Source organism: Carcharodon carcharias, chromosome 30 (genome assembly GCF_017639515.1).
Source record: "Carcharodon carcharias isolate sCarCar2 chromosome 30, sCarCar2.pri, whole genome shotgun sequence".
NCBI classification, from domain to species: domain Eukaryota; kingdom Metazoa; phylum Chordata; class Chondrichthyes; order Lamniformes; family Lamnidae; genus Carcharodon; species Carcharodon carcharias.
In genome coordinates, this window is record NC_054496.1 from 429,719 (window position 1) to 573,897 (window position 144,179).

At 44.2% G+C, this 144,179-nt stretch overlaps 1 protein-coding gene across 2 annotated transcripts; it reads right to left on the minus strand.

Moving 5' to 3' along the window:
• Positions 1–5,385: 5,385 nt before the first annotated feature.
• Positions 5,386–110,722, minus strand: LOC121271365. Of its 2 annotated transcripts, XM_041177328.1 has the most exons (5): positions 110,455–110,722; positions 107,874–107,901; positions 106,140–106,427; positions 101,591–101,751; positions 5,386–5,810 (listed from the first exon to the last, which is right to left on the minus strand). In XM_041177328.1, exons 1-4 carry the CDS (start codon positions 110,674–110,676, stop codon positions 101,624–101,626), a joined length of 666 nt encoding a protein of 221 aa, XP_041033262.1. In that variant the 5' UTR covers positions 110,677–110,722; the 3' UTR covers positions 5,386–5,810; positions 101,591–101,623. The 2 variants fall into 2 exon arrangements, 1 of the variants encoding a protein (XP_041033262.1); XR_005941707.1 differs by lacking the exons at positions 101,591–101,751; positions 106,140–106,427; positions 107,874–107,901; positions 110,455–110,722 and adding an exon at positions 14,326–14,707.
• Between the last annotated feature and the right edge of the window lie 33,457 nt (positions 110,723–144,179).

The following is a 144,179-nucleotide window of genomic DNA, read 5'->3' on the forward strand; positions in this document are numbered from 1 at the left end:
GCACTGGGTTAAAGTAACAGCCTGCAGTTTTTGGCACTGGGTTAAAGTAACAGCCTGCAGTTTTTGGCACTGGGTTAGAGTAACAGGCTGCAGTGTTTGGGACTGGGTTAGAGTAACAGCCTGCAGTGTTTGGGACTGGGTTAGAGTAACAGCCTGCAGTGTTTGGGACTGGGTTAGAGTAACAGGCTGCAGTGTTTGGGACTGGGTTAGAATACCAGCCTGCAGTGTCTGGGACTGGGTTCATTTTTGAGATGATGTGCGGTTCGGTTGCCAGTTTGTGTTTGGGATGTGTGCAGGGAGAGTGTTCACATGGTGAGGTTTGATGCAGGAGGCGGCCTATTGTGTCGGGTGGAGATATTGAAGCTGGTTCTGGCTTTGTAGCGGTTTGGAGATGAGATGTGTGAGATTTTCCTGTCCGACTGGAACACCATCCATTACCTTCAGCTCCGCGTCCTGCCGCAGCCTCACTGCAGCGCGAAGACTTTCTAATTCTGGCAGGATTTCCTCTGCGCCGAGAAATAACGGAGACTCACCCCCAGCCCCCTCCCCCCGTGTCCCCCTCCCCTCCCCCCGTGTCCCCCTCCCCCACCCGTGTCCCCCACCCTCACCCCGTGTCCCCCTCCCCTCTCCCCGTGTCCCCCTCCCCCACCCGTGTCCCCCTCCCCTCTCCCCGTGTCCCCCTCCCCTCTCCCCGTGTCCCCCTCCCCTCTCCCCGTGTCCCCCTCCCCTCCCCCCGTGTCCCCCTCCCCCCGTGTCCCCCTCCCCCACCCGTGTCCCCCTCACCCCGTGTCCCCCTCCCCTCCCCCCGTGTCCCCCTCCCCCACCCCGTGTCCCCCTCCCCCACCCGTGTCCCCCTCCCCCACCCCGTGTCCCCCTCCCCCACCCGTGTCCCCCTCCCCCACCCCGTGTCCCCCTCCCCCACCCCGTGTCCCCCTCCCCTCTCCCCGTGTCCCCCTCCCCTCTCCCCGTGTCCCCCTCCCCTCCCCCACCCGTGTCCCCCTCTCCCCGTGTCCACCTCCCCCACCCCGTGTCCCCCTCCCCTCCCCCCGTGTCCCCCTCCCCTCCCCCACCCGTGTCCCCCTCTCCCCGTGTCCCCCTCCCCTCCCCCCGTGTCCCCCTCCCCCACCCCGTGTCCCCCTCCCCCACCCGTGTCCCCCTCCCCCACCCCGTGTCCCCCTCCCCCACCCCGTGTCCCCCTCCCCTCTCCCCGTGTCCCCCTCCCCTCTCCCCGTGTCCCCCTCCCCTCCCCCACCCGTGTCCCCCTCTCCCCGTGTCCACCTCCCCCACCCCGTGTCCCCCTCCCCTCCCCCCGTGTCCCCCTCCCCTCCCCCCGTGTCCCCCTCCCCTCCCCCACCCGTGTCCCCCTCTCCCCGTGTCCCCCTCCCCTCCCCCACCCGTGTCCCCCTCTCCCCGTGTCCCCCTCCCCTCCCCCACCCGTGTCCCCCTCTCCCCGTGTCCCCCTCCCCTCCCCCCGTGTCCCCCTCCCCTCCCCCACCCGTGTCCCCCTCCCCCCGTGTCCCCCTCCCCCACCCGTGTCCCCCTCTCCCCGTGTCCCCCTCCCCCCCGTGTCCCCCTCCCCTCCCCCACCCGTGTCCCCCTCTCCCCGTGTCCCCCTCCCCCACCCCGTGTCCCCCTCCCCCCGTGTCCCCCTCCCCCACCCCGTGTCCCCCTCCCCCCGTGTCCCCCTCCCCTCTCCCCGTGTCCCCCTCCCCTCTCCCCGTGTCCCCCTCTCCCCGTGTCCCCCTCCCCTCTCCCCGTGTCCCCCTCTCCCCGTGTCCCCCTCCCCCACCCCGTGTCCCCCTCTCCCCGTGTCCCCCTCCCCTCTCCCCGTGTCCCCCTCCCCTCTCCCCGTGTCCCCCTCTCCCCGTGTCCCCCTCTCCCCGTGTCCCCCTCCCCTCTCCCCGTGTCCCCCTCTCCCCGTGTCCCCCTCCCCCACCCCGTGTCCCCCTCCCCTCTCCCCGTGTCCCCCTCCCCCACCCGTGTCCCCCTCTCCCCGTGTCCCCCTCCCCCACCCGTGTCCCCCTCCCCCACCCGTGTCCCCCTCTCCCCGTGTCCCCCTCCCCTCTCCCCGTGTCCCCCTCCCCCACCCCGTGTCCCCCTCCCCTCTCCCCGTGTCCCCCTCCCCACCCGTGTCCCCCTCCCCTCTCCCCGTGTCCCCCTCCCCCACCCGTGTCCCCCTCCCCTCTCCCCGTGTCCCCCTCCCCCACCCGTGTCCCCCTCCCCCACCCCGTGTCCCCCTCTCCCCGTGTCCCCCTCTCCCCGTGTCCCCCTCCCCCACCCCGTGTCCCCCTCCCCCCGTGTCCCCCTCCCCCCGTGTCCCCCTCCCCCACCCCGTGTCCCCCTCCCCCACCCCGTGTCCCCCTCCCCCCGTGTCCCCCTCCCCCCGTGTCCCCCTCCCCTCTCCCCGTGTCCCCCTCCCCTCCCCCGTGGCCCCCTCCCTCTCCCCGTGTCCCCCTCCCCTCTTCCCCGTGTCCCCCTCTCCCGTGTCTCCCTCCCTCTCCCCGTGGTCCCCCCTCTTCCCCGTGTCCCCCCTCCCCCACCCCGTGTTCCCCTCACCCCCCGTGTCCCCCTCCACTCGCCCGCGTGACCCCTCCCCTCCCCGTGTCCCCCGCCCCTCTCCCCGTGTGCCCGCCTCTCTCCCGTGTCCCCCCTCCCCCACCCCGTGGTCCCCCTCCCACCCGTGTCCCCCTCCCCCTCCCCGGGTCCCCCTCCCCCCGTGTCTCCTCCCCCCGTGTCCCCTCCCCCCGTGTCCCCTCCCCCTCCCCCCTTGTCCCCCTCCCCCATCCCCGGTCCCCCTCCCCTCTCCCCGTGTCCCCCTCCCCCACCCCGTGTCCCCCTCCCCTCTCCCCGTGTCCCCCTCCCCCACCCCGTGTCCCCCTCCCCCACCCCGTGTCCCCCTCCCCTCTCCCCCCTCCCCCCGTGTCCCCCTCCCCCACCCCGTGTCCCCCTCCCCCCGTGTCCCCCTCCCCCACCCCGTGTCCCCCTCCCCCCGTGTCCCCCTCCCCCACCCCGTGTCCCCCTCCCCCACCCCGTGTCCCCCTCCCCTCTCCCCCCTCACCCCGTGTCCCCCTCCCCCATGTCCCCCTCCCCCATGTCCCCCTCCCCCACCCTGTCTCCCTCTCCCCTCCCTGTGTCCCCCTCCCCTCCGCATGTCCCCCTTCCCTTCCTCCCCCTCACCCCGTGTCCCCCTCTCTTCCCCCCCCACCCGGGGTCCCCTTCCCCCTCCCTTCCCCACCCCTGGGGTGCCACTTCCCCTCCCCTTCCCTTCCCCTCTCTCTTCTCTCCCCCCCCCTCATCCTCACATGTTCCCCTCTCCAACCCCCAAACACCCACTCTCACCATCATGCCGAATGTTCGAATCCAGCTTGCTCCCAGTGTTCCTTCTCCGTTGGTTCCCACTTCTCCAGCAAAGGGATCCGGTAAGAGTTCATAAAATTAATCTCTGGGTTTGGAAATTTGGCCCCTGGATTGGTGAAGTTTGTTATTTCCTGAACTGTAATTATTTGCTCTGTAGCAGCTAGTTTAATTTGTGATTCTGACGTGTGGAACGTGGCCTGCATTCGGAAAACCGTCATTCAACATTTCACAGCTAATTTGAAAAGTTATAAAATCATCTCGAATGCACGAGAATTGGATAAATACTTGAAGGAATTTTTGTCATGGTTATGGGGCAAGAGCAAGAAGAATGAGAATAATTGAATAGCGAATGGTCCTTCTGTGCTGTCTGCTTCTATCATTTTCAAAGCTATGCTAGCCCTCTATTTATAAAGGCTAATATTCCATTCAATGTTTTCAATGTACAAATGTAGTAGCAACTGTCTAGGACAGTCTTGATCAGAGTGCCCACTGCATAGTCCTGGTCGATACAAAGTCTCATCTTCACATTGAGGATACCCCCCATCATTATTGTAGCATCACCACCATGCTAAATGGTGTAGATTCAAAGCAAATCTAGCAACTTAAAACTGGACATCCATGAGGTGCTGTGAGTCTTCAACATCAGCAGGATTGTTTTCAACTACAATCTGTAATCTCATGGCCCAGCATATCTCCCACTCTACTATTACCATGAAGCCAGGAGGTCAACACTGGTTCAATGAAGAGTGCAGGAGGGCATACCAGGAGCAGCATTGGGCATACCTAAAATTGGTATGAAACTTCAGCACAGGACCACTTGCACATCAAACAATGGAAGCAGCATTCAATAGACAGAGCTAAGTGGTCCCACAACCAATGGAGCAGATCAAAGCTCTGTAGTCCATCCATATCCAGTTATCAGTGCTTGCAGACGATTAAGCAACTGACCAGAGGATGAGGCTGCACAAAAAACCCCAACTTGAATGTTAGGGTTTCCAGCATATCGGTGCAAAGGGCAGGGCTGAAGCATTTGCAACCATCTTCACAATTACCGAGTGGTTGACCCATCTTGACTTCCTCCTGAGGTCTGCAGCATCACAGATGCCAGTCTTCAGCCAATTCAGTTCACTCCATGTGATATGAAGTGAGAAAGGTAGTGTTTCAGAGGCCTGGACTAATGCTCCAGAGTCATAAATTCAAATCCCCCCCATAATTGCAGGTGGAATTTAAAGTCAATCAATTACTAAATCTAGAATAAAAAGCTAGTCTCAGTAATGGTCAACATGAAACTACTGGATTGTGTTATGATATGGCAGATGGTATTGGCCAGGCTGACCAAATCCCAAAGGGAAATCTGAACAGGCTGTTGGAACAATTTTGCAATTTGAATTTATTATGAGAAGGTATGTGTACTGAAGTCAGAAGTAAAGATTCTATTACCACTTTTGGAGGTTTTAAATATTAAAACATTTATTAACAAAAGAAAAATTAAACACACAAGATTACTATTACACAGTTAAATTTAGCCTTGCAACATTTCCCAAAAGATTTTTACTTAGCTAGATTCACAAAGAAGCACCCTATTCCAGGTAACAGTCCCTATAGGTTCTTAATCAATAAAACATCCAGTAATATTACTGCAAGGCACCCATTGTTGCTTCAAGGGAGGTATTTGTCAAGGTTCTCCCTCTCCGTCGACAATAGAAATCTAAGGCTTGTAACAAAACCTTGCTTTCTGGAACAACCAGAGACTTCTCTGGGGTGCCTAGAAGCTGCTTCCTTCCCAGGACTGTGCTCACACAGCACACTCTTCCAGATCACATGGCCACACACCTCATGCAGCTTCCAATCTTTCCTTAAATATATTTTTCCCCTTTCATCTTTAAACCCACTGTTTTTAACTTTCTTTTGAAAGTTATCTTTCCCAGAATCTAAATATCTTTCATGTTGTCTTTATGGTCACCACTTTTGTGAAAAATAAACTTAATAGCTTTGCTTTATTTATTTATGATCTTTGCCAGCCATAAAACTTCCTTCTTTCTCTCTATGAAGTTCAATAGCTAAAAATTCACTCTTCATTTGTGTCAGAACACAAATTCCTATTCATGCTGTACCTAATGGTATCCCATCTTAGCTCATTCATTTCCACTTCAAAAATGCCTGCTTTACACTTAACCCTTTGATAATTTAAATCTTGCAGTCTGACTGTCTTCAGTTTAATTAAATTAGTCACATACACATGCAACATACACACAGCCCCCAAAAGCCTGCTTTACATTATCCCACAATAATATTGGAAAAGTTTTATATTTTCTTTATAATTGTCATAAAAAAAACTCGTCTGGTTTATTAATGTCCTTTAGGGAAGGAGATTTGCTGTCCTTATCCGGTCTTGCCTACTGGATCAGTATGTTTCTGGTCCAACAAGGAAAGAGGCGTTGCTCGTCCTGATTCTGAAGAAAGGAATGGGACAAGCGGATCAAGTTTCATGAGAGGAACATTTAAGAGACAGTAACCATAGTATCATAAATTTAGGTTAGCTATTGAAAAAGGTAATTAATTGGGGAAGGGCTAATTTCAATGGAATAAGAACAGATCTGGCCCAAGTAAATTGCAATCAAAGTTTTGCAGGCAAAACTGTAGTTGAGCAATGAGCTGCCTTTAAAAAGGAGATTGTTTGGATACAGTCGAGGTGCATTCCCATGAGGTTAAAAGGTAAGTCAAACAGCCAGAGCTCCCTGGATGATGGAGATAGGGAGTAAGATAGATCAGAAAAAGGGTGTGCATGATTGATGTCAGGTTGATAGTGCAAGTGAGAACCATGCTAAACACAGCAAGTTCAGAGGGGAAGTGAGAAAAGAAATAAGAGCAGCAAAGAGAGAGCATGAGAAGAGACAGGCAGCCAGCATCAAAGGGAATACAAAGTCTTCTACAGGCACATAAATAATAAAATAGTGGTAAAAGGAAGACTAGAGCTGATTAGAGATTTAATGACATTCATTAGCATTGCTGTGACTGAATCACACCACCATCAACAATCTTTAGGCTTGGCCTAAATAGCCAAGTGGTTATGGTACTGGGTTTGTAACCCCAAGATCAAGAGTTCAAATCTCACAATGGCAAACTATGAAACAATGTAATTTCATCCGAAACAGATGGAAACGTGTTTGTACTCGAAAGAGTTACACAGAGAATGCATTAAAAGGACCATCAACAATCTGGGTGTTAACATTGGCCAAAAACTTAACTAGACCAACCATATAAACACTAGATACAAGAGCAGGTCAGAGGCTGGGTATTCTGTGATAAGTAACTCACCAAAGATTATCCACCATCTACAAGGCACAAGTCAGGAGTGTGATGGAATACATTCCACTTACCTGAGCATGTCCAACTCCAATGACAGCCAAGCAGCCCATCACCATCCAGAACAAAGGAACCTGCTTGATCAGGCCTATCCACCTCCTGAAATATTCACTCCCTCCAGCACTGACACAGCAGTGCATACATCTACAAATGCACAGCAGCAACTCACCAAAGTTCCTTCCAAACTCTACCACCTAGAAGAACAAGGTTAGCCGAACGCAGGGACACCTGCAAGTTCCCATTCAAACCACACACCATCCTGACTATATTAGAAATATAAAGTCACCATTGTCACAGGATCAAAGTCCTGAAACTCCCACCCTAACAGCCCTGTTGGTGTATCTACACCATATGGATTACAGCTGTTCAAGAAGACATCTCACTACAACCTTCTCAAGGACAATTAAGAATGGGCCATAAATGCTGGCCTTGCCAATAGCATTCACATCCCATGAATAAATAGATAGTCAAATAGAACTTGAGTATTGCTGAAAAAAGAGACATATCAAAGCTTTTTGTCTTGCACTCAAAGGACATATCACAAGAATACCTATATAAGCGGAAAACAAAAATTTATACTGTATGTGAAGAGATTGCTGATTGGCAGGTGGACTCTGATTGGTAGAGGCATTGCCATTAAGAATGCACCAGTGATGGTGACTGACAGTTAATTGCCAAGCATTGTTGTAATTTAAACCAGGTATCTTGACTCTGATTGGTCAAGGCATTGCCCTGAGGAATGAGTCAGCAAATGGCTGTCACTTATTTTGTTTATGTGAAACAGGCACAATGTGTGTCAATGTTCTTTCTGTCTGCCAAGAACAGGGCCCCGTGTATTAATATATGTAGCTTCCTGTACACGCAAATGTGCTACACGCGAGCCTGACTGACAATCTTAAATAGGTTGTCAGCATAATTCTTAGTACATTGAGGATTGTTTAGCAAATGTTGTCCAATTGCAGAATCACATCTAATGTTGGACACTGTGTTTTGAGTTTTGCAAGCACGGGCTGGTACCCAACTCAGTTGCACCCTTCCTTTTTGGTCTGAGAAGAAACTTGGTGAAAATTTCCAGCTGCTGCTTCTCTTCCCTGCCTACCTGCCTTCCTTTCACCCCACTTTCTATTCTTCTTGGATTTAAAAGAGTGACGACAAAGGGATTTAGATATAAGGACCAGCTCATAATCAGCAACCACCTCTGCTGCTTGCCGAGCTGTTTTAACCCTCTGTTCTTCCACATGAGTTCTAACTACCAAAGGAATTGAATATTTAAATTCTTTCAAAAGAATTGCTTCTCTAAGAGCAGCATACATTGTCTCTACCTTTAATGCCTGTATCCACCAGTCAAAATCACTTTGTTTTACTCTCTCAATCTCAATATAAGTCTGACCAGGCTGTTTCCTTACATTCTGAAATTTCTGCCTGTTTGCCTCAGGAAGCAACTCATATACACTCAAAATTGCCTTTTTTACTGCATCATGATCCACACATACTTCTGACAGTGATGCATATATCTCATGAGCCCTACCTACCAACCTAGACTGTAAAAGAAATGTTCAGATTTCTTGTGGCCATTTCATTTGCTTAGCTATCTTCTCAAACGAAATAAAGAATACCTGTACATCCCTTTCCTCAAACTTCAGAAGAGCCTGCACAAATTTAAACATCTCTCCACTGGGCTTTAGGTTGAAAGTGGTTGTTTCCAGATCAGAACCTTCCTCAGCATCTGAAGTCTCTTTCTAGCCTTTAAGCTGATATTCTCTTTCTCTTTCTTTTCCTCTTTCCCCCACTGCTAACTTCTCCCTCTGAAGGTCAACTTTTCTCATTTCCATTTCCCTTTGAAATGCTTTCTCTTTTCCTTCTAATTTAAGTTTTTTTCATTTCCATTGCTTGTTCAAGTTCAAGATTTTTCATTTGCTACTGAAGTCTCACTACCTCCAACTGTGACTCACTAGTTGCAAGTATCCCACCCAATTTCAAATGCTGCGCTATAACTTCAATTATGTCTGCTTTCTTTGCCCCTGCGGTTAAACCTAACTACAATTTATCTGCCAATTCTGTTAACTGTGCCTTATCTACTTTTTGTAAACCAAGCAGGGTTACATCTTATACTCGTCTTAGCAATTGTTAAAGCCATTTTTACAGTCTAATCACTTTAAAATCCCTCAACACCAACTCCTGAATTCAATGTTCTTCTCGTACTTGTAGCATTAAGATTTACCAACTCCTAGCCAATCAAGGAATTTCAAAAAAAATCCTGCAAAGAGCCACCAGTTTTGTTAGGATATGGCAGGTGGTAGTTACCAGGCTGACCAAATCCACAAAGGAAACTTGGCTATCCTATCACAATAACTTTGCAATTTGTATTTATTACAAGAAGGCTGGTGCACTGAAGTCAGAAGTAATGAGTCCACTACCACCTTTAGAAATTTTAAAGGTTAAATTAAAATATTTATTAACAAAAGAACAAACTTAAAGACACACAAGATTACAGTTACAATTATAACAGGTCCCAAAATTTCTGCTTAACCAGACTCCCAACTACACACCCCCTTTAAGGCAACAGTCCAAATAGATTCAAATTTATAAAGCCATCCAGCAGTTTTACCACAAGCACCCACTGGACAATGGACTCCAAAGGCTCTTAACACAACTTTGGTTACTGGAGCGTCAAACTTCTGTAGGGTGGCTAGAGGCTTTCTCCCCAAGTCTCCTTCACACAGTCACCTTTCCAGATCTCACGCAACCACACCTTACACAGCCTTCCATCCTTCTTTAAATACATTTTATCCCTTTTGATTTGTAAATCCCATTATTTCCAATTGTCTTTAGAAGTTACTTTTCCTAGAATATAAAAAACTTTCATGTTCTCATTTTGACTAGTACTTTTGAGAAAAATCAACATAATAACCTTGCCTTATTTATCTAGCCAGTTGTAAAAATCTTATCATATCCCTTTGAAAGTCAAACGCCTTTCCCACTTATCTAAAAATGCAAATTTCAATCATACCGCATCTGTTGACCTCACCCTAGCTTTACACATCTCCATTTTAAATGCCTGTTTTACACCTCACTTCTTTGATAATTTAAGTCTTGCAGTCTAATCGTCTCATAATTAGTCACACACACACATAAGTCTGCTTTAAAATATCCCACAATAATATTAGGAGAAATATGATAGTTTCTTGACACCACTGAAAGAAATATAAGCCAAGTTTGCACAATCTATCCTCATTATTTTAACAACACAAAAGGAGAATAATGAGAGAAAGTTATTTATGATCCAAAGAAAATGTATGAACAGCTGATGCAGATGGAAATGGAAGCAGGAAAAAGCCTTGCCCCAAGGGAAAAAAGAAAGACTTGGATTTATATAGCACTTTCATAATCATTGGAGGTCTCAAAATGCTTTACAGTCAATGAAGTACTTTTGAAGTGTAATAACTTTTAACGTACCAAATGTGGCAGGCAATATGCGGTCAATAAACTCCCACAAACAGCAATGTGATAATAGCCAGATAATCTGTTATTATTTATGATGTTGATTGAGGGATAAATATTGGCAGGACACCAGGGTTAACTCCCATGCTCTAATTTGAAGTAGATCTTTTGCATCCAGCCAAGCAGGTAGATGGGGCTTAGACAGCACCTCGAACAATGCAACATTACTTCAGTAGTATACTTGAGCGGCAGCCTTGATTTCTGAGTGGGAGTTGAACCTGGAACCTTATGATTCAGAGGTAAGTGCTGCCAAGTAAGCTACGGCTGACACAGAAACAAAGCAGACAGAAGATGAACACCAAAGGTACAGACTGCCCTAACAGACCAATTTTACAACAGAAAATCCCCACCAGAAGCACCAACCCAACCCCTCAGAAACTCTGCCCACTCATCCTATGTCTGCCAAAGAGAAAGGGAGCTGAAATAATTAAAATATGAAAAAAATGTTCTCATTCCAGAGATCACAATTCACAGAGGAGTTGTGACCAAAATATATGATGCTGGGGCCAGCTTTTATTCCCTTGAGAGTGGCGGCAACTTGTTTGCTGCTTGAAGGTTTTGCCACTGATCTTTTCCAAGTAATATCAGAACGTATGTGTCAAATCATGAAACCAACAGTGCTCAGCTACTGCAAGTTTCAGGAGGTATGGTAGCATAATGGTCATAGAATGGGGCCACTAGTCTAGGACTTAAAAATACAAATTCCACCATGGTTTATTGTGAAGTTAATTTGGTAAACCTGGTAATTTATGGGGGTGAAAACTTGGGTTATTGTAAATGAAAGTGGTGAGCAGAATAGATAAGGGAGAACCAGTGGATGTGGCGTATTTGGATTTTTAGAAAGCTTTTGATAAAGTCCCATATAAGAGATTAGTGTTCAAAATTAAAGCACATGGGATTGGGGGTAATATATTGACATGGATTGAGAATTGGTTAGCAGACAGGAAACGGATAGTAGGAATAAATGGGTGTTTTTTGGAGTGGTAGGTGGTGACTTAGTGGGGTACCGCAGGGATCAGTGCTTGGGCCCCAGCTATTCACAATATATATCATTGATTTGGATGAGGGAACCAAATGTAATATTTCCAAGTTTGCTGATGACACAAATCTAGGCGGAGTGTGGCTGGTGAGGAGGGGGTTAAGAGGCTTCAAGTCGATTTAGACAAGTTGAGTGAATGGGCAAATGCGTGGCTGCTGCAGTATAATGTGTTTAAGTGTGAAGTTATGCATTTTGGTAGGAAAAACAGAATGACAGAGTATTACTTAAATGGTGATAGATTGGAAAATGTTGCTGGACAAAGGGACCTGGGTGTCCTTGTACACCAATCACTGAAAGCAAGCATGCAGGTGCAGCAAGCAGTTAAGAAGGCAAATGGTATGTTGGCCTTCATTGCGAGGGGACTTGAGTACAGGAGCAAGAATGTCTTACTGCAGCTGTACTGGGCCTTGGTGAGACCACACCTGGAATATTGTGTGCAGTTTTGGTCTCCTTATGTAAGAAAGGATTTATTAGAGGGAGTGCAGTGAAGGTTCACCAGACTGATTCCTGCGATGGCAAGATTGGCGTACGAGGGGAGATTGGGCCGATTAGACTTATATTCACTGGAGTTTAGAAGAATGAGTCTGTGAACCTGTGAAATTCTCTACCACAGAAGGCTGTGGAGGCCAAGTCACTGAATATATTTAAGAAGGAAATAGATAGATTTCTAGACTCTAAAGGCTTCAAGGGGAATGGGGAGAGCAGGACTATGGCGTTGAGATAGAGGATCAGCCATGATCATATTGAATGGCAGAACAGGCTCAAAGGGTCAAATGACCTACTCCAGCTCCTATTTCCTATGGTTGCAACAGAATGAGATATTTATAGTGAGTTGATGTTATTAATGGAGTCTTATCAAATCCCTACAGCTGCATCACATTGGATCACAAGAAAGTTATGGTTTTTAAGCCAGTTACTTCAGGTAATAAAAGCAGTTTGAGTTGTGACTTTACTTCAAGTGGACTGTATGGATATTCTGAGATAATTGATAACAGCAAAGTTTATTAAGCATGTCCAGATCCCACAGTCAGTTTCGTCAATTCATACCCAATGGCTGTTTCTGAACCTATCATTGGACATCAATCAAAAAGAAAAACACTAGTGCACAGAGTTCTGACTACTTAAATACTTCCCATTGCTTTCTCCATGGCAATGCTCAGCCAATCAGAGTCAACTTGCCAACCAATCAGCACCCTTTTCTTCTGTAATATTAATTGTTATCATTTGAAATTTGGCATTCTTGCATTTGTTCCGATGAGTGCAACATATTTATCTTTTTCTGTCTGCTTGGAGCCTTTCCTGCGCCTCTTGTAAAAGAGGTTGTTGGGATTGGTTCTGCGCAGGCTGAGCATCAGAGTTGTCCTCTCGGCTTACGCTGATGACTTGCTCCTCATGTTCACGGACCCAGTAGAGGATGCGCAAGTGCCATGAAGTGTACTCCGCTGCATCTTCTGCTAAGATCAACTGGGACAAGTGTTCTGGACTCCTGGTTGGTCAGTGGCAAATGGACCCCTACCTGAGGAGCTCAGGCCTTTCACCTTGAGCAGGACCAGCCTCCTCTACCTGGGGGGCCCACATCTGCCCTGCGGAGGAATCCTGGCCGACGAACTGGCAGGAGCTGGAGACCAAAGTCACCTCTCGCTTGCAGCGTTGGACAGGACTGCTCTGAGTGCTGCCCTATGGAGGTCATGTGTTGGTCATAAACCAGCTGCTTGCCATCACGTTGTGGTGCTGACTGGTCACTTTGAGCCCTCCCCTGGAGTTTCTTGCAAAAATCCAGAGAATGCTTGTCGATTTCTTCTGGGACAAAAGGCTGCACTAGGTCGCTGCTGAGGTTCTAAGTGTCCTGCTTAAGGAGGGCAGTCAGGCACTGGCATGCCCATGCACCTAGCTGGCAGCCTCCCACCTTTAGGCCCTTTAGCAATACCTTTACTTTGAGCCCCCTCCTAGGTGGTGTGCCCTGGGGATGTATTTTTCCGCCAGGTGCATGGCCTGAATTATGATGTGCAGTTCCTGTTCATAGACGTGAGGGGCCTTCGTGGCTCCTTGCAGGCGTTGCCTGTCTTTTACCAGGACATGATCAAAGTCTGGAATATGGTTGCCTTGTGCCATAGCTCTCCACCGCCAGGGGTAGAGGCTATCGTCAGAGAGCCCCTGCTCAGGAATCCGTACCTGCACCGGTTCAGTTGGCTGGTGGAAGGGAGGGCAGCGACCGCTGGAGTGACCAGGATCGAGGATGTACTGGGTGGTGGAGGAGTGGGATGGATGATTCCACAGGAACAGGTGCATTGTGGATGTCCAGGTGGATGTCCAGCTCATGGCCAATGCCATCCATGACCTTAGGGTGGCTGTGCTTGGCATCGATGTTGTACTGGGTCTCGAGGTGGCTTAGGAGTGTGTTGGACTCCTGCCAGAGTGAACCCCTGCTTGGACAAATTCCACTTTGGCTCCAAGCCCTGAACCCTCCCTCAGGAGCCAGAGATCCACAACATGAGCCGCCTCATGGAAATGCGCTTTTAGCTCGGTGCAGAGGGATTTCTTGTATGTGCTGCTGCTACCCACCCTTCACCTCCTTGCCTTCCCCTGCCTTCCAGACATGTCTTGCTGTACCCTGTTTGCTGTCCAGCGGTGGAGGTACCCCGTGGAGGGCTCTTTAAGCAGGAGTCCTCCTCCTTACCCTTGGGCACCTGGGGTGGGGGGTGTTGCACACAGCAGTCCCATACAACCATAGGTTGCATTTATTCACAGACTTCCAAGAAACCTGTGTCTTTTGTGGCCTTGTGGAGTCTGTGGATCACATGTACACAGAGCGTGTTGCCGGAGGTCACCGGTAACAGTTATTGGCTTAGTACAAAGAGGAGAAGAGTCAATTCTCTCTTAACTCTAAATTCACTTTATTCACGTCATTAGATCATCTACATATAGCTTATAAATCTGGTTAAATATAGACATGCAGTTTACAGCAGGTTATACAGTTTTATACCCAAAACGAGGATCTAAACGCACACCCACTGGGTTTCTCTGACACTTCCTGAATGGTCACAGAATATAAAAGCTAATACCTGAAAAGGAGAGCTGACGCTGGCCAGGCATTCCATTCTCTCTCTCTTCCAATGTCATCTCTACGTTTCTGACATAGGTTCTTCCACTTCCGCGATGGTTGGTCTCCGGAATCTCGCTGCTTCCACACCCAAAATCCTCCAGTCTTATACTGAATCTTATCTCTCCAAGCTGTGCTGTCTCTCTCCCTCATGCTTGCCTAGTCTGTGGCATATTCTCATGGGCTCTGTTCCAAGACTTAGGTAGCATTAACCTCGTTACTCCTTTTCTAAATAAGGACTTGTGTCTCATCACATTTCCTTTGTCTTTGCTAATTCAAACTGGTTCTAGCCAGCTCAGGCCAGTGACTGAGCTCAGGTTACTTCAGATCAAAAGTTGCTCCGGCGTTTCTCTGTAGCCCCTGGATAACAGGTGTAATAGGTTGCACTCTCTTAGTTATTTAAAAAATTTGTTTCTTAATTTGTGGGTGCACTTCAGTCCCATGCTCCTAATCTTTGGGCACACGGTACAGAGAGGGGGAGGGAGGGAGGAGGACCTCCTTATAATCCTGCTCCTGGGCCTGGCCAAGATGCCCATTAACACATCCAGGCAGCGGGCGGTCAAGGGGGTCGTGCGGCCTGACTGTCATCCCCTCTTCCGTGACTACCTTCGCTACCGGGTGTCCTTAGAGAGGGAGCACGCGGTGTCCGCCAGCACAGTGGAGGTCTTCCATGGCTGCTGGGCATGGTGAGGATTGCGGTGCATTATTGACCCTCACAATGACATTTTGGTTTGATCTTTGTAAGTTTCCTTTGTGTTTTGCCTTTTGTTGCAGTCCACTTTAAGAGGCTGACCCGTTTATTTGTTCATTTGATCTTTTATTAATTTGTCCCCTTTTTCTATTGGTTTTTACTAAAAGAACATATTTCTTTTTTCAGCAATATTCAAGCTCTGTACCACCAAGCGACTGAGACAGGGGCACAACAAGGGGTACAACAAGGACCAAATTCGAAATATCAATGATAAGTTAAGAACAAGTAATTTTTGTTTGAATTTCTCTGGGAAAGGGTTGGGGGGAGGAGGGGGGGGGCGCGGGGGGTGTGGTTGGTGGGGGGTGGAGGGTGGTGTTGTGTCAGAAAGTGGGATCTGTGGTGTTCAGGATGGGATCCTGGGTGTAGAACTCAGGGTACTGATGGTGGGAGGGAACAGTGACAGAGAGGGATGTGGGATGCAGAGGGGTGGGAAGTTCTAGGGTGACAGAGGGGAGATTAAAGGCGACATTGGGTGTGTCAGTGGTGATAGGGGAAAGTTGGTGGGTGACAGGGGGAGAATAAAAGGTGGTATAGCGAGTCTAGCATGATATTCGCACCATTTTCCCAGCAGCGGCAGCAACAAGGCAAAGCTTTTGATGTAAAACTGCAGTACATTGAAGAGGGAGGAGGGTGTTTTTGGGTGGGAAAATTCAAAGTCAGCACAAGGCCAGGCGTTCCGTTCTCTCTCTCTTGCATCTCTATGTTGCTGACGTAGGTTCTTCCGCTTCTGCGCTGATTGTCTCCGGAATCTCGCTGCTTCCACACCCAAAATCCTCCAGTCTTATACTGAATCTTATCTCTCCAAGCTGTGCTGTCTCTCTCCCTCATGCTTGCCTAGTCTGTGGCATATTCTCATGGGCTCTGTTCCAAGACTTAGGTAGCATTAACCTCGTTACAGAACTTCTGTTGAAGGGTCATGAGGACTCGAAACATCAACTCTTTTCTTCTCCGCCGATGCTGCCAGACCTGCTCAGTTTTTCCAGGTAATTCTGTTTTTGTTTTGGATTTCCAGCATCTGCAGTTTTTTTGTTTTTATTTTTGTTTTTAATCTCGTTACTCCTTTTCTAAATAAGGACTTGTGTCTCATCAGATTTCCTTTGTCTTTTCTAATTCAAACTGGTTCTAGCCAGCTCAGGCCAGTGACTGAGCTCAGGTTACTTCAGATCAAAAGTTGCTCCGGCGTTTCTCTGTAGCTCCTGGCCAACATCTCTCCCCCTTTTGATCCAAAGACACTTATCTTAGGATCATTATTCTCCCTTTCTGTGTACCATTCCTGAAGTAGTCATTGACCCCAATGGGTATGTTACATCCGTGATATCATATAGTTATATAAAAATATAAAAGAGAAGTGTATACCAAAACTAAATCTAAACTCCAGAGGCTCTAACCCCGAGTGTATACCAAAACTAAATCTAAACTCCAGGGACTCTAACCCCGAGTGTATACCAAAACTAAATCTAAACTCCAGGGCTCAACCCCGAGTGTATACCAAAACTAAATCTAAACTCCAGGGGCTCAAACCCCGAGTGTATACCAAAACTAAATCTAAACTCCAGGGCTCAAACCCCGAGTGTATACCAAAACTAAATCTAAACTCCAGGGCTCAAACCCCGAGTGTATACCAAAACTAAATCTAAACTCCAGGGGCTCAAACCCCGAGTGTATACCAAAACTAAATCTAAACTCCAGGGCTCAAACCCCGAGTGTATACCAAAACTAAATCTAAACTCCAGGGGCTCAAACCCCGAGTGTATACCAAAACTAAATCTAAACTGCAGAGGCTCAAACCCCGAGTGTATACCAAAACTAAATCTAAACTCCAGGGGCTCAAACCCCGAGTGTATACCAAAACTAAATCTAAACTCCAGGGGCTCTAACCCCGAGTGTATACCAAAACTAAATCTAAACTCCAGGAGCTCAAACCCCGAGTGTATACCAAAACTAAATCTAAACTCCAGAGGCTCAAACCCCGAGTGTATACCAAAACTAAATCTAAACTCCAGAGGCTCAAACCCCGAGTGTATACCAAAACTAAATCTAAACTCCAGAGGCTCAAACCCCGAGTGTATACCAAAACTAAATCTAAACTCCAGGGGCTCAAACCCCGAGTGTATACCAAAACTAAATCTAAACTCCAGGGGCTCAAACCCCGAGTGTATACCAAAACTAAATCTAAACTCCAGAGGCTCAAACCCCGAGTGTATACCAAAACTAAATCTAAACTCCAGGGGCTCAAACCCCGAGTGTATACCAAAACTAAATCTAAACTCCAGGGCTCAAACCCCGAGTGTATACCAAAACTAAATCTAAACTCCAGGGGCTCAAACCCCGAGTGTATACCAAAACTAAATCTAAACTCCAGGGCTCAAACCCCGAGTGTATACCAAAACTAAATCTAAACTCCAGGGGCTCAAACCCCGAGTGTATACCAAAACTAAATCTAAACTCCAGGGACTCAAACCCCGAGTGTATACCAAAACTAAATCTAAACTCCAGGGGCTCAAACCCCGAGTGTATACCAAAACTAAATCTAAACTCCAGGGGCTCAAACCCCGAGTGTATACCAAAACTAAATCTAAACTCCAGGGCTCAAACCCCGAGTGTATACCAAAACTAAATCTAAACTCCAGGGGCTCAAACCCCGAGTGTATACCAAAACTAAATCTAAACTCCAGGGGCTCAAACCCCGAGTGTATACCAAAACTAAATCTAAACTCCAGGGCTCAAACCCCGAGTGTATACCAAAACTAAATCTAAACTCCAGGGCTCAAACCCCGAGTGTATACCAAAACTAAATCTAAACTCCAGGGCTCAAACCCCGAGTGTATACCAAAACTAAATCTAAACTCCAGGGGCTCAACCCCGAGTGTATACCAAAACTAAATCTAAACTCCAGGGCTCAAACCCCGAGTGTATACCAAAACTAAATCTAAACTCCAGGGGCTCAAACCCCGAGTGTATACCAAAACTAAATCTAAACTCCAGGGCTCAAACCCCGAGTGTATACCAAAACTAAATCTAAACTCCAGGGGCTCAAACCCCGAGTGTATACCAAAACTAAATCTAAACTCCAGGGGCTCAAACCCCGAGTGTATACCAAAACTAAATCTAAACTCCAGGGGCTCAAACCCCGAGTGTATACCAAAACTAAATCTAAACTCCAGGGCTCAAACCCCGAGTGTATACCAAAACTAAATCTAAACTCCAGGGGCTCAAACCCCGAGTGTATACCAAAACTAAATCTAAACTCCAGGGGCTCAAACCCCGAGTGTATACCAAAACTAAATCTAAACTCCAGGGGCTCAAACCCCGAGTGTATACCAAAACTAAATCTAAACTCCAGGGCTCAAACCCCGAGTGTATACCAAAACTAAATCTAAACTCCAGGGGCTCAAACCCCGAGTGTATACCAAAACTAAATCTAAACTCCAGGGCTCAAACCCCGAGTGTATACCAAAACTAAATCTAAACTCCAGGGGCTCAAACCCCGAGTGTATACCAAAACTAAATCTAAACTCCAGGGGCTCAAACCCCGAGTGTATACCAAAACTAAATCTAAACTCCAGGGGCTCAAACCCCGAGTGTATACCAAAACTAAATCTAAACTCCAGGGCTCAACCCCGAGTGTATACCAAAACTAAATCTAAACTCCAGGGCTCAAACCCCGAGTGTATACCAAAACTAAATCTAAACTCCAGGGCTCAAACCCCGAGTGTATACCAAAACTAAATCTAAACTCCAGGGGCTCAAACCCCGAGTGTATACCAAAACTAAATCTAAACTCCAGGGGCTCAAACCCCGAGTGTATACCAAAACTAAATCTAAACTCCAGGGGCTCAAACCCCGAGTGTATACCAAAACTAAATCTAAACTCCAGGGCTCAAACCCCGAGTGTATACCAAAACTAAATCTAAACTCCAGGGCTCCAACCCCGAGTGTATACCAAAACTAAATCTAAACTCCAGGGCTCAAACCCCGAGTGTATACCAAAACTAAATCTAAACTCCAGGGCTCAAACCCCGAGTGTATACCAAAACTAAATCTAAACTCCAGGGGCTCAAACCCCGAGTGTATACCAAAACTAAATCTAAACTCCAGGGCTCAAACCCCGAGTGTATACCAAAACTAAATCTAAACTCCAGGGCTCAAACCCCGAGTGTATACCAAAACTAAATCTAAACTCCAGGGGCTCAAACCCCGAGTGTATACCAAAACTAAATCTAAACTCCAGGGGCTCAAACCCCGAGTGTATACCAAAACTAAATCTAAACTCCAGGGCTCAACCCCGAGTGTATACCAAAACTAAATCTAAACTCCAGGGGCTCAAACCCCGAGTGTATACCAAAACTAAATCTAAACTCCAGGGGCTCAAACCCCGAGTGTATACCAAAACTAAATCTAAACTCCAGGGGCTCAAACCCCGAGTGTATACCAAAACTAAATCTAAACTCCAGGGGCTCAAACCCCGAGTGTATACCAAAACTAAATCTAAACTCCAGGGCTCAAACCCCGAGTGTATACCAAAACTAAATCTAAACTCCAGGGCTCCAACCCCGAGTGTATACCAAAACTAAATCTAAACTCCAGGGGCTCAAACCCCGAGTGTATACCAAAACTAAATCTAAACTCCAGGGCTCAAACCCCGAGTGTATACCAAAACTAAATCTAAACTCCAGGGCTCAAACCCCGAGTGTATACCAAAACTAAATCTAAACTCCGGGGCTCAAACCCCGAGTGTATACCAAAACTAAATCTAAACTCCAGGGGCTCAAACCCCGAGTGTATACCAAAACTAAATCTAAACTCCAGGGGCTCCAACCCCGAGTGTATACCAAAACTAAATCTAAACTCCAGGGACTCCAACCCCGAGTGTATACCAAAACTAAATCTAAACTCCAGGGCTCAAACCCCGAGTGTATACCAAAACTAAATCTAAACTCCAGGGGCTCAAACCCCGAGTGTATACCAAAACTAAATCTAAACTCCAGGGGCTCAAACCCCGAGTGTATACCAAAACTAAATCTAAACTCCAGGGCTCAAACCCCGAGTGTATACCAAAACTAAATCTAAACTCCAGGGGCTCAAACCCCGAGTGTATACCAAAACTAATTCTAAACTCCAGGGGCTCAACCCCGAGTGTATACCAAAACTAAATCTAAACTCCAGGGGCTCAAACCCCGAGTGTATACCAAAACTAAATCTAAACTCAGGGGCTCAAACCCCGAGTGTATACCAAAACTAAATCTAAACTCCAGGGCTCCAACCCCGAGTGTATACCAAAACTAAATCTAAACTCCAGGGCTCAAACCCCGAGTGTATACCAAAACTAAATCTAAACTCCAGAGGCTCAAACCCCGAGTGTATACCAAAACTAAATCTAAACTCCAGGGACTCCAACCCCGAGTGTATACCAAAACTAAATCTAAACTCCAGGAGCTCCAACCCCGAGTGTATACCAAAACTAAATCTAAACTCCAGGGCTCCAACCCCGAGTGTATACCAAAACTAAATCTAAACTCCAGGGACTCCAACCCCGAGTGTATACCAAAACTAAATCTAAACTCCAGGGGCTCAAAACCCCGAGTGTATACCAAAACTAAATCTAAACTCCAGGGTCTCAAACCCCGAGTGTATACCAAAACTAAATCTAAACTCCAGGGGCTCAAACCCCGAGTGTATACCAAAACTAAATCTAAACTCCAGTGGCTCCAACCCCGAGTGTATACCAAAACTAAATCTAAACTCCAGCGGCTCAAACCCCGAGTGTATACCAAAACTAAATCTAAACTCCAGAGGCTCAAACCCCGAGTGTAAACCAAAACTAAATCTAAACTCCAGGGACTCCAACCCCGAGTGTATTACCAAAACTAAATCTAAAACTCCAGGGGCTCAACCCCGAGTGTATACAAAACTAAATCTAAACTCCAGGGCTCAAACCCCGAGTGTATACCAAAACTAAATCTAAACTCCAGGGGCTCAAACCCCGAGTGTATACCAAAACTAAATCTAAACTCCAGGGCTCAAACCCCGAGTGTATACCAAAACTAAATCTAAACTCCAGAGGCTCAAACCCCGAGTGTATACCAAAACTAAATCTAAACTCCAGGGGCTCAAACCCCGAGTGTATACCAAAACTAAATCTAAACTCCAGAGGCTCCAACCCCGAGTGTATACCAAAACTAAATCTAAACTCCAGGGGCTCTAACCCCGAGTGTATACCAAAACTAAATCTAAACTCCAGGGCTCAAACCCCGAGTGTATACCAAAACTAAATCTAAACTCCAGGGCTCAAACCCCGAGTGTATACCAAAACTAAATCTAAACTCCAGGGCTCCAACCCCGAGTGTATACCAAAACTAAATCTAAACTCCAGGGGCTCCAACCCCGAGTGTATACCAAAACTAAATCTAAACTCCAGGGGCTCAAACCCCGAGTGTATACCAAAACTAAATCTAAACTCCAGGGGCTCAAACCCCGAGTGTATACCAAAACTAAATCTAAACTCCAGGGGCTCAAACCCCGAGTGTATACCAAAACTAAATCTAAACTCCAGGGCTCAAACCCGAGTGTATACCAAAACTAAATCTAAACTCCAGGGGCTCAAACCCGAGTGTATACCAAAACTAAATCTAAACTCCAGGGGCTCCAACCCCGAGTGTATACCAAAACTAAATCTAAACTCCAGGGGCTCAAACCCCGAGTGTATACCAAAACTAAATCTAAACTCCAGGGGCTCCAACCCCGAGTGTATACCAAAACTAAATCTAAACTCCAGGGGCTCAAACCCCGAGTGTATACCAAAACTAAATCTAAACTCCAGGGCTCAAACCCCGAGTGTATACCAAAACTAAATCTAAACTCCAGGCTCTCCAACGCCGAGTGTATACCAAAACTAAATCTAAACTCCAGAGGCTCAAACCCCGAGTGTATACCAAAACTAAATCTAAACTCCAGGGGCTCAAACCCCGAGTGTATACCAAAACTAAATCTAAACTCCAGGGGCTCAAACCCCGAGTGTATACCAAAACTAAATCTAAACTCCAGGGCTCAAACCCCGAGTGTATACCAAAACTAAATCTAAACTCCAGGGCTCAAACCCCGAGTGTATACCAAAACTAAATCTAAACTCCAGGGCTCAACCCCGAGTGTATACCAAAACTAAATCTAAACTCCAGGGGCTCAAACCCCGAGTGTATACCAAAACTAAATCTAAACTCCAGGGGCTCAAACCCCGAGTGTATACCAAAACTAAATCTAAACTCCAGGGGCTCAAACCCCGAGTGTATACCAAAACTAAATCTAAACTCCAAGGGCTCAAACCCCGAGTGTATACCAAAACTAAATCTAAACTCCAGGGGCTCAAACCCCGAGTGTATACCAAAACTAAATCTAAACTCCAGGGGCTCAAACCCCGAGTGTATACCAAAACTAAATCTAAACTCCAGGGGCTCAAACCCCGAGTGTATACCAAAACTAAATCTAAACTCCAGGGGCTCAAACCCCGAGTGTATACCAAAACTAAATCTAAACTCCAGGGGCTCAAACCCCGAGTGTATACCAAAACTAAATCTAAACTCCAGGGCTCAAACCCCGAGTGTATACCAAAACTAAATCTAAACTCCAGGGGCTCAAACCCCGAGTGTATACCAAAACTAAATCTAAACTCCAGGGGCTCAAACCCCGAGTGTATACCAAAACTAAATCTAAACTCCAGGGCTCAACCCCGAGTGTATACCAAAACTAAATCTAAACTCCAGGGCTCAAACCCCGAGTGTATACCAAAACTAAATCTAAACTCCAGGGGCTCAAACCCCGAGTGTATACCAAAACTAAATCTAAACTCCAGGGGCTCAAACCCCGAGTGTATACCAAAACTAAATCTAAACTCCAGGGCTCAAACCCCGAGTGTATACCAAAACTAAATCTAAACTCCAGGGCTCAAACCCCGAGTGTATACCAAAACTAAATCTAAACTCCAGGGGCTCAAACCCCGAGTGTATACCAAAACTAAATCTAAACTCCAGGGCTCAAACCCCGAGTGTATACCAAAACTAAATCTAAACTCCAGGGGCTCAAACCCCGAGTGTATACCAAAACTAAATCTAAACTCCAGGGCTCAAACCCCGAGTGTATACCAAAACTAAATCTAAACTCCAGGGGCTCAAACCCCGAGTGTATACCAAAACTAAATCTAAACTCCAGGGGCTCAAACCCCGAGTGTATACCAAAACTAAATCTAAACTCCAGGGGCTCAAACCCCGAGTGTATACCAAAACTAAATCTAAACTCCAGGGGCTCAAACCCCGAGTGTATACCAAAACTAAATCTAAACTCCAGGGCTCAACCCCGAGTGTATACCAAAACTAAATCTAAACTCCAGGGGCTCAAACCCCGAGTGTATACCAAAACTAAATCTAAACTCCAGGGGCTCAAACCCCGAGTGTATACCAAAACTAAATCTAAACTCCAGGGCTCAAACCCCGAGTGTATACCAAAACTAAATCTAAACTCCAGGGCTCAAACCCCGAGTGTATACCAAAACTAAATCTAAACTCCAGGGGCTCAAACCCCGAGTGTATACCAAAACTAAATCTAAACTCCAGGGCTCAAACCCCGAGTGTATACCAAAACTAAATCTAAACTCCAGGGGCTCAAACCCCGAGTGTATACCAAAACTAAATCTAAACTCCAGGGCTCAAACCCCGAGTGTATACCAAAACTAAATCTAAACTCCAGGGGCTCAAACCCCGAGTGTATACCAAAACTAAATCTAAACTCCAGGGGCTCAAACCCCGAGTGTATACCAAAACTAAATCTAAACTCCAGGGGCTCAAACCCCGAGTGTATACCAAAACTAAATCTAAACTCCAGGGCTCAAACCCCGAGTGTATACCAAAACTAAATCTAAACTCCAGGGGCTCAAACCCCGAGTGTATACCAAAACTAAATCTAAACTCCAGGGCTCAAACCCCGAGTGTATACCAAAACTAAATCTAAACTCCAGGGGCTCAAACCCCGAGTGTATACCAAAACTAAATCTAAACTCCAGGGCTCAAACCCCGAGTGTATACCAAAACTAAATCTAAACTCCAGGGGCTCAAACCCCGAGTGTATACCAAAACTAAATCTAAACTCCAGGGCTCAAACCCCGAGTGTATACCAAAACTAAATCTAAACTCCAGGGCTCAAACCCCGAGTGTATACCAAAACTAAATCTAAACTCCAGGGCTCAAACCCCGAGTGTATACCAAAACTAAATCTAAACTCCAGGGGCTCAAACCCCGAGTGTATACCAAAACTAAATCTAAACTCCAGGGCTCAAACCCCGAGTGTATACCAAAACTAAATCTAAACTCCAGGGGCTCAAACCCCGAGTGTATACCAAAACTAAATCTAAACTCCAGGGCTCAAACCCCGAGTGTATACCAAAACTAAATCTAAACTCCAGGGGCTCAAACCCCGAGTGTATACCAAAACTAAATCTAAACTCCAGGGGCTCAAACCCCGAGTGTATACCAAAACTAAATCTAAACTCCAGGGCTCAAACCCCGAGTGTATACCAAAACTAAATCTAAACTCCAGGGGCTCAAACCCCGAGTGTATACCAAAACTAAATCTAAACTCCAGGGGCTCAAACCCCGAGTGTATACCAAAACTAAATCTAAACTCCAGGGCTCAAACCCCGAGTGTATACCAAAACTAAATCTAAACTCCAGGGGCTCAAACCCCGAGTGTATACCAAAACTAAATCTAAACTCCAGGGGCTCAAACCCCGAGTGTATACCAAAACTAAATCTAAACTCCAGGGGCTCAAACCCCGAGTGTATACCAAAACTAAATCTAAACTCCAGAGGCTCAAACCCCGAGTGTATACCAAAACTAAATCTAAACTCCAGGGCTCAAACCCCGAGTGTATACCAAAACTAAATCTAAACTCCAGGGACTCCAACCCCGAGTGTATACCAAAACTAAATCTAAACTCCAGGGGCTCAAACCCCGAGTGTATACCAAAACTAAATCTAAACTCCAGGGACTCCAACCCCGAGTGTATACCAAAACTAAATCTAAACTCCAGGGGCTCAAACCCCGAGTGTATACCAAAACTAAATCTAAACTCCAGAGCTCAAACCCCGAGTGTATACCAAAACTAAATCTAAACTCCAGAGGCTCAAACCCCGAGTGTATACCAAAACTAAATCTAAACTCCAGGGCTCAAACCCCGAGTGTATACCAAAACTAAATCTAAACTCCAGGGGCTCAAACCCCGAGTGTATACCAAAACTAAATCTAAACTCCAGGGGCTCAAACCCCGAGTGTATACCAAAACTAAATCTAAACTCCAGGGGCTCAAACCCCGAGTGTATACCAAAACTAAATCTAAACTCCAGGGGCTCAAACCCCGAGTGTATACCAAAACTAAATCTAAACTCCAGGGCTCAAACCCCGAGTGTATACCAAAACTAAATCTAAACTCCAGGGGCTCAACCCCGAGTGTATACCAAAACTAAATCTAAACTCCAGGGGCTCAAACCCCGAGTGTATACCAAAACTAAATCTAAACTCCAGGGGCTCAAACCCCGAGTGTATACCAAAACTAAATCTAAACTCCAGGGGCTCAAACCCCGAGTGTATACCAAAACTAAATCTAAACTCCAGGGGCTCAAACCCGAGTGTATACCAAAACTAAATCTAAACTCCAGGGCTCAAACCCCGAGTGTATACCAAAACTAAATCTAAACTCCAGGGCTCAAACCCCGAGTGTATACCAAAACTAAATCTAAACTCCAGGGCTCAACCCCGAGTGTATACCAAAACTAAATCTAAACTCCAGGGGCTCAAACCCCGAGTGTATACCAAAACTAAATCTAAACTCCAGGGCTCAAACCCCGAGTGTATACCAAAACTAAATCTAAACTCCAGGGCTCAAACCCCGAGTGTATACCAAAACTAAATCTAAACTCCAGGGGCTCAAACCCCGAGTGTATACCAAAACTAAATCTAAACTCCAGGGGCTCAAACCCCGAGTGTATACCAAAACTAAATCTAAACTCCAGGGCTCAACCCCGAGTGTATACCAAAACTAAATCTAAACTCCAGGGCTCAAACCCCGAGTGTATACCAAAACTAAATCTAAACTCCAGGGGCTCAAACCCCGAGTGTATACCAAAACTAAATCTAAACTCCAGGGGCTCAAACCCCGAGTGTATACCAAAACTAAATCTAAACTCCAGGGCTCAACCCCGAGTGTATACCAAAACTAAATCTAAACTCCAGGGCTCAAACCCCGAGTGTATACCAAAACTAAATCTAAACTCCAGGGGCTCAAACCCCGAGTGTATACCAAAACTAAATCTAAACTCCAGGGCTCAAACCCCGAGTGTATACCAAAACTAAATCTAAACTCCAGGGGCTCAAACCCCGAGTGTATACCAAAACTAAATCTAAACTCCAGGGGCTCAAACCCCGAGTGTATACCAAAACTAAATCTAAACTCCAGGGGCTCAAACCCCGAGTGTATACCAAAACTAAATCTAAACTCCAGGGGCTCAAACCCCGAGTGTATACCAAAACTAAATCTAAACTCCAGGGGCTCAAACCCGAGTGTATACCAAAACTAAATCTAAACTCCAGGGGCTCAAACCCCGAGTGTATACCAAAACTAAATCTAAACTCCAGGGACTCCAACCCCGAGTGTATACCAAAACTAAATCTAAACTCCAGGGGCTCAAACCCCGAGTGTATACCAAAACTAAATCTAAACTCCAGGGGCTCAAACCCCGAGTGTATACCAAAACTAAATCTAAACTCCAGGGCTCAACCCCGAGTGTATACCAAAACTAAATCTAAACTCCAGGGCTCAAACCCCGAGTGTATACCAAAACTAAATCTAAACTCCAGGGGCTCAAACCCCGAGTGTATACCAAAACTAAATCTAAACTCCAGGGGCTCAAACCCCGAGTGTATACCAAAACTAAATCTAAACTCCAGGGGCTCAAACCCCGAGTGTATACCAAAACTAAATCTAAACTCCAGAGGCTCAAACCCCGAGTGTATACCAAAACTAAATCTAAACTCCAGGGGCTCAAACCCCGAGTGTATACCAAAACTAAATCTAAACTCCAGGGCTCAAACCCCGAGTGTATACCAAAACTAAATCTAAACTCCAGGGGCTCAAACCCCGAGTGTATACCAAAACTAAATCTAAACTCCAAGGGCTCAAACCCTGAGTGTATACCAAAACTAAATCTAAACTCCAGGGGCTCAAACCCCGAGTGTATACCAAAACTAAATCTAAACTCCAGAGGCTCTAACCCGAGTGTATACCAAAACTAAATCTAAACTCCAGGGGCTCAAACCCGAGTGTATACCAAAACTAAATCTAAACTCCAGGGGCTCAAACCCCGAGTGTATACCAAAACTAAATCTAAACTCCAGGGACTCAAACCCCAAGTGTATACCAAAACTAAATCTAAACTCCAGGGGCTCAAACCCCGAGTGTATACCAAAACTAAATCTAAACTCCAGGGGCTCAAACCCCGAGTGTATACCAAAACTAAATCTAAACTCCAGGGCTCAAACCCCGAGTGTATACCAAAACTAAATCTAAACTCCAGGGGCTCAAACCCCGAGTGTATACCAAAACTAAATCTAAACTCCAGGGCTCAAACCCCGAGTGTATACCAAAACTAAATCTAAACTCCAGGGCTCAAACCCCGAGTGTATACCAAAACTAAATCTAAACTCCAGGGGCTCAAACCCCGAGTGTATACCAAAACTAAATCTAAACTCCAGGGGCTCAAACCCCGAGTGTATACCAAAACTAAATCTAAACTCCAGGGCTCAAACCCCGAGTGTATACCAAAACTAAATCTAAACTCCAGGGGCTCAAACCCCGAGTGTATACCAAAACTAAATCTAAACTCCAGGGGCTCAAACCCCGAGTGTATACCAAAACTAAATCTAAACTCCAGGGGCTCAAACCCCGAGTGTATACCAAAACTAAATCTAAACTCCAGGGGCTCAAACCCCGAGTGTATACCAAAACTAAATCTAAACTCCAGGGCTCAAACCCCGAGTGTATACCAAAACTAAATCTAAACTCCAGGGGCTCAAACCCCGAGTGTATACCAAAACTAAATCTAAACTCCAGGGGCTCAAACCCCGAGTGTATACCAAAACTAAATCTAAACTCCAGGGCTCAAACCCCGAGTGTATACCAAAACTAAATCTAAACTCCAGGGGCTCAAACCCCGAGTGTATACCAAAACTAAATCTAAACTCCAGGGCTCAAACCCCGAGTGTATACCAAAACTAAATCTAAACTCCAGGGGCTCAAACCCCGAGTGTATACCAAAACTAAATCTAAACTCCAGGGCTCAAACCCCGAGTGTATACCAAAACTAAATCTAAACTCCAGGGCTCAAACCCCGAGTGTATACCAAAACTAAATCTAAACTCCAGGGGCTCAAACCCCGAGTGTATACCAAAACTAAATCTAAACTCCAGGGGCTCAAACCCCGAGTGTATACCAAAACTAAATCTAAACTCCAGGGGCTCAAACCCCGAGTGTATACCAAAACTAAATCTAAACTCCAGGGGCTCAAACCCCGAGTGTATACCAAAACTAAATCTAAACTCCAGGGGCTCAAACCCCGAGTGTATACCAAAACTAAATCTAAACTCCAGGGCTCAAACCCCGAGTGTATACCAAAACTAAATCTAAACTCCAGGGGCTCAAACCCCGAGTGTATACCAAAACTAAATCTAAACTCCAGGGGCTCAAACCCCGAGTGTATACCAAAACTAAATCTAAACTCCAGGGGCTCAAACCCCGAGTGTATACCAAAACTAAATCTAAACTCCAGGGCTCAAACCCCGAGTGTATACCAAAACTAAATCTAAACTCCAGGGGCTCAAACCCCGAGTGTATACCAAAACTAAATCTAAACTCCAGGGGCTCAAACCCCGAGTGTATACCAAAACTAAATCTAAACTCCAGGGGCTCAAACCCCGAGTGTATACCAAAACTAAATCTAAACTCCAGGGCTCAAACCCCGAGTGTATACCAAAACTAAATCTAAACTCCAGGGGCTCAAACCCCGAGTGTATACCAAAACTAAATCTAAACTCCAGGGGCTCAAACCCCGAGTGTATACCAAAACTAAATCTAAACTCCAGGGGCTCAAACCCCGAGTGTATACCAAAACTAAATCTAAACTCCAGGGCTCAAACCCCGAGTGTATACCAAAACTAAATCTAAACTCCAGGGGCTCAAACCCCGAGTGTATACCAAAACTAAATCTAAACTCCAGGGCTCAAACCCCGAGTGTATACCAAAACTAAATCTAAACTCCAGGGGCTCAAACCCCGAGTGTATACCAAAACTAAATCTAAACTCCAGGGCTCAAACCCCGAGTGTATACCAAAACTAAATCTAAACTCCAGGGGCTCAAACCCCGAGTGTATACCAAAACTAAATCTAAACTCCAGGGGCTCAAACCCCGAGTGTATACCAAAACTAAATCTAAACTCCAGGGGCTCAAACCCCGAGTGTATACCAAAACTAAATCTAAACTCCAGGGGCTCAAACCCCGAGTGTATACCAAAACTAAATCTAAACTCCAGGGCTCAAACCCCGAGTGTATACCAAAACTAAATCTAAACTCCAGGGGCTCAAACCCCGAGTGTATACCAAAACTAAATCTAAACTCCAGGGGCTCAAACCCCGAGTGTATACCAAAACTAAATCTAAACTCCAGGGCTCAAACCCCGAGTGTATACCAAAACTAAATCTAAACTCCAGGGGCTCAAACCCCGAGTGTATACCAAAACTAAATCTAAACTCCAGGGGCTCAAACCCCGAGTGTATACCAAAACTAAATCTAAACTCCAGGGGCTCAAACCCCGAGTGTATACCAAAACTAAATCTAAACTCCAGGGGCTCAAACCCCGAGTGTATACCAAAACTAAATCTAAACTCCAGGGCTCAAACCCCGAGTGTATACCAAAACTAAATCTAAACTCCAGGGGCTCAAACCCCGAGTGTATACCAAAACTAAATCTAAACTCCAGGGGCTCAAACCCCGAGTGTATACCAAAACTAAATCTAAACTCCAGGGCTCAAACCCCGAGTGTATACCAAAACTAAATCTAAACTCCAGGGCTCAAACCCCGAGTGTATACCAAAACTAAATCTAAACTCCAGGGCTCAAACCCCGAGTGTATACCAAAACTAAATCTAAACTCCAGGGGCTCAAACCCCGAGTGTATACCAAAACTAAATCTAAACTCCAGGGCTCAAACCCCGAGTGTATACCAAAACTAAATCTAAACTCCAGGGCTCAAACCCCGAGTGTATACCAAAACTAAATCTAAACTCCAGGGCTCAAACCCCGAGTGTATACCAAAACTAAATCTAAACTCCAGGGGCTCAAACCCCGAGTGTATACCAAAACTAAATCTAAACTCCAGGGGCTCAAACCCCGAGTGTATACCAAAACTAAATCTAAACTCCAGGGCTCAAACCCCGAGTGTATACCAAAACTAAATCTAAACTCCAGGGGCTCAAACCCCGAGTGTATACCAAAACTAAATCTAAACTCCAGGGGCTCAAACCCCGAGTGTATACCAAAACTAAATCTAAACTCCAGGGGCTCAAACCCCGAGTGTATACCAAAACTAAATCTAAACTCCAGGGCTCAAACCCCGAGTGTATACCAAAACTAAATCTAAACTCCAGGGCTCAAACCCCGAGTGTATACCAAAACTAAATCTAAACTCCAGGGGCTCAAACCCCGAGTGTATACCAAAACTAAATCTAAACTCCAGGGGCTCAAACCCCGAGTGTATACCAAAACTAAATCTAAACTCCAGGGGCTCAAACCCCGAGTGTATACCAAAACTAAATCTAAACTCCAGGGCTCAAACCCCGAGTGTATACCAAAACTAAATCTAAACTCCAGGGGCTCAAACCCCGAGTGTATACCAAAACTAAATCTAAACTCCAGGGCTCAAACCCCGAGTGTATACCAAAACTAAATCTAAACTCCAGGGCTCAAACCCCGAGTGTATACCAAAACTAAATCTAAACTCCAGGGGCTCAACCCCGAGTGTATACCAAAACTAAATCTAAACTCCAGGGCTCAAACCCCGAGTGTATACCAAAACTAAATCTAAACTCCAGGGGCTCAAACCCCGAGTGTATACCAAAACTAAATCTAAACTCCAGGGGCTCAAACCCCGAGTGTATACCAAAACTAAATCTAAACTCCAGGGGCTCAAACCCCGAGTGTATACCAAAACTAAATCTAAACTCCAGGGGCTCAAACCCCGAGTGTATACCAAAACTAAATCTAAACTCCAGGGGCTCAAACCCCGAGTGTATACCAAAACTAAATCTAAACTCCAGGGCTCAAACCCCGAGTGTATACCAAAACTAAATCTAAACTCCAGGGGCTCAACCCCGAGTGTATACCAAAACTAAATCTAAACTCCAGGGGCTCAAACCCCGAGTGTATACCAAAACTAAATCTAAACTCCAGGGCTCAAACCCCGAGTGTATACCAAAACTAAATCTAAACTCCAGGGGCTCAAACCCCGAGTGTATACCAAAACTAAATCTAAACTCCAGGGGCTCAAACCCCGAGTGTATACCAAAACTAAATCTAAACTCCAGGGCTCAAACCCCGAGTGTATACCAAAACTAAATCTAAACTCCAGGGGCTCAAACCCCGAGTGTATACCAAAACTAAATCTAAACTCCAGGGCTCAAACCCCGAGTGTATACCAAAACTAAATCTAAACTCCAGGGGCTCAAACCCCGAGTGTATACCAAAACTAAATCTAAACTCCAGGGGCTCAAACCCCGAGTGTATACCAAAACTAAATCTAAACTCCAGGGCTCAAACCCCGAGTGTATACCAAAACTAAATCTAAACTCCAGGGCTCAAACCCCGAGTGTATACCAAAACTAAATCTAAACTCCAGGGGCTCAAACCCCGAGTGTATACCAAAACTAAATCTAAACTCCAGGGGCTCAAACCCCGAGTGTATACCAAAACTAAATCTAAACTCCAGGGGCTCAAACCCCGAGTGTATACCAAAACTAAATCTAAACTCCAGGGGCTCAAACCCCGAGTGTATACCAAAACTAAATCTAAACTCCAGGGCTCAAACCCCGAGTGTATACCAAAACTAAATCTAAACTCCAGGGGCTCAAACCCCGAGTGTATACCAAAACTAAATCTAAACTCCAGGGGCTCAAACCCCGAGTGTATACCAAAACTAAATCTAAACTCCAGGGCTCAAACCCCGAGTGTATACCAAAACTAAATCTAAACTCCAGGGGCTCAAACCCCGAGTGTATACCAAAACTAAATCTAAACTCCAGGGCTCAAACCCCGAGTGTATACCAAAACTAAATCTAAACTCCAGGGGCTCAAACCCCGAGTGTATACCAAAACTAAATCTAAACTCCAGGGGCTCAAACCCCGAGTGTATACCAAAACTAAATCTAAACTCCAGGGCTCAAACCCCGAGTGTATACCAAAACTAAATCTAAACTCCAGGGCTCAAACCCCGAGTGTATACCAAAACTAAATCTAAACTCCAGGGCTCAAACCCCGAGTGTATACCAAAACTAAATCTAAACTCCAGGGCTCAAACCCCGAGTGTATACCAAAACTAAATCTAAACTCCAGGGCTCAAACCCCGAGTGTATACCAAAACTAAATCTAAACTCCAGGGGCTCAAACCCCGAGTGTATACCAAAACTAAATCTAAACTCCAGGGCTCAAACCCCGAGTGTATACCAAAACTAAATCTAAACTCCAGGGCTCAAACCCCGAGTGTATACCAAAACTAAATCTAAACTCCAGGGCTCAAACCCCGAGTGTATACCAAAACTAAATCTAAACTCCAGGGGCTCAAACCCCGAGTGTATACCAAAACTAAATCTAAACTCCAGGGGCTCAAACCCCGAGTGTATACCAAAACTAAATCTAAACTCCAGGGGCTCAAACCCCGAGTGTATACCAAAACTAAATCTAAACTCCAGGGCTCAAACCCCGAGTGTATACCAAAACTAAATCTAAACTCCAGGGGCTCAAACCCCGAGTGTATACCAAAACTAAATCTAAACTCCAGGGGCTCAAACCCCGAGTGTATACCAAAACTAAATCTAAACTCCAGGGGCTCAAACCCCGAGTGTATACCAAAACTAAATCTAAACTCCAGGGGCTCAAACCCCGAGTGTATACCAAAACTAAATCTAAACTCCAGGGGCTCAAACCCCGAGTGTATACCAAAACTAAATCTAAACTCCAGGGCTCAAACCCCGAGTGTATACCAAAACTAAATCTAAACTCCAGGGCTCAAACCCCGAGTGTATACCAAAACTAAATCTAAACTCCAGGGGCTCAAACCCCGAGTGTATACCAAAACTAAATCTAAACTCCAGGGGCTCAAACCCCGAGTGTATACCAAAACTAAATCTAAACTCCAGGGCTCAAACCCCGAGTGTATACCAAAACTAAATCTAAACTCCAGGGGCTCAAACCCCGAGTGTATACCAAAACTAAATCTAAACTCCAGGGGCTCAAACCCCGAGTGTATACCAAAACTAAATCTAAACTCCAGGGGCTCAACCCCGAGTGTATACCAAAACTAAATCTAAACTCCAGGGGCTCAAACCCCGAGTGTATACCAAAACTAAATCTAAACTCCAGGGGCTCAAACCCCGAGTGTATACCAAAACTAAATCTAAACTCCAGGGCTCAAACCCCGAGTGTATACCAAAACTAAATCTAAACTCCAGGGCTCAAACCCCGAGTGTATACCAAAACTAAATCTAAACTCCAGGGGCTCAAACCCCGAGTGTATACCAAAACTAAATCTAAACTCCAGGGCTCAAACCCCGAGTGTATACCAAAACTAAATCTAAACTCCAGGGGCTCAAACCCCGAGTGTATACCAAAACTAAATCTAAACTCCAGGGGCTCAAACCCCGAGTGTATACCAAAACTAAATCTAAACTCCAGGGGCTCAAACCCCGAGTGTATACCAAAACTAAATCTAAACTCCAGGGCTCAAACCCCGAGTGTATACCAAAACTAAATCTAAACTCCAGGGGCTCAAACCCCGAGTGTATACCAAAACTAAATCTAAACTCCAGGGCTCAAACCCCGAGTGTATACCAAAACTAAATCTAAACTCCAGGGCTCAAACCCCGAGTGTATACCAAAACTAAATCTAAACTCCAGGGGCTCAAACCCCGAGTGTATACCAAAACTAAATCTAAACTCCAGGGGCTCAAACCCCGAGTGTATACCAAAACTAAATCTAAACTCCAGGGCTCAAACCCCGAGTGTATACCAAAACTAAATCTAAACTCCAGGGGCTCAAACCCCGAGTGTATACCAAAACTAAATCTAAACTCCAGGGGCTCAAACCCCGAGTGTATACCAAAACTAAATCTAAACTCCAGGGGCTCAAACCCCGAGTGTATACCAAAACTAAATCTAAACTCCAGGGCTCAAACCCCGAGTGTATACCAAAACTAAATCTAAACTCCAGGGGCTCAAACCCCGAGTGTATACCAAAACTAAATCTAAACTCCAGGGCTCAAACCCCGAGTGTATACCAAAACTAAATCTAAACTCCAGGGCTCAAACCCCGAGTGTATACCAAAACTAAATCTAAACTCCAGGGGCTCAAACCCCGAGTGTATACCAAAACTAAATCTAAACTCCAGGGCTCAAACCCCGAGTGTATACCAAAACTAAATCTAAACTCCAGGGCTCAAACCCCGAGTGTATACCAAAACTAAATCTAAACTCCAGGGCTCAAACCCCGAGTGTATACCAAAACTAAATCTAAACTCCAGGGCTCAAACCCCGAGTGTATACCAAAACTAAATCTAAACTCCAGGGGCTCAAACCCGAGTGTATACCAAAACTAAATCTAAACTCCAGGGGCTCAAACCCCGAGTGTATACCAAAACTAAATCTAAACTCCAGGGGCTCAAACCCCGAGTGTATACCAAAACTAAATCTAAACTCCAGGGGCTCAAACCCCGAGTGTATACCAAAACTAAATCTAAACTCCAGGGCTCAAACCCCGAGTGTATACCAAAACTAAATCTAAACTCCAGGGGCTCAAACCCCGAGTGTATACCAAAACTAAATCTAAACTCCAGGGGCTCAAACCCCGAGTGTATACCAAAACTAAATCTAAACTCCAGGGCTCAAACCCCGAGTGTATACCAAAACTAAATCTAAACTCCAGGGCTCAAACCCCGAGTGTATACCAAAACTAAATCTAAACTCCAGGGCTCAAACCCCGAGTGTATACCAAAACTAAATCTAAACTCCAGGGGCTCAAACCCCGAGTGTATACCAAAACTAAATCTAAACTCCAGGGGCTCAAACCCCGAGTGTATACCAAAACTAAATCTAAACTCCAGGGCTCAAACCCCGAGTGTATACCAAAACTAAATCTAAACTCCAGGGCTCAAACCCCGAGTGTATACCAAAACTAAATCTAAACTCCAGGGCTCAAACCCCGAGTGTATACCAAAACTAAATCTAAACTCCAGGGGCTCAAACCCCGAGTGTATACCAAAACTAAATCTAAACTCCAGGGGCTCAAACCCCGAGTGTATACCAAAACTAAATCTAAACTCCAGGGGCTCAAACCCCGAGTGTATACCAAAACTAAATCTAAACTCCAGGGCTCAAACCCCGAGTGTATACCAAAACTAAATCTAAACTCCAGGGGCTCAACCCCGAGTGTATACCAAAACTAAATCTAAACTCCAGGGGCTCAAACCCCGAGTGTATACCAAAACTAAATCTAAACTCCAGGGCTCAAACCCCGAGTGTATACCAAAACTAAATCTAAACTCCAGGGCTCAAACCCGAGTGTATACCAAAACTAAATCTAAACTCCAGGGGCTCAAACCCCGAGTGTATACCAAAACTAAATCTAAACTCCAGGGCTCAAACCCCGAGTGTATACCAAAACTAAATCTAAACTCCAGGGCTCAAACCCCGAGTGTATACCAAAACTAAATCTAAACTCCAGGGGCTCAAACCCCGAGTGTATACCAAAACTAAATCTAAACTCCAGGGCTCAAACCCCGAGTGTATACCAAAACTAAATCTAAACTCCAGGGCTCAAACCCCGAGTGTATACCAAAACTAAATCTAAACTCCAGGGGCTCAAACCCCGAGTGTATACCAAAACTAAATCTAAACTCCAGGGGCTCAAACCCCGAGTGTATACCAAAACTAAATCTAAACTCCAGGGGCTCAAACCCCGAGTGTATACCAAAACTAAATCTAAACTCCAGGGCTCAAACCCCGAGTGTATACCAAAACTAAATCTAAACTCCAGGGCTCAAACCCCGAGTGTATACCAAAACTAAATCTAAACTCCAGGGGCTCAAACCCCGAGTGTATACCAAAACTAAATCTAAACTCCAGGGCTCAAACCCCGAGTGTATACCAAAACTAAATCTAAACTCCAGGGGCTCAAACCCCGAGTGTATACCAAAACTAAATCTAAACTCCAGGGCTCAAACCCCGAGTGTATACCAAAACTAAATCTAAACTCCAGGGCTCAAACCCCGAGTGTATACCAAAACTAAATCTAAACTCCAGGGGCTCAAACCCCGAGTGTATACCAAAACTAAATCTAAACTCCAGGGCTCAAACCCCGAGTGTATACCAAAACTAAATCTAAACTCCAGGGCTCAAACCCCGAGTGTATACCAAAACTAAATCTAAACTCCAGGGGCTCAAACCCCGAGTGTATACCAAAACTAAATCTAAACTCCAGGGCTCAAACCCCGAGTGTATACCAAAACTAAATCTAAACTCCAGGGGCTCAAACCCCGAGTGTATACCAAAACTAAATCTAAACTCCAGGGCTCAAACCCCGAGTGTATACCAAAACTAAATCTAAACTCCAGGGCTCAAACCCCGAGTGTATACCAAAACTAAATCTAAACTCCAGGGGCTCAAACCCCGAGTGTATACCAAAACTAAATCTAAACTCCAGGGCTCAAACCCCGAGTGTATACCAAAACTAAATCTAAACTCCAGGGGCTCAAACCCCGAGTGTATACCAAAACTAAATCTAAACTCCAGGGGCTCAAACCCCGAGTGTATACCAAAACTAAATCTAAACTCCAGGGGCTCAAACCCCGAGTGTATACCAAAACTAAATCTAAACTCCAGGGGCTCAAACCCCGAGTGTATACCAAAACTAAATCTAAACTCCAGGGCTCAAACCCCGAGTGTATACCAAAACTAAATCTAAACTCCAGGGCTCAAACCCCGAGTGTATACCAAAACTAAATCTAAACTCCAGGGGCTCAAACCCCGAGTGTATACCAAAACTAAATCTAAACTCCAGGGCTCAAACCCCGAGTGTATACCAAAACTAAATCTAAACTCCAGGGCTCAAACCCCGAGTGTATACCAAAACTAAATCTAAACTCCAGGGCTCAACCCCGAGTGTATACCAAAACTAAATCTAAACTCCAGGGGCTCAAACCCCGAGTGTATACCAAAACTAAATCTAAACTCCAGGGCTCAAACCCCGAGTGTATACCAAAACTAAATCTAAACTCCAGGGGCTCAAACCCCGAGTGTATACCAAAACTAAATCTAAACTCCAGGGGCTCAAACCCCGAGTGTATACCAAAACTAAATCTAAACTCCAGGGCTCAAACCCCGAGTGTATACCAAAACTAAATCTAAACTCCAGGGCTCAAACCCCGAGTGTATACCAAAACTAAATCTAAACTCCAGGGGCTCAAACCCCGAGTGTATACCAAAACTAAATCTAAACTCCAGGGCTCAAACCCCGAGTGTATACCAAAACTAAATCTAAACTCCAGGGGCTCAAACCCCGAGTGTATACCAAAACTAAATCTAAACTCCAGGGGCTCAAACCCCGAGTGTATACCAAAACTAAATCTAAACTCCAGGGCTCAAACCCCGAGTGTATACCAAAACTAAATCTAAACTCCAGGGCTCAAACCCCGAGTGTATACCAAAACTAAATCTAAACTCCAGGGGCTCAAACCCCGAGTGTATACCAAAACTAAATCTAAACTCCAGGGCTCAACCCCGAGTGTATACCAAAACTAAATCTAAACTCCAGGGCTCAAACCCCGAGTGTATACCAAAACTAAATCTAAACTCCAGGGCTCAAACCCCGAGTGTATACCAAAACTAAATCTAAACTCCAGGGCTCAAACCCCGAGTGTATACCAAAACTAAATCTAAACTCCAGGGCTCAAACCCCGAGTGTATACCAAAACTAAATCTAAACTCCAGGGGCTCAAACCCCGAGTGTATACCAAAACTAAATCTAAACTCCAGGGCTCAAACCCCGAGTGTATACCAAAACTAAATCTAAACTCCAGGGCTCAAACCCCGAGTGTATACCAAAACTAAATCTAAACTCCAGGGCTCAAACCCCGAGTGTATACCAAAACTAAATCTAAACTCCAGGGCTCAAACCCCGAGTGTATACCAAAACTAAATCTAAACTCCAGGGCTCAAACCCCGAGTGTATACCAAAACTAAATCTAAACTCCAGGGGCTCAAACCCCGAGTGTATACCAAAACTAAATCTAAACTCCAGGGGCTCAAACCCCGAGTGTATACCAAAACTAAATCTAAACTCCAGGGCTCAAACCCCGAGTGTATACCAAAACTAAATCTAAACTCCAGGGGCTCAAACCCCGAGTGTATACCAAAACTAAATCTAAACTCCAGGGCTCAAACCCCGAGTGTATACCAAAACTAAATCTAAACTCCAGGGCTCAAACCCCGAGTGTATACCAAAACTAAATCTAAACTCCAGGGCTCAAACCCCGAGTGTATACCAAAACTAAATCTAAACTCCAGGGCTCAAACCCCGAGTGTATACCAAAACTAAATCTAAACTCCAGGGGCTCAAACCCCGAGTGTATACCAAAACTAAATCTAAACTCCAGGGGCTCAAACCCCGAGTGTATACCAAAACTAAATCTAAACTCCAGGGGCTCAAACCCCGAGTGTATACCAAAACTAAATCTAAACTCCAGGGGCTCAAACCCCGAGTGTATACCAAAACTAAATCTAAACTCCAGGGCTCAAACCCCGAGTGTATACCAAAACTAAATCTAAACTCCAGGGCTCAAACCCCGAGTGTATACCAAAACTAAATCTAAACTCCAGGGCTCAAACCCCGAGTGTATACCAAAACTAAATCTAAACTCCAGGGGCTCAAACCCCGAGTGTATACCAAAACTAAATCTAAACTCCAGGGCTCAAACCCGAGTGTATACCAAAACTAAATCTAAACTCCAGGGGCTCAAACCCCGAGTGTATACCAAAACTAAATCTAAACTCCAGGGCTCAAACCCCGAGTGTATACCAAAACTAAATCTAAACTCCAGGGGCTCAAACCCCGAGTGTATACCAAAACTAAATCTAAACTCCAGGGCTCAAACCCCGAGTGTATACCAAAACTAAATCTAAACTCCAGGGGCTCAAACCCCGAGTGTATACCAAAACTAAATCTAAACTCCAGGGCTCAAACCCCGAGTGTATACCAAAACTAAATCTAAACTCCAGGGCTCAAACCCCGAGTGTATACCAAAACTAAATCTAAACTCCAGGGGCTCAAACCCCGAGTGTATACCAAAACTAAATCTAAACTCCAGGGCTCAAACCCCGAGTGTATACCAAAACTAAATCTAAACTCCAGGGGCTCAAACCCCGAGTGTATACCAAAACTAAATCTAAACTCCAGGGGCTCAAACCCCGAGTGTATACCAAAACTAAATCTAAACTCCAGGGCTCAAACCCCGAGTGTATACCAAAACTAAATCTAAACTCCAGGGCTCAAACCCCGAGTGTATACCAAAACTAAATCTAAACTCCAGGGCTCAAACCCCGAGTGTATACCAAAACTAAATCTAAACTCCAGGGCTCAAACCCCGAGTGTATACCAAAACTAAATCTAAACTCCAGGGCTCAAACCCCGAGTGTATACCAAAACTAAATCTAAACTCCAGGGGCTCAAACCCCGAGTGTATACCAAAACTAAATCTAAACTCCAGGGGCTCAAACCCCGAGTGTATACCAAAACTAAATCTAAACTCCAGGGCTCAAACCCCGAGTGTATACCAAAACTAAATCTAAACTCCAGGGGCTCAAACCCCGAGTGTATACCAAAACTAAATCTAAACTCCAGGGGCTCAAACCCCGAGTGTATACCAAAACTAAATCTAAACTCCAGGGGCTCAAACCCCGAGTGTATACCAAAACTAAATCTAAACTCCAGGGGCTCAAACCCCGAGTGTATACCAAAACTAAATCTAAACTCCAGGGCTCAAACCCCGAGTGTATACCAAAACTAAATCTAAACTCCAGGGGCTCAAACCCCGAGTGTATACCAAAACTAAATCTAAACTCCAGGGGCTCAAACCCCGAGTGTATACCAAAACTAAATCTAAACTCCAGGGGCTCAAACCCCGAGTGTATACCAAAACTAAATCTAAACTCCAGGGCTCAAACCCCGAGTGTATACCAAAACTAAATCTAAACTCCAGGGCTCAAACCCCGAGTGTATACCAAAACTAAATCTAAACTCCAGGGCTCAAACCCCGAGTGTATACCAAAACTAAATCTAAACTCCAGGGCTCAAACCCCGAGTGTATACCAAAACTAAATCTAAACTCCAGGGCTCAAACCCCGAGTGTATACCAAAACTAAATCTAAACTCCAGGGGCTCAAACCCCGAGTGTATACCAAAACTAAATCTAAACTCCAGGGCTCAAACCCCGAGTGTATACCAAAACTAAATCTAAACTCCAGGGCTCAAACCCCGAGTGTATACCAAAACTAAATCTAAACTCCAGGGCTCAAACCCCGAGTGTATACCAAAACTAAATCTAAACTCCAGGGGCTCAAACCCCGAGTGTATACCAAAACTAAATCTAAACTCCAGGGCTCAAACCCCGAGTGTATACCAAAACTAAATCTAAACTCCAGGGCTCAAACCCCGAGTGTATACCAAAACTAAATCTAAACTCCAGGGGCTCAAACCCCGAGTGTATACCAAAACTAAATCTAAACTCCAGGGCTCAAACCCCGAGTGTATACCAAAACTAAATCTAAACTCCAGGGGCTCAAACCCCGAGTGTATACCAAAACTAAATCTAAACTCCAGGGGCTCAAACCCCGAGTGTATACCAAAACTAAATCTAAACTCCAGGGGCTCAAACCCCGAGTGTATACCAAAACTAAATCTAAACTCCAGGGCTCAAACCCCGAGTGTATACCAAAACTAAATCTAAACTCCAGGGGCTCAAACCCCGAGTGTATACCAAAACTAAATCTAAACTCCAGGGGCTCAAACCCCGAGTGTATACCAAAACTAAATCTAAACTCCAGGGCTCAAACCCCGAGTGTATACCAAAACTAAATCTAAACTCCAGGGCTCAAACCCCGAGTGTATACCAAAACTAAATCTAAACTCCAGGGCTCAAACCCCGAGTGTATACCAAAACTAAATCTAAACTCCAGGGGCTCAAACCCCGAGTGTATACCAAAACTAAATCTAAACTCCAGGGGCTCAAACCCCGAGTGTATACCAAAACTAAATCTAAACTCCAGGGGCTCAAACCCCGAGTGTATACCAAAACTAAATCTAAACTCCAGGGGCTCAAACCCCGAGTGTATACCAAAACTAAATCTAAACTCCAGGGCTCAAACCCCGAGTGTATACCAAAACTAAATCTAAACTCCAGGGGCTCAAACCCCGAGTGTATACCAAAACTAAATCTAAACTCCAGGGGCTCAAACCCCGAGTGTATACCAAAACTAAATCTAAACTCCAGGGGCTCAAACCCCGAGTGTATACCAAAACTAAATCTAAACTCCAGGGCTCAAACCCCGAGTGTATACCAAAACTAAATCTAAACTCCAGGGGCTCAAACCCCGAGTGTATACCAAAACTAAATCTAAACTCCAGGGCTCAAACCCCGAGTGTATACCAAAACTAAATCTAAACTCCAGGGCTCAAACCCCGAGTGTATACCAAAACTAAATCTAAACTCCAGGGGCTCAAACCCCGAGTGTATACCAAAACTAAATCTAAACTCCAGGGGCTCAAACCCCGAGTGTATACCAAAACTAAATCTAAACTCCAGGGCTCAAACCCCGAGTGTATACCAAAACTAAATCTAAACTCCAGGGGCTCAAACCCCGAGTGTATACCAAAACTAAATCTAAACTCCAGGGGCTCAAACCCCGAGTGTATACCAAAACTAAATCTAAACTCCAGGGCTCAAACCCCGAGTGTATACCAAAACTAAATCTAAACTCCAGGGGCTCAAACCCCGAGTGTATACCAAAACTAAATCTAAACTCCAGGGGCTCAAACCCCGAGTGTATACCAAAACTAAATCTAAACTCCAGGGGCTCAAACCCCGAGTGTATACCAAAACTAAATCTAAACTCCAGGGGCTCAAACCCCGAGTGTATACCAAAACTAAATCTAAACTCCAGGGCTCAAACCCCGAGTGTATACCAAAACTAAATCTAAACTCCAGGGGCTCAAACCCCGAGTGTATACCAAAACTAAATCTAAACTCCAGGGCTCAAACCCCGAGTGTATACCAAAACTAAATCTAAACTCCAGGGGCTCAAACCCCGAGTGTATACCAAAACTAAATCTAAACTCCAGGGCTCAAACCCCGAGTGTATACCAAAACTAAATCTAAACTCCAGGGCTCAAACCCCGAGTGTATACCAAAACTAAATCTAAACTCCAGGGCTCAAACCCCGAGTGTATACCAAAACTAAATCTAAACTCCAGGGCTCAAACCCCGAGTGTATACCAAAACTAAATCTAAACTCCAGGGCTCAAACCCCGAGTGTATACCAAAACTAAATCTAAACTCCAGGGCTCAACCCCGAGTGTATACCAAAACTAAATCTAAACTCCAGGGCTCAAACCCCGAGTGTATACCAAAACTAAATCTAAACTCCAGGGCTCAAACCCCGAGTGTATACCAAAACTAAATCTAAACTCCAGGGCTCAAACCCCGAGTGTATACCAAAACTAAATCTAAACTCCAGGGCTCAAACCCCGAGTGTATACCAAAACTAAATCTAAACTCCAGGGCTCAAACCCCGAGTGTATACCAAAACTAAATCTAAACTCCAGGGGCTCAAACCCCGAGTGTATACCAAAACTAAATCTAAACTCCAGGGCTCAAACCCCGAGTGTATACCAAAACTAAATCTAAACTCCAGGGGCTCAAACCCCGAGTGTATACCAAAACTAAATCTAAACTCCAGGGCTCAAACCCCGAGTGTATACCAAAACTAAATCTAAACTCCAGGGCTCAAACCCCGAGTGTATACCAAAACTAAATCTAAACTCCAGGGGCTCAAACCCCGAGTGTATACCAAAACTAAATCTAAACTCCAGGGCTCAAACCCCGAGTGTATACCAAAACTAAATCTAAACTCCAGGGGCTCAAACCCCGAGTGTATACCAAAACTAAATCTAAACTCCAGGGGCTCAAACCCCGAGTGTATACCAAAACTAAATCTAAACTCCAGGGCTCAAACCCCGAGTGTATACCAAAACTAAATCTAAACTCCAGGGGCTCAAACCCCGAGTGTATACCAAAACTAAATCTAAACTCCAGGGGCTCAAACCCCGAGTGTATACCAAAACTAAATCTAAACTCCAGGGGCTCAAACCCCGAGTGTATACCAAAACTAAATCTAAACTCCAGGGGCTCAAACCCCGAGTGTATACCAAAACTAAATCTAAACTCCAGGGCTCAAACCCCGAGTGTATACCAAAACTAAATCTAAACTCCAGGGGCTCAAACCCCGAGTGTATACCAAAACTAAATCTAAACTCCAGGGCTCAAACCCCGAGTGTATACCAAAACTAAATCTAAACTCCAGGGCTCAAACCCCGAGTGTATACCAAAACTAAATCTAAACTCCAGGGCTCAAACCCCGAGTGTATACCAAAACTAAATCTAAACTCCAGGGGCTCAAACCCCGAGTGTATACCAAAACTAAATCTAAACTCCAGGGGCTCAAACCCCGAGTGTATACCAAAACTAAATCTAAACTCCAGGGCTCAAACCCCGAGTGTATACCAAAACTAAATCTAAACTCCAGGGCTCAAACCCCGAGTGTATACCAAAACTAAATCTAAACTCCAGGGCTCAAACCCCGAGTGTATACCAAAACTAAATCTAAACTCCAGGGCTCAAACCCCGAGTGTATACCAAAACTAAATCTAAACTCCAGGGCTCAAACCCCGAGTGTATACCAAAACTAAATCTAAACTCCAGGGCTCAAACCCCGAGTGTATACCAAAACTAAATCTAAACTCCAGGGCTCAAACCCCGAGTGTATACCAAAACTAAATCTAAACTCCAGGGGCTCAAACCCCGAGTGTATACCAAAACTAAATCTAAACTCCAGGGCTCAAACCCCGAGTGTATACCAAAACTAAATCTAAACTCCAGGGGCTCAAACCCCGAGTGTATACCAAAACTAAATCTAAACTCCAGGGGCTCAAACCCCGAGTGTATACCAAAACTAAATCTAAACTCCAGGGCTCAAACCCCGAGTGTATACCAAAACTAAATCTAAACTCCAGGGGCTCAAACCCCGAGTGTATACCAAAACTAAATCTAAACTCCAGGGCTCAAACCCCGAGTGTATACCAAAACTAAATCTAAACTCCAGGGGCTCAAACCCCGAGTGTATACCAAAACTAAATCTAAACTCCAGGGCTCAAACCCCGAGTGTATACCAAAACTAAATCTAAACTCCAGGGGCTCAAACCCCGAGTGTATACCAAAACTAAATCTAAACTCCAGGGCTCAAACCCCGAGTGTATACCAAAACTAAATCTAAACTCCAGGGGCTCAAACCCCGAGTGTATACCAAAACTAAATCTAAACTCCAGGGCTCAAACCCCGAGTGTATACCAAAACTAAATCTAAACTCCAGGGGCTCAAACCCCGAGTGTATACCAAAACTAAATCTAAACTCCAGGGCTCAAACCCCGAGTGTATACCAAAACTAAATCTAAACTCCAGGGCTCAAACCCCGAGTGTATACCAAAACTAAATCTAAACTCCAGGGGCTCAAACCCCGAGTGTATACCAAAACTAAATCTAAACTCCAGGGCTCAAACCCCGAGTGTATACCAAAACTAAATCTAAACTCCAGGGCTCAAACCCCGAGTGTATACCAAAACTAAATCTAAACTCCAGGGCTCAAACCCCGAGTGTATACCAAAACTAAATCTAAACTCCAGGGCTCAAACCCCGAGTGTATACCAAAACTAAATCTAAACTCCAGGGCTCAAACCCCGAGTGTATACCAAAACTAAATCTAAACTCCAGGGCTCAAACCCCGAGTGTATACCAAAACTAAATCTAAACTCCAGGGGCTCAAACCCCGAGTGTATACCAAAACTAAATCTAAACTCCAGGGGCTCAAACCCCGAGTGTATACCAAAACTAAATCTAAACTCCAGGGCTCAAACCCCGAGTGTATACCAAAACTAAATCTAAACTCCAGGGGCTCAAACCCCGAGTGTATACCAAAACTAAATCTAAACTCCAGGGCTCAAACCCCGAGTGTATACCAAAACTAAATCTAAACTCCAGGGGCTCAAACCCCGAGTGTATACCAAAACTAAATCTAAACTCCAGGGCTCAAACCCCGAGTGTATACCAAAACTAAATCTAAACTCCAGGGCTCAAACCCCGAGTGTATACCAAAACTAAATCTAAACTCCAGGGGCTCAAACCCCGAGTGTATACCAAAACTAAATCTAAACTCCAGGGCTCAAACCCCGAGTGTATACCAAAACTAAATCTAAACTCCAGGGGCTCAAACCCCGAGTGTATACCAAAACTAAATCTAAACTCCAGGGCTCAAACCCCGAGTGTATACCAAAACTAAATCTAAACTCCAGGGCTCAAACCCCGAGTGTATACCAAAACTAAATCTAAACTCCAGGGCTCAAACCCCGAGTGTATACCAAAACTAAATCTAAACTCCAGGGCTCAAACCCCGAGTGTATACCAAAACTAAATCTAAACTCCAGGGGCTCAAACCCCGAGTGTATACCAAAACTAAATCTAAACTCCAGGGGCTCAAACCCCGAGTGTATACCAAAACTAAATCTAAACTCCAGGGCTCAAACCCCGAGTGTATACCAAAACTAAATCTAAACTCCAGGGCTCAAACCCCGAGTGTATACCAAAACTAAATCTAAACTCCAGGGGCTCAAACCCCGAGTGTATACCAAAACTAAATCTAAACTCCAGGGCTCAAACCCCGAGTGTATACCAAAACTAAATCTAAACTCCAGGGCTCAAACCCCGAGTGTATACCAAAACTAAATCTAAACTCCAGGGCTCAAACCCCGAGTGTATACCAAAACTAAATCTAAACTCCAGGGGCTCAAACCCCGAGTGTATACCAAAACTAAATCTAAACTCCAGGGCTCAAACCCCGAGTGTATACCAAAACTAAATCTAAACTCCAGGGCTCAAACCCCGAGTGTATACCAAAACTAAATCTAAACTCCAGGGGCTCAAACCCCGAGTGTATACCAAAACTAAATCTAAACTCCAGGGGCTCAAACCCCGAGTGTATACCAAAACTAAATCTAAACTCCAGGGGCTCAAACCCCGAGTGTATACCAAAACTAAATCTAAACTCCAGGGCTCAAACCCCGAGTGTATACCAAAACTAAATCTAAACTCCAGGGGCTCAAACCCCGAGTGTATACCAAAACTAAATCTAAACTCCAGGGGCTCAAACCCCGAGTGTATACCAAAACTAAATCTAAACTCCAGGGGCTCAAACCCCGAGTGTATACCAAAACTAAATCTAAACTCCAGGGCTCAAACCCCGAGTGTATACCAAAACTAAATCTAAACTCCAGGGCTCAAACCCCGAGTGTATACCAAAACTAAATCTAAACTCCAGGGGCTCAAACCCCGAGTGTATACCAAAACTAAATCTAAACTCCAGGGCTCAAACCCCGAGTGTATACCAAAACTAAATCTAAACTCCAGGGCTCAAACCCCGAGTGTATACCAAAACTAAATCTAAACTCCAGGGGCTCAAACCCCGAGTGTATACCAAAACTAAATCTAAACTCCAGGGGCTCAAACCCCGAGTGTATACCAAAACTAAATCTAAACTCCAGGGGCTCAAACCCCGAGTGTATACCAAAACTAAATCTAAACTCCAGGGCTCAAACCCCGAGTGTATACCAAAACTAAATCTAAACTCCAGGGCTCAAACCCCGAGTGTATACCAAAACTAAATCTAAACTCCAGGGGCTCAAACCCCGAGTGTATACCAAAACTAAATCTAAACTCCAGGGCTCAAACCCCGAGTGTATACCAAAACTAAATCTAAACTCCAGGGCTCAAACCCCGAGTGTATACCAAAACTAAATCTAAACTCCAGGGCTCAAACCCCGAGTGTATACCAAAACTAAATCTAAACTCCAGGGCTCAAACCCCGAGTGTATACCAAAACTAAATCTAAACTCCAGGCTCAAACCCCGAGTGTATACCAAAACTAAATCTAAACTCCAGGGCTCAAACCCCGAGTGTATACCAAAACTAAATCTAAACTCCAGGGCTCAAACCCCGAGTGTATACCAAAACTAAATCTAAACTCCAGGGCTCAAACCCCGAGTGTATACCAAAACTAAATCTAAACTCCAGGGGCTCAAACCCCGAGTGTATACCAAAACTAAATCTAAACTCCAGGGCTCAAACCCCGAGTGTATACCAAAACTAAATCTAAACTCCAGGGGCTCAAACCCCGAGTGTATACCAAAACTAAATCTAAACTCCAGGGCTCAAACCCCGAGTGTATACCAAAACTAAATCTAAACTCCAGGGGCTCAAACCCCGAGTGTATACCAAAACTAAATCTAAACTCCAGGGGCTCAAACCCCGAGTGTATACCAAAACTAAATCTAAACTCCAGGGCTCAAACCCCGAGTGTATACCAAAACTAAATCTAAACTCCAGGGGCTCAAACCCCGAGTGTATACCAAAACTAAATCTAAACTCCAGGGGCTCAAACCCCGAGTGTATACCAAAACTAAATCTAAACTCCAGGGGCTCAAACCCCGAGTGTATACCAAAACTAAATCTAAACTCCAGGGCTCAAACCCCGAGTGTATACCAAAACTAAATCTAAACTCCAGGGCTCAAACCCCGAGTGTATACCAAAACTAAATCTAAACTCCAGGGCTCAAACCCCGAGTGTATACCAAAACTAAATCTAAACTCCAGGGCTCAAACCCCGAGTGTATACCAAAACTAAATCTAAACTCCAGGGGCTCAAACCCCGAGTGTATACCAAAACTAAATCTAAACTCCAGGGGCTCAAACCCCGAGTGTATACCAAAACTAAATCTAAACTCCAGGGCTCAAACCCCGAGTGTATACCAAAACTAAATCTAAACTCCAGGGCTCAAACCCCGAGTGTATACCAAAACTAAATCTAAACTCCAGGGCTCAAACCCCGAGTGTATACCAAAACTAAATCTAAACTCCAGGGCTCAAACCCCGAGTGTATACCAAAACTAAATCTAAACTCCAGGGCTCAAACCCCGAGTGTATACCAAAACTAAATCTAAACTCCAGGGGCTCAAACCCCGAGTGTATACCAAAACTAAATCTAAACTCCAGGGCTCAAACCCCGAGTGTATACCAAAACTAAATCTAAACTCCAGGGGCTCAAACCCCGAGTGTATACCAAAACTAAATCTAAACTCCAGGGGCTCAAACCCCGAGTGTATACCAAAACTAAATCTAAACTCCAGGGCTCAAACCCCGAGTGTATACCAAAACTAAATCTAAACTCCAGGGGCTCAAACCCCGAGTGTATACCAAAACTAAATCTAAACTCCAGGGCTCAAACCCCGAGTGTATACCAAAACTAAATCTAAACTCCAGGGCTCAAACCCCGAGTGTATACCAAAACTAAATCTAAACTCCAGGGGCTCAAACCCCGAGTGTATACCAAAACTAAATCTAAACTCCAGGGCTCAAACCCAGAGTGTATACCAAAACTAAATCTAAACTCCAGGGGCTCAAACCCCGAGTGTATACCAAAACTAAATCTAAACTCCAGGAGCTCAAACCCCGAGTGTATACCAAAACTAAATCTAAACTCCAGGGCTCTAACCCCGAGTGTATACCAAAACTAAATCTAAACTCCAGGGTCTCAAACCCCGAGTGTATACCAAAACTAAATCTAAACGCCAGGGGCTCAAACCCCGAGTGTATACCAAAACTAAATCTAAACTCCAGGGGCTCAAACCCCGAGTGTATACCAAAACTAAATCTAAACTCCAGGGGCTCAAACCCCGAGTGTATACCAAAACTAAATCTAAACTCCAGGGCTCAAACCCCGAGTGTATACCAAAACTAAATCTAAACTCCAGGGCTCAAACCCCGAGTGTATACCAAAACTAAATCTAAACTCCAGGGCTCAAACCCCGAGTGTATACCAAAACTAAATCTAAACTCCAGGGCTCAAACCCCGAGTGTATACCAAAACTAAATCTAAACTCCAGGGGCTCAAACCCCGAGTGTATACCAAAACTAAATCTAAACTCCAGGGCTCAAACCCCGAGTGTATACCAAAACTAAATCTAAACTCCAGGGCTCAAACCCCGAGTGTATACCAAAACTAAATCTAAACTCCAGGGCTCAAACCCCGAGTGTATACCAAAACTAAATCTAAACTCCAGGGCTCAAACCCCGAGTGTATACCAAAACTAAATCTAAACTCCAGGGGCTCAAACCCCGAGTGTATACCAAAACTAAATCTAAACTCCAGGGGCTCAAACCCCGAGTGTATACCAAAACTAAATCTAAACTCCAGGGCTCAAACCCCGAGTGTATACCAAAACTAAATCTAAACTCCAGGGCTCAAACCCCGAGTGTATACCAAAACTAAATCTAAACTCCAGGGGCTCAAACCCCGAGTGTATACCAAAACTAAATCTAAACTCCAGGGCTCAAACCCCGAGTGTATACCAAAACTAAATCTAAACTCCAGGGCTCAAACCCCGAGTGTATACCAAAACTAAATCTAAACTCCAGGGCTCAAACCCCGAGTGTATACCAAAACTAAATCTAAACTCCAGGGGCTCAAACCCCGAGTGTATACCAAAACTAAATCTAAACTCCAGGGCTCAAACCCCGAGTGTATACCAAAACTAAATCTAAACTCCAGGGGCTCAAACCCCGAGTGTATACCAAAACTAAATCTAAACTCCAGGGCTCAAACCCCGAGTGTATACCAAAACTAAATCTAAACTCCAGGGGCTCAAACCCCGAGTGTATACCAAAACTAAATCTAAACTCCAGGGGCTCAAACCCCGAGTGTATACCAAAACTAAATCTAAACTCCAGGGCTCAAACCCCGAGTGTATACCAAAACTAAATCTAAACTCCAGGGGCTCAAACCCCGAGTGTATACCAAAACTAAATCTAAACTCCAGGGGCTCAAACCCCGAGTGTATACCAAAACTAAATCTAAACTCCAGGGGCTCAAACCCCGAGTGTATACCAAAACTAAATCTAAACTCCAGGGGCTCAAACCCCGAGTGTATACCAAAACTAAATCTAAACTCCAGGGCTCAAACCCCGAGTGTATACCAAAACTAAATCTAAACTCCAGGGGCTCAAACCCCGAGTGTATACCAAAACTAAATCTAAACTCCAGGGCTCAAACCCCGAGTGTATACCAAAACTAAATCTAAACTCCAGGGCTCAAACCCCGAGTGTATACCAAAACTAAATCTAAACTCCAGGGGCTCAAACCCCGAGTGTATACCAAAACTAAATCTAAACTCCAGGGGCTCAAACCCCGAGTGTATACCAAAACTAAATCTAAACTCCAGGGCTCAAACCCCGAGTGTATACCAAAACTAAATCTAAACTCCAGGGCTCAAACCCCGAGTGTATACCAAAACTAAATCTAAACTCCAGGGCTCAAACCCCGAGTGTATACCAAAACTAAATCTAAACTCCAGGGGCTCAAACCCCGAGTGTATACCAAAACTAAATCTAAACTCCAGGGCTCAAACCCCGAGTGTATACCAAAACTAAATCTAAACTCCAGGGCTCAAACCCCGAGTGTATACCAAAACTAAATCTAAACTCCAGGGGCTCAAACCCCGAGTGTATACCAAAACTAAATCTAAACTCCAGGGCTCAAACCCCGAGTGTATACCAAAACTAAATCTAAACTCCAGGGGCTCAAACCCCGAGTGTATACCAAAACTAAATCTAAACTCCAGGGCTCAAACCCCGAGTGTATACCAAAACTAAATCTAAACTCCAGGGCTCAAACCCCGAGTGTATACCAAAACTAAATCTAAACTCCAGGGCTCAAACCCCGAGTGTATACCAAAACTAAATCTAAACTCCAGGGGCTCAAACCCCGAGTGTATACCAAAACTAAATCTAAACTCCAGGGCTCAAACCCCGAGTGTATACCAAAACTAAATCTAAACTCCAGGGGCTCAAACCCCGAGTGTATACCAAAACTAAATCTAAACTCCAGGGGCTCAAACCCCGAGTGTATACCAAAACTAAATCTAAACTCCAGGGGCTCAAACCCCGAGTGTATACCAAAACTAAATCTAAACTCCAGGGCTCAAACCCCGAGTGTATACCAAAACTAAATCTAAACTCCAGGGGCTCAAACCCCGAGTGTATACCAAAACTAAATCTAAACTCCAGGGGCTCAAACCCCGAGTGTATACCAAAACTAAATCTAAACTCCAGGGCTCAAACCCCGAGTGTATACCAAAACTAAATCTAAACTCCAGGGCTCAAACCCCGAGTGTATACCAAAACTAAATCTAAACTCCAGGGCTCAAACCCCGAGTGTATACCAAAACTAAATCTAAACTCCAGGGGCTCAAACCCCGAGTGTATACCAAAACTAAATCTAAACTCCAGGGCTCAAACCCCGAGTGTATACCAAAACTAAATCTAAACTCCAGGGGCTCAAACCCCGAGTGTATACCAAAACTAAATCTAAACTCCAGGGCTCAAACCCCGAGTGTATACCAAAACTAAATCTAAACTCCAGGGCTCAAACCCCGAGTGTATACCAAAACTAAATCTAAACTCCAGGGCTCAAACCCCGAGTGTATACCAAAACTAAATCTAAACTCCAGGGCTCAAACCCCGAGTGTATACCAAAACTAAATCTAAACTCCAGGGGCTCAAACCCCGAGTGTATACCAAAACTAAATCTAAACTCCAGGGGCTCAAACCCCGAGTGTATACCAAAACTAAATCTAAACTCCAGGGCTCAAACCCCGAGTGTATACCAAAACTAAATCTAAACTCCAGGGGCTCAAACCCCGAGTGTATACCAAAACTAAATCTAAACTCCAGGGCTCAAACCCCGAGTGTATACCAAAACTAAATCTAAACTCCAGGGGCTCAAACCCCGAGTGTATACCAAAACTAAATCTAAACTCCAGGGGCTCAAACCCCGAGTGTATACCAAAACTAAATCTAAACTCCAGGGGCTCAAACCCCGAGTGTATACCAAAACTAAATCTAAACTCCAGGGCTCAAACCCCGAGTGTATACCAAAACTAAATCTAAACTCCAGGGCTCAAACCCCGAGTGTATACCAAAACTAAATCTAAACTCCAGGGGCTCAAACCCCGAGTGTATACCAAAACTAAATCTAAACTCCAGGGGCTCAAACCCCGAGTGTATACCAAAACTAAATCTAAACTCCAGGGCTCAAACCCCGAGTGTATACCAAAACTAAATCTAAACTCCAGGGCTCAAACCCCGAGTGTATACCAAAACTAAATCTAAACTCCAGGGCTCAAACCCCGAGTGTATACCAAAACTAAATCTAAACTCCAGGGCTCAAACCCCGAGTGTATACCAAAACTAAATCTAAACTCCAGGGGCTCAAACCCCGAGTGTATACCAAAACTAAATCTAAACTCCAGGGCTCAAACCCCGAGTGTATACCAAAACTAAATCTAAACTCCAGGGCTCAAACCCCGAGTGTATACCAAAACTAAATCTAAACTCCAGGGCTCAAACCCCGAGTGTATACCAAAACTAAATCTAAACTCCAGGGCTCAAACCCCGAGTGTATACCAAAACTAAATCTAAACTCCAGGGGCTCAAACCCCGAGTGTATACCAAAACTAAATCTAAACTCCAGGGGCTCAAACCCCGAGTGTATACCAAAACTAAATCTAAACTCCAGGGGCTCAAACCCCGAGTGTATACCAAAACTAAATCTAAACTCCAGGGGCTCAAACCCCGAGTGTATACCAAAACTAAATCTAAACTCCAGGGGCTCAAACCCCGAGTGTATACCAAAACTAAATCTAAACTCCAGGGGCTCAAACCCCGAGTGTATACCAAAACTAAATCTAAACTCCAGGGCTCAAACCCCGAGTGTATACCAAAACTAAATCTAAACTCCAGGGGCTCAAACCCCGAGTGTATACCAAAACTAAATCTAAACTCCAGGGCTCAAACCCCGAGTGTATACCAAAACTAAATCTAAACTCCAGGGGCTCAAACCCCGAGTGTATACCAAAACTAAATCTAAACTCCAGGGGCTCAAACCCCGAGTGTATACCAAAACTAAATCTAAACTCCAGGGGCTCAAACCCCGAGTGTATACCAAAACTAAATCTAAACTCCAGGGGCTCAAACCCCGAGTGTATACCAAAACTAAATCTAAACTCCAGGGGCTCAAACCCCGAGTGTATACCAAAACTAAATCTAAACTCCAGGGCTCAAACCCCGAGTGTATACCAAAACTAAATCTAAACTCCAGGGGCTCAAACCCCGAGTGTATACCAAAACTAAATCTAAACTCCAGGGGCTCAAACCCCGAGTGTATACCAAAACTAAATCTAAACTCCAGGGGCTCAAACCCCGAGTGTATACCAAAACTAAATCTAAACTCCAGGGGCTCAAACCCCGAGTGTATACCAAAACTAAATCTAAACTCCAGGGGCTCAAACCCCGAGTGTATACCAAAACTAAATCTAAACTCCAGGGGCTCAAACCCCGAGTGTATACCAAAACTAAATCTAAACTCCAGGGCTCAAACCCCGAGTGTATACCAAAACTAAATCTAAACTCCAGGGCTCAAACCCCGAGTGTATACCAAAACTAAATCTAAACTCCAGGGCTCAAACCCCGAGTGTATACCAAAACTAAATCTAAACTCCAGGGCTCAAACCCCGAGTGTATACCAAAACTAAATCTAAACTCCAGGGCTCAAACCCCGAGTGTATACCAAAACTAAATCTAAACTCCAGGGGCTCAAACCCCGAGTGTATACCAAAACTAAATCTAAACTCCAGGGGCTCAAACCCCGAGTGTATACCAAAACTAAATCTAAACTCCAGGGGCTCAAACCCCGAGTGTATACCAAAACTAAATCTAAACTCCAGGGGCTCAAACCCCGAGTGTATACCAAAACTAAATCTAAACTCCAGGGCTCAAACCCCGAGTGTATACCAAAACTAAATCTAAACTCCAGGGGCTCAAACCCCGAGTGTATACCAAAACTAAATCTAAACTCCAGGGGCTCAAACCCCGAGTGTATACCAAAACTAAATCTAAACTCCAGGGCTCAAACCCCGAGTGTATACCAAAACTAAATCTAAACTCCAGGGGCTCAAACCCCGAGTGTATACCAAAACTAAATCTAAACTCCAGGGGCTCAAACCCCGAGTGTATACCAAAACTAAATCTAAACTCCAGGGCTCAAACCCCGAGTGTATACCAAAACTAAATCTAAACTCCAGGGGCTCAAACCCCGAGTGTATACCAAAACTAAATCTAAACTCCAGGGCTCAAACCCCGAGTGTATACCAAAACTAAATCTAAACTCCAGGGGCTCAAACCCCGAGTGTATACCAAAACTAAATCTAAACTCCAGGGGCTCAAACCCCGAGTGTATACCAAAACTAAATCTAAACTCCAGGGGCTCAAACCCCGAGTGTATACCAAAACTAAATCTAAACTCCAGGGCTCAAACCCCGAGTGTATACCAAAACTAAATCTAAACTCCAGGGCTCAAACCCCGAGTGTATACCAAAACTAAATCTAAACTCCAGGGGCTCAAACCCCGAGTGTATACCAAAACTAAATCTAAACTCCAGGGGCTCAAACCCCGAGTGTATACCAAAACTAAATCTAAACTCCAGGGGCTCAAACCCCGAGTGTATACCAAAACTAAATCTAAACTCCAGGGCTCAAACCCCGAGTGTATACCAAAACTAAATCTAAACTCCAGGGGCTCAAACCCCGAGTGTATACCAAAACTAAATCTAAACTCCAGGGCTCAAACCCCGAGTGTATACCAAAACTAAATCTAAACTCCAGGGGCTCAAACCCCGAGTGTATACCAAAACTAAATCTAAACTCCAGGGGCTCAAACCCCGAGTGTATACCAAAACTAAATCTAAACTCCAGGGGCTCAAACCCCGAGTGTATACCAAAACTAAATCTAAACTCCAGGGCTCAAACCCCGAGTGTATACCAAAACTAAATCTAAACTCCAGGGCTCAAACCCCGAGTGTATACCAAAACTAAATCTAAACTCCAGGGCTCAAACCCCGAGTGTATACCAAAACTAAATCTAAACTCCAGGGGCTCAAACCCCGAGTGTATACCAAAACTAAATCTAAACTCCAGGGCTCAAACCCCGAGTGTATACCAAAACTAAATCTAAACTCCAGGGCTCAAACCCCGAGTGTATACCAAAACTAAATCTAAACTCCAGGGCTCAAACCCCGAGTGTATACCAAAACTAAATCTAAACTCCAGGGCTCAAACCCCGAGTGTATACCAAAACTAAATCTAAACTCCAGGGCTCAAACCCCGAGTGTATACCAAAACTAAATCTAAACTCCAGGGCTCAAACCCCGAGTGTATACCAAAACTAAATCTAAACTCCAGGGCTCAAACCCCGAGTGTATACCAAAACTAAATCTAAACTCCAGGGGCTCAAACCCCGAGTGTATACCAAAACTAAATCTAAACTCCAGGGCTCAAACCCCGAGTGTATACCAAAACTAAATCTAAACTCCAGGGCTCAAACCCCGAGTGTATACCAAAACTAAATCTAAACTCCAGGGCTCAAACCCCGAGTGTATACCAAAACTAAATCTAAACTCCAGGGGCTCAAACCCCGAGTGTATACCAAAACTAAATCTAAACTCCAGGGGCTCAAACCCCGAGTGTATACCAAAACTAAATCTAAACTCCAGGGGCTCAAACCCCGAGTGTATACCAAAACTAAATCTAAACTCCAGGGGCTCAAACCCCGAGTGTATACCAAAACTAAATCTAAACTCCAGGGCTCAAACCCCGAGTGTATACCAAAACTAAATCTAAACTCCAGGGGCTCAAACCCCGAGTGTATACCAAAACTAAATCTAAACTCCAGGGGCTCAAACCCCGAGTGTATACCAAAACTAAATCTAAACTCCAGGGCTCAAACCCCGAGTGTATACCAAAACTAAATCTAAACTCCAGGGGCTCAAACCCCGAGTGTATACCAAAACTAAATCTAAACTCCAGGGGCTCAAACCCCGAGTGTATACCAAAACTAAATCTAAACTCCAGGGGCTCAAACCCCGAGTGTATACCAAAACTAAATCTAAACTCCAGGGCTCAAACCCCGAGTGTATACCAAAACTAAATCTAAACTCCAGGGCTCAAACCCCGAGTGTATACCAAAACTAAATCTAAACTCCAGGGGCTCAAACCCCGAGTGTATACCAAAACTAAATCTAAACTCCAGGGCTCAAACCCCGAGTGTATACCAAAACTAAATCTAAACTCCAGGGGCTCAAACCCCGAGTGTATACCAAAACTAAATCTAAACTCCAGGGCTCAAACCCCGAGTGTATACCAAAACTAAATCTAAACTCCAGGGGCTCAAACCCCGAGTGTATACCAAAACTAAATCTAAACTCCAGGGGTGTGTACCAAAACTAAATATAAACTCCATGGCTCAAACCCCGAGTGTATACCAAAACTAAATCTAAACTCCAGGGGCTCAAACCCCGAGTGTATACCAAAACTAAATCTAAACTCCAGGGGCTCAAACCCCGAGTGTATACCAAAACTAAATCTAAACTCCAGGGCTCAAACCCCGAGTGTATACCAAAACTAAATCTAAACTCCAGGGGCTCAAACCCCGAGTGTATACCAAAACTAAATCTAAACTCCAGGGGCTCAAACCCCGAGTGTATACCAAAACTAAATCTAAACTCCAGGGGCTCAAACCCCGAGTGTATACCAAAACTAAATCTAAACTCCAGGGGCTCAAACCCCGAGTGTATACCAAAACTAAATCTAAACTCCAGGGGCTCAAACCCCGAGTGTATACCAAAACTAAATCTAAACTCCAGGGCTCAAACCCCGAGTGTATACCAAAACTAAATCTAAACTCCAGGGCTCAAACCCCGAGTGTATACCAAAACTAAATCTAAACTCCAGGGCTCAAACCCCGAGTGTATACCAAAACTAAATCTAAACTCCAGGGGCTCAAACCCCGAGTGTATACCAAAACTAAATCTAAACTCCAGGGGCTCAAACCCCGAGTGTATACCAAAACTAAATCTAAACTCCAGGGCTCAAACCCCGAGTGTATACCAAAACTAAATCTAAACTCCAGGGGCTCAAACCCCGAGTGTATACCAAAACTAAATCTAAACTCCAGGGGCTCAAACCCCGAGTGTATACCAAAACTAAATCTAAACTCCAGGGCTCAAACCCCGAGTGTATACCAAAACTAAATCTAAACTCCAGGGGCTCAAACCCCGAGTGTATACCAAAACTAAATCTAAACTCCAGGGGCTCAAACCCCGAGTGTATACCAAAACTAAATCTAAACTCCAGGGCTCAAACCCCGAGTGTATACCAAAACTAAATCTAAACTCCAGGGCTCAAACCCCGAGTGTATACCAAAACTAAATCTAAACTCCAGGGCTCAAACCCCGAGTGTATACCAAAACTAAATCTAAACTCCAGGGGCTCAAACCCCGAGTGTATACCAAAACTAAATCTAAACTCCAGGGGCTCAAACCCCGAGTGTATACCAAAACTAAATCTAAACTCCAGGGGCTCAAACCCCGAGTGTATACCAAAACTAAATCTAAACTCCAGGGGCTCAAACCCCGAGTGTATACCAAAACTAAATCTAAACTCCAGGGCTCAAACCCCGAGTGTATACCAAAACTAAATCTAAACTCCAGGGCTCAAACCCCGAGTGTATACCAAAACTAAATCTAAACTCCAGGGCTCAAACCCCGAGTGTATACCAAAACTAAATCTAAACTCCAGGGGCTCAAACCCCGAGTGTATACCAAAACTAAATCTAAACTCCAGGGCTCAAACCCCGAGTGTATACCAAAACTAAATCTAAACTCCAGGGGCTCAAACCCCGAGTGTATACCAAAACTAAATCTAAACTCCAGGGGCTCAAACCCCGAGTGTATACCAAAACTAAATCTAAACTCCAGGGGCTCAAACCCCGAGTGTATACCAAAACTAAATCTAAACTCCAGGGGCTCAAACCCCGAGTGTATACCAAAACTAAATCTAAACTCCAGGGCTCAAACCCCGAGTGTATACCAAAACTAAATCTAAACTCCAGGGCTCAAACCCCGAGTGTATACCAAAACTAAATCTAAACTCCAGGGCTCAAACCCCGAGTGTATACCAAAACTAAATCTAAACTCCAGGGGCTCAAACCCCGAGTGTATACCAAAACTAAATCTAAACTCCAGGGGCTCAAACCCCGAGTGTATACCAAAACTAAATCTAAACTCCAGGGGCTCAAACCCCGAGTGTATACCAAAACTAAATCTAAACTCCAGGGCTCAAACCCCGAGTGTATACCAAAACTAAATCTAAACTCCAGGGCTCAAACCCCGAGTGTATACCAAAACTAAATCTAAACTCCAGGGCTCAAACCCCGAGTGTATACCAAAACTAAATCTAAACTCCAGGGCTCAAACCCCGAGTGTATACCAAAACTAAATCTAAACTCCAGGGGCTCAAACCCGAGTGTATACCAAAACTAAATCTAAACTCCAGGGCTCAAACCCCGAGTGTATACCAAAACTAAATCTAAACTCCAGGGGCTCAAACCCCGAGTGTATACCAAAACTAAATCTAAACTCCAGGGGCTCAAACCCCGAGTGTATACCAAAACTAAATCTAAACTCCAGGGGCTCAAACCCCGAGTGTATACCAAAACTAAATCTAAACTCCAGGGCTCAAACCCCGAGTGTATACCAAAACTAAATCTAAACTCCAGGGGCTCAAACCCCGAGTGTATACCAAAACTAAATCTAAACTCCAGGGGCTCAAACCCCGAGTGTATACCAAAACTAAATCTAAACTCCAGGGGCTCAAACCCCGAGTGTATACCAAAACTAAATCTAAACTCCAGGGGCTCAAACCCCGAGTGTATACCAAAACTAAATCTAAACTCCAGGGCTCAAACCCCGAGTGTATACCAAAACTAAATCTAAACTCCAGGGCTCAAACCCCGAGTGTATACCAAAACTAAATCTAAACTCCAGGGGCTCAAACCCCGAGTGTATACCAAAACTAAATCTAAACTCCAGGGCTCAAACCCCGAGTGTATACCAAAACTAAATCTAAACTCCAGGGGCTCAAACCCGAGTGTATACCAAAACTAAATCTAAACTCCAGGGCTCAAACCCCGAGTGTATACCAAAACTAAATCTAAACTCCAGGGGCTCAAACCCCGAGTGTATACCAAAACTAAATCTAAACTCCAGGGCTCAAACCCCGAGTGTATACCAAAACTAAATCTAAACTCCAGGGGCTCAAACCCCGAGTGTATACCAAAACTAAATCTAAACTCCAGGGGCTCAAACCCCGAGTGTATACCAAAACTAAATCTAAACTCCAGGGGCTCAAACCCCGAGTGTATACCAAAACTAAATCTAAACTCCAGGGGCTCAAACCCCGAGTGTATACCAAAACTAAATCTAAACTCCAGGGGCTCAAACCCCGAGTGTATACCAAAACTAAATCTAAACTCCAGGGGCTCAAACCCCGAGTGTATACCAAAACTAAATCTAAACTCCAGGGGCTCAAACCCCGAGTGTATACCAAAACTAAATCTAAACTCCAGGGGCTCAAACCCCGAGTGTATACCAAAACTAAATCTAAACTCCAGGGCTCAAACCCCGAGTGTATACCAAAACTAAATCTAAACTCCAGGGCTCAAACCCCGAGTGTATACCAAAACTAAATCTAAACTCCAGGGGCTCAAACCCCGAGTGTATACCAAAACTAAATCTAAACTCCAGGGCTCAAACCCCGAGTGTATACCAAAACTAAATCTAAACTCCAGGGGCTCAAACCCCGAGTGTATACCAAAACTAAATCTAAACTCCAGGGCTCAAACCCCGAGTGTATACCAAAACTAAATCTAAACTCCAGGGCTCAAACCCCGAGTGTATACCAAAACTAAATCTAAACTCCAGGGGCTCAAACCCCGAGTGTATACCAAAACTAAATCTAAACTCCAGGGGCTCAAACCCCGAGTGTATACCAAAACTAAATCTAAACTCCAGGGCTCAAACCCCGAGTGTATACCAAAACTAAATCTAAACTCCAGGGGCTCAAACCCCGAGTGTATACCAAAACTAAATCTAAACTCCAGGGCTCAAACCCCGAGTGTATACCAAAACTAAATCTAAACTCCAGGGCTCAAACCCCGAGTGTATACCAAAACTAAATCTAAACTCCAGGGCTCAAACCCCGAGTGTATACCAAAACTAAATCTAAACTCCAGGGGCTCAAACCCCGAGTGTATACCAAAACTAAATCTAAACTCCAGGGGCTCAAACCCCGAGTGTATACCAAAACTAAATCTAAACTCCAGGGCTCAAACCCCGAGTGTATACCAAAACTAAATCTAAACTCCAGGGCTCAAACCCCGAGTGTATACCAAAACTAAATCTAAACTCCAGGGCTCAAACCCCGAGTGTATACCAAAACTAAATCTAAACTCCAGGGCTCAAACCCCGAGTGTATACCAAAACTAAATCTAAACTCCAGGGCTCAAACCCGAGTGTATACCAAAACTAAATCTAAACTCCAGGGCTCAAACCCCGAGTGTATACCAAAACTAAATCTAAACTCCAGGGCTCAAACCCCGAGTGTATACCAAAACTAAATCTAAACTCCAGGGCTCAAACCCCGAGTGTATACCAAAACTAAATCTAAACTCCAGGGCTCAAACCCCGAGTGTATACCAAAACTAAATCTAAACTCCAGGGGCTCAAACCCCGAGTGTATACCAAAACTAAATCTAAACTCCAGGGCTCAAACCCCGAGTGTATACCAAAACTAAATCTAAACTCCAGGGCTCAAACCCCGAGTGTATACCAAAACTAAATCTAAACTCCAGGGCTCAAACCCCGAGTGTATACCAAAACTAAATCTAAACTCCAGGGGCTCAAACCCCGAGTGTATACCAAAACTAAATCTAAACTCCAGGGGCTCAAACCCCGAGTGTATACCAAAACTAAATCTAAACTCCAGGGCTCAAACCCCGAGTGTATACCAAAACTAAATCTAAACTCCAGGGCTCAAACCCCGAGTGTATACCAAAACTAAATCTAAACTCCAGGGGCTCAAACCCCGAGTGTATACCAAAACTAAATCTAAACTCCAGGGGCTCAAACCCCGAGTGTATACCAAAACTAAATCTAAACTCCAGGGCTCAAACCCGAGTGTATACCAAAACTAAATCTAAACTCCAGGGCTCAAACCCCGAGTGTATACCAAAACTAAATCTAAACTCCAGGGGCTCAAAACCCGAGTGTATACCAAAACTAAATCTAAACTCCAGGAGCTCAAGCCCCGAGTGTATACCAAAACTAAGTCTAAACTCCAGGGCTCTAGCCCCGAGTGTATACCAAAACTAAATCTAAACTCCAGGGTCTCCAACCTCGAGTGTATACCAAAACTAAATCTAAACTCCAGAGGCTCAAACCCCGAGTGTATACCAAAACTAAATCTATACTCCAGGGGCTCAAACACCGAGTGTATACCAAAACTAAATCTAAACTCCAGGGGCTCAAACCCCGAGTGTATACCAAAACTAAATCTAAACTCCAGGGGCTCAAACCCCGAGTGTATACCAAAACTAAATCTAAACTCCAGGGCTCAAACCCCGAGTGTATACCAAAACTAAATCTAAACTCCAGGGCTCAAACCCCGAGTGTATACCAAAACTAAATCTAAACTCCAGGGCTCAAACCCCGAGTGTATACCAAAACTAAATCTAAACTCCAGGGCTCAAACCCCGAGTGTATACCAAAACTAAATCTAAACTCCAGGGCTCAAACCCCGAGTGTATACCAAAACTAAATCTAAACTCCAGGGCTCAAACCCCGAGTGTATACCAAAACTAAATCTAAACTCCAGGGCTCAAACCCCGAGTGTATACCAAAACTAAATCTAAACTCCAGGGGCTCAAACCCCGAGTGTATACCAAAACTAAATCTAAACTCCAGGGCTCAAACCCCGAGTGTATACCAAAACTAAATCTAAACTCCAGGGGCTCAAACCCCGAGTGTATACCAAAACTAAATCTAAACTCCAGGGGCTCAAACCCCGAGTGTATACCAAAACTAAATCTAAACTCCAGGGGCTCAAACCCCGAGTGTATACCAAAACTAAATCTAAACTCCAGGGCTCAAACCCCGAGTGTATACCAAAACTAAATCTAAACTCCAGGGGCTCAAACCCCGAGTGTATACCAAAACTAAATCTAAACTCCAGGGGCTCAAACCCCGAGTGTATACCAAAACTAAATCTAAACTCCAGGGCTCAAACCCCGAGTGTATACCAAAACTAAATCTAAACTCCAGGGGCTCAAACCCCGAGTGTATACCAAAACTAAATCTAAACTCCAGGGGCTCAAACCCCGAGTGTATACCAAAACTAAATCTAAACTCCAGGGGCTCAAACCCCGAGTGTATACCAAAACTAAATCTAAACTCCAGGGCTCAAACCCCGAGTGTATACCAAAACTAAATCTAAACTCCAGGGGCTCAAACCCCGAGTGTATACCAAAACTAAATCTAAACTCCAGGGCTCAAACCCCGAGTGTATACCAAAACTAAATCTAAACTCCAGGGGCTCAAACCCCGAGTGTATACCAAAACTAAATCTAAACTCCAGGGGCTCAACCCCGAGTGTATACCAAAACTAAATCTAAACTCCAGGGGCTCAAACCCCGAGTGTATACCAAAACTAAATCTAAACTCCAGGGGCTCAAACCCCGAGTGTATACCAAAACTAAATCTAAACTCCAGGGGCTCAAACCCCGAGTGTATACCAAAACTAAATCTAAACTCCAGGGGCTCAAACCCCGAGTGTATACCAAAACTAAATCTAAACTCCAGGGGCTCAAACCCCGAGTGTATACCAAAACTAAATCTAAACTCCAGGGCTCAAACCCCGAGTGTATACCAAAACTAAATCTAAACTCCAGGGGCTCAAACCCCGAGTGTATACCAAAACTAAATCTAAACTCCAGGGCTCAAACCCCGAGTGTATACCAAAACTAAATCTAAACTCCAGGGGCTCAAACCCCGAGTGTATACCAAAACTAAATCTAAACTCCAGGGCTCAAACCCCGAGTGTATACCAAAACTAAATCTAAACTCCAGGGCTCAAACCCCGAGTGTATACCAAAACTAAATCTAAACTCCAGGGGCTCAAACCCCGAGTGTATACCAAAACTAAATCTAAACTCCAGGGCTCAAACCCCGAGTGTATACCAAAACTAAATCTAAACTCCAGGGCTCAAACCCCGAGTGTATACCAAAACTAAATCTAAACTCCAGGGCTCAAACCCCGAGTGTATACCAAAACTAAATCTAAACTCCAGGGCTCAAACCCCGAGTGTATACCAAAACTAAATCTAAACTCCAGGGCTCAAACCCCGAGTGTATACCAAAACTAAATCTAAACTCCAGGGGCTCAAACCCCGAGTGTATACCAAAACTAAATCTAAACTCCAGGGCTCAAACCCCGAGTGTATACCAAAACTAAATCTAAACTCCAGGGGCTCAAACCCCGAGTGTATACCAAAACTAAATCTAAACTCCAGGGGCTCAAACCCCGAGTGTATACCAAAACTAAATCTAAACTCCAGGGGCTCAAACCCCGAGTGTATACCAAAACTAAATCTAAACTCCAGGGGCTCAAACCCCGAGTGTATACCAAAACTAAATCTAAACTCCAGGGGCTCAAACCCCGAGTGTATACCAAAACTAAATCTAAACTCCAGGGCTCAAACCCCGAGTGTATACCAAAACTAAATCTAAACTCCAGGGGCTCAAACCCCGAGTGTATACCAAAACTAAATCTAAACTCCAGGGCTCAAACCCCGAGTGTATACCAAAACTAAATCTAAACTCCAGGGCTCAAACCCCGAGTGTATACCAAAACTAAATCTAAACTCCAGGGGCTCAAACCCCGAGTGTATACCAAAACTAAATCTAAACTCCAGGGGCTCAAACCCCGAGTGTATACCAAAACTAAATCTAAACTCCAGGGGCTCAAACCCCGAGTGTATACCAAAACTAAATCTAAACTCCAGGGCTCAAACCCCGAGTGTATACCAAAACTAAATCTAAACTCCAGGGGCTCAAACCCCGAGTGTATACCAAAACTAAATCTAAACTCCAGGGCTCAAACCCCGAGTGTATACCAAAACTAAATCTAAACTCCAGGGCTCAAACCCCGAGTGTATACCAAAACTAAATCTAAACTCCAGGGCTCAAACCCCGAGTGTATACCAAAACTAAATCTAAACTCCAGGGCTCAAACCCCGAGTGTATACCAAAACTAAATCTAAACTCCAGGGGCTCAAACCCCGAGTGTATACCAAAACTAAATCTAAACTCCAGGGCTCAAACCCCGAGTGTATACCAAAACTAAATCTAAACTCCAGGGGCTCAAACCCCGAGTGTATACCAAAACTAAATCTAAACTCCAGGGCTCAAACCCCGAGTGTATACCAAAACTAAATCTAAACTCCAGGGGCTCAAACCCCGAGTGTATACCAAAACTAAATCTAAACTCCAGGGCTCAAACCCCGAGTGTATACCAAAACTAAATCTAAACTCCAGGGGCTCAAACCCCGAGTGTATACCAAAACTAAATCTAAACTCCAGGGCTCAAACCCCGAGTGTATACCAAAACTAAATCTAAACTCCAGGGGCTCAAACCCCGAGTGTATACCAAAACTAAATCTAAACTCCAGGGCTCAAACCCCGAGTGTATACCAAAACTAAATCTAAACTCCAGGGGCTCAAACCCCGAGTGTATACCAAAACTAAATCTAAACTCCAGGGCTCAAACCCCGAGTGTATACCAAAACTAAATCTAAACTCCAGGGCTCAAACCCCGAGTGTATACCAAAACTAAATCTAAACTCCAGGGGCTCAAACCCCGAGTGTATACCAAAACTAAATCTAAACTCCAGGGGCTCAAACCCCGAGTGTATACCAAAACTAAATCTAAACTCCAGGGCTCAAACCCCGAGTGTATACCAAAACTAAATCTAAACTCCAGGGGCTCAAACCCCGAGTGTATACCAAAACTAAATCTAAACTCCAGGGGCTCAAACCCCGAGTGTATACCAAAACTAAATCTAAACTCCAGGGCTCAAACCCCGAGTGTATACCAAAACTAAATCTAAACTCCAGGGCTCAAACCCCGAGTGTATACCAAAACTAAATCTAAACTCCAGGGGCTCAAACCCCGAGTGTATACCAAAACTAAATCTAAACTCCAGGGCTCAAACCCCGAGTGTATACCAAAACTAAATCTAAACTCCAGGGCTCAAACCCCGAGTGTATACCAAAACTAAATCTAAACTCCAGGGGCTCAAACCCCGAGTGTATACCAAAACTAAATCTAAACTCCAGGGCTCAAACCCCGAGTGTATACCAAAACTAAATCTAAACTCCAGGGCTCAAACCCCGAGTGTATACCAAAACTAAATCTAAACTCCAGGGCTCAAACCCCGAGTGTATACCAAAACTAAATCTAAACTCCAGGGCTCAAACCCCGAGTGTATACCAAAACTAAATCTAAACTCCAGGGGCTCAAACCCCGAGTGTATACCAAAACTAAATCTAAACTCCAGGGCTCAAACCCCGAGTGTATACCAAAACTAAATCTAAACTCCAGGGCTCAAACCCCGAGTGTATACCAAAACTAAATCTAAACTCCAGGGGCTCAAACCCCGAGTGTATACCAAAACTAAATCTAAACTCCAGGGCTCAAACCCCGAGTGTATACCAAAACTAAATCTAAACTCCAGGGCTCAAACCCCGAGTGTATACCAAAACTAAATCTAAACTCCAGGGGCTCAAACCCCGAGTGTATACCAAAACTAAATCTAAACTCCAGGGGCTCAAACCCCGAGTGTATACCAAAACTAAATCTAAACTCCAGGGCTCAAACCCCGAGTGTATACCAAAACTAAATCTAAACTCCAGGGCTCAAACCCCGAGTGTATACCAAAACTAAATCTAAACTCCAGGGCTCAAACCCCGAGTGTATACCAAAACTAAATCTAAACTCCAGGGGCTCAAACCCCGAGTGTATACCAAAACTAAATCTAAACTCCAGGGGCTCAAACCCCGAGTGTATACCAAAACTAAATCTAAACTCCAGGGGCTCAAACCCCGAGTGTATACCAAAACTAAATCTAAACTCCAGGGGCTCAAACCCCGAGTGTATACCAAAACTAAATCTAAACTCCAGGGCTCAAACCCCGAGTGTATACCAAAACTAAATCTAAACTCCAGGGGCTCAAACCCCGAGTGTATACCAAAACTAAATCTAAACTCCAGGGCTCAAACCCCGAGTGTATACCAAAACTAAATCTAAACTCCAGGGCTCAAACCCCGAGTGTATACCAAAACTAAATCTAAACTCCAGGGCTCAAACCCCGAGTGTATACCAAAACTAAATCTAAACTCCAGGGCTCAAACCCCGAGTGTATACCAAAACTAAATCTAAACTCCAGGGCTCAAACCCCGAGTGTATACCAAAACTAAATCTAAACTCCAGGGCTCAAACCCCGAGTGTATACCAAAACTAAATCTAAACTCCAGGGCTCAAACCCCGAGTGTATACCAAAACTAAATCTAAACTCCAGGGGCTCAAACCCCGAGTGTATACCAAAACTAAATCTAAACTCCAGGGCTCAAACCCCGAGTGTATACCAAAACTAAATCTAAACTCCAGGGCTCAAACCCCGAGTGTATACCAAAACTAAATCTAAACTCCAGGGGCTCAAACCCCGAGTGTATACCAAAACTAAATCTAAACTCCAGGGCTCAAACCCCGAGTGTATACCAAAACTAAATCTAAACTCCAGGGCTCAAACCCCGAGTGTATACCAAAACTAAATCTAAACTCCAGGGGCTCAAACCCCGAGTGTATACCAAAACTAAATCTAAACTCCAGGGCTCAAACCCCGAGTGTATACCAAAACTAAATCTAAACTCCAGGGGCTCAAACCCCGAGTGTATACCAAAACTAAATCTAAACTCCAGGGGCTCAAACCCCGAGTGTATACCAAAACTAAATCTAAACTCCAGGGCTCAAACCCGAGTGTATACCAAAACTAAATCTAAACTCCAGGGCTCAAACCCCGAGTGTATACCAAAACTAAATCTAAACTCCAGGGGCTCAAACCCCGAGTGTATACCAAAACTAAATCTAAACTCCAGGGCTCAAACCCCGAGTGTATACCAAAACTAAATCTAAACTCCAGGGGCTCAAACCCCGAGTGTATACCAAAACTAAATCTAAACTCCAGGGGCTCAAACCCCGAGTGTATACCAAAACTAAATCTAAACTCCAGGGCTCAAACCCCGAGTGTATACCAAAACTAAATCTAAACTCCAGGGCTCAAACCCCGAGTGTATACCAAAACTAAATCTAAACTCCAGGGGCTCAAACCCCGAGTGTATACCAAAACTAAATCTAAACTCCAGGGCTCAAACCCCGAGTGTATACCAAAACTAAATCTAAACTCCAGGGGCTCAAACCCCGAGTGTATACCAAAACTAAATCTAAACTCCAGGGGCTCAAACCCCGAGTGTATACCAAAACTAAATCTAAACTCCAGGGGCTCAAACCCCGAGTGTATACCAAAACTAAATCTAAACTCCAGGGGCTCAAACCCCGAGTGTATACCAAAACTAAATCTAAACTCCAGGGGCTCAAACCCCGAGTGTATACCAAAACTAAATCTAAACTCCAGGGCTCAAACCCCGAGTGTATACCAAAACTAAATCTAAACTCCAGGGGCTCAAACCCCGAGTGTATACCAAAACTAAATCTAAACTCCAGGGGCTCAAACCCCGAGTGTATACCAAAACTAAATCTAAACTCCAGGGCTCAAACCCCGAGTGTATACCAAAACTAAATCTAAACTCCAGGGCTCAAACCCCGAGTGTATACCAAAACTAAATCTAAACTCCAGGGGCTCAAACCCCGAGTGTATACCAAAACTAAATCTAAACTCCAGGGGCTCAAACCCCGAGTGTATACCAAAACTAAATCTAAACTCCAGGGGCTCAAACCCCGAGTGTATACCAAAACTAAATCTAAACTCCAGGGGCTCAAACCCCGAGTGTATACCAAAACTAAATCTAAACTCCAGGGGCTCAAACCCCGAGTGTATACCAAAACTAAATCTAAACTCCAGGGCTCAAACCCCGAGTGTATACCAAAACTAAATCTAAACTCCAGGGCTCAAACCCCGAGTGTATACCAAAACTAAATCTAAACTCCAGGGCTCAAACCCCGAGTGTATACCAAAACTAAATCTAAACTCCAGGGGCTCAAACCCCGAGTGTATACCAAAACTAAATCTAAACTCCAGGGGCTCAAACCCCGAGTGTATACCAAAACTAAATCTAAACTCCAGGGCTCAAACCCCGAGTGTATACCAAAACTAAATCTAAACTCCAGGGGCTCAAACCCCGAGTGTATACCAAAACTAAATCTAAACTCCAGGGCTCAAACCCCGAGTGTATACCAAAACTAAATCTAAACTCCAGGGGCTCAAACCCCGAGTGTATACCAAAACTAAATCTAAACTCCAGGGGCTCAAACCCCGAGTGTATACCAAAACTAAATCTAAACTCCAGGGGCTCAAACCCCGAGTGTATACCAAAACTAAATCTAAACTCCAGGGGCTCAAACCCCGAGTGTATACCAAAACTAAATCTAAACTCCAGGGGCTCAAACCCCGAGTGTATACCAAAACTAAATCTAAACTCCAGGGCTCAAACCCCGAGTGTATACCAAAACTAAATCTAAACTCCAGGGGCTCAAACCCCGAGTGTATACCAAAACTAAATCTAAACTCCAGGGGCTCAAACCCCGAGTGTATACCAAAACTAAATCTAAACTCCAGGGCTCAAACCCCGAGTGTATACCAAAACTAAATCTAAACTCCAGGGGCTCAAACCCCGAGTGTATACCAAAACTAAATCTAAACTCCAGGGCTCAAACCCCGAGTGTATACCAAAACTAAATCTAAACTCCAGGGGCTCAAACCCCGAGTGTATACCAAAACTAAATCTAAACTCCAGGGCTCAAACCCCGAGTGTATACCAAAACTAAATCTAAACTCCAGGGGCTCAAACCCCGAGTGTATACCAAAACTAAATCTAAACTCCAGGGCTCTCAACCCCGAGTGTATACCAAAACTAAATCTAAACTCCAGGGCTCAAACCCCGAGTGTATACCAAAACTAAATCTAAACTCCAGGGGCTCAAACCCCGAGTGTATACCAAAACTAAATCTAAACTCCAGGGGCTCAAACCCCGAGTGTATACCAAAACTAAATCTAAACTCCAGGGGCTCAAACCCCGAGTGTATACCAAAACTAAATCTAAACTCCAGGGGCTCAAACCCCGAGTGTATACCAAAACTAAATCTAAACTCCAGGGCTCAAACCCCGAGTGTATACCAAAACTAAATCTAAACTCCAGGGCTCAAACCCCGAGTGTATACCAAAACTAAATCTAAACTCCAGGGGCTCAAACCCGAGTGTATACCAAAACTAAATCTAAACTCCAGGGCTCAAACCCCGAGTGTATACCAAAACTAAATCTAAACTCCAGGGGCTCAAACCCCGAGTGTATACCAAAACTAAATCTAAACTCCAGGGGCTCAAACCCCGAGTGTATACCAAAACTAAATCTAAACTCCAGGGGCTCAAACCCCGAGTGTATACCAAAACTAAATCTAAACTCCAGGGGCTCAAACCCCGAGTGTATACCAAAACTAAATCTAAACTCCAGGGCTCAAACCCCGAGTGTATACCAAAACTAAATCTAAACTCCAGGGGCTCAAACCCCGAGTGTATACCAAAACTAAATCTAAACTCCAGGGCTCAAACCCCGAGTGTATACCAAAACTAAATCTAAACTCCAGGGCTCAAACCCCGAGTGTATACCAAAACTAAATCTAAACTCCAGGGCTCAAACCCCGAGTGTATACCAAAACTAAATCTAAACTCCAGGGGCTCAAACCCCGAGTGTATACCAAAACTAAATCTAAACTCCAGGGGCTCAAACCCCGAGTGTATACCAAAACTAAATCTAAACTCCAGGGGCTCAAACCCCGAGTGTATACCAAAACTAAATCTAAACTCCAGGGCTCAAACCCCGAGTGTATACCAAAACTAAATCTAAACTCCAGGGCTCAAACCCCGAGTGTATACCAAAACTAAATCTAAACTCCAGGGCTCAAACCCCGAGTGTATACCAAAACTAAATCTAAACTCCAGGGGCTCAAACCCCGAGTGTATACCAAAACTAAATCTAAACTCCAGGGCTCAAACCCCGAGTGTATACCAAAACTAAATCTAAACTCCAGGGGCTCAAACCCCGAGTGTATACCAAAACTAAATCTAAACTCCAGGGCTCAAACCCCGAGTGTATACCAAAACTAAATCTAAACTCCAGGGGCTCAAACCCCGAGTGTATACCAAAACTAAATCTAAACTCCAGGGCTCAAACCCCGAGTGTATACCAAAACTAAATCTAAACTCCAGGGGCTCAAACCCCGAGTGTATACCAAAACTAAATCTAAACTCCAGGGCTCAAACCCCGAGTGTATACCAAAACTAAATCTAAACTCCAGGGGCTCAAACCCCGAGTGTATACCAAAACTAAATCTAAACTCCAGGGGCTCAAACCCCGAGTGTATACCAAAACTAAATCTAAACTCCAGGGGCTCAAACCCCGAGTGTATACCAAAACTAAATCTAAACTCCAGGGGCTCAAACCCCGAGTGTATACCAAAACTAAATCTAAACTCCAGGGGCTCAAACCCCGAGTGTATACCAAAACTAAATCTAAACTCCAGGGCTCAAACCCCGAGTGTATACCAAAACTAAATCTAAACTCCAGGGCTCAAACCCCGAGTGTATACCAAAACTAAATCTAAACTCCAGGGCTCAAACCCCGAGTGTATACCAAAACTAAATCTAAACTCCAGGGGCTCAAACCCCGAGTGTATACCAAAACTAAATCTAAACTCCAGGGGCTCAAACCCCGAGTGTATACCAAAACTAAATCTAAACTCCAGGGCTCAAACCCCGAGTGTATACCAAAACTAAATCTAAACTCCAGGGGCTCAAACCCCGAGTGTATACCAAAACTAAATCTAAACTCCAGGGCTCAAACCCCGAGTGTATACCAAAACTAAATCTAAACTCCAGGGCTCAAACCCCGAGTGTATACCAAAACTAAATCTAAACTCCAGGGGCTCAAACCCCGAGTGTATACCAAAACTAAATCTAAACTCCAGGGGCTCAAACCCCGAGTGTATACCAAAACTAAATCTAAACTCCAGGGCTCAAACCCCGAGTGTATACCAAAACTAAATCTAAACTCCAGGGGCTCAAACCCCGAGTGTATACCAAAACTAAATCTAAACTCCAGGGCTCAAACCCCGAGTGTATACCAAAACTAAATCTAAACTCCAGGGGCTCAAACCCCGAGTGTATACCAAAACTAAATCTAAACTCCAGGGCTCAAACCCCGAGTGTATACCAAAACTAAATCTAAACTCCAGGGGCTCAAACCCCGAGTGTATACCAAAACTAAATCTAAACTCCAGGGCTCAAACCCCGAGTGTATACCAAAACTAAATCTAAACTCCAGGGCTCAAACCCCGAGTGTATACCAAAACTAAATCTAAACTCCAGGGCTCAAACCCCGAGTGTATACCAAAACTAAATCTAAACTCCAGGGGCTCAAACCCCGAGTGTATACCAAAACTAAATCTAAACTCCAGGGGCTCAAACCCCGAGTGTATACCAAAACTAAATCTAAACTCCAGGGCTCAAACCCCGAGTGTATACCAAAACTAAATCTAAACTCCAGGGCTCAAACCCCGAGTGTATACCAAAACTAAATCTAAACTCCAGGGCTCAAACCCCGAGTGTATACCAAAACTAAATCTAAACTCCAGGGCTCAAACCCCGAGTGTATACCAAAACTAAATCTAAACTCCAGGGCTCAAACCCCGAGTGTATACCAAAACTAAATCTAAACTCCAGGGGCTCAAACCCCGAGTGTATACCAAAACTAAATCTAAACTCCAGGGGCTCAAACCCCGAGTGTATACCAAAACTAAATCTAAACTCCAGGGGCTCAAACCCCGAGTGTATACCAAAACTAAATCTAAACTCCAGGGGCTCAAACCCCGAGTGTATACCAAAACTAAATCTAAACTCCAGGGGCTCAAACCCCGAGTGTATACCAAAACTAAATCTAAACTCCAGGGCTCAAACCCCGAGTGTATACCAAAACTAAATCTAAACTCCAGGGGCTCAAACCCCGAGTGTATACCAAAACTAAATCTAAACTCCAGGGGCTCAAACCCCGAGTGTATACCAAAACTAAATCTAAACTCCAGGGGCTCAAACCCCGAGTGTATACCAAAACTAAATCTAAACTCCAGGGCTCAAACCCCGAGTGTATACCAAAACTAAATCTAAACTCCAGGGCTCAAACCCCGAGTGTATACCAAAACTAAATCTAAACTCCAGGGCTCAAACCCCGAGTGTATACCAAAACTAAATCTAAACTCCAGGGGCTCAAACCCCGAGTGTATACCAAAACTAAATCTAAACTCCAGGGCTCAAACCCCGAGTGTATACCAAAACTAAATCTAAACTCCAGGGCTCAAACCCCGAGTGTATACCAAAACTAAATCTAAACTCCAGGGCTCAAACCCCGAGTGTATACCAAAACTAAATCTAAACTCCAGGGCTCAAACCCCGAGTGTATACCAAAACTAAATCTAAACTCCAGGGCTCAAACCCCGAGTGTATACCAAAACTAAATCTAAACTCCAGGGCTCAAACCCCGAGTGTATACCAAAACTAAATCTAAACTCCAGGGGCTCAAACCCCGAGTGTATACCAAAACTAAATCTAAACTCCAGGGGCTCAAACCCCGAGTGTATACCAAAACTAAATCTAAACTCCAGGGCTCAAACCCCGAGTGTATACCAAAACTAAATCTAAACTCCAGGGGCTCAAACCCCGAGTGTATACCAAAACTAAATCTAAACTCCAGGGGCTCAAACCCCGAGTGTATACCAAAACTAAATCTAAACTCCAGGGCTCAAACCCCGAGTGTATACCAAAACTAAATCTAAACTCCAGGGGCTCAAACCCCGAGTGTATACCAAAACTAAATCTAAACTCCAGGGCTCAAACCCCGAGTGTATACCAAAACTAAATCTAAACTCCAGGGCTCAAACCCCGAGTGTATACCAAAACTAAATCTAAACTCCAGGGGCTCAAACCCCGAGTGTATACCAAAACTAAATCTAAACTCCAGGGCTCAAACCCCGAGTGTATACCAAAACTAAATCTAAACTCCAGGGCTCAAACCCCGAGTGTATACCAAAACTAAATCTAAACTCCAGGGGCTCAAACCCCGAGTGTATACCAAAACTAAATCTAAACTCCAGGGGCTCAAACCCCGAGTGTATACCAAAACTAAATCTAAACTCCAGGGCTCAAACCCCGAGTGTATACCAAAACTAAATCTAAACTCCAGGGCTCAAACCCCGAGTGTATACCAAAACTAAATCTAAACTCCAGGGGCTCAAACCCCGAGTGTATACCAAAACTAAATCTAAACTCCAGGGCTCAAACCCCGAGTGTATACCAAAACTAAATCTAAACTCCAGGGGCTCAAACCCCGAGTGTATACCAAAACTAAATCTAAACTCCAGGGGCTCAAACCCCGAGTGTATACCAAAACTAAATCTAAACTCCAGGGCTCAAACCCCGAGTGTATACCAAAACTAAATCTAAACTCCAGGGGCTCAAACCCCGAGTGTATACCAAAACTAAATCTAAACTCCAGGGGCTCAAACCCCGAGTGTATACCAAAACTAAATCTAAACTCCAGGGGCTCAAACCCCGAGTGTATACCAAAACTAAATCTAAACTCCAGGGGCTCAAACCCCGAGTGTATACCAAAACTAAATCTAAACTCCAGGGCTCAAACCCCGAGTGTATACCAAAACTAAATCTAAACTCCAGGGGCTCAAACCCCGAGTGTATACCAAAACTAAATCTAAACTCCAGGGGCTCAAACCCCGAGTGTATACCAAAACTAAATCTAAACTCCAGGGCTCAAACCCCGAGTGTATACCAAAACTAAATCTAAACTCCAGGGGCTCAAACCCCGAGTGTATACCAAAACTAAATCTAAACTCCAGGGGCTCAAACCCCGAGTGTATACCAAAACTAAATCTAAACTCCAGGGCTCAAACCCCGAGTGTATACCAAAACTAAATCTAAACTCCAGGGGCTCAAACCCCGAGTGTATACCAAAACTAAATCTAAACTCCAGGGGCTCAAACCCCGAGTGTATACCAAAACTAAATCTAAACTCCAGGGGCTCAAACCCCGAGTGTATACCAAAACTAAATCTAAACTCCAGGGGCTCAAACCCCGAGTGTATACCAAAACTAAATCTAAACTCCAGGGGCTCAAACCCCGAGTGTATACCAAAACTAAATCTAAACTCCAGGGGCTCAACCCCGAGTGTATACCAAAACTAAATCTAAACTCCAGGGGCTCAAACCCCGAGTGTATACCAAAACTAAATCTAAACTCCAGGGCTCAAACCCCGAGTGTATACCAAAACTAAATCTAAACTCCAGGGCTCAAACCCCGAGTGTATACCAAAACTAAATCTAAACTCCAGGGGCTCAAACCCCGAGTGTATACCAAAACTAAATCTAAACTCCAGGGCTCAAACCCCGAGTGTATACCAAAACTAAATCTAAACTCCAGGGGCTCAAACCCCGAGTGTATACCAAAACTAAATCTAAACTCCAGGGCTCAAACCCCGAGTGTATACCAAAACTAAATCTAAACTCCAGGGCTCAAACCCCGAGTGTATACCAAAACTAAATCTAAACTCCAGGGCTCAAACCCCGAGTGTATACCAAAACTAAATCTAAACTCCAGGGGCTCAAACCCCGAGTGTATACCAAAACTAAATCTAAACTCCAGGGCTCAAACCCCGAGTGTATACCAAAACTAAATCTAAACTCCAGGGCTCAAACCCCGAGTGTATACCAAAACTAAATCTAAACTCCAGGGCTCAAACCCCGAGTGTATACCAAAACTAAATCTAAACTCCAGGGCTCAAACCCCGAGTGTATACCAAAACTAAATCTAAACTCCAGGGGCTCAAACCCCGAGTGTATACCAAAACTAAATCTAAACTCCAGGGCTCAAACCCCGAGTGTATACCAAAACTAAATCTAAACTCCAGGGCTCAAACCCCGAGTGTATACCAAAACTAAATCTAAACTCCAGGGGCTCAAACCCCGAGTGTATACCAAAACTAAATCTAAACTCCAGGGCTCAAACCCCGAGTGTATACCAAAACTAAATCTAAACTCCAGGGCTCAAACCCCGAGTGTATACCAAAACTAAATCTAAACTCCAGGGCTCAAACCCCGAGTGTATACCAAAACTAAATCTAAACTCCAGGGGCTCAAACCCCGAGTGTATACCAAAACTAAATCTAAACTCCAGGGCTCAAACCCCGAGTGTATACCAAAACTAAATCTAAACTCCAGGGCTCAAACCCCGAGTGTATACCAAAACTAAATCTAAACTCCAGGGGCTCAAACCCCGAGTTTATACCAAAACTAAATCTAAACTCCAGTCTCAAACCCCGAGTGTATACCAAAACTAAATCTAAACTCCAGGGGCTCAAACCCCGAGTGTATACCAAAACTAAATCTAAACTCCAGGGCTCAAACCCCGAGTGTATACCAAAACTAAATCTAAACTCCAGGGGCTCAAACCCCGAGTGTATACCAAAACTAAATCTAAACTCCAGGGCTCAAACCCCGAGTGTATACCAAAACTAAATCTAAACTCCAGGGGCTCAAACCCCGAGTGTATACCAAAACTAAATCTAAACTCCAGGGCTCAAACCCCGAGTGTATACCAAAACTAAATCTAAACTCCAGGGCTCAAACCCCGAGTGTATACCAAAACTAAATCTAAACTCCAGGGCTCAAACCCCGAGTGTATACCAAAACTAAATCTAAACTCCAGGGGCTCAAACCCCGAGTGTATACCAAAACTAAATCTAAACTCCAGGGGCTCAAACCCCGAGTGTATACCAAAACTAAATCTAAACTCCAGGGCTCAAACCCCGAGTGTATACCAAAACTAAATCTAAACTCCAGGGGCTCAAACCCCGAGTGTATACCAAAACTAAATCTAAACTCCAGGGCTCAAACCCCGAGTGTATACCAAAACTAAATCTAAACTCCAGGGCTCAAACCCCGAGTGTATACCAAAACTAAATCTAAACTCCAGGGGCTCAAACCCCGAGTGTATACCAAAACTAAATCTAAACTCCAGGGGCTCAAACCCCGAGTGTATACCAAAACTAAATCTAAACTCCAGGGGCTCAAACCCCGAGTGTATACCAAAACTAAATCTAAACTCCAGGGGCTCAAACCCCGAGTGTATACCAAAACTAAATCTAAACTCCAGGGGCTCAAACCCCGAGTGTATACCAAAACTAAATCTAAACTCCAGGGCTCAAACCCCGAGTGTATACCAAAACTAAATCTAAACTCCAGGGCTCAAACCCCGAGTGTATACCAAAACTAAATCTAAACTCCAGGGCTCAAACCCCGAGTGTATACCAAAACTAAATCTAAACTCCAGGGCTCAAACCCCGAGTGTATACCAAAACTAAATCTAAACTCCAGGGGCTCAAACCCCGAGTGTATACCAAAACTAAATCTAAACTCCAGGGCTCAAACCCCGAGTGTATACCAAAACTAAATCTAAACTCCAGGGCTCAAACCCCGAGTGTATACCAAAACTAAATCTAAACTCCAGGGCTCAAACCCCGAGTGTATACCAAAACTAAATCTAAACTCCAGGGGCTCAAACCCCGAGTGTATACCAAAACTAAATCTAAACTCCAGGGCTCAAACCCCGAGTGTATACCAAAACTAAATCTAAACTCCAGGGCTCAAACCCCGAGTGTATACCAAAACTAAATCTAAACTCCAGGGGCTCAAACCCCGAGTGTATACCAAAACTAAATCTAAACTCCAGGGCTCAAACCCCGAGTGTATACCAAAACTAAATCTAAACTCCAGGGCTCAAACCCCGAGTGTATACCAAAACTAAATCTAAACTCCAGGGCTCAAACCCCGAGTGTATACCAAAACTAAATCTAAACTCCAGGGCTCAAACCCCGAGTGTATACCAAAACTAAATCTAAACTCCAGGGGCTCAAACCCCGAGTGTATACCAAAACTAAATCTAAACTCCAGGGCTCAAACCCCGAGTGTATACCAAAACTAAATCTAAACTCCAGGGGCTCAAACCCCGAGTGTATACCAAAACTAAATCTAAACTCCAGGGCTCAAACCCCGAGTGTATACCAAAACTAAATCTAAACTCCAGGGGCTCAAACCCCGAGTGTATACCAAAACTAAATCTAAACTCCAGGGGCTCAAACCCCGAGTGTATACCAAAACTAAATCTAAACTCCAGGGGCTCAAACCCCGAGTGTATACCAAAACTAAATCTAAACTCCAGGGCTCAAACCCCGAGTGTATACCAAAACTAAATCTAAACTCCAGGGGCTCAAACCCCGAGTGTATACCAAAACTAAATCTAAACTCCAGGGCTCAAACCCCGAGTGTATACCAAAACTAAATCTAAACTCCAGGGGCTCAAACCCCGAGTGTATACCAAAACTAAATCTAAACTCCAGGGCTCAAACCCCGAGTGTATACCAAAACTAAATCTAAACTCCAGGGGCTCAAACCCCGAGTGTATACCAAAACTAAATCTAAACTCCAGGGGCTCAAACCCCGAGTGTATACCAAAACTAAATCTAAACTCCAGGGGCTCAAACCCCGAGTGTATACCAAAACTAAATCTAAACTCCAGGGCTCAAACCCCGAGTGTATACCAAAACTAAATCTAAACTCCAGGGGCTCAAACCCCGAGTGTATACCAAAACTAAATCTAAACTCCAGGGGCTCAAACCCCGAGTGTATACCAAAACTAAATCTAAACTCCAGGGGCTCAAACCCCGAGTGTATACCAAAACTAAATCTAAACTCCAGGGCTCAAACCCCGAGTGTATACCAAAACTAAATCTAAACTCCAGGGCTCAAACCCCGAGTGTATACCAAAACTAAATCTAAACTCCAGGGCTCAAACCCCGAGTGTATACCAAAACTAAATCTAAACTCCAGGGCTCAAACCCCGAGTGTATACCAAAACTAAATCTAAACTCCAGGGGCTCAAACCCCGAGTGTATACCAAAACTAAATCTAAACTCCAGGGCTCAAACCCCGAGTGTATACCAAAACTAAATCTAAACTCCAGGGGCTCAAACCCCGAGTGTATACCAAAACTAAATCTAAACTCCAGGGCTCAAACCCCGAGTGTATACCAAAACTAAATCTAAACTCCAGGGGCTCAAACCCCGAGTGTATACCAAAACTAAATCTAAACTCCAGGGCTCAAACCCCGAGTGTATACCAAAACTAAATCTAAACTCCAGGGCTCAAACCCCGAGTGTATACCAAAACTAAATCTAAACTCCAGGGGCTCAAACCCCGAGTGTATACCAAAACTAAATCTAAACTCCAGGGGCTCAAACCCCGAGTGTATACCAAAACTAAATCTAAACTCCAGGGGCTCAAACCCCGAGTGTATACCAAAACTAAATCTAAACTCCAGGGCTCAAACCCCGAGTGTATACCAAAACTAAATCTAAACTCCAGGGGCTCAAACCCCGAGTGTATACCAAAACTAAATCTAAACTCCAGGGCTCAAACCCCGAGTGTATACCAAAACTAAATCTAAACTCCAGGGCTCAAACCCCGAGTGTATACCAAAACTAAATCTAAACTCCAGGGGCTCAAACCCCGAGTGTATACCAAAACTAAATCTAAACTCCAGGGGCTCAAACCCCGAGTGTATACCAAAACTAAATCTAAACTCCAGGGGCTCAAACCCCGAGTGTATACCAAAACTAAATCTAAACTCCAGGGCTCAAACCCCGAGTGTATACCAAAACTAAATCTAAACTCCAGGGGCTCAAACCCCGAGTGTATACCAAAACTAAATCTAAACTCCAGGGCTCAAACCCCGAGTGTATACCAAAACTAAATCTAAACTCCAGGGGCTCAAACCCCGAGTGTATACCAAAACTAAATCTAAACTCCAGGGCTCAAACCCCGAGTGTATACCAAAACTAAATCTAAACTCCAGGGCTCAAACCCCGAGTGTATACCAAAACTAAATCTAAACTCCAGGGGCTCAAACCCCGAGTGTATACCAAAACTAAATCTAAACTCCAGGGGCTCAAACCCCGAGTGTATACCAAAACTAAATCTAAACTCCAGGGGCTCAAACCCCGAGTGTATACCAAAACTAAATCTAAACTCCAGGGGCTCAAACCCCGAGTGTATACCAAAACTAAATCTAAACTCCAGGGGCTCAAACCCCGAGTGTATACCAAAACTAAATCTAAACTCCAGGGCTCAAACCCCGAGTGTATACCAAAACTAAATCTAAACTCCAGGGGCTCAAACCCCGAGTGTATACCAAAACTAAATCTAAACTCCAGGGGCTCAAACCCCGAGTGTATACCAAAACTAAATCTAAACTCCAGGGCTCAAACCCCGAGTGTATACCAAAACTAAATCTAAACTCCAGGGCTCAAACCCCGAGTGTATACCAAAACTAAATCTAAACTCCAGGGCTCAAACCCCGAGTGTATACCAAAACTAAATCTAAACTCCAGGGGCTCAAACCCCGAGTGTATACCAAAACTAAATCTAAACTCCAGGGGCTCAAACCCCGAGTGTATACCAAAACTAAATCTAAACTCCAGGGGCTCAAACCCCGAGTGTATACCAAAACTAAATCTAAACTCCAGGGCTCAAACCCCGAGTGTATACCAAAACTAAATCTAAACTCCAGGGCTCAAACCCCGAGTGTATACCAAAACTAAATCTAAACTCCAGGGGCTCAAACCCCGAGTGTATACCAAAACTAAATCTAAACTCCAGGGCTCAAACCCCGAGTGTATACCAAAACTAAATCTAAACTCCAGGGCTCAAACCCCGAGTGTATACCAAAACTAAATCTAAACTCCAGGGGCTCAAACCCCGAGTGTATACCAAAACTAAATCTAAACTCCAGGGCTCAAACCCCGAGTGTATACCAAAACTAAATCTAAACTCCAGGGCTCAAACCCCGAGTGTATACCAAAACTAAATCTAAACTCCAGGGCTCAAACCCCGAGTGTATACCAAAACTAAATCTAAACTCCAGGGGCTCAAACCCCGAGTGTATACCAAAACTAAATCTAAACTCCAGGGGCTCAAACCCCGAGTGTATACCAAAACTAAATCTAAACTCCAGGGGCTCAAACCCCGAGTGTATACCAAAACTAAATCTAAACTCCAGGGGCTCAAACCCCGAGTGTATACCAAAACTAAATCTAAACTCCAGGGCTCAAACCCCGAGTGTATACCAAAACTAAATCTAAACTCCAGGGCTCAAACCCCGAGTGTATACCAAAACTAAATCTAAACTCCAGGGGCTCAAACCCCGAGTGTATACCAAAACTAAATCTAAACTCCAGGGCTCAAACCCGAGTGTATACCAAAACTAAATCTAAACTCCAGGGGCTCAAACCCCGAGTGTATACCAAAACTAAATCTAAACTCCAGGGCTCAAACCCCGAGTGTATACCAAAACTAAATCTAAACTCCAGGGCTCAAACCCCGAGTGTATACCAAAACTAAATCTAAACTCCAGGGCTCAAACCCCGAGTGTATACCAAAACTAAATCTAAACTCCAGGGGCTCAAACCCGAGTGTATACCAAAACTAAATCTAAACTCCAGGGGCTCAAACCCCGAGTGTATACCAAAACTAAATCTAAACTCCAGGGCTCAAACCCCGAGTGTATACCAAAACTAAATCTAAACTCCAGGGGCTCAAACCCCGAGTGTATACCAAAACTAAATCTAAACTCCAGGGGCTCAAACCCCGAGTGTATACCAAAACTAAATCTAAACTCCAGGGCTCAAACCCCGAGTGTATACCAAAACTAAATCTAAACTCCAGGGCTCAAACCCCGAGTGTATACCAAAACTAAATCTAAACTCCAGGGCTCAAACCCCGAGTGTATACCAAAACTAAATCTAAACTCCAGGGCTCAAACCCCGAGTGTATACCAAAACTAAATCTAAACTCCAGGGCTCAAACCCCGAGTGTATACCAAAACTAAATCTAAACTCCAGGGGCTCAAACCCCGAGTGTATACCAAAACTAAATCTAAACTCCAGGGGCTCAAACCCCGAGTGTATACCAAAACTAAATCTAAACTCCAGGGGCTCAAACCCCGAGTGTATACCAAAACTAAATCTAAACTCCAGGGCTCAAACCCCGAGTGTATACCAAAACTAAATCTAAACTCCAGGGGCTCAAACCCCGAGTGTATACCAAAACTAAATCTAAACTCCAGGGGCTCAAACCCCGAGTGTATACCAAAACTAAATCTAAACTCCAGGGCTCAAACCCCGAGTGTATACCAAAACTAAATCTAAACTCCAGGGGCTCAAACCCCGAGTGTATACCAAAACTAAATCTAAACTCCAGGGGCTCAAACCCCGAGTGTATACCAAAACTAAATCTAAACTCCAGGGGCTCAAACCCCGAGTGTATACCAAAACTAAATCTAAACTCCAGGGGCTCAAACCCCGAGTGTATACCAAAACTAAATCTAAACTCCAGGGGCTCAAACCCCGAGTGTATACCAAAACTAAATCTAAACTCCAGGGGCTCAAACCCCGAGTGTATACCAAAACTAAATCTAAACTCCAGGGGCTCAAACCCCGAGTGTATACCAAAACTAAATCTAAACTCCAGGGCTCAAACCCCGAGTGTATACCAAAACTAAATCTAAACTCCAGGGGCTCAAACCCCGAGTGTATACCAAAACTAAATCTAAACTCCAGGGGCTCAAACCCCGAGTGTATACCAAAACTAAATCTAAACTCCAGGGGCTCAAACCCCGAGTGTATACCAAAACTAAATCTAAACTCCAGGGCTCAAACCCCGAGTGTATACCAAAACTAAATCTAAACTCCAGGGGCTCAAACCCCGAGTGTATACCAAAACTAAATCTAAACTCCAGGGCTCAAACCCCGAGTGTATACCAAAACTAAATCTAAACTCCAGGGCTCAAACCCCGAGTGTATACCAAAACTAAATCTAAACTCCAGGGCTCAAACCCCGAGTGTATACCAAAACTAAATCTAAACTCCAGGGGCTCAAACCCCGAGTGTATACCAAAACTAAATCTAAACTCCAGGGCTCAAACCCCGAGTGTATACCAAAACTAAATCTAAACTCCAGGGGCTCAAACCCCGAGTGTATACCAAAACTAAATCTAAACTCCAGGGGCTCAAACCCCGAGTGTATACCAAAACTAAATCTAAACTCCAGGGGCTCAAACCCCGAGTGTATACCAAAACTAAATCTAAACTCCAGGGCTCAAACCCCGAGTGTATACCAAAACTAAATCTAAACTCCAGGGGCTCAAACCCCGAGTGTATACCAAAACTAAATCTAAACTCCAGGGCTCAAACCCCGAGTGTATACCAAAACTAAATCTAAACTCCAGGGCTCAAACCCCGAGTGTATACCAAAACTAAATCTAAACTCCAGGGCTCAAACCCCGAGTGTATACCAAAACTAAATCTAAACTCCAGGGGCTCAAACCCCGAGTGTATACCAAAACTAAATCTAAACTCCAGGGCTCAAACCCCGAGTGTATACCAAAACTAAATCTAAACTCCAGGGCTCAAACCCCGAGTGTATACCAAAACTAAATCTAAACTCCAGGGCTCAAACCCCGAGTGTATACCAAAACTAAATCTAAACTCCAGGGCTCAAACCCCGAGTGTATACCAAAACTAAATCTAAACTCCAGGGCTCAAACCCCGAGTGTATACCAAAACTAAATCTAAACTCCAGGGGCTCAAACCCCGAGTGTATACCAAAACTAAATCTAAACTCCAGGGCTCAAACCCCGAGTGTATACCAAAACTAAATCTAAACTCCAGGGCTCAAACCCCGAGTGTATACCAAAACTAAATCTAAACTCCAGGGCTCAAACCCCGAGTGTATACCAAAACTAAATCTAAACTCCAGGGGCTCAACCCCGAGTGTATACCAAAACTAAATCTAAACTCCAGGGGCTCAAACCCCGAGTGTATACCAAAACTAAATCTAAACTCCAGGGGCTCAAACCCCGAGTGTATACCAAAACTAAATCTAAACTCCAGGGCTCAAACCCCGAGTGTATACCAAAACTAAATCTAAACTCCAGGGGCTCAAACCACGAGTGTATACCAAAACTAAATCTAAACTCCAGGGGCTCAAACCCCGAGTGTATACCAAAACTAAATCTAAACTCCAGGGGCTCAAACCACGAGTGTATACCAAAACTAAATCTAAACTCCAGGGGCTCAAACCCCGAGTGTATACCAAAACTACAACTAAACTCCAGAGGCTTCAACCCCGAGTGTATACCAAAACTAAATCTAAACTCCAGGGGCTCTAACCCCGAGTGTATACCAAAACTAAATCTAAACTCCAGGGGCTCAAACCCCGAGTGTATACCAAAACTAAATCTAAACTCCAGGGGCTTCAACCCCGAGTGTATACCAAAACTAAATCTAAACTCCAGGGGCTCAAACCCCGAGTGTATACCAAAACTAAATCTAAACTCCAGGGACTCCAACCCCGAGTGTATACCAAAACTAAATCTAAACTCCAGGGGCTCAAACCCCGAGTGTATACCAAAACTAAATCTAAACTCCAGGGGCTCAAACCCCGAGTGTATACCAAAACTAAATCTAAACTCCAGGGCTCAAACCCCGAGTGTATACCAAAACTAAATCTAAACTCCAGGGCTCAAACCCCGAGTGTATACCAAAACTAAATCTAAACTCCAGAGGCTCAAACCCCGAGTGTATACCAAAACTAAATCTAAACTCCAGGGCTCAAACCCCGAGTGTATACCAAAACTAAATCTAAACTCCAGGGGCTCAAACCCCGAGTGTATACCAAAACTAAATCTAAACTCCAGGGCTCAAACCCCGAGTGTATACCAAAACTAAATCTAAACTCCAGGGCTCAAACCCCGAGTGTATACCAAAACTAAATCTAAACTCCAGGGGCTCAAACCCCGAGTGTATACCAAAACTAAATCTAAACTCCAGGGCTCAAACCCCGAGTGTATACCAAAACTAAATCTAAACTCCAGGGCTCAAACCCCGAGTGTATACCAAAACTAAATCTAAACTCCAGGGGCTCAAACCCCGAGTGTATACCAAAACTAAATCTAAACTCCAGGGCTCAAACCCCGAGTGTATACCAAAACTAAATCTAAACTCCAGGGCTCAAACCCCGAGTGTATACCAAAACTAAATCTAAACTCCAGGGGCTCAAACCCCGAGTGTATACCAAAACTAAATCTAAACTCCAGGGCTCAAACCCCGAGTGTATACCAAAACTAAATCTAAACTCCAGGGGCTCAAACCCCGAGTGTATACCAAAACTAAATCTAAACTCCAGGGCTCAAACCCCGAGTGTATACCAAAACTAAATCTAAACTCCAGGGCTCAAACCCCGAGTGTATACCAAAACTAAATCTAAACTCCAGGGGCTCAAACCCCGAGTGTATACCAAAACTAAATCTAAACTCCAGGGCTCAAACCCCGAGTGTATACCAAAACTAAATCTAAACTCCAGGGCTCAAACCCCGAGTGTATACCAAAACTAAATCTAAACTCCAGGGGCTCAAACCCCGAGTGTATACCAAAACTAAATCTAAACTCCAGGGGCTCAAACCCCGAGTGTATACCAAAACTAAATCTAAACTCCAGGGGCTCAAACCCCGAGTGTATACCAAAACTAAATCTAAACTCCAGGGGCTCAAACCCCGAGTGTATACCAAAACTAAATCTAAACTCCAGGGGCTCAAACCCCGAGTGTATACCAAAACTAAATCTAAACTCCAGGGCTCAAACCCCGAGTGTATACCAAAACTAAATCTAAACTCCAGGGGCTCAAACCCCGAGTGTATACCAAAACTAAATCTAAACTCCAGAGGCTCAAACCCCGAGTGTATACCAAAACTAAATCTAAACTCCAGGGCTCAAACCCCGAGTGTATACCAAAACTAAATCTAAACTCCAGGGCTCAACCCCGAGTGTATACCAAAACTAAATCTAAACTCCAGGGCTCAAACCCCGAGTGTATACCAAAACTAAATCTAAACTCCAGGGGCTCAAACCCCGAGTGTATACCAAAACTAAATCTAAACTCCAGGGCTCAAACCCCGAGTGTATACCAAAACTAAATCTAAACTCCAGGGCTCAAACCCCGAGTGTATACCAAAACTAAATCTAAACTCCAGGGGCTCAAACCCCGAGTGTATACCAAAACTAAATCTAAACTCCAGGGCTCAAACCCCGAGTGTATACCAAAACTAAATCTAAACTCCAGGGCTCAAACCCCGAGTGTATACCAAAACTAAATCTAAACTCCAGGGCTCAAACCCCGAGTGTATACCAAAACTAAATCTAAACTCCAGGGCTCAAACCCCGAGTGTATACCAAAACTAAATCTAAACTCCAGGGCTCAAACCCCGAGTGTATACCAAAACTAAATCTAAACTCCAGGGCTCAAACCCCGAGTGTATACCAAAACTAAATCTAAACTCCAGGGCTCAAACCCCGAGTGTATACCAAAACTAAATCTAAACTCCAGGGGCTCAAACCCCGAGTGTATACCAAAACTAAATCTAAACTCCAGAGGCTCAAACCCCGAGTGTATACCAAAACTAAATCTAAACTCCAGAGGCTCAAACCCCGAGTGTATACCAAAACTAAATCTAAACTCCAGTGGCTCAAACCCCGAGTGTATACCAAAACTAAATCTAAACTCCAGAGGCTCAAACCCCGAGTGTATACCAAAACTAAATCTAAACTCCAGGGGCTCAAACCCCGAGTGTATACCAAAACTAAATCTAAACTCCAGAGGCTCAAACCCCGAGTGTATACCAAAACTAAATCTAAACTCCAGGGACTCCAACCCCGAGTGTATACCAAAACTAAATCTAAACTCCAGGGTCTCCAACCCCGAGTGTATACCAAAACTAAATCTAAACTCCAGGGGCTCAAACCCCGAGTGTATACCAAAACTAAATCTAAACTCCAGGGGCTCAAACCCCGAGTGTATACCAAAACTAAATCTAAACTCCAGGGCTCAAACCCCGAGTGTATACCAAAACTAAATCTAAACTCCAGGGGCTCAAACCCCGAGTGTATACCAAAACTAAATCTAAACTCCAGGGCTCAAACCCCGAGTGTATACCAAAACTAAATCTAAACTCCAGGGCTCAAACCCCGAGTGTATACCAAAACTAAATCTAAACTCCAGGGGCTCAAACCCCGAGTGTATACCAAAACTAAATCTAAACTCCAGGGCTCAAACCCCGAGTGTATACCAAAACTAAATCTAAACTCCAGGGCTCAAACCCCGAGTGTATACCAAAACTAAATCTAAACTCCAGGGGCTCAAACCCCGAGTGTATACCAAAACTAAATCTAAACTCCAGGGGCTCAAACCCCGAGTGTATACCAAAACTAAATCTAAACTCCAGGGGCTCAAACCCCGAGTGTATACCAAAACTAAATCTAAACTCCAGGGCTCAACCCCGAGTGTATACCAAAACTAAATCTAAACTCCAGGGCTCCAACCCCGAGTGTATACCAAAACTAAATCTAAACTCCAGGGCTCAAACCCCGAGTGTATACCAAAACTAAATCTAAACTCCAGGGGCTCAAACCCCGAGTGTATACCAAAACTAAATCTAAACTCCAGGGCTCAAACCCCGAGTGTATACCAAAACTAAATCTAAACTCCAGGGCTCAAACCCCGAGTGTATACCAAAACTAAATCTAAACTCCAGGGCTCAAACCCCGAGTGTATACCAAAACTAAATCTAAACTCCAGGGCTCAAACCCCGAGTGTATACCAAAACTAAATCTAAACTCCAGGGCTCAAACCCCGAGTGTATACCAAAACTAAATCTAAACTCCAGGGCTCAAACCCCGAGTGTATACCAAAACTAAATCTAAACTCCAGGGCTCAAACCCCGAGTGTATACCAAAACTAAATCTAAACTCCAGGGGCTCAAACCCCGAGTGTATACCAAAACTAAATCTAAACTCCAGGGCTCAAACCCCGAGTGTATACCAAAACTAAATCTAAACTCCAGGGCTCAAACCCCGAGTGTATACCAAAACTAAATCTAAACTCCAGGGCTCAAACCCCGAGTGTATACCAAAACTAAATCTAAACTCCAGGGCTCAAACCCCGAGTGTATACCAAAACTAAATCTAAACTCCAGGGCTCAAACCCCGAGTGTATACCAAAACTAAATCTAAACTCCAGGGGCTCAAACCCCGAGTGTATACCAAAACTAAATCTAAACTCCAGGGGCTCAAACCCCGAGTGTATACCAAAACTAAATCTAAACTCCAGGGGCTCAAACCCCGAGTGTATACCAAAACTAAATCTAAACTCCAGAGGCTCAAACCCCGAGTGTATACCAAAACTAAATCTAAACTCCAGGGACTCAAACCCCGAGTGTATACCAAAACTAAATCTAAACTCCAGGGGCTCCAACCCCGAGTGTATACCAAAACTAAATCTAAACTCCAGGGCTCAAACCCCGAGTGTATACCAAAACTAAATCTAAACTCCAGGGCTCAAACCCCGAGTGTATACCAAAACTAAATCTAAACTCCAGGGCTCAAACCCCGAGTGTATACCAAAACTAAATCTAAACTCCAGGGGCTCAAACCCCGAGTGTATACCAAAACTAAATCTAAACTCCAGGGCTCAAACCCCGAGTGTATACCAAAACTAAATCTAAACTCCAGGGGCTCAAACCCCGAGTGTATACCAAAACTAAATCTAAACTCCAGGGCTCAAACCCCGAGTGTATACCAAAACTAAATCTAAACTCCAGGGGCTCAAACCCCGAGTGTATACCAAAACTAAATCTAAACTCCAGGGCTCAAACCCCGAGTGTATACCAAAACTAAATCTAAACTCCAGGGGCTCAAACCCCGAGTGTATACCAAAACTAAATCTAAACTCCAGGGCTCAAACCCCGAGTGTATACCAAAACTAAATCTAAACTCCAGGGCTCAAACCCCGAGTGTATACCAAAACTAAATCTAAACTCCAGGGGCTCAAACCCCGAGTGTATACCAAAACTAAATCTAAACTCCAGGGGCTCAAACCCCGAGTGTATACCAAAACTAAATCTAAACTCCAGGGGCTCAAACCCCGAGTGTATACCAAAACTAAATCTAAACTCCAGCGGCTCAAACCCCGAGTGTATACCAAAACTAAATCTAAACTCCAGGGGCTCAAACCCCGAGTGTATACCAAAACTAAATCTAAACTCCAGGGGCTCAAACCCCGAGTGTATACCAAAACTAAATCTAAACTCCAGGGGCTCAAACCCCGAGTGTATACCAAAACTAAATCTAAACTCCAGAGGCTCAAACCCCGAGTGTATACCAAAACTAAATCTAAACTCCAGAGCTCAAACCCCGAGTGTATACCAAAACTAAATCTAAACTCCAGGGCTCAAACCCCGAGTGTATACCAAAACTAAATCTAAACTCCAGGGGCTCAAACCCCGAGTGTATACCAAAACTAAATCTAAACTCCAGAGGCTCAAACCCCGAGTGTATACCAAAACTAAATCTAAACTCCAGGGCTCAAACCCCGAGTGTATACCAAAACTAAATCTAAACTCCAGAGGCTCCAACCCCGAGTGTATACCAAAACTAAATCTAAACTCCAGAGGCTCAAACCCCGAGTGTATACCAAAACTAAATCTAAACTCCAGAGGCTCAAACCCCGAGTGTATACCAAAACTAAATCTAAACTCCAGGGGCTCAAACCCCGAGTGTATACCAAAACTAAATCTAAACTCCAGGGCTCTAACCCCGAGTGTATACCAAAACTAAATCTAAACTCCAGAGGCTCAAACCCCGAGTGTATACCAAAACTAAATCTAAACTCCAGGGGCTCAAACCCCGAGTGTATACCAAAACTAAATCTAAACTCCAGGGACTCAAACCCCGAGTGTATACCAAAACTAAATCTAAACTCCAGGGGCTCAAACCCCGAGTGTATACCAAAACTAAATCTAAACTCCAGGGGCTCAAACCCCGAGTGTATACCAAAACTAAATCTAAACTCCAGGGGCTCAAACCCCGAGTGTATACCAAAACTAAATCTAAACTCCAGGGCTCTAACCCCGAGTGTATACCAAAACTAAATCTAAACTCCAGGGGCTCAAACCCCGAGTGTATACCAAAACTAAATCTAAACTCCAGAGGCTCAAACCCCGAGTGTATACCAAAACTAAATCTAAACTCCAGGGCTCAACCCCGAGTGTATACCAAAACTAAATCTAAACTCCAGGGCTCAAACCCCGAGTGTATACCAAAACTAAATCTAAACTCCAGAGGCTCAAACCCCGAGTGTATACCAAAACTAAATCTAAACTCCAGGGGCTCAAACCCCGAGTGTATACCAAAACTAAATCTAAACTCCAGGGGCTCAAACCCCGAGTGTATACCAAAACTAAATCTAAACTCCAGGGGCTCAAACCCCGAGTGTATACCAAAACTAAATCTAAACTCCAGGGGCTCAAACCCCGAGTGTATACCAAAACTAAATCTAAACTCCAGGGGCTCAAACCCCGAGTGTATACCAAAACTAAATCTAAACTCCAGGGGCTCAAACCCCGAGTGTATACCAAAACTAAATCTAAACTCCAGGGGCTCAAACCCCGAGTGTATACCAAAACTAAATCTAAACTCCAGGGCTCAAACCCCGAGTGTATACCAAAACTAAATCTAAACTCCAGGGGCTCAAACCCCGAGTGTATACCAAAACTAAATCTAAACTCCAGGGCTCAAACCCCGAGTGTATACCAAAACTAAATCTAAACTCCAGGGGCTCAAACCCCGAGTGTATACCAAAACTAAATCTAAACTCCAGGGGCTCAAACCCCGAGTGTATACCAAAACTAAATCTAAACTCCAGGGGCTCAAACCCCGAGTGTATACCAAAACTAAATCTAAACTCCAGGGGCTCAAACCCCGAGTGTATACCAAAACTAAATCTAAACTCCAGGGGCTCAAACCCCGAGTGTATACCAAAACTAAATCTAAACTCCAGGGACTCAAACCCCGAGTGTATACCAAAACTAAATCTAAACTCCAGGGGCTCAAACCCCGAGTGTATACCAAAACTAAATCTAAACTCCAGAGGCTCAAACCCCGAGTGTATACCAAAACTAAATCTAAACTCCAGAGGCTCAAACCCCGAGTGTATACCAAAACTAAATCTAAACTCCAGGGGCTCAAACCCCGAGTGTATACCAAAACTAAATCTAAACTCCAGGGCTCAAACCCCGAGTGTATACCAAAACTAAATATAAACTCCAGGGACTCAAACCCCGAGTGTATACCAAAACTAAATCTAAACTCCAGGGGCTCTAACCCCGAGTGTATACCAAAACTAAATCTAAACTCCAGGGTCTCCAACCCCGAGTGTATACCAAAACTAAATCTAAACTCCAGGGGCTCAAACCCCGAGTGTATACCAAAACTAAATCTAAACTCCAGGGGCTCAAACCCCGAGTGTATACCAAAACTAAATCTAAACTCCAGGGCTCTAACCCCGAGTGTATACCAAAACTAAATCTAAACTCCAGGGCTCAAACCCCGAGTGTATACCAAAACTAAATCTAAACTCCAGGGCTCAAACCCCGAGTGTATACCAAAACTAAATCTAAACTCCAGGGCTCAAACCCCGAGTGTATACCAAAACTAAATCTAAACTCCAGAGGCTCAAACCCCGAGTGTATACCAAAACTAAATCTAAACTCCAGGGCTCAAACCCCGAGTGTATACCAAAACTAAATCTAAACTCCAGGGGCTCAAACCCCGAGTGTATACCAAAACTAAATCTAAACTCCAGGGCTCAAACCCCGAGTGTATACCAAAACTAAATCTAAACTCCAGGGGCTCAAACCCCGAGTGTATACCAAAACTAAATCTAAACTCCAGGGCTCAAACCCCGAGTGTATACCAAAACTAAATCTAAACTCCAGAGGCTCAAACCCCGAGTGTATACCAAAACTAAATCTAAACTCCAGGGCTCAAACCCCGAGTGTATACCAAAACTAAATCTAAACTCCAGGGCTCAAACCCCGAGTGTATACCAAAACTAAATCTAAACTCCAGGGGCTCAAACCCCGAGTGTATACCAAAACTAAATCTAAACTCCAGGGCTCAAACCCCGAGTGTATACCAAAACTAAATCTAAACTCCAGGGGCTCAAACCCCGAGTGTATACCAAAACTAAATCTAAACTCCAGGGCTCAAACCCCGAGTGTATACCAAAACTAAATCTAAACTCCAGGGCTCAAACCCCGAGTGTATACCAAAACTAAATCTAAACTCCAGGGCTCAAACCCCGAGTGTATACCAAAACTAAATCTAAACTCCAGGGGCTCAAACCCCGAGTGTATACCAAAACTAAATCTAAACTCCAGGGCTCAAACCCCGAGTGTATACCAAAACTAAATCTAAACTCCAGGTGCTCAAACCCCGAGTGTATACCAAAACTAAATCTAAACTCCAGAGGCTCCAACCCCGAGTGTATACCAAAACTAAATCTAAACTCCAGGGGCTCAAACCCCGAGTGTATACCAAAACTAAATCTAAACTCCAGAGGCTCAAACCCCGAGTGTATACCAAAACTAAATCTAAACTCCAGAGGCTCAAACCCCGAGTGTATACCAAAACTAAATCTAAACTCCAGGGCTCAAACCCCGAGTGTATACCAAAACTAAATCTAAACTCCAGGGCTCAAACCCCGAGTGTATACCAAAACTAAATCTAAACTCCAGGGCTCAAACCCCGAGTGTATACCAAAACTAAATCTAAACTCCAGGGCTCTAACCCCGAGTGTATACCAAAACTAAATCTAAACTCCAGGGGCTCAAACCCCGAGTGTATACCAAAACTAAATCTAAACTCCAGAGGCTCAAACCCCGAGTGTATACCAAAACTAAATCTAAACTCCAGGGGCTCAAACCCCGAGTGTATACCAAAACTAAATCTAAACTCCAGGGGCTCAAACCCCGAGTGTATACCAAAACTAAATCTAAACTCCAGGGGCTCAAACCCCGAGTGTATACCAAAACTAAATCTAAACTCCAGGGCTCAAACCCCGAGTGTATACCAAAACTAAATCTAAACTCCAGGGCTCAACCCCGAGTGTATACCAAAACTAAATCTAAACTCCAGGGCTCAAACCCCGAGTGTATACCAAAACTAAATCTAAACTCCAGGGGCTCAAACCCCGAGTGTATACCAAAACTAAATCTAAACTCCAGGGGCTCAAACCCCGAGTGTATACCAAAACTAAATCTAAACTCCAGGGCTCAAACCCCGAGTGTATACCAAAACTAAATCTAAACTCCAGGGCTCAAACCCCGAGTGTATACCAAAACTAAATCTAAACTCCAGGGCTCAAACCCCGAGTGTATACCAAAACTAAATCTAAACTCCAGAGGCTCAAACCCCGAGTGTATACCAAAACTAAATCTAAACTCCAGGGCTCAAACCCCGAGTGTATACCAAAACTAAATCTAAACTCCAGGGCTCAAACCCCGAGTGTATACCAAAACTAAATCTAAACTCCAGGGCTCAAACCCCGAGTGTATACCAAAACTAAATCTAAACTCCAGGGCTCAAACCCCGAGTGTATACCAAAACTAAATCTAAACTCCAGGGGCTCAAACCCCGAGTGTATACCAAAACTAAATCTAAACTCCAGGGCTCAAACCCCGAGTGTATACCAAAACTAAATCTAAACTCCAGGGGCTCAAACCCCGAGTGTATACCAAAACTAAATCTAAACTCCAGGGGCTCAAACCCCGAGTGTATACCAAAACTAAATCTAAACTCCAGGGGCTCAAACCCCGAGTGTATACCAAAACTAAATCTAAACTCCAGGGCTCAAACCCCGAGTGTATACCAAAACTAAATCTAAACTCCAGGGCTCAAACCCCGAGTGTATACCAAAACTAAATCTAAACTCCAGGGCTCAAACCCCGAGTGTATACCAAAACTAAATCTAAACTCCAGGGCTCAAACCCCGAGTGTATACCAAAACTAAATCTAAACTCCAGGGCTCAACCCCGAGTGTATACCAAAACTAAATCTAAACTCCAGGGCTCAAACCCCGAGTGTATACCAAAACTAAATCTAAACTCCAGAGGCTCAAACCCCGAGTGTATACCAAAACTAAATCTAAACTCCAGGGGCTCAAACCCCGAGTGTATACCAAAACTAAATCTAAACTCCAGGGTCTCCAACCCCGAGTGTATACCAAAACTAAATCTAAACTCCAGAGGCTCAAACCCCGAGTGTATACCAAAACTAAATCTAAACTCCAGGGTCTCCAACCCCGAGTGTATACCAAAACTAAATCTAAACTCCAGAGGCTCAAACCCCGAGTGTATACCAAAACTAAATCTAAACTCCAGGGCTCAAACCCCGAGTGTATACCAAAACTAAATCTAAACTCCAGGGTCTCCAACCCCGAGTGTATACCAAAACTAAATCTAAACTCCAGGGACTCCAACCCCGAGTGTATACCAAAACTAAATCTAAACTCCAGGGGCTCAAACCCCGAGTGTATACCAAAACTAAATCTAAACTCCAGAGGCTCAACCCCGAGTGTATACCAAAACTAAATCTAAACTCCAGGGCTCAAACCCCGAGTGTATACCAAAACTAAATCTAAACTCCAGAGGCTCAAACCCCGAGTGTATACCAAAACTAAATCTAAACTCCAGGGGCTCAAACCCCGAGTGTATACCAAAACTAAATCTAAACTCCAGGGCTCAAACCCCGAGTGTATACCAAAACTAAATCTAAACTCCAGGGGCTCAAACCCCGAGTGTATACCAAAACTAAATCTAAACTCCAGGGCTCAAACCCCGAGTGTATACCAAAACTAAATCTAAACTCCAGGGCTCAACCCCGAGTGTATACCAAAACTAAATCTAAACTCCAGGGCTCAAACCCCGAGTGTATACCAAAACTAAATCTAAACTCCAGGGGCTCAAACCCCGAGTGTATACCAAAACTAAATCTAAACTCCAGGGCTCAAACCCCGAGTGTATACCAAAACTAAATCTAAACTCCAGGGGCTCAAACCCCGAGTGTATACCAAAACTAAATCTAAACTCCAGGGGCTCAAACCCCGAGTGTATACCAAAACTAAATCTAAACTCCAGGGGCTCAAACCCCGAGTGTATACCAAAACTAAATCTAAACTCCAGGGCTCAAACCCCGAGTGTATACCAAAACTAAATCTAAACTCCAGGGCTCAAACCCCGAGTGTATACCAAAACTAAATCTAAACTCCAGGGGCTCAAACCCCGAGTGTATACCAAAACTAAATCTAAACTCCAGGGCTCAAACCCCGAGTGTATACCAAAACTAAATCTAAACTCCAGGGGCTCAAACCCCGAGTGTATACCAAAACTAAATCTAAACTCCAGGGCTCAAACCCCGAGTGTATACCAAAACTAAATCTAAACTCCAGGGCTCAAACCCCGAGTGTATACCAAAACTAAATCTAAACTCCAGGGGCTCAAACCCCGAGTGTATACCAAAACTAAATCTAAACTCCAGAGGCTCAAACCCCGAGTGTATACCAAAACTAAATCTAAACTCCAGGGGCTCAAACCCCGAGTGTATACCAAAACTAAATCTAAACTCCAGGGGCTCAAACCCCGAGTGTATACCAAAACTAAATCTAAACTCCAGGGCTCAAACCCCGAGTGTATACCAAAACTAAATCTAAACTCCAGGGGCTCAAACCCCGAGTGTATACCAAAACTAAATCTAAACTCCAGGGCTCAAACCCCGAGTGTATACCAAAACTAAATCTAAACTCCAGGGACTCCAACCCCGAGTGTATACCAAAACTAAATCTAAACTCCAGAGGCTCAAACCCCGAGTGTATACCAAAACTAAATCTAAACTCCAGAGGCTCAAACCCCGAGTGTATACCAAAACTAAATCTAAACTCCAGGGGCTCAAACCCCGAGTGTATACCAAAACTAAATCTAAACTCCAGGGCTCAAACCCCGAGTGTATACCAAAACTAAATCTAAACTCCAGGGCTCAAACCCCGAGTGTATACCAAAACTAAATCTAAACTCCAGGGGCTCAAACCCCGAGTGTATACCAAAACTAAATCTAAACTCCAGGGGCTCAAACCCCGAGTGTATACCAAAACTAAATCTAAACTCCAGGGCTCAAACCCCGAGTGTATACCAAAACTAAATCTAAACTCCAGGGCTCAAACCCCGAGTGTATACCAAAACTAAATCTAAACTCCAGGGGCTCAAACCCCGAGTGTATACCAAAACTAAATCTAAACTCCAGGGGCTCAAACCCCGAGTGTATACCAAAACTAAATCTAAACTCCAGGGCTCAAACCCCGAGTGTATACCAAAACTAAATCTAAACTCCAGGGGCTCAAACCCCGAGTGTATACCAAAACTAAATCTAAACTCCAGGGCTCAAACCCCGAGTGTATACCAAAACTAAATCTAAACTCCAGGGCTCAACCCCGAGTGTATACCAAAACTAAATCTAAACTCCAGGGGCTCAAACCCCGAGTGTATACCAAAACTAAATCTAAACTCCAGAGGCTCAAACCCCGAGTGTATACCAAAACTAAATCTAAACTCCAGGGCATCAAACCCCGAGTGTATACCAAAACTAAATCTAAACTCCAGAGGCTCCAACCCCGAGTGTATACCAAAACTAAATCTAAACTCCAGGGGCTCTAACCCCGAGTGTATACCAAAACTAAATCTAAACTCCAGGGCTCAAACCCCGAGTGTATACCAAAACTAAATCTAAACTCCAGGGCTCAAACCCCGAGTGTATACCAAAACTAAATCTAAACTCCAGGGCTCAAACCCCGAGTGTATACCAAAACTAAATCTAAACTCCAGGGCTCAAACCCCGAGTGTATACCAAAACTAAATCTAAACTCCAGGGCTCAAACCCCGAGTGTATACCAAAACTAAATCTAAACTCCAGGGCTCAAACCCCGAGTGTATACCAAAACTAAATCTAAACTCCAGGGGCTCAAACCCCGAGTGTATACCAAAACTAAATCTAAACTCCAGGGGCTCAAACCCCGAGTGTATACCAAAACTAAATCTAAACTCCAGAGGCTCCAACCCCGAGTGTATACCAAAACTAAATCTAAACTCCAGGGCTCAACCCCGAGTGTATACCAAAACTAAATCTAAACTCCAGAGGCTCAAACCCCGAGTGTATACCAAAACTAAATCTAAACTCCAGGGCTCAAACCCCGAGTGTATACCAAAACTAAATCTAAACTCCAGGGGCTCAAACCCCGAGTGTATACCAAAACTAAATCTAAACTCCAGGGGCTCAAACCCCGAGTGTATACCAAAACTAAATCTAAACTCCAGGGCTCAAACCCCGAGTGTATACCAAAACTAAATCTAAACTCCAGGGGCTCAAACCCCGAGTGTATACCAAAACTAAATCTAAACTCCAGGGGCTCAAACCCCGAGTGTATACCAAAACTAAATCTAAACTCCAGAGGCTCCAACCCCGAGTGTATACCAAAACTAAATCTAAACTCCAGGGCTCAAACCCCGAGTGTATACCAAAACTAAATCTAAACTCCAGGGGCTCAAACCCCGAGTGTATACCAAAACTAAATCTAAACTCCAGGGGCTCAAACCCCGAGTGTATACCAAAACTAAATCTAAACTCCAGGGCTCAAACCCCGAGTGTATACCAAAACTAAATCTAAACTCCAGGGGCTCAAACCCCGAGTGTATACCAAAACTAAATCTAAACTCCAGGGCTCAAACCCCGAGTGTATACCAAAACTAAATCTAAACTCCAGGGGCTCAAACCCCGAGTGTATACCAAAACTAAATCTAAACTCCAGGGGCTCAAACCCCGAGTGTATACCAAAACTAAATCTAAACTCCAGGGCTCAAACCCCGAGTGTATACCAAAACTAAATCTAAACTCCAGGGCTCAAACCCCGAGTGTATACCAAAACTAAATCTAAACTCCAGGGGCTCAACCCCGAGTGTATACCAAAACTAAATCTAAACTCCAGGGGCTCAAACCCCGAGTGTATACCAAAACTAAATCTAAACTCCAGGGCTCAAACCCCGAGTGTATACCAAAACTAAATCTAAACTCCAGGGGCTCAAACCCCGAGTGTATACCAAAACTAAATCTAAACTCCAGGGCTCAAACCCCGAGTGTATACCAAAACTAAATCTAAACTCCAGGGGCTCAAACCCCGAGTGTATACCAAAACTAAATCTAAACTCCAGAGGCTCAAACCCCGAGTGTATACCAAAACTAAATCTAAACTCCAGGGCTCAAACCCCGAGTGTATACCAAAACTAAATCTAAACTCCAGGGCTCAAACCCCGAGTGTATACCAAAACTAAATCTAAACTCCAGGGCTCAAACCCCGAGTGTATACCAAAACTAAATCTAAACTCCAGGGCTCAAACCCCGAGTGTATACCAAAACTAAATCTAAACTCCAGAGGCTCAAACCCCGAGTGTATACCAAAACTAAATCTAAACTCCAGAGGCTCAAACCCCGAGTGTATACCAAAACTAAATCTAAACTCCAGGGCTCTAGCCCCGAGTGTATACCAAAACTAAATCTAAACTCCAGGGCTCAAACCCCGAGTGTATACCAAAACTAAATCTAAACTCCAGAGGCTCAAACCCCGAGTGTATACCAAAACTAAATCTAAACTCCAGAGGCTCAAACCCCGAGTGTATACCAAAACTAAATCTAAACTCCAGGGGCTCAAACCCCGAGTGTATACCAAAACTAAATCTAAACTCCAGGGACTCCAACCCCGAGTGTATACCAAAACTAAATCTAAACTCCAGGGACTCCAACCCCGAGTGTATACCAAAACTAAATCTAAACTCCAGGGCTCAAACCCCGAGTGTATACCAAAACTAAATCTAAACTCCAGGGGCTCAAACCCCGAGTGTATACCAAAACTAAATCTAAACTCCAGGGCTCAAACCCCGAGTGTATACCAAAACTAAATCTAAACTCCAGGGGCTCAACCCCGAGTGTATACCAAAACTAAATCTAAACTCCAGGGGCTCAAACCCCGAGTGTATACCAAAACTAAATCTAAACTCCAGGGCTCAAACCCCGAGTGTATACCAAAACTAAATCTAAACTCCAGGGGCTCAAACCCCGAGTGTATACCAAAACTAAATCTAAACTCCAGGGCTCAAACCCCGAGTGTATACCAAAACTAAATCTAAACTCCAGGGGCTCAAACCCCGAGTGTATACCAAAACTAAATCTAAACTCCAGGGGCTCAAACCCCGAGTGTATACCAAAACTAAATCTAAACTCCAGGGCTCAAACCCCGAGTGTATACCAAAACTAAATCTAAACTCCAGGGGCTCAAACCCCGAGTGTATACCAAAACTAAATCTAAACTCCAGGGACTCCAGCCCCGAGTGTATACCAAAACTAAATCTAAACTCCAGAGGCTCAAACCCCGAGTGTATACCAAAACTAAATCTAAACTCCAGGGGCTCCCACCCCGAGTGTATACCAAAACTAAATCTAAACTCCAGGGGCTCAAACCCCGAGTGTATACCAAAACTAAATCTAAACTCCAGGGGCTCAAACCCCGAGTGTATACCAAAACTAAATCTAAACTCCAGGGCTCAACCCCGAGTGTATACCAAAACTAAATCTAAACTCCAGGGCTCAAACCCCGAGTGTATACCAAAACTAAATCTAAACTCCAGGGGCTCAAACCCCGAGTGTATACCAAAACTAAATCTAAACTCCAGGGGCTCAAACCCCGAGTGTATACCAAAACTAAATCTAAACTCCAGGGACTCAAACCCCGAGTGTATACCAAAACTAAATCTAAACTCCAGGGCTCAAACCCCGAGTGTATACCAAAACTAAATCTAAACTCCAGGGGCTCAAACCCCGAGTGTATACCAAAACTAAATCTAAACTCCAGGGGCTCAAACCCCGAGTGTATACCAAAACTAAATCTAAACTCCAGGGGCTCAACCCCGAGTGTATACCAAAACTAAATCTAAACTCCAGGGGCTCAAACCCCGAGTGTATACCAAAACTAAATCTAAACTCCAGGGCTCAACCCCGAGTGTATACCAAAACTAAATCTAAACTCCAGAGGCTCAAACCCCGAGTGTATACCAAAACTAAATCTAAACTCCAGGGCTCAAACCCCGAGTGTATACCAAAACTAAATCTAAACTCCAGAGGCTCAAACCCCGAGTGTATACCAAAACTAAATCTAAACTCCAGGGGCTCAAACCCCGAGTGTATACCAAAACTAAATCTAAACTCCAGGGGCTCAAACCCCGAGTGTATACCAAAACTAAATCTAAACTCCAGGGACTCAAACCCCGAGTGTATACCAAAACTAAATCTAAACTCCAGAGGCTCAAACCCCGAGTGTATACCAAAACTAAATCTAAACTCCAGGGTCTCAAACCCCGAGTGTATACCAAAACTAAATCTAAACTCCAGAGGCTCAAACCCCGAGTGTATACCAAAACTAAATCTAAACTCCAGGGGCTCAAACCCCGAGTGTATACCAAAACTAAATCTAAACTCCAGGGACTCCAACCCCGAGTGTATACCAAAACTAAATCTAAACTCCAGGGGCTCAAACCCCGAGTGTATACCAAAACTAAATCTAAACTCCAGGGACTCCAACCCCGAGTGTATACCAAAACTAAATCTAAACTCCAGGGGCTCAAACCCCGAGTGTATACCAAAACTAAATCTAAACTCCAGGGTCTCCAACCCGAGTGTATACCAAAACTAAATCTAAACTCCAGGGTCTCCAACCCCGAGTGTATACCAAAACTAAATCTAAACTCCAGGGTCTCCAACCCCGAGTGTATACCAAAACTAAATCTAAACTCCAGGGGCTCAAGCCCCGAGTGTATACCAAAACTAAATCTAAACTCCAGGGGCTCTAACCCCGAGTGTATACCAAAACTAAATCTAAACTCCAGGGGCTCCAACCCCGAGTGTATACCAAAACTAAATCTAAACTCCAGGGGCTCAAACCCCGAGTGTATACCAAAACTAAATCTAAACTCCAGGGGCTCAAACCCCGAGTGTATACCAAAACTAAATCTAAACTCCAGGGGCTCAAACCCCGAGTGTATACCAAAACTAAATCTAAACTCCAGAGGCTCAAACCCCGAGTCCACCTTTAAACTAAAACTAAATTCCAGGCCTCGTACCCTGAGTACACTTTTAAATTAAATCTAAACTCCCGAGGCTCCACCCCCGAGTGCACTCTGGCCAAAGCGGTCCCAGACCGCAACAACTAATCTCCTGAACAGTTAAATAGATGACTTACCCTAAGAGTCAGCCATAGGCAGGCGAAGGCAGATCACGAGTCAACGAACCCCAGAAGCCTAAATGGGGCTGCCGTGGACTGAGGAGTCCTTGAACCACGACGTCCTAATGTGGAGCTTCGTGAGCCAACTCTAGCAGTTAGTAGGTGGGACCTCCAAGAAACTGTCGGAGATTAATCACACCAAGGCATCATTAATACGTAGAAACCCCATTTATTACTTGTGCACAAGGGAGAACAAAACAACGAGAGCTATTGTACCGTCTCAAAGCAGAATACACAAACACTTGCTTAAAAGCATTTTACAACCAATCAGTAAATTTTGCACATCTCAATCCGCTTATTTGCATATGTTAACTGACCAATCCATATTTTAGTTAATTTCCTTTCCCACCACAACAGATGCGGTGCTTACGTCCTTGGTTATCACAATTTTGATTGCATTCGGCCTGAGAAAGAACAACATGGAATGTCTCAGGGCTCATCCTACAACAGTGGTCAGACAAGATGGTATTGTTCTTCAAGGTTGCAGTATTTTTCTCTTAGGCCTAGGCATATAATTCAACTTCTAACTTCTCCATTAACCCTTTTAGCACTAAATGGCTTCCCTATAGTTGTCTAGACCAGCACAGAGGTTACAATCAGATCAGTTATGATCTTTTTGAATGGCGAAGCAGCCTTGAAGGGCCGAATGGCCTACTCCTGCCCATAATTTGTATGTACATATGAGATCTACAATCATCAGGAACAGGAGCAAAGGTGGACCAATTCTAAAGACTAACAACCCTTTGAGAGAAGAAATTCCTCCTCGTCTTCATCCTAAATGGGAACCCCCTTATTTTTAAATTGTGCCCCCTAGTTCTAGATTCCCCCATGAGAGGAAACATCCTCACAGCATTTATCCTGTCAACCCTCTCATAATCTTATATGTGTAAACAAGATCACCTCTTCTAAACTCCAGCGAGTATAAGCCTAAATTACTCAATTTTTCCTTGTAAGACAACCACTTGATCCTAGAAATCCACTTGGTGAACCTTCTCTGAACTGCTTCCAATGCAAGTTTACCCCTCCGTAAGTAAGGAGACCAGACCTCCACACAGTACTCCATGTGTGGTCTCATCAATCCAAGAACAGTTGTAGTAAGACTTGCCTAATTTTATACTCCATCCCCCCTTGCCATAAAGGCCAAGCTTCCATTTGCCTTCCTAATGACTTGCTGTACCTGCATGCTTACTTTTTGTGATTCATATATCCTCTGTCCTGCAGCATTCTACCATCTCCCTCAATTAAAATAATATTGTTTTCCTATTCTTCCTGCCAAAGTGGACCACCTTATATTTTCCCACTCTGTACTGCATCTGCCAAATTTTTGCCCACTCACTTAACCTATCTATATCCCTTTGCAGATTCTTCATATCCTCCTCACAACTGGCTTTCCTACCTACCTTTTATCATCAGCAAATTTGGCTACAATACAGTTGGTCCCTTCATCCAATGTATTAATAAAAACCATAAATGCTTGAAGTCCAGCACTGGTCCCTGTGGTACTCCACTATTTACAGTTTGCCAACCTGAAAATGACCCATTTATCTCAATCTCTGTTTCTTGTTAGTTAGCCAATCCTCCATCCATGCTAATATATCACCCCCAACATCATAAGCTCTTAACTTGTGCAATAACCTATTATGAGGCACCTAATCGAATGCCTTTTAGAAATCCAAATTAACTACATCCACTGGTTCCCCTTTACCACCTTGCTTTTTATATCCTCAAACAACTCTAATTAATTTGTCAAACACAATTTTCCTTTCACAAAACCATGTTGACCCCAACTGGTTGTATTATGATTTTCCAAATGTCCTGCTACTACCTCCTTAATAACATTCTGGATTCTAACATTTCCCCAATTACAGATGTTAGACTAGTTAGTCTACAGTTTCCTGCTTTCTGTCTTCCTCCTTTCTTGAATACAATGGTATTACATTTGCGGTTTTCCAATCTGCTGGGATCTTTACAGAATCTGTGGAATTTTGGAAGATTATAATCGATGCATTCACTACCTCTGCAGTCACTTCATTTAAGGCCCTAGGATGCGGATCATCAGGTCTAGGGGACTTGTCAGCTTAGGCCCATTAGTTTTCTTAGCACCGAGTATCCTAGGATCCAGTGGGCCAGTGAATAAATGCACCAGTGGTATGGTGTAGATTCTAGAAACACTCAATAGGTCAAGCAACCACTACTGAAATGGAAACTAGGGTTAACATTTCAGGATCAGTGATCTTTTGTTAAAACCCTTGTTGTGGTAATGAACCACACAATTCAGGATGGTCTTAGCCCCACTCTCCTTTATCCTTTTATTCATTCATGGGATGTGGGCAGCATTTAATTCCCATCCCTAATTGCTTTGTTCGGAGGCCATTTAAGAGTCAACCACATTGCTGTGGGTCTGGAGTCACGTGTAGGCCAGACCAGGTAAGGACGGCAGATTACCTTCCCTAAAGGGCCATCAGTGAACCAGATGGGTTTTTATGACAATCGGCAATGGTTTTGTGGTCATCGTCAGACTTTTAATTCCAGATTTTTATTGAATTCAAATTTCACCATCCAACCCAAGTCCCCAGAGCATTACCCTGGGTCTCTGGAATACTTGTCCAGTAAAAATACCACTATCCCACCGCCTCCCCTACTCTGTGGAGTACCAAAAGGAATTGATCTCAGCATCACTGACTAAGAAGGGGAAAATCAGCCTGAGTTCTCTTTCCTAATTACTTTCTAGTGATGGTGATCAAAAATATATACTTGTAGATGGTAAATGAAGACAGAATCAGCTTGGAACTGATGCCTTCCATATTTGACAGTCTGTTTAGATTTGTATTTAAAATGATAATTTTAATGAGAATCATAACCTAAACATGAGTCACAGAATTCAGGACAAAACAGGAGGAAACTGAAAAAAAATGGATGAAACTCATACTGACGATTTGTAAATTAGCATCAGGACAAGAAAGGGTAGAAATTCATTTTTATTATATTGACTTTAATAGAAATATGAATCATATTTATTAGATAATAGGAAAACATATTACCAGTAAATCTAGCAATAATTTGTTTTATAAATAACATAAATATTACAAAAGGTAGCTAATTTGTAAATATAATACAATAAACATGAGCAATAAATTAGTGCAAACAAGTTACATTCAGATGCAAAAATGACTTTTGATAACTTTTATGGAAATATGTAGTAACAATGTCCTCTGGCTACTTTCCAACAGAAATACAAATAACTGTAATGCAAGCACCAGTGCTTGAAGGGTTTCAGCTGTGTGTTACTCAATCATCATCCCACTCAGATTAACTTTCTTAGTTCTTGTCAAAACAAGAAAGAAGAAATGGAATAACCTTTGTTGGAGAGAGAAGTGTTGTATCATTGTGACACTGTAATCATTCCGGAGACCCCAACTGCTACCCATGCATGCCAGGGAGACTCCTCTCCAGTGTCTGTGAACCTAGTGTAGATTCCTTGAATCTTATTTTCTGCACAATATAAGGTCATCTTGTTATGCATTCTCAAATCATCAAGGGGATGGGCAAGGAAGCTATTGATAGAGTACTATCAGTATCGTACTAGAGCTGAAAATAGGGAGATCCCAGGGGTGCACAAGTTGCTTTGATTGTAATTTTCTATAACCTCAACATGAACCATCTCAAACTTCCATATGTGGAATCTTGGAGCTACGATTCTGGTACTGTGATTGCACACTATTCCATTGTACTAAAACAGCACTACTGATGCATTGCACTCTATCAGGCTGCCTTTCCTCATTCATAGCGCTGGATGTTTGGTGGTTCTTTGCCTTGTGATTAGCTGATGTTCTGTTCCCCTTGAGAATAAAGACTACAAAATATTGGCTGTATTCCTAATCTCTATAATGGACTTGGAATGGTGAATTCTATTTGTAAGAAGTCTGGGAATCCATTGGGAATTTAAGTTTTTTTCTTCTCCTTCTGAACATTAAAACAGACCGAAGGGACATTATTTCTCCAAACAGCACAGTGCAATTTTTTAACAAAAGTATTTCACCTCTAACAAAAAGAGATTTAGTTATGGCCAAATTTTGGCCATAATCTGAATATCAGATAAAGATGACATATAACATGTCCAATAACCTGCCTCTGCTGTTTAAAGCACTGCATCTCAGGGACTAAACGCTGGTATATAAATAATGAATGTAGTGAAATATAAGCATCGAGTCCCTTCTCTGAAAAAAACAATTCAAACAGGCCTCATAAGAAGAGAGTTAGGTAACTATAAATAACCGGCATCTGTAGAATTGGCATGATCCCTGAGCTGTATACAAATTGTTTGTCTAGAATCCACAATGATTAAGTTTGTTAAAGTGCTGCTAGTTGTATAGACTGGAGGAATTCTAGCTTTCTATCAGGAAAGCGCCAAAATATATATGGTTAATATCTGGCATGACGTTGTTCTGCTGCAAACCTTCGATTTTGACTCGTATCAAACCCTTGCTTGAGATTTGGGCTAATGTACCTGAGTAACTGATGGCAGCCGTCTGTTGATCCTCCTGGGAAACTGGCACGTTCATGCTCAATATAGAGAGGTTCATATTGTTTTCATTGTAATAGTTAATGCTTAACTTGGCTGGTGAAGTTTCATTGCAATGTTTTCGAACAGAGCAGTATACTCTCAGCTTTGCATACACATAATACATCCCATCCCTGGTGGTTTGTAGCTCCTGATTTTCAAAGTGGAAGCCACTGCCCAGATAGTTCCATCCTAGCCCAGGGGTTGCTGACCACGTTACAGTCTTGTTCTGACCTAGAGACAGAATTGAAACAGACATCAGAATAAATGGATTTACTGCAGATATTGTATTATCTCCATATATAAACTTTGATGTGTAGATGTTGGCTGAGTCATGATGCTTACAATGATTGAATAGCTTATTGACACTGCCCAAAATTACAGATGAAAAGCAGCCAGGTAGCTGAGGTGTCAAAGGGTTTCTGAAGTGAAACTCACTTTCACTGGAGGAGAAGAGGAAATTCAGGAAAAAACTGAAAGTTCCAGCTTCAGTGTGCCCTGCAACCTTTATATTGTTATTTGATAACTTGTTTTACACCACATTTAAATTGCTCCGAATCATTCTACACTGCTTAACATCTCAAGCTGTGAACATTGCAAAAGTATTCCTTGTGGGTTTGGAGGCAAGCAGATCATATCAGTACTAGCAGACTTTTCAAATGATTATAACATGTGCTGCCTAAGTAGAGATGATAGAAACTGTACTCTTCAGATCTTTAACTACCAATTTAAATACCAATTGTCCTATAGTAATGTAAACACATTTCAATTAGCAGCTTTCAGAGCAGGAACTGAGGGTTGAGTAAGCAAGAGGGAGGTGCTTCTGAATCATAGAAATTATAGCACAGAAAAACTATTTGGTGCCTGTGCGGCTGCCTTATCCACTGGAGCTACTGACTCTCATCATATTTATGCATCCTTTTATAGTCTCCCTTTTCAAATCTTACCAAATTCCCTTTTAAACAATGTTAACATATTTGTCTCAAAAGCATTCCCCGTTCTAATATCAATTTGTGTGAAAAACATTTCTTCAAACTTCTTCCTCATCCTTCTATTGATCACCCAGAGTCTATGCAAATGAGCTGCAAGTTCTCTAGTGATATTAAAGAATCAACCTCTTAATTCACCCACAGCCCAGATAATGTCAGCTCTTCATAGTAAACCTTTCCTTGCTCAGCATCAAAAGCATTATTTCACTTTCATCTATTTTTATTGAAATTGTTTTGGTGACTTTCTGCAGTCATTAAGATGAGGTACAGTCTAGATTAGATATACTTTGCATAAAGCTTCCTCTACCTGTTCCATCAAACACTCCCAGGGCAGGTACAGTACAGGTTAGATACAGAGTAAAGCTCCTTCAACACTGTCCCCATCAAACATTCCCAGGGGAGGTACAGCATGAGTTAGATACAATGTAAAACTCCCTCTGCACTGTCCTGTCAAACATTCCCATGGCAGGTACATCACAGATTAGATATAGAGTAAAACTCTCTTTGGACTGTTCCATCAAACACTCCCAGGACAGATACAGCATGATTTAGTTACAATGTAAAACTCCCTCTACACTGTCCCCATCCAACACTCCCATGGAGATGCTTTCAACCTCCTGTTGTGTCTCCATGTCTAGTCTTATCACACATTTAGTCAATTTATTTTAAGGATAATTAAAGGCACACTTACCAATGTTGGCTAACAGGTGTACAGCAAACTGCAATATAAACAGGACAATCAAATTAGATGCTGGAATGGAAGCATTTGCTATTAAAAAAAACTCTTCAATATTTGAGTTTACACATTCTGTTACATGTGTATGAGCATTTCTGGATGTTTGTGAGCATTTCATTGTATTTCTGTGCCCATTTCTATCACACTGACTATTTTGTATACATGTATACAAGGACATGTGTATGTTTATTTTGTCCTGGAGATGCCAACTCTTTGGTATCTCACCCAAGTGGCCAATATTAGTGTGTGAACCAAAACAATACAAAGGATTATGGGAACAGAGCAGATAAGTGTGATTTGAACTATTTGCTAGTGTGTTGGGCAAATAGCTTATTTAGATTTTGAGGCCTAAGTGTATTTTATTACCCTCAGTAGTCATGATAACCAACTGTAAATAACTAACACCCTTCTGCAATTGCATACAATTCCATACAATCCCAATAAAAAAATGGCAGTCTTATACATGGAGACTGGAAACCATTCAAATCTGCATAATATGTCAAACTGAATGCAAACGATCCAGCTCCTTGAATCTGATCTGTCACCATTCAATTTGATCATGGGTTTCAATTCCACTTTCCCACCCACTCCTCATATCCCTTGATTCCCTGACAGACCAAAAATTCACAAACCTCTGGGGTGGAGAATTCCAAAGATTTGCAACCCTATGAGTGAAGAAATTTCTCATCTCAGTCCTAAATGGTCATCCCCTTATCTTGAAACTGTGTCCTCATGTTCTAGATAACTCAGCAAGGGTAAACAATCTCTCAGCATCTACCTTCATCTGTTCCAGAATTTTGTATGTTTCAATGAGATCACCTCTCATTCTTCGAAATGCCAGAAAGCATAGGCCCATGTTACTCAACTGGTCATCCTAAGAAACAAACTGGTGAATCTTTGCTGTACTGTCTACAATGCAAGTATATTATATCCTTCCTTAACTATGGAAACCAAAACTGCACACAGTGCTCCAGTGAGTGGTGAATGTAATCTCACCAAAGCTTTGTAAAATTTTTATTTACTTATTCATTCACAGGATATGTATGTTGCTGACTAGGCCAGCATTTATTGTCCATTGTAATTGTCCTTGACAAAGTGGTGGTGAGCTACCTTCTTGAACTGCTGCAGTGTATCTGGTGTAGGTACACCCACAATGCTGTTAGGAAGGGAATTCCAGGATTTTGACCCAGTGACAGTGAAGGAACAGTGATATAGTTTCAAGGCAGGATGGTGTGAGACTTGGAGGGGAACTTGCAGGTCATGGTGCTCCTATGCATCTGCCGTCCTTGCTCTTCTAGGTGGTAGAGGACGTGGGTTTGGAAGGTGCTGTCCAAAGAGCCTTGGTGAATATCTACAGTGCATCTTGTAGATGGTGCACACTGCTGCCACTGTATGTCGGTGATGGAGGGAGTGAATGTTTGTGGATGGGGTGCCAATCAAGTGAGCTGTTTTGTCCCAGATGGTGTCCAACTTCTTGAGTGTTGTGGGAGCTGCACTCACCCAGGCAAGTGGGGAGTATTCCATCACACTCCTGACTTGTGCCTTGTAGATGGTGGACAGACTTTGGGAATCAGGAGGTGAGTTACTCACCACAGGATTCCCAGCCTCTGACCTGTAGCAAGACTTCCTTATTCTTGTACTCCAATGACCTTACAATAAAGGCCATCCTCACTTCCTTCACATAATGTCCTAGTTTTCTGTGGGTTGCTTATCATGGGTCTCAACACACCTCTCTTTCATGATATCACAATGAGGAAAGAAGATAATGCAGTCTTCAAGAACTACCTCAGCTGGCATGGGACTGATTCCAAGTCAATGACATCAATAAGCAGCCTGCCAACTGAGCTAGCTGGCCTCTCAACATGCAATTTGTCTTCCTAACTGCTTGCTAATTTCCTGAGTTCCTTAAACATCAACATTTACAAATTTCATATCTTTTTAAAAATATTCTGCTTTCCTGTTCTTACCACCAAAGTGACTATCCTCACACTTCCACACATTATATTCCATGTTACAACCTTGTTAGTCACTAACTTAACCTGTCTATATCTCTTTGCAGCTTCCATGTGTCCTCACAACTAATATTTCACCTAGCTTTGCATGGTCAGCAAACTTAGATACATTTCTCTCTGTTTCTTCATCTAAGTATGTAAATAGTTAAGGTCCCAACACTGATCCTTGTGACATTGCACAAGTCAGTCTGCCAACTTGAAAATGCCCCTGTTTATTGCTACTCTTTGTTTCTTATTCAAAACAAACACAAAACTTGAGAGTGTAAAAAAGGCAATGGCGAATCGGAGTTTCATTCACGCCTTCATATAGACCATATAGTTCCATTCCCATCACTCATCAGAGCTAAACTCTTCACGAAATTAAAACAAAAATGCTGGAAACACTCAAAGACAAGTGTACAGAAAGGGTAGGATAAAGAATCAAAACACAGACAAGCTCTGGTGAAGTCTAATCTAAAAAAGGAATTTCCCGAGCAATGTGGTGGAAATCCTGTACAGACAGACAGAGATTGACATGTTCTTACTTTGTTTCCAGTGCCCCTGGTCTCTGTAGGCAACTTGGGGTAGATCAGGAGCCAAAAGGCGCAGACAAGGGAAGCGATGATCAAGAAAAGTAGCAGCACGGAGACGAGCAGGATTGAGAGCAAGCGGCGCGCACTCTGGTTCGGTCCCTTGTCTCGGTCTATATCCCAGCTGCTCAGAGTCTGACTGACGGTCACTTCGCTCAAATCCTCTTTCTGTGACATGACCTCAGCTAGATCCACTCCTTGGACAAGGATATGTCTGCTCTGAAGCCTGTTTGTTTCTCGGGCCCTTTATGTTTCCTTTAAAGAGGAAGTTTCCGTGATGACAGAGCCCATGAGCTGGACTTCCCCGGGGAGGAGGTGCCCAGGATTCAGCCGACAAAGCGGAGAGAGGAAATGGGGGCGGAGGAAAGGGACCTGTCACTGGAACGGAGTGAGAGTTTAAATGGATAGAGAAAGAATAATGAGATTAGGAAAAAATAAACGAAATAGGAACAGAGAGAAGGGACAGCAAGGCACGGAAATTTAACAGCCCAAAGAGGATCATGACACAGAGAAAGAGTGGGACAAGTGAAAGAATGCGAGAGAAGACAGTGTCACCAAAGCAGACAGAATGAGAAGACGACACGAAGTGAGAAACAAAGGGAATTGAATACTGACACGAAACAAGACAGTGCAAGAGAAACAAAGTGATAGAGGAACATAAAACGACACATAGGATGACAGAGGGACACTGAACCAGTGGCATACTGAGTAACACATGGGAACACAGACACATAACAGAGACACACGGTAAGATAGAATCAGAGAGGCACACATGCATTGAGACACAAGGGAAGCAGTGAGACACACAATGAGAATGGAAAGTTTCTTGTGTGGAAATTGGCTGCTGCCTTTCCTACATTACAACAGTGCCTACACTTCAAAATTCCTTCATTGGCTGTAAAGTGTTTTGAGACTTCCACTGATTGTGATAAACGCTTCATAAATGCAAGCCTTTCTTTTACACAGATAGATAAACATGGTAGGAGGTCTTGTGATGCAGTGGGTAGTGCCCCTGCCTTTGAAGCTCTGGATTCAAGTCCCACTCCAGGATTTGATGGCCAAGGAAGTTGTGTTCATAATGCAGCCGAACAGGTTGATTATCAACCTGCAAATCCTTCCAATACGCCTATGGCAGGTGGTAAGAGTGGGAGAGTTTCCTGGTCAACCAGAACCTGCAGAAGGCAACAACTGTGGTGCTACCTTGCCAAGCATAACCATGGACCAACACATGGATGTCCATGGTCGCTAGGGCATGGAACTTGAATAGAGATAAATATGTACTCAGTGAAACAGAAACACACATGGATATATGAACATTGACACACATACAGTGAGACAAAGATAGGACAAATAGACAAGCAAACTCACTGAGAAAGATAGGAAGAGCAGAAGACATTGACTACAAAATGTTCCTACAGGAACAGAATGAGAGAAAGAAAGAGCTACTTACAGTGGATGAGAAACAAAGAACTGGAAAGTAAGGTACAGATAAAAACAAGAAAGGTATAAAACTAAAAAAGTTACAGTGTAAGTTGTCTGAAAGTGGTTGGCTTAAGTGAACAACACTTTCTGTTTGCCCCTCTTCTCATATCTCCTGTTTTTCACACTCACCGGGCAGAATTTAATGTTGGCAAAAGGGCTTTTGCCTGCCAGCTAGAGAACCAGCAGGAGCTCAGCACCGTCTCCGTTGAGGAAGGCCGTTCAGAATTAAGTGCCCATCAGGCCAGCATTGGGTCTTCCCCAGAAATAAGGAACATGGAGGCAGAGATCCCACCGAGAGCTAATGGCCAGAACATTCCATTGCCATTCAATGCTACAAGGAGCAGTGACTGCAGTTGGTAATGCACCCACCAGAGACCGAGAATTGATGAAGGACCCAGGCCACAGGTGAGGGAGAGAAGGAGGGAAGTGGAAACAGAAGAAAGTGTATAGGTTTGGCTCTCAATGAGCTACCCCCTTCCTAATACCAGGTCCCTCAATCAGGCACTGAGCACCTTTGAACAAGGGAACCTCCTGGAATCCCTCAAGCAAACCCAACACAGCGATAGGATGGGGCCCTTAAGTGGACATTGATTGTCCATTTAAGGGCCTTAAATAGCATCCAGGAAAGAAGGCTATCCATGAGCCTTGCCGCTCAGAACTTAATAGGCAAGGAGGGAATCCTGCATGACCCACCGCACACCTTTCTGCATGATTAAATGCCCCTACTTCTAAACTGGGGTGGCATTAAATTCTGCATTCAGTGTCAATCCATCATAAACTACCTGTTTTCCTCTTTCTACCTCTCTAGCTTCAGAATTACTGCTATTAATGTTATTTTTAAAAATTCCTTCATGGGATGTGAGTGTTACTGCTGGACCAGCATTTATTGCCCATCCCTAGTTACCCTTGAGAAGGTGGTGGTGAGCTGCCTTCTTGAACTGCCGCAGTCCATGTGGTGTAGGTACACCCGCAGTGCTGTTAGGGAGGGAGTTCCAGGATTTTAACTCAGTGACAGTGAAGGAACAGCGATATATTTCCAAGTCAGGATGATATCTGGCTTGGAGGGGAATTTCCAGGTAGTGGTGTTCCCATCTACCTGCTCCCCTTATCCTTCTAGGTGGTGGAGGTTGCAGGTTTGGAAAGGACTGGTGAAGGGGCCTTGATGAGTAGCTGCAGTGTATCTATATAGAACATACAGCTGCCAATATGCCTCGCTGGTTGAGAGACTGAATGTTTAAGTTGGTGGATGAGGTGCCAATCAAATGGGCTGCTTTGTCCTGGATGGTGTCAAGCTTCTAGAGTATTGTTGAAGCCACACTCATCCAGGCAAGTGGAAAGTATTCCATCACACTCCTGACTCATGCCTTGAAGATGGTGGACCGAATTTGTGGAGTCAGGAGGTGAGTTACTCACTGCAGAATTCCCAGTCTCTGACCTACTCCTGTAGCCACAGTATTTATATGGCTGATCCAGTTCAGTTTCTAGTCAATGGTAACTCCAGGATGTTGATAGTGGGGACTTCAGTGATGGTAATGCCATTGAATGTCAGGGGACGATGGTTAGAATCTCTCTTGTTGGAGATGGTCATTGCCTGGTACTTGTGTGGCATGAATGTTTCTTGCCACTTGTCAACCCAAGCCTGAATGTCGCCTAGCTAGGTCTTGCTGTGTGTGGACAAAGACTGCTTCAGTATCTGAAAAGTTGCAAATGCTACTGAATATTATGCATCATCAGCAAGCATCTGCAATTCTGAACTTTAGAAAGTTTACAGCACAGAAAGAGGTCACTTGGCCCATTGTGTCTATGTTGGCTGAAAAACAAACCACCCAGCCTAATCCCACTTTCCAGGATTTGGTCTGCAGCCCTGCAGGTTACGGCACTGCAGGTGCATATCCAAATACCTTGTAAATGAGTTGAGGGTTTCTGCCTCTGCTATCCTTTCAGGCAATGAGTTCCAGGCCCTTACACCCCTCTGGGTGAAAAAGTTTTTCCTCATCGCCCCTCTAATCCCACCAATCATTTTAAATCTATGCCCCTTCCACCCTGCACCCCTCTCCTTAGTCACTGACCTCTCTGATAAAGTAAATAGGCCCTTCCCATCCACTCTGTCCAGTTCCCTCACAATTTTGTACATCTCTATCAAGTCTCCCCTCAGCCTCCTCTTTATGATAGAGGAGAGGTCAGTAATAGGGCAACTGAAAATGGTTGGGCCTAGGACACTACCCTGAGAAACTTGTGCAGCGATATCCTGGGACTAAGATGATTGGCCTCTAAAAACCACAACATCTTGCTTTGGGCTAAGTATGACTCCAAACAGTGGAGAATTTTCCCCACTTCCCATTAACTTCAATTTTGCCAGGTTCCTTGATGCCGCACTCAGTTAAATGCTGTCTTGACGTCACGGGCAGTCACTCTCACCTCCCTACTTGTGTTCAGCTCTTTTGTCCATATTTGGATTCAGGATAAAATGAGGGCAGCAGTTAGGTGACCCTGGTGGGTAAGTGGCGCTTGATAACACTGTCAACATAACCTTCCAGCACTTTGCTGATGATTGAGAGGGGCTGACAGATAAAAATGTTGCTACAAAATTTCTTACCTGCTATTTTCATTAGATGTTTTTAACATGTTTAAGATAACTATTCTTATATAGCAGGGAAAGAAATAACATAAGAAAAAAGTTGCATCCATCTGTAAATATTGTAAACAGCAATTCCTAGGCTTTCTTTTCTGCCTCAAACTACCTAGCTTGTTATTCATTCTTGGTTTTGTATTGTCACCTACATCTTCCTATTACTCCCCTGTTCATGTCTACTTTTGCATGTTCCTTTTTTCTTCTCTTCCCCACTTCCCCCATTCTGTTTTGCTGTCACTTCTGTGTATCTGTGTCTCCCTGGTTGCCTTGTTTCTCTTTTTCTGTGTATTATTCTTTGAATGCCCCTATTCATTTCCCTCTGTTATTCTCAATATCTTTCTCATTTTGTTGGTTTAATTTACTGTCTGGATCCTTCATTCTATTTATCAGCTAATCTCTCTAGGTAATCTCTCTAGCTGTCTTTGTCGAACACTCTGTTACACAGTTTCCCACAGCACTCGCATGAAAACTTATTTGGTCCAAATCAGGAGGTTAAACTCCCTTTTAGACACATAAATAGATACTCTATTTATGTCTTTCTGCTCTCCTTCATTAGCTCTTTCCTTTGTTTTAATTGCTTCATTTTCTGACTTTCTCACTAACTATTTTCTCTTCCCCTCTCCAGCTCTCACACTCAGTATTTCCCTACATATGTGTTGCTTTCTGTGCAACTACACAGAGAATCAGTTCAGTTAGTTTCTGGAAATCAGAAAACTCCTAAATACCTTATAGAAAGGGGATCTTGGGAAGCCCCAAAAGAACAATAAGAGCTGCTTATTTTTAGATAAAAATCAGCATTGTGTCATAGCTCTACTTGGCTGTTTAAGTGGAATTTTTGTTTAACTTTAGCAACATTTTGGTCCCGCTGGTAGAGAGGTTTCATTATTAATAAAACAGAATGCAGCTCCAATAACATGCGAAAAGGAAAAGATGGTTAACCTTTCAAATGGTGACCCTTCATGTAAACTTTAACAGGTCTTTTCTTTGTTCTAGTATGAATCACTGTAGTACAGCTACAGACAGTAAACCAACAGAGACAGGGTGCGAGAAGAAGAGGATGGAAAAGAGCAGGGAAAAACAGTGAGAGAGAAAATGGGAAATGATAGTAGCGAGAGAAAAACAACAGTGTGAGGAAGTGAGAATGGAAGAGACAAAGAGTATGTGAAGGAAAGAGAGATAATGAGGAGACAGAGGACAGTGAAGAAAATCGAGAGAGTGAAGAACAGGAGACCAACAGAGGCAAAGAGATAAGAAGACAATGAGAGGAAAATACAGAAGACAAATAGAGAATGAAAGAATCGAGGCAGAGGGAGAAAGGCAAAGAGAGTTAGTGGGAGAGAATGTAAACTTGAGCTCACCCAAAATTCTGCTGTGTATATCCTAACTCACACCAGGCACATTCATACAGCAACTCCTGTGCTCACTGTTCTACATTGGCTCCCAGTTAAGCAACACCTTGATTTTAAAATTCATACCCTAATTATCAATTCAGCCCTCCAAGATTTCTCCGCTCCTCCAATTCTGGATTTTTGTGCAGCCCCAATTTTAAGCTTTCCACCACTGTTTTAAGCTGCCTGGGCCCTAAGCTCCTGAATTTCCTCCCTAAACCTCTCTGCCTCTTTGAGTCTCTTAGCTCCTTTAAGATGTTCCTCAAAACTTATTTTTTTGACCAAGCCTTTGGCCATCTATCCTATTACCATCTTATATGGTTCAGTGCAAATTTTACTTTACAACATTGTTGTTAAGCGTTTTGGGACATTATATTACATTAAAGGCACTATATAAATACAAGGTTTTGTAAAGAACAGAGGGCAGAGACAAATAGAATGTAAGTTTTACCTCCTCTGATTTGAATCAGACAATCCTGCTACAATCTCTGTAGAGACCATTAACTTTAAAAAAATAAATCTGAACTTCCAGTTGATAGCTGAAAGGACAACATTTCTAAAGTTTCACGTTTTAAGACTTTTAGTATACCAAACAGATTAAAATCATTATTAGCTAAGCTTATATCTTAAACTACTGAACAGAACTTCCTGTTTTTACTTTAACACAACCAAAAAGCCCACTTCACAGGTATACCTTATACTGTCCCTCAAGAAGTAGTTATTCGATTTTCCTGGACCCAGTCCAAAGTGATTCTTAGCTCCAGAGGGTTAACTTCTGTTCTTCTCCTTTCCCAGCCCAATAACTTTTAATCCCAGAACTGTCTTTCATGGTGAGGTTTTTCTCTGGAGTTTCTCGTTCTACCTCAAGCTAGATGAATCTTCCAGCCTCATTTCAATTCCTCATGAATTTGGTCTTTTCAATCCAAGCACGACCTCCCACTTACATTCCTGCGCAGTGAATAATAGAAACTTTCGAGCTGCTCTCTCTCTCTCTCCTGGACCCTGGTAGTTTGCCTGTGTCTGTGGGTTTCAGGGATATTTTAGAACCCTTCCCCTCATGGGCCTTCTATCCAAGTGGAAAAGCTGATTAGCTATCCTTGAGACCCCAAAGCACCTTTATCTTGGAAGTAAATGGACAGTTTAAACATAACTGTTTGCACCCTGGCATTCTCAACATCTTCCTGGGACTTTGTAAACTCAGATGCTGCTGACGTTGCCTCCAAGTGTGAATACCCTTACACTTTCCTCTCAGCAAATAATCTGGTCCTTCTTTTAATATTTAACAGCCCCTCACCCAGACCTGTTGTCAGGTAGACTTCAGAACAGGTCACACGACCCCTTCATTTTACTTTAAATTAAAAACACAGTCCCAAAACATAGCAATCTTATAAACTTCATAAGTACCAATTCAGCTTTTGAATGAGCTCTCTTGGAAAAGTGAATGACAAAAGTCTGATTTGTAAAATGGAAATTTTCTTTTCCCACCTGCTTTGAATTGGTGCATTACCATATTTGTGTAATCACAGAATCACACAGGGCAGAAGAGGCCCTCGGCCCATATGCTGTCATATTCAGGCCATGTCAATTCTCTGCATATACCGCAGTATTACAATTGTGTAATTGGCTGTTGCAGATTTTTTTTTATTTGTTCATGGGATGTGGGTGCACTGGCTAGGTCAACATTTATTACCCATTCCTAACTGCCTTTGTTCAGAGGGCATTTAAAAGTCAACCACATTGCTGTGGGTCTAGAGCCACATGTAGGCCAGAACAGGTAAGGACGGCAGATTTCCTTCCCTAAAGGACATTAGTGAACCAGATGGGTTTTTATGACAAGTGGCTATGATCGTCATTAGACTTTTAATTCCAGATTTTTTAAAAATTCAAATTCTACCATTTGCCCAAGTCTCTGGATTACTAGTCCTATGACAATATCACTTACTAGTCCTATGACAATATCACTACGCCACTGCCTCCCCCGCATTTTCCATCATCTACTGTCCCCAAAGCTCTCAAAAGAGATGCCACTGTCAGGAATTGAGTCAGTGTGTAGTTTTGCACTTGGCAAAAGGGTTCAGCCTGGTGGCAGACTGAGGGGATGGTGAAAAGAATAATGGAGGGAACGAGTGAGGTAGGGAGTGAAAGACCAATGAGACACATAATGGAGAATAGCACAAGAACAAATCATTAAATGCTAAAGATGAGGAGATAGATATTGTCAGTAATCTGGGTACTACACATGCAGAGAGTGAGTGTGACTGAACTGTGAAAGCATTGCATCAATGGAAATAGCAACTAATTTTCCAAAACCAAAGTGCTGAACTTTACAGAATTTGATAGAGCGTAGTCCCTTTGGGGCAATGTAACCCATTCTCACTACTGAAGGATTTTCTTTTATGAACAACAATGGATATGGATCCATATTATAAACTTTGAGATTTAAAAAATCTACAAATATTGGAAATCTGCAATTAACATAATTCTGGTAATGAACAGTAGGGCTGGTGAGCCTGTGACATGAACAGACAGGTTAACTGTTGGGGAGGCTTTTTGTTCTGAAGAAAGGTCCATTGTCAAAACATTAATATTACATATATATATTATATAGGTTTGGTAATGTAAATGCTATGTTTTGCACCAATGTTCTATATTGTGTAGATACTTTGTAAAGATTACATACATATAATTCAGAAACTATTTATAGTACATATGTTGTATATACTATAAAGAAGAAATTGCATTTATATAGCATCTTTCAGGGTGTCTCAAAGTGCTTCACATCCAATAAAGTATTTCTGGAGTGCAGTCCCTCTTGTAATGTGGGAAACAAAACAGTCACTTTGCACTCAGCAAGGCCCCACAGACAGCAAAGAGATAAGTGATTTGAAAACTATTCTAATATTGTTAGATGGGGGATAAATGTTGAAAGCACCCTACTCTTCTTCAGATAGTTCAATGCAGACATCTATTCCCATTTGTAAGAGTAGACAGGCCTCAGTTTAACATCTTATCTGAAAGACAGCACCTTTACTGACTGGAATGTCAGCCTGAATTTTGTACTAAGTCTCCAGACCACAATTTTCTAATGCAAAGGTGACAGCACTACCACTGAGCCAAGGTTATTATGGGATATAATATGTATCCTATGAATAGTGATAATATATAAGTTGTGTACAGTAAAAACAAATATATAGTATGGGATACAGGCAGATAGTATATATGGTCCAGAAACTGTGCAGAGCGCAACATAATAACTTTATATATAGTGCAGGCATCTTACATAATGCAAACAGAGAACAAATTTACATAGTACTTTTCTCAGGATATCGCAAAGCTCTTTATGGCCAACTAAGTCCTTTTGAAGTGTAGTCACTGTTGTACTGTAGGAACCATAACAGCAAATTTGTACAACGTTCCCACAAACAGGAGTAATAATGGCCCAAAAATATATTTTAGTAATGTTGATTGAGGGATAAATAATGGCCAGGACACCAGGGAGATCTCCCATGCTCTTTTCAAAATAGCGTCATGGGATCTTTTACACCCACCCAAGAGGGAAGATGGGGGGGCCTCAGTTTAACGTTTCATCCAAAAGACAGCATCTCCATCAGTACTGCACCAGAGTGTCAGAAATGATAATGCGCTCAAGTCTTGGTTTGGCTTCAGACCTCATCATAGTCTTAGTCCAAACATGGACAAGTGAGCTGAATTCCAGAGATGAGTTGAGAGTGATTGCCCTTGACATCAAAATAACATTTCGCTGAGTGTGGTATCAAGGAACCCTAATAAAGTTAAAGTCAATGGGAAACGGGTGGGAAGCTCTTCATTGGTTTGGAGTCATACTTAGCACAAAGGAAGTAGAACTGGTTGTGGTTGTTGGAGGCCAATCACTTCAGCCCCAGGACATCATTGTAGGAGTTCCTCAGGCAGTGTCTTCAACCCACCCATTCCTGTTTATTCATCAGTGACCTACCCTCCATTATAAAGGCAGAAGTGAGGATGTTTGCTGATAATTACACAATGTTCAGCACCATTCTCAACTTTTCAAATAATGAAGCAGTTCTTGCCTTCATACAGGAAGACCTGGACAACATTCAAGCTTGAGCTAATAAGTTGAAAGTAACTTTCAAGCCATATGTGCTAGACAAAGGCCATTTCAAACAAGAGAGAATCTAACCATCTCCCTGTTACATTCAACAGCACTGAATCCCCAACATCCTTGAGGATTACTATTGACCAGAAAAGTAAATGAACAAACCACAGAGAAACTGTGACTGCAAGAGCAGGTCAGAGGCTGGAATCTTGATAGAACTCACCTCCTGACTCCCCAAAGCTTGTCCACTATCTGCAACGCACAAGTCAGGGGTCACTTGCCTGGGTGAGCGCAACTCCAAAAGTACAAGCAACTCAACACCATCCACAAGATCAGCACCCTATCCACCACCCTGAACTTCACTGCTTCCACCACCAACACACAATAGTAGCAGTGTGTACCACCTACAAGATACAATGCAGCAACTCAAAAAAGCTCCTTGACAGCACCTTCCACACCTGTGGGCAACCATAAGGGTAACACCACCACCAGCAAGTTCCTGTCCAAGTTTCACATTATCCTAAACAAAAACAGAATTACCTGGAAAAACTCAGCAGGTCTGGCAGCATCGGCGGAGAAGAAAAGAGTTGACGTTTCGAGTCCTCATGACCCTTCGACAGAACTTGAGTTTGAGTCCAAGAAAGAGTTGAAATATAAGCTGGTTTAAGGTGTGTGTGTGGGGGACGGAGAGAGAGAGAGACAGAGAGGTGGAGGGGGTGGTGTGGTTGTAGGGACAAACAAGCAGTGATAGAAGCAGATCATCAAAAGATGTCAACGACAATAGTACAATAGAACACATAGGTGTTAAAGTTAAAGTTGGTGATATTATCTAAACGAATGTGCTAATTAAGAATTGATGGTAGGGCACTCAAAGTATAGCTCTAGTGGGGTTTTTTTATATATAATGGAAATAGGTGGGAAAAGGAAAATCTTTATAATTTATTGGAAAAAAAAAGGAAGGGGGAAACAGAAAGTGGGTGGGGATGGGGGAGGGAGCTCACGACTCACATTATCCTGACTTGAAAATAAAAACAAAAAACTGCGGATGCTGGAAATCCAAAACAAAAACAAACGGAAATACCTGGAAAAACGCAGCAGCTCTGGCGGCATCGGTGGAGAAGAGCAAAGTTGACGTTTCGAGTCCTCATGACCCTTCAATAGAACTGTCATGAGGACTCGAATCGTCAACTTTGCTCTTCTCCGCCGATGCTGCCAGACCTGCTGAGTTTTTCCAGGTATTTCTGTTTCTGACTTGGAAATATGTTGTTGCTGGAACTCCCTGTCTAACAGAACTATGACTGCACCGGCACACATGGACGATAGCGGTTGAAGAAGGCAGCTCATCTCCACATTCTCAAGGACAGTTAAGGATGGAAAATAGCAACATACCCACATCTCATAAAGGAATAAGAAAAAAAAATCTACAACCTCTCATTCAGGGGGGAGTGAAGCACGGCTAACATGTAAACTTTGAATGGTACACATACTTTATATTTACTAGGTAATATTAGATATAGCACACTTGTGTAGCCAGGTACAAACAGATGATGAAACCAGAAAAGGGACATATAGAACACACAAAAATAGTCATTTCATGAACTAGCAAATGCGATCTTGGTTGTACTGTAAAAATTCCATGTTTCTGGGTTTGAGTCACATGCGGACTGAGTTGCAGGAAGCCGGCCGCTTTCAGTTAGCGGCCGCTGGGAAAGTTGCGCCTCCCTCTAGCGGTGCCCCCCCCCCCCCCCCCCCCCCCCCCGCTGCCTCCGAGAAACTGGGAAACTCTGAGCATGAAAGGGAAAGCGAACAGCTCTCAATACAATACAATCTGCGCCAGCAGCACAGCTCACTGGACTCAGTACAAACTGCGCTGCACACTGACGGGAAGCCAGAGCACAACAATATTTGTACACGTCCTTCAGTTCTCCCAACCGCAGCGTCGGCACAATCCCGGTCCCTGACCTTCACAGGTTCCGCCTGTGACTCACTGAAATTGTATCTACATCTCAGTAATATTATGTATGTATTTCACAGAGTGTGTGGCGTGTGCTGGTCATTTGGCGAGTGGATACAGCGATGGAGACTGAGTGATGGTCATTGGCGAGTGGATACAGTGATGTAGAGAGGTGCTGATCATTGAGGAGCGAATACAGTGATGGGGAGTGAGTGATAGTCACTCGGGACTGGATGTTGTGATTCAGAGTGAATGATGGTCCTTAGGGAGTGAATGCAGTGATGGATTGTGAGTGCTGGGAATTGGCGAGTGAGTGCAGTGATGGAGAGTCAATCATTGTTACCTGGAAAAGCTCAGCCGGTCTGGCAGCATCAGCGGAGAAGAAAAGAATTGACGTTTCGAGTCCTCATGACCCTTCGACAGAACTGAGTGAATCTAAGGAGAAGGGTGAAATATAAGCTGGTTTAAGGTGGGTGGGGGGAGAGAAGTGGAGGGGGTGGTGTGGTTGTAGGGACAAGCAAGCAGTGATGGGAGCAGATAATCAAAAGATGTCACAGACAAAAGAACACAGAGGTGTTGAAGGTGGTGATATTATCTAAACGGATGTGCTAATTAAGAATGGATAGCAGCGCACTCAAGGTATAGCTCTAGTGGGGGTGGGGTGGAAAGACTAGCAGGGCATAAAAGATTTTAAAATAATGGAATAGGTGGGAAAAGAAAAATCTATATAAATTATTGGAAAAACAAAAGGGAGGGGGAAGAAACAGAAAGGGGGTGGGGATGGAGGAGGGAGTTCAAGATCTAAAGTTGTTGAATTCAATATTCAGTCCAGAAGGCTGTAAAGTGCCTAGTCGGAAGATGAGGTGTTGTTCCTCCAGTTTGCGTTGAGCTTCACTGGAACAATGCAGCAAGCCAAGGACAGACATGTGGGCAAGAAAGCAGGGTGGAGTGTTAAAATGGCAAGCGACAGGGAGGTTTGGGTCATTCTTGCGGACAGACCGCAGGTGTTCTGCAAAGCGGTCGCCCAGTTTACATTTGGTCTCTCCAATGTAGAGGAGACCACATTGGGAGCAACCTTTCAAGTGAAGCAGCATTTCACTTGCATTTCCCCCAACTTAGTCTACTGCATTCATTGCTCCCAATGTGGTCTCCTCTACATTGGAGAGACCAAACATAAACTGGGTGACCGCTTTGCAGAACACCTGCGGTCTGTCCGCAAGAATGACCCAAACCTCCCTCTCGCTTGCCATTTTAACACTCCACCCTGCTCTCTTGCCCACATGTCTTTCTTTGGCTTGCTGCCAAAGTACCAGTGAAGCCCAACGCAAACTGGAGGAACAGCACCTCATCTTCTGACTAGGCACTTTACAGCCTTCCGAACTGAATATTGAATTCAACAACTTTAGATCTTGAACTCCCTCCTCCATCCCCACCCCCTTTCTGTTTCTTCCCCCTCCCTTTTGTTTTTTCCAATAATTTATATGGATTTTTCTTTTCCCACCTATTTCCATTATTTTAAAATCTTTTATGCCCTGCTAGTCTTTCCACCCCACCCCCACTAGAGCTGTACCTTGAGTGCCCTACCATCCATTCTTAATTAGCACATCCGTTTAGATAACATCACCACCTTCAACGCCTCTGTGTTCTTTTGTTCTTTTGTTCTTTTGTCTGTGACGTCTTTTGATTATCTGCTCCTATCACTGCTTGCTTGTCCCTACAACCACACCACCCCCTCCACTTCTCTCCCCCCCACCCCCGCCACACCTTAAACCATCTTATATTTCACCCCTCTCCTTAGATTCACTCAGTTCGGTTGAAGGGTCATGAGGACTTGAAACGTCAAGTCTTTTCTTCTCTGCTGATGCTGCCAGACATGCTGAGTTTTTCCAGGTAATTCTGTTTTTGTTTTGGATTTCCAGCATCCAGTTTTTTGTTTTTAACTCGAGAGTCAATTATTGTCTTTGGGAAGAGGATGCAGTGATGGAGAATGAGCGATAGTTATTAGGGAGTGAATGAAGTGATGGTCATTAGGGAGTGAATGCAGTGATGGAGAGTGAGTGCTGATCATTGGGGACTGAATATAGTGATGAAGAGTTAGTGAAGGTCATTGGGGATTGGATGCAGTGATGGAGAGAGTGTAATGGTCATTGGTGAGTTGATGCAGTGTTAGAGTGTGAATGCTGGTCATTGGGGAGTGAATGAAATGATAGATAATGAATGCTGGTCATTGCGAATTGAATGCAGTGATGGAGGGTGAATGCTGGTTATTGGTGAGTTGATGCAGTGTTGGAGTGTGAATGCTGATCATTGTGGAGTGAATGCAATGATGGAGAGTGGGTGCTGGTGATTGGGGAGTGAATGTAGTGATGGAGATTGAGTGATAGTTATTAGGGAGTGAATGTAGTATTGGAGAGTGAGTGCTGGGCATTGGGGAGTGAATGCAGTTAAGGAGGGTGAATGCAGGTCTTTGCGGAGTGGATGCAGTGATGGACAGTGAGTGATAGGTATTGGGGAGTTAATGTAGTGATGGAGAGTGAGTGCTGGGCATTGGGGAGTGAGTGCAGTGATGCAGAGTGAGTGCTGTTATTTGGCGCGTGAACGCAGTGATGAAGAGTGAGTGCTGGGCATTGGGGAGTGAATGCAGTGATGGAGAGTGAGTGCTGGGCATTGGGGAGTGAATGCATTGATATAGAGTCAATGCTGGTCATTGGGAATTAAATGCAATGATGGAGAGTGAGTGCTGATTATTGGGAAGTGAATGCAGTGATGGAGGGTGAATACTGGTTATTGGGGAGTGAATGCAGTGATGGATTGTGAGTGGTGGGAATTGGCGAGTGAATGCAGTGATGGAGAGTGAATTATTGTCATAGGGGAGAGAATGCAGTGCTGGAGAATGAGTGAGAGTTATTGGGGAGTGAATGCAGTGATGGAGAGTGAGTGATAGTTATTGGGGAGTGAATGCAGTATTGAGGAGTGAATGCTGGGCATTGAGGATTGGATGCAGTGATGGAGAGTGAGTGCTGGTCATTGGGGAGTGAATGCAGTGATCAAGAATGAATGCTGTTCATTGGGAATTGAATGTAGTGATGGAGAGAGTGTGATGGTCATTGGGGAGTGAATGCAGTGATGGAATGTGATGGTCATTCGTGAGTGAATGCAGTGATGGAGATTGAATGCTGGTAATTGGGGAGTGGATGCAGTGATGGAGGATGTGATAGTTATTGGGGAGTGGATGCAGTGATGGGTAGTGAGTGACGTTCATTGAGGAGTGAATGCAGTGCTGGAGAGTGAGTGTTTGTCATTGGCGACTGAATGTAGTGATGGAGTGTAGGTGCTGCCCGGTGAGGAGTGAATGCCATGATTGAGAGTGAGTGCTGGGCATTGGGGAGTGAACACAGTGATGGAGAGTGAGTGCTGGTCTTTGAGGAGTGTATGCAATGATGGGGAGTGAGTGATGGAGAGTGATTGGTAGTTATAGGAGAGTGAATGCAGTTAATGGAGAGTGAGTGATGGTCATTGGGGAGTGAATGCAGTGATGGGGAGTGAGAGATGGCTAGTGGGGATTGAATGAAGTGATGGAGAGTGGGTGCTGGTCATTGGGGAGTAGCTGCAGTGATGGAGAGTGAGTGATGGTCATTGGGGAGTGGCTGCAGTGATGGAGAGTGTGTGTTGGTTACTGGGGACTGAATGCAGCAATGCAGAATGAGTGATGGTTATTCGAGAGTTGATGAAGTGATCATGAGTGAGTGGTTGTTATTGTGGAGTGGATGCAGCGATGTAGAAGTGAATGATTCTGAATGGGGAGTGAAAGCAGGGATGGGGAGTGGGTGCTGGATATTTGTGGAGGGGGGGGTGGTGGTTGCAGAGATAGAGAGTGGGTGCTGGTCATTGAAGAGTGGATGCAGTGATGCAGGGTGAACAATTGTTAGTGGGGAGTGAATGTAGTGATGGAGAGTGAGTGATGGTCATTGGGGAGTGAATGCAGTGATGGAGAGTGTAATAGTTATTGGGTAGCGGATGCAGTGAAGGAGAGTGAGTGATGGTCATTGGGGAGTGAATGCAGCAATGGAGGGTGAGTGATGGTCATTGGGGAGTAAATGTAGCGATGTAGGGGGAATGTTGGTCATTGGGGAGTGGATGCAGTGATAGAGTGAGCAATGGCAAGTGGGTATTGAATGAAGTGATGGGGAGTGAGTGCTAATTATTGGGGAGTGAATGCTGTGATAGAGAGTGAGTGATGGTCATTGGGGAGTTAATGCAGCAGTGCAGAGCGAATGATGGTTATTTGGGAGTTGATGAAGTGGTGAAGAGAGTGGTTGCCATTGGGGAGTGGATGCAGTGTTGAAGAAGTGAGTGATGCCCACTGGGGAGTGAATGCAATGATGGAGAGTGGATGTTCTGATGGAGGGTGAGCGATGGTCAGTGGGGAGTGAATGCAGCTATGGAGAGTGAGTGATTGTCTTTGGAAAGTGGATGCAATGATGGAGAGCGAATGATAGTTATTGGGGAGTGAATGCAGTAATGCAAAGTGAGTACTGATGATTGGAGAGTGAATGCAGTCAGGGAGAGTGAGGGCTGATCATTGGGTAGTGAATGCAATGATGGAGAGTAAGTGATGCTCATTGTTGAGTGAATGCAGCAATGCAGAGTGGGTTATTTGGCAGTCGATGAGGTGATCAAGAGTGAGTGGTTGTCATTCGGGATTGGGTGCAGCGATGAAGCAGTGACTGATGCTTATGAGGGGTAAATGCAGCAATGGGGAGTGGGCGCTGATTATTGGGGAGGGGTTGTAGTGATGGAGAGCGAGTGATGGTCATTGGGGAGTGAATTAACTGATAGAGAGTGAGTGATGGTCATTGGGGTGTGAATGTAGTCATGGAGAGTGAGTGTTGGTGATTGGGGAGTAGATGCAGTGATGGAGAGTGAGCACTGATCACTGGTGACTGGATGCAGTGATGGAGAGTGAGTGCTAATGATTGGGATGGGGATGCAATGATGGGGAGTGGGTGCTGGTCATTGGGGAGTGAATGTGGTGATGGAGAGTGAGCGATGCTTATTGGGGAGTGAATGCAGCAATGCAGGGTGAGTACTGGTGATTGGGGAGTGAATGCAGTCAGGGAGAATGAGGGCTGATCATTGGGTAGTGAATGCAGTAATGGAGAGTGAGTGATGCTCATTGTGAAGTGAATGCAGTGATGGAGCATGAGTGATGGTTACTGGGCAGTGAATGCAGCATGCAGAGTGAGTGATGGTTATTGGGGAGTGAATACAATGATGCAGTCCTACTCAGGCCCCCTCCCACAACTCTTTCTCCGATACATCGATGACTGCTTCGGTGCTGCTTCATGCTCTCAGCTGGATCTGGAAAAATTTATTAATTTTGCTTCCAATTTCCACCCCTCCATCATTTTCACATGGTCCATCTCTGACACTTCCCTTCCCTTCCTTGACTTCTCTGTCTCAATTTCTGGTGATAGTCTGTCCACCAATATTCATTACAAACCTACCGACTCCCACAGCTACCTTGACTACAGCTCCTCACACCCTGCTTCCTGTAAGGACTCCATCCCATTCTCTCAGTTCCTTCGCCTCCATCGCATCTGTTCTGATGACGCCACTTTCAAAAACAGTTCCTCTGACATGTCCTCCTTCTTCCTTAACTGAGGTTTTCCACCCACGGTGGTTGACAGGGCCCTCAACCGTGTCCGGCCCATCTCCCGCGCATCCACCCTCACACCTTCCTCTCCCTCCCAGAAACATGATAGGATCCCCCTTGTCCACACTTATCACCCCATCAGCCTCCGCATTCAAAGGACCATCCTCTGTCATTTCCGCCAACTCCAGCATGATGCCACCACCAAACACATCTTCCCTTCACCACCCCCCCCTCCAACGCCGTTGGCATTCCGCAGGGATTGTTCCCTCTGGGACACCCTAGTCCACTCCTCCATCACCCCCTTACATCTCAACCCCCTCCCATGACACCTTCCCATGCAACCGCAGAAGGTGCAACACCTGCCCCTTTACTTCCCCTCTCCTCACCGTCCAAAGGCCCAAACACTCCTTTCAAGTGAAGCAGCATTTCACTTGCATTTCCCTCAATCTAGTCTACTGCATTCGCTACTGCCAATGTGGTTTCCTCTACACTGGAGAGACCAAACGCAGACTGGGTGACCGCTTTGTGGAACACCTTCGGTCTGTCCGCAAGCATGACCCAGACCTCCCTATCGCTTGCCATTTCAACACCCCACTCTGCTCTCATGCCCACATGTCCATCCTTGGCCTGCTGCATTGTTCCAGTGAAGCCTAACGCAAACTGGAGGAACAGCACCTCACCTTCCGACTAGGCACTTTACAGCCTTCCGGACTGAATATTGAATTCAACAATTTTAGATCATGAACTCTCTCCTCCATCCCCAACATCTTTCCGATCCCCCTTTTTTTCAATAATTTATATAGATTTTTCTTTTCCCACCTATTTCCATTATTTTTAAATGTATTTCCATCCATTGTTTTATCTCTGCCTTTTAGCTTATTTTGATCCCTTCCCTTCCCCCCACCCCACCCCCACTAGAGCTATCTGTACCTTGCTCGTCCTGCTTTCTACCCTTAAATGTCACTGATTAGCACATTTCTTAGCTAATATCACCACCGTCAACACCTCTTTGTCCTTTTGTCTATGACATCTTTTGGTTATCTCCAGCTATCACTGACCCTCTATCCAGCTCTACCTGTCCCACCCCCCCTGCCCCCCTTAAACCAGCTTATATTTCACCTCTCTTCTGTTTTTCCTTAGTTCTGTTGAAGAGTCATACGGACTCGAAACGTTAACTGTGTCCCTCTCCGCAGATGCTGTCAGACCTGCTGAGTTTTTCCAGGTATTTTTATTTTTGTTTTTGTTTTGGATTTCCAGCATCCGCAGTTTTTTGCTTTTATTTTATGTTGGTGATTGGGGAGTGGACGCAGTGATGGAAATTGAGTGCTGGTCAGTGGGGTGTGGCTGCAGTGGTGGAGGGAGAATGATGGTTATTGAGAAGCGAATGTAGAAGATGGGGAGTGGGTGCTGGTCATTCAGGGGCGGATGCACTGATAATGACTGATGGTCATTGGAGAGGGGATGCACTGATGGAGTGTTAGTGATGGTGATTAGGGAAGTGGATGCAGTGATGGAGAGTGAATGCTGGTTATTGGGGAGTGAATGCAGTGATGGAGAGTGAGTGATGGTTATTCAGGAGTGAATGCCATGATGCAGAGTGAGTACTGATGATTTGGGAGTGAATGCTATCAGGGAAAATGGGGTATGGATGCACTGATGGAAAATGAGTGATGGGCATTCGGAAGTGATTACAGTGATGGAGAGTGAGTGCTGGGCATTGGGGAGTGAATGCAGTTATGGGGAGTGAGCGATGGCCACTGGGGGAGTGGTTGCAGTGATGGAGAGTGAGTGATAGTTATTGGGAATTGAATGCATAGTGATTACTGATCATTGGATTGAGAATGCAGTCAGGGAGAGCAAAGCTTTATCATTGGGGAGTGAATGCAGTGATGGAGAGTGATTAATATTCATTGCAAGTGAATGTAGTGATGGAGCATGAGTGATAGTCATTGGGGAGTGGTGCAGTGATGGGGTATAAGTGATCGTCATTGGGGAGTGAATGCAGTGATGGAGAGTGAGTGCTGCTCATTGGGGAGTGGATGCAGTGAAGGAGAGTGGGTGATTTTCATTGGGGAGTAAATTCAGTGATGGAGAGTGAGTGATAGTTATTAGGGAGTGAATGCCATGATGCAGAGTGAGTGCTGATGATTTGGGAGTGAATGCAGCAATTCAGAGCGAGTAATGTTTATTCAGGAGTCGATGGAGTGATCAAGAGTGAGTGGTTGTCATTGAGGAGTAAATGTAGTGATGGATAAGTGAGTGATGCTCATTGGGGAGCGAATGCAGTGATGTGAAGTGGGTGCTGGTCGTTGGGGTGCAGATGCAGTGATAGAGAGAGAGTCATGGTCATTGGGGAGTGAATGTAGCGATGGAGAGTGAGTCATGTCATTGGGGAGTGAATGTAACGATGGAGAGTGAGTCATGGTCATTGGGGAGTGAATGTAGTGATGGAGAGTGAGTGATGGTTTTTGCTGAGTGAATGCAGTGATCGGGAGCGGGTTCTGGTCATGGGGAGTGGATGCATTGACGGACATTGAGTGCTGGTCATTGGGGACTGAATGCAGTGATGGAGAGTGAGTGATAGTTATTGGGGAGTGAATGCAATGATGCAAAGTGATTGCTGATGATAGGGATGTTAATGCAGTCAGGGAGAGTGAGGGCTGATCATTGCTGAGTGGATGCAGTGATGGAGAGTGCGTGATGGTCATTGTGGAGTCGATGCAGTGATGGAGAGTGAGTGATGGTCATTGCGGAGTGAATGTAGTGATGAAGAGTGAGTGATTGTTGTTGGGGAGTGACAGCAGTATTGAAGAATGAGTGAAGATTATTGGAGAGTCAATGGGTCGATCAAGAGTTTGTGGTTTTCATTGGGGAGCGGATGCAGCAATGGATCATGAGTAATGGTCATTGGGGAGTGAATACAGTGATGGAGAGTGAGTGATGGTTATTGGGGAGGGGATGCAGTGATGGAGAGTGACTGATGGTCAGTAAGGTGTGGATGCCTTTATGGAGAGTGAGTACTGGGCATTGGGGCATGAATACAGTGATGGAGATTGAGTGCTGTTGATTGTGGAATGGACTAGTTATGTAGATGAGGGTAGTGCAGTTGACATGTCGACATGGACTTCAGTAAAGCTTTTGACAAGGTCCCGCATGGGAGAATGGTCAAGAATTTAAGACCCCATGGGAACCAGGGCAATTTGACAAATTGGATCCAAAATTGGCTCAGTGGCAGGAGACAGAGGGTGATGGTCAAAGGTTGGTTTAGTGGTTGGAAGCCTGTGACGAGTGGTGTACTGCAGGGATTGGTGCTGGCACCCTTGCTGTTTGTAGCGTACATTAATGATTTAGCCATGATTGCAGGAGATATGATCAATAAGTTCGGAGATGACATGAAAATTGGTGGTGTTGTAAAGAGTGAGGAGGAAAGCCTTGGATTACTGGATGATATAGATGGGCTGGTAAGATGGGCAGAGCAGTGGCAAACGGAATTTAATCCCGAGAAGTGTGAGGTGGTGCAAGGGAATACACAATGAACGGTAGGACCCTAGGAAGTACAGAGGATCGGAGGGACCTTGGTGTACATGTCCATAGATCCTTGAAGGCAACAGCACAGGTAGATAAGGTGGTTAAGAAGGCATTTGGGATACTTGCCTTTATTAGCCAAGGCATAGAATATAAGAGCAGGGAGGTTATGTTGGAGCTGTATAAAATGCTAGTTAGGCCACAACTGCAGTACTGTGCGTGGTTCTGGTCACCACACTATAGGAAGGATGTGCTTCCACTGGAGAGGGTGCAGAGGAGATTCACCAGGATGTTGCCTGGGCTGAAGCGTTTCAGCTATGAAGAGAGACTGGATAGGCTAGAGTTGTTTTCCTTATAGCAGAGAAGGCTGAGGGGGGACCTGATCGAGGTGTACAAAATTATGAGGGGCATAGATAGGGTAGATAGGAAGAAACTTTTCCCCTTAGCGGAGGTGTCAGTAACCAGGAGGCATAGATTTAAGGTAAGAGGCAGGAGGTTTAGAGGGGATTTGAGGAAAGATTTTTTTCACCCAGAGGGTGGTTGGAATCTGGAACTCACTGCCTGAGGGGGTGGTAGAGGTAGGAACCTTCACAACATTTAAGAAGTATTTAGATGAGCATTTGAAGTGCCATAGCACACAGGGTTACCGGCCAAGTGCTGGAAAATGGGATTAGAATAGATAGGGGCTTGATGGCCGGCACAGGCACAATGGGCCGAAGGGCCTATTCCTGTGCTGTATAACTCTATGACTCTATAATAGAACATACAAAGTGATATCTGTCTGCCATTCAAGATGGATGCCATACTCACATACTGATCCCTGAAGTAATAACTGCCCAAAGCTCATAGGCAAGTGTTTTGAACAGTTTTCTGTACTTAAATGAGACTGAAAGTTCCAGTCACTTGCATGTTTTTCAGCAATTGCGCTGGTGATTTTCCAATTGTGGTTTTCAGTAGTCATGCGGATTGTTGGAACGCACTCGTGCTTTAAGTATCACAGACACTTTACTTTCACTTCTTCATCTTGTCATTTCCCAGCTTTGTGCAGCACGCTTTTCATTTAACTCTTTCCCACCTGATGATGATTTTCTAAGGACATACCTCTCTCTATTGACTAAATTCTAGCTGCAAAGAAATGCAACTCAAAATTCTACTGATACCTCCATCAACAAACATAAACAAAGCACCAGTGGGACATCTGCTAATCTCAGTGAATGATATCTGAGGCATACATTTAGCTGAGAAGCAGTAGACTCTGATCTGGACTTTGATCCAGTGAAGGCTAGTGAGCTGAAATTTGAGACATAGTAGGTTTTTATGCCATTGTACACTCTGCATTTATATAAATGTAAGTTGTTGTTGCATCTAACCTTTGCTGTCCTTGTCCTGGGGGTGTTGGATAAGGCAGTGTAAGGAGAGGTGAGGCGATTAACATAGCTACATTCAAGGGGAAGCTAGATGCATGTAAAGGACAAAGGAATAGAGGATATGTTACATAAGATTACTTAGGACGTATGACACTGAAACAGGCCATTCAGCCCAACCATCCATGCCAAAGTTTATGGTCCACTTGAGCCTCCTCTCATCTTTTCTCATCTCAATTTACCCTTGTTAACCTCTATTCCTTTCTCCTTCATATGCTTGTCCAGTTTCTCCTTAAATGTATCTATACTATTAATTTCAACCACTCCATGTAGTAGCGAATTCCACATTCATTTTACTTGTTGGCAAAGAAGTTTCTTCTGAATTCCCTATTAGAGTTTTTGGTGACTATCTTATGGCTTCTAGTTATGCTCTTCCCCACAAGAGGAAACACTTTATTTATATTCACTGTATCAAAACCTTTCATAATTTTAAAGATCTCTATTAGGTTACCCCTCACTCAGCCTTTTACAAGAGAAAAGAGACCCAGCCTGTCAATGCCTTCCTGACATGTACACCCACACATTTCTGGTATCATTTTAGAAATCTTCTCTTCACCCTGTGCAATGCCTTTGTGTCCATTTTATAATATGGCAACCAGAACTGTACACAGCACTCTTAAGTGTCGTCTAACCAAAGTTCAATACAGGTTTAGTATAAGTTGCCTACTTTTCAATTATATCCCTCTAGAAATAAAATCCAGTGCTTGGTTTGCTACTTTAATGGCCTTGCTAACTTGTAGCACAACCTTTAGTGATTGGTGTATTTGTTCTACTCCACACCTTCCAAGTAATGTGATCTCCCTATTCTTCCTACCAAAATATACTACCTCATTGTTGAACTTTATTTGCCAATTATTTCCCATTCTTCAAGTTTGTTAATGACCTCTTGTAACTTGTTGCAGTCTTGCTCAGTTTTGACTATCCTGACCCCAAATTGATGTCATTTGCAAATTTAGGAATTGTGTTTTTGATTTCCACCCAAATCATTAATGAAAGTTGTGAACAGCAGTGGTCCCAGCACTGGTGCTTGCGGAACAACACTTCTCACCTTCTGCTACTCTGAAAAACTACCCTTTGCTCCCACTTGCTGCCTTCTGTTTTTTCTTCTATGAGATATGGGCGCCTGTTGCTGGAAAGGCCAGCATTTTTGGCTACCCTTAATTTCTCTTGATAATGTGGTGGTAAGTGGCCCTTCTGGTACAAGCAGAGTGCTGTTAGGGAGTTCCAGAATTTTGCTCCAGCGACAGTGGAGGAACAGTGATACAGTTCTGAGTTATAAGGTACTAAACCACAACATTTGGCAATGTAGTTTAATAATTGACAGCAAATACAGATTTGTTAAAGACAAATTGCGCCTGACAAAGTTATTTGAGCTTCTTAATGAAGTAGCTGAATATGCTGATGAGGGTAGTGCAGTTGATGTGAGCATCACATAAGAGATTACAGCACAATTGAAATCTGTAGGTTTACAGTGGCAGTGACAGCGTAGGTCAAAAATGATTAAAGATAGAAAACAGAGAGCAGTGGTGAACAACTGGTTTATGACTGGAGGGAAATAAAGTGTGGTTCACCAGTGTTTCCTCATTAGAAACACTGCTCTTTTCGATATACATTAATGATCTGAATGTAGGGCAAAATTTCAAAGTTTGTATAGCCTACAAAACTTGGAAATGGAGGGTAGAAGACTTCTGGAGAACGAATCAACATGGGCAGTCGCTTAGGAGATTTATACTAAATGCAATGAAGTGTGAGGTGATGAATTTTTGAATGCAGAATAAGAAGTTGCAATATAAATGCTTTTATTGAGCAAGCTGGAACAAAGATACCTGGGGACTCACACACTCAAACCTTTGCAGATGGCGGGACAAATTCGAAAAGGTCATTAAAATGCACACGGATCATTGACTGTATAAATAGGAACAATGAGTACAAAGGCAAGGGAGTTACTTATAAAACGTTGGTTAGGCCTCAGCTGGGGTACTGTATTCAATTGTGGGAATTGCACCTTAGAAAGGATGCCAAGTCTTGAGAAAGTTGCAGAGGAGATTTACTAGAATAGTAACATGGATCACAACTCCTCAGATACTTAAGCAGTCAATGCCCATAAGCAGCAAGACCTGGGCAACATTGAAGTTTGGGCTGATAAGTGGCAAGTAACATTCACTCCACATAAGTGCCAGAAAATTATCATCTCCATCAAGAGAGATTCTAACTATCGCTACTTGGTGTTCAATGGCATTGCCATGCTGAATCCCCACCATAAACATTATGGAGGTTACCATTGACCAGAAACATAATTGGACCAGCACAATACTGTGGCTACAAAAGCTGGTCAGAGGCTGGGAATTCTGTGGAGAGCAACTCACCTTCCGACTCTCCAAAATCTGCCCACCATCTACAAAGGCACACATCAATAGTGTGATGGAATACTCCCCACTTGCCTGGATGAGTGCAGCTCCAACAACACTCAAGAAGCTCAACATCATCCAAGACAAAGCAGCCCGCTTGACTGACACTCTATCCACCACTTCAAGCATTCACTCCCTCTACCAGCAGCACACAGTGGCGACAGTGTGTGCCATCTGTAAGATGCACTGCAGCAATTCCTTCCAAACCTGCGATGTCTACCACTGAGATGAACAAGGGCAGTAGTTGCCTGGGAACCACCATTTCCAAGATTCCCTCCAAGCTGCACTACATGCTGACTGAACTAAATCACTATTCCTTCAATGTCACTCGGTCAAAATTCTGGAATTCCCTCTCCTTCACCACCATGGGTGTACCTACACCAAATAGACTGCAGCAGTTCAAGAAATAAGTCCACCACCATCTTCTCAAAGGCAGTTATGGATGGGCAATAAATGCTGGCCTTGTCAGTGATGCTCACATCCCATGAATGATTTAAAAAAATGAAGAATTTCAGTTACGTGCAGAGACTAGGGAGGCTGGGATTGTTTTCTTTAAAGCAGCTAAGGTTAAGGGGAGATTTGATAGAGGTGATCAAAATTATGAAGGGTTAATATCAGAGGTTCCCAAAATTTGCTTATTGTGTACCCTGTCAGCTGCTGGTGTATCTTTACCATCCCACACTCTGAAACCAAGTGACAGATGCCACCCCAGACAGAAACTAAACAGTTACTTTGTGTCTGTCTTCATGGAGAAAGATACAGAAAATCTCCCAGCTATACTAGGTGACCAAGGGACTTGTGAAACTGAGGAACCAAAAGAAATTTGTAATAGTAATGAGGTAGTACTTGAAAAGTTAACTGGATTGAAGGTTGATAAATCCCCTGGATCAGATGAGCTTCATCCCAGAATGTTGAAGGAGGCGGCTAGAGGGATAGTGGATGCATTGGTGCTTATCTTTCAAAATTCAATAGATTCTGGAAAGGTTCCTGTGGACTGGAAAGTAGCAAATGTGACCCCACTTTTTAAGAAGGGAAGACGAGGGAGAACGGAGAACAACAGACCTGTTAGTTTGACATCTGTAGTAGGGAAAACGTTAGAATATGTTATTAAGGATGTGATAAATGGACATTAAGAAAAGAATGGTAAAACTGGGCAGTCAACATGAGTTTATGAAAGAAAAGTCATGTTTGACACACTTGTTGGAGTTTTTTGAGGATATTACTGATAATATTCTGGCAATAGTACTGGAGACTTGTGCTCCAGAACTTGTCACACCCCTAGCCAAGCTGTTCCAGTACAGCTACAACACTGGCATCTACCCGGCTATGTGGAAAATTGCCCAGGTACGTCCTGTACACAATAAGCAGGACAAATCCAACCTGGCCAATTACCGCCCCATCAGTCTAATCTCAATCATCAGTAAAGTGATGGAAGGGGTCATCAACAGTGCTAATAAGTGGCAATTGCTTAGCTATAACCTGCTCACTGATGCCCAGTTTGGGTTCTGCCAGGATCATTCAGCTCCTGACCTCATTACAGCCTTGGTTCAAACATGGATAAAAGAGCCAAACTCCAGAGGTGAGGTGAGAGTAACTGCCCTTGACATCAAGGCAGCATTTGACTGAGTGTTGCATCAAGCAGTCCCAGCAAAACTGGGGTCAATGGGAATCAGGGAGAAAACTCTCCATTGATTGGAGTCATACCTAGCACAAAGCAAGATGGTTGTGATTGTTGGAGGTCAATCATCTCAGTTCCAGGACATCACTGCAGGAGTTCCTCAGGGTAGTGTCCTAGGCTCAACCATCTTCAGCTGCTTCATCAATGACCTTCCTTACATCATAAGGTCAGAAGTCAGGATGTTCACTGATGATTGAACAATGTTCAATATCATTTGCGATGACTCAGATATTGAAGCAGTCCACGTCCAAATGCAGCAAGACTGCGACAATATTCAGGCTTGAGATGACAAATGGCAAGTAATCTTTGTGCCACACAGTGCCAGGCAATGACCATCTCCAATAAGAGAGAATTTAACCATCGCCCCTTGACATTCAATGGCATTACCATCACTGAATCCCCCACTACCAACATCCTGGGCGTTACCATCGACCAGAAACTGAACTGGACTAGCCATATAAATACTGTGGCTACAAGAGCAGGTCAGAGGCTAGGAATCCACTACCTACAAGGAACAAGTCAGGGATGTGATGGAATAATCTCTCCTTGTCAGGATAAGTGCAGCTCCAACAGTACTCAAAAAGGTTGATACCATCCAGGACAAAGCAGCCCGCTTGAATGTCCACAAACATTCACCGCCTCCACCACTGACACACAGTAGCAGCGGTGTGTACCATCTACAAGATGTACTACAGGAACTCGCCAAGGCTCCTTGGACACCACCTTCCAGCCCCATGACCACTACCATCTAGAAGGACAAGGGCAGCAGATAGATGGGAACATCACCACCTGGAAGTTCCCCTCCAAGCCACTCACCATTCTGACTTGGAAATATATTGCCGTTCCTTCACTGTCGCTGGGTCAAACTCCTGGAACTCCCTCCCTAACAGCACTGTGGGTGTACCTACACCACATAGACTGCAGCGGTTCAAGAAGGCATCACCTTCTCAAGGGCAGTTAGGGATGAGCAATAAATGCTGGCCCAGCCAGCAATGCCCACATCCCATGAATGAATAAAAAAACAAGCATAGATAAAGGAGAACCAGTGGATGTGATGTACTTGGATTTTCAGAAGGCTTTGGATAAGGTCCCGCATAAGAGGCTAGTAAGCAAAATTAGAGCACATAGGATTGGGGGTAATATATTGGTAGGGGTTGAGAATTGGTTAACATACAGAAAGCAGCGAGTAGGAAGAAACAGATTATTCTTGGAATGGCAGGCTGTTACTCATGGGGTACTGCAAGGTTCAGTGCTAGGTCCACAGCTGTTCATAATCTATGAATGATTTGGATGTGGGGACAAACTGTAATATTTCCAAATTTGCTGATGACACCAAACTTGGTGGGAAGGTAAATTGTGAGGAGGATGCAGGGAAGCTTCAAGAGGACTTGAACAGGCTGAGTAAATGAGCCAGAACATGGCAGATGGAATGTAATGTAAATAAGTGTGAAGTTAATCACTTTGGTAGAATAAACAGGCAGAATATTTCTTAAATGGTGAGAGGTTGGGAAGTGCACGTGTCCAAAGGAACCTGGGTGTCCTTGTTCATGAGTCACTAAAAACTAGCATGCAGGTGCAGCAAGCAGTTAGGAAGGCGAATGGCATGTTGGCCTTCATTGCAAGAGGATTTGAGTACAGGAGTAAGGATGTCTTGCTGCAGTTGTATAGAGCCTTGCTAAGACCACATTTGGAGTATTGTGCACAGCTTTGGTCTCCTTATCTAAGGAGGGATATACTTGCCACAGAGGGAGTGCAACAGAGGTTAACCAGATGAATCCCTGAGATGGGTTTTATGCGGAAAGACTGGGGAGACTAGGTCTGTACTCCCTTAAGTTCCGAAGAATGAGAGGTGACCTCATTGAAACTTATAAAATTCTTACAGGGCATGACAGGGTGGATGTAGATAAGATGTTTCCCCAGGGTTCATAATCTCAGAATAAGGGAAGGCAATTTAAGATTGAGATGAGGAGGAATTTCTTCACTCAGAGGGTGGTGAATCTTTGGAATTCTCTCCCCCAGAGGGCTGTGCAAACTCGATCATTCAGCCATGTTCAAAACAATGTCATCAAGGGATATGGAGATAGTGCGGGAAAGTGATGTTGAGGTAGATAATTGGCCATGGTCTAATTGAATAGTGGAGCAGGCTCGAAGGGCTGAATGGCCTACTCCTGTTCCTATGTTCCTGTGGGGAAGAACATAACTCAAGGCCATAAATATAAGATAGTCACCAAAAAATCCAAAATAGAATTCGGAAGAAACTTCTTTACCCAAAGAGCACTGAGAATGTGGAACTTGCTACCACAGGGAGTGGTTGAAGTGAATAGTATAGATGCATTTAAGGGGAAACTAGTCCTGCATTTGAGGGTCAAATTAATAGAGGGTTATGATGGTAGATTTAGATGAAGAAAGATGTGAGTAGACTCGAGTGGAAAATAAACACCAGCATGGACTGGTTGGGATGAATGGCCTGTTTCTGTGCTGTATATCCTACGTAATCCTATATAAAAACAAGGTGCACAAAGAATTAGGAGAGAGACAGATAGCACTAAAGTAAGAAACAGTATTGCTGAAAAAGAGACATGTCCAAGCTTTTCATCTTGGACTCATCAGGACACTTCGCAAGAATACAAATATGAGGGGAAAAGAACAATTTATACTGCATGAGAAAAGATTGGTGGGCAAATGGACTCTGATTGTTGGAGGCATTACCATGGAGAATGCATCAATGATGGTGACTGACAGTTAACTGCAAAGCACTGTTTGAAATTTAAACCAGGCAGTTTGACCCTGATTGGTCAAGGCGTTGCCGTGAGGAATGAGTCAGTGAATGGCTGTCACTTATTTTGTTTAGCTGAAACAGGCGCAATGTGTGTACATGTTCTTTCTGTCTGCAAAGAACAAAGCCTTGTGTATTAATATACGTAGCTTCCAGTACACGCAAATGCGTCACACTGCGAACCCGACTGACAATCTTAAATTGGTTGTCGGTGTAATTCTTGACAGTTAACTGTCATTCAGCATGACTGGTGCATTCTCCATGGCAATGCCGATATCAATCAGAGTTCACTTGCCAACCAATCAGGACTCTCTTCTCGTACAGTATAAATTGTTGTTTTCCCCTTATATTGGTATTCTTGAGGGGTGTCCTGATGAGTGCAAGAAGAAAAACTTCAACATGTCTTTTTTTCAGCACTGCTCAAGTTCTGTACGATCAAACAACTATAAGAAATAGTAAGGCATTAATGGGCTCGGAGTAACAGGGAATACAATAAGGTCTAAATTAGGGTTATTGTGCACATATGTGAATTCATGGAGTGTGGTAAATAAAGGTGGTAAGCTGGAAGCAAGATATCTAAATGGGAAATCTTGGTGTTAATAGTGGCCTGGCTTTAAAAGGATAGGTTCTGATGAAGGGTCATTATCAACCTGAAACACTGGGCGCAATCGTCCCAGAATTGCCACAAGTGTGGTAATGGGTGGAAAAAGGATGTTTTATCCGCTGGACGCAATGGTGGCTTTTCTTGCCATATCATCCCAATCCTGCCTCATTATTCATGCATTCCCGGGAACCACGCCATTTCGCTGGCAGGCAGCCTCCAATTTGCCCGTCACACCATCACCTTGCCGCCTCCTCACAATGGGCACCATATTTAATGTGTAGCTGCACGCATACCTCTCAGTGCTTCCAGAAAAACTGCTGCACAAAAGACATAGCCCTGAAAGGCCAGAAGACTGCAGCCTCCCAATTCAGTGACCGCAAGAGGCCCAGTGTCACCACTCCAGCTCGGGAGGCGGTGGCAGTGATGGTCAGTGCCAACACTGCACAGAAGAGATAAAAACAAAAAACTGTGGATGCCGGAAATCCAAAACAAAAACAGAATTACCTGAAAAAACTCAGCAGGTCTGGCAGCATTGGTGGAGTAGAAAAGAGTTGACGCTTCGAGTCCTCATGACCCTTCCACAGAACTGAGTGAATATTAGATATTAATCTAATCTAATATTCACTCAGTTCTGTTGAAGGATCATGAGGACTCGAAACGTCAACTCTTTTCTTCTCCATCGATGCTGCCAGACCTGCTGAGTTTTCCAGGTAATTCTGTTTTTGTACAGCATAGAAGATGTTGGTCATCCATGCCACCAGGGTAAGGCAACCATCTCATCATTCTAAGCTCACAAGCCCATCGCACATTCACTGGCATCTCAGTATGCAGCACTTCTTGGTACTATACCAGGTGTGTGAATTTGAATACACAACCTTATGCCTCAAAGATATTACCCACCGAACCACAATTGACACTGATGAGGAAGTTAATGATGCATTAGCTGTCTGTGCATAATGTCCCTGTGAATGAATAAAGTGAGCTGGAGCCCCAGTGAATGGTCTCCCATCAGGTATAAACTAGCAGAGTTAAAAGGTTCCCTTCAGCTTGGTTGGTTGCCAATTACCTGTATTTAAGTCATTGGAAAGGCCAGGAGTGTCACAGTTCAACCATGAGATGTGCCTATCGTAATAGACTCAAAAAATGAACCATCACTGTGTAGGCTCTGGGTCTAATTTAATTTTACCAAACATGGAAAATACAATTAAAAATGTTTCATGTGCTGGAATAAAAAAAGCTCTTGCACCAACAGTTCACCAAGAATATCAGGACAGAGTTCCATATCTAATAGCTGAGCTAAGGGATCAGGCACAAGATCCACATACAATTAAATGGCTGAAGAGTCCCTTGCAATGTTACTTTCGCTAGAGTATGAGCACTATCAAATGTTTGAATGTTTTACTATGAGGCTTCTCAAAAGGCTGTACTGGGGTTGGGACAGGGCTGGGAGTCTTTACTGCATTACCTTTACTATCTCCCTATCCTTGAGGACCCCAGCCCAAGCCTTGTCATATGTATCATCGGCTAATATTTTCCTGTGTGTCAAGCCCAACTTTTGGTTGAGCTGATCAGGCTCTCCGGACAAACTTTGGACAAAGGTTTCAGTAAAACTAGGACCTGAGGTTATTTGTTATGTAATGCAATTTTTTTTACTACTCACCACAGGTGTGTCTGCACTGGAGTGCTGTGTTTGGCTGCAGTAGAGAGCTTCAGTTGGAGATTGGTGACTGAGGGAGTTTTACAGTTTACAACAGCGAGGGAAGAGCCATGATTTTCACAGTTTAGAACAGCGAGATGAGAGCTGGGAGTTTCACAGTTTAAAACAGTGAGGGGAGAGTGGGATTTCCATAGTTTAAAACAGCAAGAGGACAGCTGGGATTTTTACAGTTTAAAACAATGAAAGGAGAGCCACAATTTTCACAGTTTAGAACAGTGAGAGGAAAGGGGGATTTTCAAAATTTAAAACAACAAGAGGAGAGTTAGGAGCGCACGGAGAGCTGACCTGAGTGAGAGGGGTGGCGGGAGATAAAAACTGGTGGCAGAGAGCCCCTTCAACCTGTTTCTACCTGTCAGAGCAGGAATACAAGTGGGTGATTGGTGGATATCTCTTCCATGTTTCTTTAGCTTGGCCAAGTGGTTTAAATCCAGAGACGTTATTACAGCTGAAGAGTGCAGTTAAGAAATTCACTTTTAAAATATTTAACACCCAAATTAATTAATTAAATAGAATAGAGATGGCTGGGCAGGCGATGTGTTGCAGCTGTAGTATGTGGGTGCTGGTGGACACTGGTGTGATCCGCAGTGACCACATCTGCAGCAAGTGTTGCCTGTTCGAGGAACTTCAGCTCAGAGTTGATGAGCTGGAGTCCGAACTGTGGACACTGCGACACATTGGGGAGGGGGAAGAGTTACCTGGACACCATGTTTCAGGAGGCAGTCACACCCCTTAGATTAATTACAACAAATTTGGACCTTGGTCAGGGACAGGAGGGTGTGACTATGAGTGAGACAGGTATGGGGATCCAGAGTTTAGCTGTGGAGGAGCCTTAGCCAGTGCCTTGGTCCAATAGGTTTGAGGTTCTTGCTCCCGGTGTGGTCGAGGGCACAGACATAGGGAGGATGAGCAAACTGACCACAGCACCATGGTACAGAGTGCCTTTCAAGTGGGGGAAGAAAAGAGAAATATAGTAGTAATAGGGGATAGCATAGTTAGTGGAATAGATACTGTTCTCTGCAGCAAAGACAGAGAGTCGCAAAGGTTGTGTTGTCTATCTTGTGCCAAGATTAAGGACATCTCTTCTGGGCTGGAGAGGAATTTGGAGTGGGAGGGGAAGGATCCAGTTGTCTTGGTCCACATAGGTACCAATGATATAGGTAGGATAAGGAAAGAGGTTTTTCTGAGAGACTACGAGCAGCTCAGGGCTAAATTAAAAAGCAGAACCACAAAGGTAATAATCTCCAGATTACTACCTGAGCCACGTGCCAATTGGTGTAGGGTAAATAAGATTAGAGAAGTAAATGTGTGTCTCAAAGATTGGTGTGGGAGAAATGGGTTCCGATTCATGGGGCCCTGGCACCAGTACTGGGGAAGGAGCCAGCTGTTCCATTGGGATGGGCTTCATTTGAATCATGCTGGGACCAGTGTCCTGGTGAATCGTATAACTAGGGTTGTAGATGGGGCTTTAAACTAATTAGTGGGAGGGAGGGTTCATTTGAAGGGAAGTTTAGAAAATTAAAAATAAACAAGAGAGCAGAGGTGCAGGGAAGTGAAGAGGCAAACGATAATCAAAGAGTGACAGGAAGGGGCAGAAAATATAAGCAGAAGAATGCAGCTGAAATTAGAACCAGAATGAATAATAATGGTAAAAAGTCAAAGCTTAAGGCTCTTTATTTGAACGCAAGCAGCATTTGTAACAATATAGATGAGTTGAGGGCACAAGTTGAAAGGAATGGATATGACTTGATAACTATTACAGAGACGTGGTTGCAGGGTGACCAAGACTGGGAACTCAATATTCCAGGGTATTCGATGTTCCTGAAAAATAGGCAAAAAGGAAAAGGAGGTGGGGTGGCTTTGTTAATAAAGGAAGGTATCAGTGTGGTGGTGAGGAGTGATATAGGTGCAATAGTTTGTGATGTAAAATCAGTTTGGGTGGAAATAAGGAATAGCAAGGGGAAGAAGTCACAGGTTGGAGTTGTCCATAGGCCCCAGAAGAGTTGCCTCACTGTAGGACAAAGTATAAATCGGGAAATAATGGAGGTGTGTAAGGAGAACGCTACAATTGTCATGGGTGATTTTAATCTGCACATTGACTGGACAAATCAGATTGGCAGGGGCTACATGGAGAATTTGTACAGTGCATCAGGGATTGTTCCTTAGAGCAATACGTTGCAGAACCTACCCAGGAACAGGCTTTTTTAGATCTAGTAATGTTTAATAAGGTAGATTAATAAGAGATCTCATGGTTAAGGATCCTCTAGGAGGTAGCAATCACAACAAGGTAGAATTTCAAATTCAGATCGAGGGCGAGCAACTTGGATCTCAAACCAGAGTCTTCAA

Coding starts and splice junctions, on each gene's coding strand:
- LOC121271365 (XM_041177328.1), bottom strand. CDS start 110,676: ATGTCACAGAAAGAGGATTTGAGCGAAGTGACCGTCAGTCAGACTCTG. Junction 106,428..107,873: donor ACACCTGTTAGCCAACATTG/GTAAGTGTGCCT, acceptor TTCTGTCTCTAG/GTCAGAACAAGACTGTAACG. Junction 101,752..106,139: donor GGCTGCCATCAGTTACTCAG/GTACATTAGCCC, acceptor AATCTCCGACAG/TTTCTTGGAGGTCCCACCTA.